Below are 133,785 nucleotides of genomic sequence, written 5' to 3' on the forward strand. Positions count from 1 at the left end.
TCATTTGGATTTATGCACACTAACTTAATCCAGCTGCTTTACATTGGACAGAGGCCTGTCTTCCTTCCAATTACCATGCACAACATCACCACCACCACAGCTTTTCTTGGCCTGAGGGAATGTTTACCTGGTGCTAAAATACTGACACGCTCCATATGCCTACTACGCACACACACACACACCCGCACACACACACGCGCACACACACACACACACTGAGTGAGGCGATAATAGTGACAGTAAAGATGGTAAAGTGGGATGCAAAAAGAGGGCGATGACAACATAGAAGAATATGGTAGAAAGGATAAAGGAGAGCAAACAAGTCCCTTAAGAGATTGATAGTGACGGTGATATTGCTGCTTGTTATCCACCTTATCTCTCCCCATGTTTCCTGCCTGTCGCTCAGCTGTCATAACAAAGGTTTAAAGGATTCAAAACAGAGCGGCGTACAGTTAGTGACTCTGAGGAAGCAGTACTTTGTGGTAACTCATAACATCAGCATGATAATATGGTCACATGATAACATGCTGGTATGGTTTAATGTTTACTGCACTCATAGTTGTAACATTTTTCCTCTTAGGAGAGATGTGCCAAACTTTTGGGCTCACAGCATTTATTTTGGGGTTTTTTTTTTAGACCCACCAAAACAGGAATAGCTTCATTTTGTAATCTATTCCTAGTTTGCAAATCTTTAATATAAAATGACTGTTTTTAACTGCAGTGGAGAAATCTGATGTTTTTGCTCAGTAGGAGCAAATCCTGTGATGGAGTGGTGACCCCTCCAGGGTGTACCATGCTTCTTGAATTATGACAGCTGGGTTTGGCTGCAGATGGATGGGGAATTGAAATGTCACCTTGGTGACTGTTATCAGCCAAAGTCTTCTTCCTAAAATTGACGGGTTGGACAGCACATTTTGTTTTGCTTGAGCTCGCTGAACATTTGAAAATACTGATTCTCTGTGGGTTTGAAAGTAAATCTGTAGCACTTAATATTTAGGTTGATTAACAACACGCTAATGAAACGAGTGATATGCAATAATTACACAGTAGATAACTAAGGGCAGTGAAAAATATGACCTCTTACTTATCCAGTATTGAAAGACACAACAAGAAATCCAATCATGTTCAACCTCACTTATATCATAACAGACTGGTTTCTTGTCAGGGAGCTTATTAAACTTTCTGTTACTAAAGTTACCTAAATGCACTCAGTAGTGTTTGATTTGGCAGTCTTCCTCAGCTCAGTTGGGTTTCATATCATTTTCTAGCTAAATGTTTTGGTTTTCCAGCACAGCTTTAATGTTTTGGTTCACTTAGTATTTTTATAGGGCTGTCAGACAGCTGTTTGAATGGAAAGGTTCTGATAACTAACTGTAGACAAGCTGATCAATGTCAAACAGCACATAGACAAATTAGGTATCTAACTTAGGAATATAGTGGAACATTCAGCAGCCAAAAATAAGTGATTGTTGGACATTTGCAACCCAGAAAAATAAAAAGAGTTAAGAAAAATGACTGTCACTTCAGAAAAGAATATCGCCCATATGGTTTTCACTGCCCTATGCATAGCCAAGAAAACTGTCCTCATGAACTGGAAAAATAAAAACAATCTTAATTCTAACCAATATAGAAATTATCTATTAGATTACATTAGTCTTGATACAGCCTCTGCCACCACATCAGATCAATTGCTCTGGGCTCCTTTGATCAGCTCCATCACCTAGTGGGGGTGGAGGGTCATAGTTTGGTCTCGCCTTCACTGTTGTGATTGGTGTGGGGGTAGGGACAGGCTTAGGGCGTCGGGGGGTTCCCCGGAGGCATCTTCCTTGGGGGGCTCAACCCGGGGTAGCGGTCATGTCCGGTTAGGGGCTCTGTTGGCTCTCAGGTGACTGTTTCCTCGCGGCTGCGTGCAGCGGGGCTAGGGGAGGGTCTGTGGTGACGGACGTGGGTTACTGACCTGGTAGCCTGTCTGCCCCTGGGTGGGTCCGGGATGGGCGTGAGGTTCTGGGGGCGCTCCGTCTCTGGGCTGGGGCCCTGGCCGGGCCTCGGGGCCTTGGGTCCAGGTTTGTGTGTTGCCGGGGTTGTGGGCGGGTGGGTGCATGGGGGCCCATCCCTGGCGCAGGGTGCCGCCGGTGTGGGGGGCTCTTCAACTGGTGGGGGAGATTGTCACATCTTGCAGGAGCTTTCCTCTCCTCAGGAACTCTCTGCAGGAGGGGGAGATACAGGAGAGGTGGAGGAAGATCTCAGCCTGGGCGTCTATTGTCTCATGTAGTCTGGAAGATGAGTGGATGGTGGGGTGGGTGCAGTTTTCTCTGTGGTGGGGTTGGGTGGACTGTCCCGGGCTCTGTGGGGCCGGGGGGCGCTGCTGCGCTGGGCCCCGGTCTGGATGGGCCTGGGCCCCCTTTCCCTGGTGGGTCACGGAGTATGGGGGTGCCTACTGGGGTCAGCGGGGGAGCTGGCCCTAGGGAGGGGTCACCTGCCCCTCCCTTCCTTCCCTCCCCATCTCCAGCTGCCTCCCTCTTCCCGCTCCACCACAACCACCCACACATGCAGGGCCTTGGAGTAGGGGTATGTCACCAGGGTGCAGAGGAGGCTACCCCCCGTCCCCCCGTCCCCTTCTGGCTGCCTCTGCCTCTGTCATGGTTGGCTGTGTGGCAGGCGGGCAAGCAGGAGTGGTGGATCCAAAATGCAGGACTCAGACACAGAAGTTCAACTTAAAGCGCAGCTTTAATGCTGGAAAACCTCTTACTAACTAAACTCACCAAAAGACAAACAAAAACGCTGGTGGACTAAAACACTGAAGCACAAAACACTGAACTGGAACTGGAAACAAAACACTGGCAACACAGAGGCAAAACACACACAGCTTGTTGAGGGTACAACGCAACACTGACTCAGAGAAACACAGGGACTAAATACACTGGGAAGTAACGAGGAGAATGAGACACAGAAGGAGAGCACAGCTGGGGGAAATTAGAACTGACGAGACAAGCAAAGCAGGACACATTCACATAAGACACGGACCTTCAAAGTAAAACAGGAAGGATCACACAGAGACGCGAACTTGACACAGTGGAGACAGCAACTAAGAAACACAGAGACATAAACCATAAGGCAGAGGACTCTAAGAACCGAGAGACACAGAGGGGAAATCAAACATGCAGACACAGACTTACACAGAACAAAGGGGACATAGAGAAACATGAAGGGCAAGGGATCGAAACTAGAAACTCACACCAAGTACAATAATACAAAAATCACAAAGAACTAAAACGCTGGGTCAGGAGACCCAGGACCCTGACAGCCTCAATTTTATCCCACAACTTAGACATTCACATTACTCACACTCTCATTACACATACATATAGGATCTTGGGGGTGGGCACGATACACGGAGTCCAAATTACCATCAGGGTGTACACCTCACCCCTGGCGTTGTTGCCCACCCCTCAATTTTAAATACACGTAGACATTGAGGGCTAGCAGGAGGGACCATGCGCTTACCTGCTGCTCTCTGGCAGGTAGCTCCATGCCCTCCTGGGTTTTAATTGCACCTTAGAACACACATGCATCAACACTACAATGAGCGGGTGGAGGGAGGTTTGGAGTCTTTTCTCACCCCCATTCTCTGCGGCCTGCTGGAGCGGGGGGGCTAGGAGGAGTTGGCCGTCCAACTGCGGTCTGGAGTGTGGGGCCTCCCTGCTGCTGCGGAGTCGGGGCGGTCTGCCTCTCCCCACCGCAGGGAAAAGGGTAACACCACCTGGGTCTGGGTGCAGTTCCCCCCTCCAGGGGCAAGGGTACCTAGACCCGGTTCGTAGAGTACGCTTGGGGAGTGTGATCGTGTGTACAGCGTCTCTTTATGTCTGTCTCCACGTTGGTTGAGTGTGGAGTAAGTGCATATGAGAGCATGAGGGTGGGAATGGATGTTTGTGTCTGTGTGTGCCTGTATGTCTGTGTCTATATGTCAGGTTGGGTATCAGACACCACCTCTCTGGGGACACCTCAGGCCCTCCAAGGTTTGGAGGCCTATCTCCACCCACCACCACTTCCCCTGCCAGTGGCGGACTCCCTCAGGTATCGGTGCGTTGGTGGTTCTTTGTGTCTGAGGGTGGGCGTCCGGGTACACACCGGCTCACTCCTTGGCGGCCGCTTATCGGGGCCTGGAGCCTGGGGCTCGCTCGGGCCACTTCGAAGGTGGGGTGCCCCCGGCCTCTCGGCCTGGGGCTCGGTCACTCAGGCACAGCTGGCTGCTGGCGGAGCTCACGGGCGCGTCACTGCAACTCCCCCTGGCTTCTGCTCCGCGGCTGCTGAGTGAGCCCTCATCTGGAACTCTCCTCAGCTCTTACTGGGACAGTGGCGCGGCTGCCCCTCTGTTGGTCTTCCTTGGTCTCTTGTGTTCTGAGGGCCTCTGGATGTCTGGAGTTTTGATCTCCTCCATACCTGCTTCATACCCTGGTGGACGGGGCTGTGGCTCCCCACACTCCCTAGCAGATCGTTACATGGAGAAACCTTTGGAATGCAAGCATGCTGATCCACACAGGTATGCACACAGGTGTACACACGGGTGTTCACAGACGCGGACTACAGCTTTCTTGGCTGCTGCCTCAAAGCACATTGTGCGCTGTCTATCTTGCGTGCTGCACAATATCGTTTATTATTTAGTATCTACTGTTATCTACTGCTAGCTAGTTTATTGTGATGGTGCTGTTTTTTTTTTTATTATGTTGCTCTTTGTTGTTTGCTTTCTCTTCTGTTTTTTTTCTCCATACAGGTGACCCAGGTGTTTTGTTTGTTTTTTTCTTTCTTCCCCCCCTTCTCACCATCTCTTCTCCCCTTTGGTTTTCTTTCTCTTCCTCTCTTTCTTTCATTCCTTCTCCCTGTCCTATCCCCCAGTCATATTTGTCCCGTTTGTAGCAACTGAAAATAAAATAAATTCATAATTATAATAAAGGTCAATCAAATGGACCAATATGGCAAGGCCATGATGATCCACTTGGTAAAATAAATCCGCTTGGCATCTTTCTTGGCCTTAAGACAACAATTCTGATGGCTAAAGATCCAAACGGGACACAAAAAAGAAAAAAAAAAGAGAAAAAAATAAGTGATTGTTGGACATTTGCAACCCAGAAAAATAAAAAGAGTTAAGAAAAATGACAGAGAGGCCTAATGCATGCTGGAGCTCCAAAACCTGAACCTGAACAATGATAATGTTACATATGACTGATCATACAATAACCGGGATCATAAAGTAGTGATTTATATACATGCTGCTTTTTTTGAAATGCAATAGCTGTTGCTAACTGTAGCTAATAGACTGAAAACTCTGTGTCTTGGTGACTCTGCAAATGTATGTCCCTGTTCACCTGCCTCCAGAGCCAAGCCCAGCTGACCAGACCTTTCCATGACCTTGCTCAGTGGCGACAGCTGCACCCAGTCTCCGTGGAACAGCACACCATCCCAGAACTGGCCAAACAATGGCTCCTTCAAGACAAGGTCCCTCAAGACAGTCAGGCAGTCAGACCGGGACCCGAGGAGGACCTGACTCAGCCGTAAGCCACCCAGGTGTGCCTTGCTCACCATGGCACAACAACTCTTCTATTTACAAGTTGTTTACCTCATTTTACCTCATTTCCCCTCATTTCCCTTGCTTATATTTGTAGCCTTGGTGAGCTGTAGGGGGTTTTCCTGTTGTCAGGTTAATTCCCAAACATTAAAAAAGTCAAGAATAACAGATCAGCAGTTGCACTGACCCTGTGGATCTGAGAACAAAGAGACATTAAAAAGCTGAGATAGACAAACACAAAGCCAGTGGTGTGATAAATCATATAGGTTTATACCCTATATGCCCTTTAACCAAAACTAAGACAAATGGCCAACCTGCTGAGCACTAATGATTGCCATTACCTGAGTATAGTGCTGCTGTGTTGAGGAATGTGGAGCCTCTTTTGCCCAGAGAGGGTCATTTTCAGGGCATGGTTTAATAAGAGATACTGTAAGCAAAAAGAAACCAAACTGAGGTTTTGGGTTGATTCTTATCCAGTTAAAGCTGTTTATTTATTCTCATCTCATCTCCTCCCAAACGTTCACAGTGAACCACCACACCAGTACTAATGATGCTGTATTTATCATCATCATTTTTTATACGAATCAAAGTTGCATAAACAGTCCTGCAGCAGTGCATCTTTGTTCAAAAATGTCTTTCGGTCTGTCAGCGCCTGTGTGCTCACTGTAATCAATGCTGTCTGATCAAGTCTCTGTCTGTTTTAAGAACAATGATGTCCTCTACCCACTTTAAAAACAAACAAACCAACAAACCAACAAAACAAGCTTGACCCCTCTCAAAAAGACCAATCTCAAAATTACCTTTTATTGCAAAGAATTTAGAAGGTTGTGGCTAAGCTTTAATTTGGCTTTCATAAAGCTAATTCCACTGAAACAGCTCTAGAGTGTCAGATTAGATCTTGATTCACAGTAATGTGGGAGAATGTTCTGTGTTGTTGTTGTTTACCGGACCTCTACCATTGACACTGTTGACCATGACATTGTGCTTGATAGGCTGAGACACTGGGTCAGTATATTAGGGTCTGCTTTGGATCTCTGCCTGAGGGATCTTTCTCTGTGGCTGCCTCTGAGTTCAGCTCCTCTTCTATTTTTCTTGCATATAGTGCAAGAAAAGTTCAAATGGCAGACAATTTTCACCAATTTATTGTCAAAAGAAAGAGAAGTCTTTGTTTCTGTACCCAACAGGTATATGGAACAATAGACATTATTGGTCCCCTTATCAGTTTTGCTAAATCTTGTATTTAAAAAGCTTGGAGTGACTTGATTCAGCCTTCACTTTGGATGCTCATTGATGCTCATCTCTGGTTCACTAATTTATGCTTTTATCATTTGCGAAATATTGCCAACATGAGTTCGACTGTGTCAGGCTCTGAGTTTGTTATTGATACATTTATTTTGCCACATTTGGATTAATGTGATTGTTTTGTTCATTTAAAAACAAACCTCTTTGGAACATCTGCAGGTTGTTTAGAACGCCTCTAAGAGGAAGTACACATGCCACACTATGATTAACTCTGTTGCACTGGCTCCCCATTAACGTCAGGGTCCACTTGAAGATTTTTGATTTTGACTTTTGGAGCCCTGCATGGACAAGCACCAAGTCCTCAGTGAACATTTACATCCATACAGCCCCAGCAGGACCCTGAGGTCATGTGATCAGGAGATGTACCTGACAGCTAAAACTCATCTTTTTAAACTTACTTTTGGGTAAGTAGTGCTATGAAGCACTTTTTGATATTTATCTTAAAGGGTGCTATATATAAATAAAATATTTTGTATTTTTAAATTTTTACTTACTTACTTCATACTATCTGTCAAATTAAGTAATAAAAGTCTGAATTATGATTACAAATGTCCTCAGCACTGCTTTACCTGAAATAAGAAATCAGCAGTACTACTACTTGGTTTTCTACAAACCCCCATAGTGAACCAGATTAGATGAGTTAATTCTTTTTTTTTTAACTGGCTTTGTCTTTTGACTATTTTTTATACATAAAAGAATTGGATTGTGTCCTAACAGAACTAGTAATGAAGTTTCTGAGTTCTTGTCCACTGATTTCATATTCTCTTTTAATCCAAGGTTCCCCCCCCCTCAAAAAAACCAACAAAAAAAAAAACAACCCAACAACAACAACAACAAAATTCAGCTGCATGGGATATTTTTTGGTAAATTTTCTTAGGGTGCTGAATCCAAAAAAGTGAGTAAAAATCTATAAGAAACTGTCAAAAAAAATCCTACGTAGCTTTTTTGGTTGCAGATCTGTCTCATTAAAGATCATTAAAGACAGAATATCTAAAAACACACAAAAAAACAGTAGAGCTAAGGATGACTCTGTCAATTTGAAATATTTAAATAACTACAAGATAGAACAAATCTGTGACTTTGCACCATCAACACATCTTTTGTTTTGTTTCAAGAAGTTAATGTTGTTTTTACATCATATAATGTAAACTAAACATTAAATCTCTTAATGTCTTAAAACTGATTTCTGTATCTGGAATCTTTTATGTTCATATGGAACATGTCTGTGAATGAATCAAAACACTGACTAGTACTGCCCTCTGGTGCTCAATAGGAAGAAAACAACAAGAAGAAAATAAGTGTGAGTGTGTGTGCATATGCGTGCAGGTCTGTGATTGATTTACAATCATGTATCATCATGAAAACATCCTCGCATTCACCAGCAAGGAGTCTGCAAATGATTGTCTTAAATGATTGACTGCTGCTAGTCTCCCTGGGAGTGGAAACCCTGTAAAGATCACAGCAAAATAAAACTGACAAATAGCATGCAACCCTGAAACAGGTGAAAAAGAATCCAAGAACACTTTCTGGTATTTTATGACGATGTGTTTAGAAGTGTGTTTTCTGGTTTGTTTTCAGAAAACGAAGGGGAATGATTTTCACAGACACTAAAGTCTGTAGTTCAGAAAGGTGGCATCAACACAACAACAAAAGAGGAAAAAATAAAATTCAACACGGACTTATCGTTGCCATCAGTCAAGCATGATGCTGAGTTATTCAGTAAAACGTTCCCATAAGAATTCTGTGTTGTTATTCTTTATTTAATAATTTGACATTGAAAGATTTTTATAATGGTAATGCAAATTTCAGGGACTGGGTTAAAATAGGTCATCATGTTTCACCACCATGACGAAGCCAAAAACATCTGTCTGATAGGCTGCAATAAACTGGCCCCATCTTCAGGGTCAGAAAGCTATTTTAAAAAGGATCAAAGCCTCTCAGTTAGCCTCCTCATCTGAAGCAGTAGTAATTTTGTTGACCAATACTTTTCATTGTTGTTTTCATTAATGAAGATAACTAAATAAAAACTAATGCATGAGGACAAACACTATAGCGAAATGTACTGAGTCTAATGAAAATACATGAAAATTGTCATTGACATCAGAGAATGACCTGATGCAAAGGCAACAGTTACTCAGATCGCCACTTATAAAACCAAGGTTTGCAGAAGAGCTCTGAACACATAACATATCAAACTTTGAATGTGATTACATCACAGATTTAAAATCAGCTCACACTAAAATATTTTCACAGATTTGGTGATGAAACACTGTCGACAGTTTGAAAGTTACATTGTCTGAATTTCAGAGTATGAGTCTGTTACGTTCCCCTAAAAAACAAATCAGAAAAACATTGTAGACAACGTGGACAGTAGGAAAGATCCAAAATAGATAAGGATTACAAATCAAACCCAGATCCACTTTGGTCCTGGTCATTTCCCAGATCATCCCATCCGTCAAGGCTTAATATTTTTCTGCCTTTTTATTTGGCTCATTGTCCCATGTTCACTATTCTGAAGTATTTAAAAACTATAAAAGCGAGGGCATTTCTTACAACATATTTGCTTTTACATTTATTAAAGCTGCCCTGCATTTTTTTCAGGGAAATGTGAACCTATCATGAAACTCCGATTATTAAAAATAGCAATTCAGTAAACATTTCTGCTATGACTATAAGACAGTCATCATCTAACAGTGATGGAGTGTTTTCTAAAAGGGAACGGGGATACAATTTGAGGGGGGAATTAAATTTAAAACATCCTCGTATCCGTACAACATTAAAAAGTTTTTGCATCTCTGTGTGTGGAGTGAAGCTGTGGAACAGACTAAGTAAAGATATGAAGCAATGTCCAAGCATGGCGCAGTTTAAAAAGCGGTTTAAGGATATGGTTTTTACAGGGTACAGGGAAAAGGTAGAGATTTGATAGGGTGTTCTTGTCTAATATTTTCATGTGTGTGCGCATGCACGGGTTTGTTGGTATGGATATATATATATAATTGTAGGCTGTGTATCCTTGAGGTGTTAATGGGGTTATTGAAAATGTGTATATGTGCGTATGTGTGTATATACGTATGTATGGATAGATAGAAACATATATGTGTATATATTTAAAAAAAAAAAAAAAATTACACATAACATATAATGTAATTGCAAGGAGGTATTTCTGTAGTCTATTGATACTAGATAGTGGAAAAGGGGTGGGATTAAATAAGCTTATGCTTCTTCCTGCTCCTTTTTGAACATGGACGTTATTTGGAGTTGTGGTTGCTCGTTTTCCTTTTGTTTGCTTTGTTCATTTGTCTCTTTTAATTCTATTTTTTTTTATACTTTTTCAACATGTTCAAAATAAAGATTCAATCAATCAATCAATCAAGGCTAACATCAGATCAGATTATAAATTCTTAGAGAACATTAAAGCAGAGTTTTTCTGTAAATCCCATTAAACACTTTTATCTGACAATGGCAGAATACAGCCAGTCCTAACAACATGGTATTTTGAATTTGTTGCACTGGCCGAGCAAGAATAGTCTTTGTGTGCAAGAAAAAAAAAAGTAGAGGTATGCTAAAATAGAATTATACCAACTTTGTGTTATGCAAAAGTTGCATGAAAATACTTTATACTGTCTAGTATAACTACAATATAAGCAGCAAATCAGCCAAGACATTACTGAAAATATTTGCTTACATCGTGTTGAATTCAGCTGTGTAAATCCATAAACAGCAGTAAACCTCAGAGCAGCAGCAGGACAGGTCAGCTGATCACAGCCTGCATTCAAAGAAAATCCAAATGTAAATGAGTGTAAGCTGTGATTGTTCCAATACGGAGCCACTCAACCAGTCCCCCTGCTGCCGAATCCCTTTAACCCCTGTGTGGTTTATGATGCCATCCATCCATCCATTTGCTTCAGCTTATCCATTGCAGTGTCGCGGGGCGCGCTGGAGCCTATCCCAGCTGCCATAAGGCGAGAGGTGGGGTACACGCTGGACAGGTCGCCAGTTTGTCACAGGGCTAACAATAATAATAACAATAATGTCATCTATCCTTATAATAATATAGCTTAAGGTTCAGTTAGCTTTGTAACAAAATGGACAGAAATGTCCTTCAAGGGGCTACTTTTTACTCTTTCTTTGAGTGCATTTCAGGCCTGTACTTTCTCACTTTCACTTGAGTAGAGAAGCTGAGTATTTCAACTTTTACCCGAGTATTTTTAAAGAAAGTATCTGTACGTCTACTTAAATAAAAACTGTCTTTGCCTTTGTCACCTCTGGTTGTGTTCAGGCTTCTTATGTGTTGTGGGAATGTGGGCTGCATACTGTTGAAGAGAACATCCTTAATGGTCAGCCCATGTATCGGAGGGCTCCCACTCTCCCATCCTGGTACTTTATATTTTTATTAGTAATTTTGAGGATCACAAATGTAATGAAATTTGAATAAAAATTCATATTTAAAATAAAGTGTCCATCACACAACACATAACATCATTTTACTCCTTTGTTATCAGTACATGGCCAGCATGTGGCTGCATGTAATAAAGCCTGTATTAATGTTTTTATCTAAGTCCTGAAGGACGTTTGGAAACTAGGACACTGCTGTGCTATTTTATCACTATTTTGTGTTTACGATTATAGTAATAACATGTATGCATAATGCCAGTGGATGCATACAAGTTAATAATTCCCAGTTTGATCCTGGGAAGAGGTACACATCCCTTCGTGTTAGTGTCGGGAAGACCATCCAGTTGAAATCAAATATAGGGAGCTGCCGGCTGTGGCCGCCCCTTATAATTAAATATTGTACTTTTCACGTGTACAAGTCTGCTATACAGCCAGAACAGGGAAGTACTGCTGACGCACCGGGTCTAATGACGTGCATTTCACGTGCCCGCCTGTTTTTTGTGACAGTGGGGACGCATCCGCTAAGAATTTAGATGACAATACACCCACGCCAGGATGCGAACTTCAAGCAGATGTTTAAAAAATCCAGGAATCCTAAACTACTACTCAGCCGTTCGGTCTCCACCGGTCCACAGCTGCGTACAGTCACAGGAGGGGAGACGTTTTTTTTTTGTTTTCACTGTCTAAAATGTTGAGAATATACACATGTAATGCAACGGTCTACCTTTATTCTCTTTTGTGTTTAACCTATAATATCTGGAAACTTTAATCCCTTCCAACAAATCCACTCGTCGTTGTTGTAACATCTCTCAGCCACTCATATCTTCCCTGAACAAACACCGCCTCTTTTGCTTTTCTCAGTCCTGCTTCTCACTATTTTCACTACACCCACCTTTTTCTGGTCTCCATTTATTTATTTATTTATGCTATTTGTATTTTATCTGTTAGTACATATTAACTGGCATCTGTGTGTGGACAGCAAAGAAAGAATCTCATTGTACAGAGAAATGCTTTTCTTTGTACACATGACAATAAACGCTTTGAATCCTAAATCTTGAAAAGTTGTTCTGCAGTCCAATGCAAACATTTTGGAACGTACATCCTCCAGAGCCGTGGGATGCGCCCTGAAGTTGGGGGTGGGGAAGTTTAGGGTGTAGGACATGAAGTGTACATAGCATTCCATTCCTCTTGCCACATTCTATGAAATCTTTGAACAAGCAGACCCAGATGCACACAGCGCACAACTGTAAGCAGTCTAAACTGGACTGAACTGGTTTGTTTGTTGTTGGTTGTTAATTTATTTTGCTCATGTGAACATTATACAAAGTTCATTTAGCAAAGACAAGAAGAGAAAGAAAATTCAAAACGAAATAAAGCGACCACATTTCAATATTCCTTCAACTGTTCTGATTCAGTTACATATTGAAAAGGAGTGGGAAGAAGGTCTCAGAAGTCCCACCAAAAGCCATCACTTCTGTTTTCTGCTCATTAAAATGTAAAAAGTTCAAAGCCATCCAGGCCCTTATTTCATCAAGGCATCTGAGCAGAGGGTCTACTGAGAAGCCATTTATCTTTTTAACGCTGGGCATACACGGTGCGATTTTTGGCTCATTTCGAGCAGATTTTTCAGTCGTGTGACCGTTTTGGTGATTGTCCCAAGTTTCGCCTTCATTGTGTGTCATGCATCGTGTAGTATACGTGGGGTAACGAGGAGCGATTAACACCTCACGACCAGCTCCCGATCATCAATCGCTTGGTCGTAAGAAAATCAAACCTGTTTGAAATCCTGTCGGCCGTCGTGAGGGTGTCACCGCAGCCTCTCACACTGCGCACGCGCTAACACAGAAATGAAAGTGAAAAGACAGTGCAGCACGGCAGTGCAGCGTGTGATGTGGACACAAGCGATCGAGGCACAACTTGTAGAACTTTGGCAAGCTCATCCGAGCCTTTTCGATGTGGCCTCACAAAATTATCACGACCACAACAACCGTGAAAAATTGTTGGATTTACATTGCTGCTTAATCACAGCTGCCTGATCAATGTTTTTCATTAGCAATTTAGCAAAGTTGATGGTGGTGTGTGTGTCTGTGTGAGTGAAAGACAGAGAGGGAGAGCCAGCGACAGACAAATTTCCTGAGAGGACTCGACACCAACAGTCTGTGGAGCATGAAGGACCATGTCATAAAACGGCTGTGTGTAGGCAGGAAAAGGACCCAAAATTCAGACTCAAAACGGCAGCTTTTATTGCTTAACAAAAAACAAAAAAAACTTTACTGGGATCTGCAGGGAGAAATACACAGCATGAGGGCACTCACAACACTGACACAGAGGAAAAACAGGCCTTAAATACACTGGGAAGTAACGAGGGGAATGAGACACAGAAGGGGAGCACAGGTGGGAGAAATCGGACATAACGAGAGTCAAGGGAAGCGAAACACAATACATTCACATAGGACACAGACCTTCAAAGTAAAACAGGACATGTAACACAGAGACACAGACTTGACTAGGAGATACAGCTGACAGGGGAGACAGAGCAACAAAGAAACACAGAGATCAACATAAAGGAGGCACAGAGGGCAGCTACTAAATACTCAGAAAACTAAAGAGAATACAAGCAACCCAAACTCAGACACTAGAGTCTATAGAATAAACTGGGACAACAAAGAGAACATAGAACATACATCATAATAAAAAAAATACTGAGACACTAGAAACTCAACACTGGGTCAGGAGACCCAGGATCCTGACCGGCCATGTCAATAGTCTTAAATAAGGCATGAGGCTTATGGCAATTTGTCTGAATAATAGCAGCAAAATGTTTCCTCTTAGCATCTTTTACAGTTTTCTGATAAGAATTTCAGTAATTCTGTAATGTTTGGTATGACGCCTGAAGTTTATCCTGCTTCCATTTACGTTCAGCTCTCCTACAATTTCTTCTGGCAGCACGGGTGTCTTCATTCAGCCAGGGTTCAGATTTGGCTTTAACTTGCCTAAGCTTAAAGGGGGCCACCGAATCTAAAACGGTTTGGCAGACTGACTAAAACCGTGTGCTCAGCTCTTCTGAATCATTATATACAGAATCAGGAAGTCTGCAGTTCTGATTAAAAACAACAGAGAACTTACCAGCAGAGGATGGGTTAAAAATACGCCAGCACCGAGCAACAACAGGAGGAGGACAATATCACAAACTTCTAAGTTAGAGACAGGTAAATCATGAGTTAAAACAAGATCCAACTTGTGCCCGTATTTTTGTGTAGGCACAGACACAGGTTGCTCAAGATCAACGGAATCGATAAGATTTAAAAAGTCCTTTGCCATTGGCTTGTCAGGGCAGCACATGTGAATACTGAAGTCCCCAACATTAAGGACATGATCGTATTCTGGCATAATTTCAGCCAACAGATCAGAAAAGTCATTCAAGAAGTCCTTATTGTATTTGGGGGGTCTGTAAACCACAGCACAGAGCACTGTGTGAGAGCGACCTAGCTCAAACACACTCAGTTCAAAGTTACTAGGTGATGTTCATAAGGACAGTGGTTTACATTTATACTGCTTAAAAACAATCGCTAGGCCTCCTCCTATGCCTGATATTCGAGGAGAGTTTAAAAAGAAGTCATCTGGTAAGAGATCTGGGAAAACGCTGGACTCACCGGCCCTTGACCATGTCTCAGTTATACAGAGGAAATCCAGTCCTTGGGTCATAAATAAATCCTTTAAGATAAAAGTTTTATTACTCAGCACTCTAGTGTTCACCAATCCAAACCTGGTGGAGGTCAGTGCGTTCATGACAGATGAGTTCACAGGTTATTTTTACTCATTTAATCACACATTAAATCTAACATTTTAGGCAAAAATAACATCTGGAATAGTGTTTCAAACATCTTATCTATCTATTTTTTGCATGCTGCAGCAATCCCATTACCCTACATCCCACGGCCTTAACATTTTCCATTCAGAGTACAAAAACGCTTGAGATATTTTTTCATACTACACAAAATGTGTTAATCTCCTAAGACCCGAACTCTTTCATGGATTGCATTTAAAATTTTTCTTTGCTATTTGACTTTATAGTGTTCTATTGAACACTATAAAGTCACAATTGAGTAATGATGTGCAAAACTCTTTATTTGGTGTCTGAACACAGCAACATTTTTCCTGAGTATAAAAACAAAATGAGAAATAGCAGTTGTGCCCCTTTGAGCAATGTGGCTCATTTGAAAGAGCAAAATTTAGTATTGTGGTCTAGATAACCCAAAATGTGATGTCCCAATATGTGAACGCCAGGTCCTGAGGTCAAGACAGAAAAATGAAAGTTTTCTGTTCCCATAGCTATTTCACTCTTTAAAAATAATTTAAAAAACAATTTCTGAAGTAGTTAAGAGCAATTCTTCATTTCACAACTGAATCTTTAATTACAGCTGAACAAATTGACAAGGAAAGTCTGTATTGTCTTGATGATCGAGAGATTGAAAATTTGATCAATAAAGCTGGACCAAGAGTGAAATTCAAGAAGAAACTCAAGCTGTGAAAAGTAACTAACTGCTGATTTTTGTTAGAATTACCTGTATATTACAAAACTGTAACATTGAAATAATTTGTAGTGTAATTTTGAAAAATTTAATATGGTTTTGCGATTTCATTTTACCACAAAACACAAATCAGGTAACAGTCAACATGTCTTTTCAAGTAAGTTAAAAAAAAGTTTTTCTTTCTGATTCAGTATCTACAAAAGTATCTATACAACAAATTACATTATTTTTTTAATTTATTTATTTTACATTTTGAATACATCTTAAAGTCTGCTCAGTATTGTACACAGCTTTGCACTTTTTATCTGCAGTGTAAACAGGAGTATGAAGAAGCAACTGATTTGTTCAGGTAAGGATTATACTGCAGTATAATAAGCCTGCCTGAGACAAAGTAGAGGTCCAGTCTGTTGCTTATACAGACTGTCAGTGAGCCCCCTGGCAACCTTCCAGAAACCAATAAATGACTGAATCTAAAAACTTAATTCATAGGGGGTTGGGGAATATGCCCTTCGCTAACCATCAATCAAGTCTGTGTGACTGGGACATAATTATGCAAAAGATTTGTCTCATAGGATCACAGGTGTTTACTAAAAACAATGGAGTTATAATCTATTCTTCATCAGTCTGCTGGTTGAAAACATGACTGCATTTAAGTTTGTTGATTATAAAACTTGTATTTTAGTGTCCTTTAAATTTTGTTATAGAACAATGCCAATGCAAACAGTGACAAGTTCCTGTATAACTGAATTTCATCCTCTGCTTTTGCTATTCACATGGATCCAGCTGAGACACGCATCTTATTTTTTTAACCTCATATTAATCTGTGTTTTAAAGGCAGCAATATTTTTGCAACATCTAAATAATTAATTGAGATAAACTTTAAATGCCGAGAGATGTCAAGAACACTGGACGGAGTGGACTCAATGGCAGAATGGTTAAGGTTTAGTGCCTTTATTTACAGTGACAAGAATTACCAGGGTAATATATATAGTTGCGAGGGAAAAAGGTAAGGCACATACATGAGTTAATGGAGCCAGGTTTTGCATAGTTCACCAATCCAGAGAAGAAAGACTCTGGGCCACCATCACGTGTGTTAAACCTATGTCACGGACCTGGGTCTGAGGGACCCAAGGTTATTAAATAAGTTATGGACATGTGTATTTTTGGTGCTGCTGTCGCTCGTTTTCCTGGTTTGTGTGTGCGTGCGTGTGTGTGTGTGTGTGTGTACAGAGCACCGGTCTACAGGCATCATCAGGCCCGGCAGGTGTGTTCAGACTGGATGCTGGCCACACCTGAGGGAGCTCATTACGCACACCTGCAGCTGATCAAGCCTCGTCGGGGGAGCTACTTAGGTGTGTTGTGGAGCTCTCTCCGACGCTTGTTTCGTGAGACTTCCCGTCAGTTTCCCAGCTAGAAGTCAGTGAGTGTGAGTTTGTCGCAGTGTGGTGTATTTGCCTCTGGTATTTTCCCAGGAGGATTGTGGAAGGAGAGGACAGCAAGCACGGGTTACACGAATACCAAGGAGCAGAGGCACGGAGCAGACCGTGACACTGATGACATAATCTGGGACAGGTGGTCGAGTACGGAAGCGTAGAGCTGCCACCCAGGCAAAAGAAAAATACAAGTGTATCACGTTATAACGTGAAAGGTTTATTGTTCTAACAAGATACTTTTCCTGTTTGTACAATATACTATCATGTTTGTACAATATACTTTTCACGTTTGAACAACATAATATCACGTTATTACAATATACATAATTATCACGTTCGTACAATATAATTATCACGTTCGTACAATATAAATATTATATTGTACGAACGTGATAATTATATTGTACGAACGTGATCATATATTGTACAAACGTAAAAAAAAATACCATTACAATAACATTTTTTATTGTAAGAACGTAAAACGTGTTGCATTCGGAAACCCAAATCCATGGTAGTTGTGGAGAGTGCACGCTCGTCAGAACTGGCACTTAACTTTGAATGCCCTGCTTTCAACATGGACACAAACACTGATAGCCCACTTCTGAGATTTCTTCGGAATCGTGGTGTACCTGAGGACTGTCTCTTACGAATGCTACAAGAACACGTAAGTGCACTCTTGAGGGGGAAACTTGTAAAACTCGCTTTTTACGAAGTTACAGCGTCTAAAAATGTGACATATTGCTAAGTTAGCAACCACAGCGGTTTTCGCTTCTCTCGCTTTGACTGCGTAAGGACGTAACGGTAGGCTGCATTGGTGTGGATCTTTAATATGGAATGGAAAATGTAAAACAAATTAACCCGCTGTATAAAACTGGGTCGTTGTATGACCACATGTTACTACTTAACCCGTATGCAGATTCCAGGTTTCTTAAATATATCGCTATATTATGTGATGCACAATGTTTCCTTGTTTATCTAAAAACAAATGAATTAAACTGTGTTTATATTGATATTTGTCTTCAATTAAAAAAAAACAGTGAGTTCAACCCTTTGTGCTCTGTGCAACTGAAAGATACGTGAATACTAATTTACTTTTTCAAAGGTGGGCGTTGTATATACTGTAATATTTCTATTAATAACATGTTAGAGAATCTCATTAATGTTGCTGCCATAGAGAGAGGAAAAGAATAAATGCTAAATATTGATGGCTGCCACTAAAATAATAACAGACAATTATCAAAACACATGTGAAATTTACATACATTTTTTTAGTGAGGTACCTCATGTGGTGTGGCAGCAGGTATACCTTGTACTTCTGTATAGTAATAAATATCCCTGTTATTACAGATTGATGCCACAGTGATTGATTTCATGGATGACAAGACCCTGTCTGATTACATCCCAACATATGGTGACCGGATAGCTGCCAGACGGTTCTGCTTGGAAAACAGTGGTGCAAGTACTAAGGAATCAAGAAAAAACTCATTGCTCGAAAAATTGAAGGAAAAGATGGGAATCAATGAAAATGAGAAGAAACCTGATCATGAGGAGGCATTTGTTTCTAAGAGAAAAAGAACATATGCAAAAAACAACAAATGGGCTGAGAAAAAGACACGAAAAATTGAGTTAGGGTGGATCCATGAAGGTAAGCAAGTGAGAAAGCGCAGAGGAGGAGGAACAAGGACCTTTGATGTGCCCAAAGACTCCAAAAAAGCTGACATATTACAGTATGCTAAAGATCTTTTCTTTCCAAGTGGAAAAAGCAAATTTGGAAGATGGGAAGTGTTCAGTCATGACATATTAGACTATCAGGAAGAGGCCGTATTTGATGAAGATGTCACAGTTGGAGAACTCTATTCAGCACTTAAAATGGGAATGTTGAGATTTTACTTGTGCACAAGAAGATTTTCCAATGATGAAGATGATGAAGAAGTTTATGATAGAGGGAAAACACATGTAAACAATGTTACACAACTGACTGACTCACATCAAGGAGATGAAGAAGCTTCTCACACTGTTGTGATCTCATCATCAGAATCTAGGAATGCTGATGAAGATGTATTATTAGACACATCTGAGGTAATGATTGGACCCTACCTTGGAGAGCCTCTGCCTTGTCAACTTGATGACACTGTAATAGATGAACCATTCCTGCAGTTTGAGGAAGATGATCTGGTCATCACATCCATTACACTTCCTCCAACAAACACAGCAGTCAGTAGTCCAGAAACATCTATAAGCAATGAAGCAATAAGCTCTGCAGGATCATATGATGTTGTCTGTGTTACCATCAAACTTCACAGGGTTACTATTCTGGAGGAGATGATCAGCCAGTTCAAAGATCCAACACTCCTCATACACCCTCTAAAATACACCTACATTGATGAAAAAGGAGCTGACGCAGATGGCGTATCAAGAGATGTGTATGCTGCATTTTGGTCAGAGTTTGTGGACAACACAGCTGAAGGAGAGGAGTTCAGAGTGCCATCACTGTCTCCTAAATGGCAGGAAGAAGAGTGGAAATCCATGGGTAGAATTTTACTGAAGGGATTTCAAGACCATGGATATTTCCCTTGTCGCCTTGCTCCTGTTTTCACAGTGGCACTCATCTTCGGTGAGAATCAAGTATCAGATGATCTGCTGTTTGAAAGTCTTCTCTTTTACCTAAGTCAATCAGATAGGGATCTGATAACAAGGGCACTAAAAGAAGATCTTTCAGATGAAGACAGGGATGAAGTGCTGGATCTCATGGATCGCCTGGATGTATCAGTGCTTCCAACCAAAGAGAACTTAAAAGGCCTTCTTCTGAAAGTCGCACACAAACAATTAATCCAAAAACCAGCATATGCCGCAGAGAAAATGTCCTTAGTTGCAAGCTACTTCCTAAAAGAAGCTTTTCAAAGCCCACAAGATGTCCTACAAATGTATGAGGATAAAAAGCCAACAACGAGAAAGCTTTTGAAGTTGCTTACTGCCTCTCCCACCACTCAAGCAGAGAAGCAGAGCTTCAGATTTCTGCACCAGTACATCAGAGGACTTGACGATACAGGGCTCAGAAGGATGTTCAGGTTTCTTACTGGGTCAGATGTCATCTGTGTTGACAAGGTTGAGGTACTGTTCACGCCTGTGGATGGACTGGCACGACGACCTGTGGCACACACATGCGGCCCTCTTCTGGAACTACCATGGACATACACGTCCTACCCAGAACTACGAAATGAACTGAACAATGTTTTGGCTGCTAAAAGCTCTTATGAGTTCAGCATAGCTTGATTAAAGTCCATCATGTTTAAACCAAAGAATGAAAGGTTTGCACTAACAATGACTGGCTATGAAGCTCTAAAGTTTGTTAAACCCACAAACAGGGAACACATCATTGTATAAAAAAAGAAAGAGCTTAAATTTCAGGGAAGTGTTTTATTTCATATTTGAATTTATTTTCAAAAATTGTGGATAACATCAATTTGTTTCCACCATGAAAAATGTAAATTTCAGTTTAAATTTTCATACTTAAAAGTTTTACTAGTTTAAATGTTAACTAATTATGTTTAATAAGTTCATATGGTTAGCAGCAAGTGGTGAACTATGCTTATTATTAGTTCTTATCATGTGTCAAGGTCCTTTTCCACAGGTCTGTGGTGCAGTTTTGTAGGATACAAGATGTCTGCTAGAGGGGATGTTTTGTTTAGTAATAATTCAAAAGACTTAATATTAATTATTTTCAAGTATATTTTTTTTACCTTTCCACCAGTCATTTGTTTAGAACATATTTTAAGGGAATAACTTTGGAAGGCAATGTGTTTGATGCAATAGTTGACTGGAATAAAAGACAGAAAATTGGCACATAAGTTAAGTTTTGTAGTGTTTATCAAGAGTCCGTGTTTTCTTCTCCTTGAACACAAATAAAAGGGAGGTTAACATCTAACACTATTTGTTAATTATTAAATAATGCAGAATTTGTACATTTACCAGTTTACAAGAAACTGTTCGTGGATGAATAGCAGTTGCACAATGTGTTCAGTAAAATTGAAAACAATATTTCATGAATGATAATGTATAGGATCAGCAGTTTAAAAAATGTTTTTTTGACAGTCTTAAAACAGAAATCAGATATAATAGAAATTCCGTTAAAAAATAATTGGAAATGCCAAAAGGTTGGAGTACGCAGATTTGGTTAAATATATTTAGACATGCTTGCTTGCTACTATCTTGAACCGAAAATCCAAACAAAATAATAATGAATGTCTTTTCTATTGTTTATTGCACAAATAAAACATTGTACCCAAAAATATATGCGTAAAAATTCCCAAAGCCCAATTATATTTAGGTTTATAAGTCCTTCAGTATATAGGCTCTCAGGAAGAGATACAGTTCAATGGATTCATCTGCTGTGCTTGGTGGAAGTAAGAAGTTCTCTGACATTATAAGGCAACACAAGCTGAAAACGGTTTCATCACAGGTATAAGGTCCTCTCTGTTGGCCTTCTTGCTTACAAGCATCCACTGCCTCCCGAGAAACCTCTTTCAGATGATCCTGTCCTCCAAAGAGATGAGGGATGGTGTACATGAGAATCGGACGTCCACTTGGAGCAACTGCATTTCTGCTTCTGCGTATTATGTGGGTGTTCCACATATGTGCAACTTGCTGCAGCTCTTCCTATTAAATATTAAAAATTAAAAAATCTCATATCAGTAAAAGAACACATTTCTCTTGGCTCAACATGTTACCCAAAACGGCGCTGGCACGGCTGGCAACCTTAACCCAATTTCCCTCGGGATGAATAAAGTACGATCAATCAATCAATCAATCAATCAATCAATCAATCAATCAATCAAACAATCAGTCAATCAATCAATCAATCAAAAGCACCACACAATGACAGTCGGAAAAACAGAGTTTATCAAAAATACTCAACAACAAGAATAACAGTGGTAGACACGTGATACTTTGGAAAATTTTAAGTAATTATTAAACGTGAATTGTTTTAGACAGTGCGATTTTATGTTTCTGGCCAGTGAAATATGCATTTTTTTTCATATCCTCAACGGAGTGATAATAGGGATGGTGCATGGTAGGTGTTAAAGCAAACTTTTTATTCTCTCTCCGTGTCTCTCTTTCTCTCTAACACACACACACACACACACACACACACACACACACACACACACACACACACACACACACACACACACACACACACACACAATGACTCATTAAAAGAATATAAACATGGTTACATACCTCGATGACGTTCAGGCACGTAAACAATATGAGCTGCTTGTCCAAAAAACATCCAGAAAAGCAATCATGGTCTTTTAGTTCCTGGAGACGATTTATCCAGTGCTGAGCATGATGTCGTCTCAGAAAGGCCCACCAGCCTTCAATACGCTGATTGTGATTGCTGGATCCAGTAATAAAACAGTTTCTGACATTCGGATCCATAGTCCAGCGCAAGAATCGTTGCATCTCGGCCATTATGACATTTTCTGTTCCCAAATCAGAGCGAATCCTAGCAGGTGTTCCCATCCTCTTTTCAACTTCTGCTATGAAATATCCAGCAATGACTTTGGGATCATTGTTTGTTGAATAGGCATGAAGCCAAATCATAACTCTCGAAAACCCATCAATAGCTCCATTTATACAGATTCCAAAAGGCTTCAGTTTGTCATAGGAGTCAACATGCCACATGAAATTTGGTCCAGGATTTACATACGTGCGTCGCATTAGGCGATTTCTGCGTCGTTGCTCAACACCGTAAGGGTCAAGATATTTCAGTAAATGTCTCACAGTACTCTGCGTGACAACATAACCTGCCTGAATGCAGTTCAGGTGATGTAGTTTGTATCCATGGAGCCTCCCATGTCCCTCCAGTTGATCAATAAGAAATCGTGCCACCTCAATCGGATCGGACTCATTCTTTCTCCTGTACAGTCCCATGCGTTTTAGGTTTCTTCTAAGTGTCCGCATGCTTATCACAATACTGTCCAAACTGCTCAATAACAGCAAAATCTCCCCATGCCTCAATCCAAGCATAAAATAGAACTTAATTAATTCCAATAAACGAGCCATTTTCTCGCACTCTGATCTGCACTGTCACCCACTTCACTATGTTTTACACTTCCGTATCTTTACGGCAATATATCATGCTCGAACAATAAAATATGTTATAACGTGAAAATTTTATTGTTCAAACAATATAATTATCACGTTCGTACAATATAATATTTATATTGTACGAACGTGATAATTATATTGTACGAACGTGATAATTATGTATATTGTAATAACGTGATATTATGTTGTTCAAACGTGAAAAGTATATTGTACAAACATGATAGTATATTGTACAAACAGGAAAAGTATCTTGTTAGAACAATAAACCTTTCACGTTATAACGTGATACACTTGTATTTTTCTTTTGCCTGGGTGGCAGCTCTACGCTTCCGTAGTTTCTTTCATATGGACTTCGTTATCTTCTTATTATTTCCATCTGTCTCTCTCTCTCTTATGAACCGGATCTGTTAGTGCTCTGGCGCTCAGCCTGGCGCACTGGACCGAACCAAATCATGAAATAAGGAGGGGAGGCGATGTCAGACTCTGACTAGATTTCATTATTTGTTGGCAATGACAAAACGACATTAATTCTAGAAGAGAGGAGTGGTAAGGTCAAATACCTTATGAAACAAACATCCCTTTATTGTAATATGTTAATATTTTCAAAAGTAAAAGTAATTGACGGTTTACTATTTTTCTAGCGCTCATGTTATCACTTTTCTCATCCTTATGACGCCTCTGTTTGTTAGTACGGAATGAAGCTTAGAAAACGGGACATAATTGTGCGATTTTATCACTAATTTGTGTTAAATACTTATATAACACAGTGTTCTTTATTTCCTGTCTTTTGTTTTTAATCTGTAAACTTTAATCCATTCGATTTGTTTGTCACCAAACAAAACCGCTTTCTACATGCATCAACACCACTTCTGCGTCTTCCCTTTCCTGTTTTTTGTTTTCTGAGTTCTGCTTTTCCGTGCACACCCACTTTACTCTGTCTAGATTTAGCGTTGTATTATATGTAGCGATCCACTTTCACTTGCCAAACAGTGAACTACACTTTTTGCAAAACCGAGTCCCAGTTTGTTTTTGGACTTTTGCTTTTTGCTAGATTTTTTTTTTCCACCCTGTTCCAGTGTGTGCCTCCCTGCATTTTGTTTTTATTTTTTTTTTTAACTTTTTGTTCATTTATTTATTTTATTGTCAACTGTCTTTTTCTGCATTACTTTAAACCAAAGGTAAGTAGTTTAAACTTTTAATTTGAATTCAATAAAAGTTTATCTGAATATAGAATTAGAGTCAATGAATTTAAGGACCAGTTGATTACAAAGTCTAATTTGTCAAGCAGTACTGTCTGATGAAATATTACAGTTTATCTTTTAGTTTCTTGCTTATGGATGATTTTGTGGAGAAAAAAAACTGGGCCTAAGTAAGTGGCTGGAGAGATTTGAAGATATTGATACGGATGTGATCTACTGACTGTGAAACAGAAAATCTACTAAAAACATGAGTACTACAACATTGTTCTGCAGTCCAATGCAAACATTTTGGAACGTACATTCTCCAGGGCTGTGGGATGCGCCAGGAAGTTGGGGGTGGGGAGGTTTAGTAGTGTAAGAGATAAAGTGTACATTGCATTCCTCTTGTCATGATCCAATGCGCTCTATAAAGTCTGTGAACTAGCAAACCCAGCTGCACACAGAGCACAAGAATAAACAGTATAAACTGAAACTGATTGGTCCGCACAGCCAAGAAAATCATATCAGATGTTCTGTGGCTAAAATAACTCTTTCATCCACAAAATGGGTGGAGGTCTTAGAACTGAAGGGGGAAAAAAAAGGATTGAACCAAAAGTGTCATATTAGCCGAACTGTTTATATTTGGTTTTTAAACTGTGTGTATTTTTCTATCAAACTCAGACTCCGTCTATAAGTATTTTGTCAGAAATATTTTATTATTCTGTTTCCAGTGACATTATGTTCAGTTGAGGTACTGTTGCTGCCCATCTTAAGTTGGGCTTTAGACAACTTGCCCCATTCACGCCCATGCATACAACCACTTTTTCTGTGATCTTTACTTTAGACTTTTTGAATGCAGAATATTTTATTAAAGCTATTTAGCAGGAGCAAAGCAAAGGATGTATTAAATTATAATAATCACTTAATATACTTAACTAATTATTCTACTCCGAGATAATGCAAATTTCTAATACTGATCTTGAGAGTAATGAGAGAGCAGAGGATTGGCACATCCAGGCAGGAAGTTGCACTTCTTTGGGTCGTGTCAATATAATCCAATAGTAAGGTAGTAACGCTATACTGAGTCCTTCAATTACTTGACATTGTAATCCAACACAACACAAATAGAGAATAAATGTAGTTTAGCACTTTTGTGCTATTTTGTCACATAATCATATGATTATGTGATTAAAATAGCACAAAAGTGCCTTCCTTTCCAAACTACATTTATTCTCTATTTGTGCTGTGTTGGATTACAATGTCAAGTAATTGAAGGACTCAGTATAGAGTTACTACGTTACTATTGGATTATATTGGTCTGGGGAGGTTGTTACCCCCCTCTCTCAGTCACTTCCAATCTGGCCTGCACAAACACCACCTCTTCCTGCTCTTCTCTGTTCTCAGTTCTGCTTTACCCTGTGGCAGCCTCGCTTCTGTCAGTCTGCCCCAGGGCAGCTGTGGCTACAACCGTAGCTTGCCTCCACCAGTGTGTGAATGCGAGAGTGAATGAATAGTGGCATTGAAAAGCGCCTTGGGTTCTTTGAAAAGCGCTATATAAATCCAATCCATTATTATCTCCCTCAGCAGCCTTTTCCTGCGTTACTTCTAACAAAAGGTGAACTGTTGAACTTTTAATCTGAATTTGATATCAGTGTCTCTGATTTATATATGCATTAAAGGAGAAGTTGATCACAAATGTCTAACCTGTAAAGCAGTACTGTCTGGTTAAACATCACAGTTTGTCTTACAGTTTCACTTCCTTGTCATGGATGATTTCGTAAGAAACAAACTGGCTGAATGGGGGCTAAGTGAGTGGGTGGAGAAATTTAAAGGTAAAGTATTAACGTGAATCCATGATCGGTACAGATATTGATCCTGATGTGATCTGTTAACTGTGAAACAGCTCATATAACTATGCCCATTGCTTTGTCACTCATTGAACAAGAATTTCTAAAGCAAGTTGAGAATAATCTTTATCTCTGTAACTTTATTTTTAATTACAGATGAACAAATCGATGCAGAAAGTCTGCGTGTCCTTGATGATCGAGAAATTGATAATTTGATCCCAAAAGCTGGACCAAGAGTGAAATTCAAGAAGAACCTCAAGCTGTTAAAGGTAATTACGTTTTTTAACAACATTTTTATTTGAGTGTTCGGAGGTGAACTGTTGTTAGAATTATCAGAATATTAAAAATGTACTGGCGGTAATAATATGTAGTGTCATTTTTGTTAATTCTTTACTAAAACTGAAATGTTTTTGTTGTGCTAGGAAGAAATAAACACAAATCAAGAAATCAAGAAACAGTAGTAAGAGGTTAATATTAAACACTGCTTTGCTGGGCTAAAGGGGCCTTGCTAGCTATGGGATGTTTAAGGGTGCGAAGCAGAGTCTCCAATTCTGTGATCCTGGCCTCCAGAGCTGCAAATAGTCTACAAATAGTATCATTATTGCTAAAGGAGGCTAAGGAGTAATTAAGCACAAAAGTAACAAAAGTAATCTGACACAATGAGCAAGAAAGTGCAGGAGGTACAGGTGAAAGGGCCATGCTGCTAGTGAGTTGGCTACAGGCCAAGCTAAGCTAGCGAATCCCTGATGGCACAGTGAGTGAATACTGTGACTATAATTAGTGAGTGAATACACAGAGTGCATGAAGATAACACTATGAAATACGCTATCTATACGTTTTTAATTAGACTGGCTACACAGATAAGCTACACAAAAATACCACTCTGCGTTGGAACAAGAAGTGATAGTCTACCATGGAGAGGGAACACCAAATGACCCACTGGTGTTCGACAGCGTCTCACTGGCAGTAATTATTTGTAGAGTAATTTTATTAATTCTTAACTAATATAGATTTGAACTGATTTTACTGTTGTAGGAAGAAGAAAACTCAAATCGGGAAACAGTCAATTCTGTTCAAGTAAGTAAATGTGAAGGGAAAAGTTCTTAAATGTCCATATGACAAATACAATTTTAATACACGTTTAAGAGGTTAATATTAAACACTGCTTTGCACTTTTATCTGCAGTGTGAACAGGAGCATGAAGAAGCAGCTGATGTGGTTCAGGTAAGGGTTATACTGAATTTCAGACATTTAGGCCAACTACCTGAGACAAAGTAAAGCTCCATCCTCTGGTCTATAGAAACTGACCACTCTCTACAGAAACCAATAAATGACTGAATCTAAAAACCTAATTCATAGGTTGGGTTGGGAAATATACATTTTGCCCTAGCTAGGGGTTCGCTAACCGTCTCTGTAGGTCTTCATGACTGGGACTTTGTTGTGGAAATTTTGACAATAACCTGCAACACACCCATTGAGCGTTTTGAAAAGGGTGTAATAAACACATTGCAATGTGGATAGAAGCATCCCAGCCAAACCACTAGGATCATCTCTGAATCGTGGCCACCGCCCTTACATCTTATATACCCAGAGACAGACAAAGACACTCCACAAACTCTTACATGTTGGCCCCTCTCACGGGGAGGCTATACCATTAGCCTCATGCTTAAAACCCTCTCCCTCTCAGAGAGAATTATAACCTTGCTTTCTGCTTAACCGTCACCTAAAGATTTACATCCCTGAAAAGGAGAGGGAGTCTCACTATCTGTTTAACGTCTCCCATGAACTAACAATGGCCCCACTGTGTCAGTGTGTGTGTGTAGAGCACAGGGCTCATTTCTAGTGCACATGCATACAACTAAGTGACAGGAGTGCTCTTGCTATACTAAAGTGATATTACTATTACTAATGTGATATGATTAAACATGTGATTAATACACGAGAACAGAAATCTGCCACCAAAACTTAATTATGTAAAAGAATTGTCTCATAGCATAAGAAGAGGGTAATGGGAGGGCGTAATGTACTCTTCATCAGTCTGCTAGTTGAAAACATGGAGAACTTGTACATTAGTGTCCTTTAAATGCTGTTAAAGAGCAATGCCAATGCAAATAGTAATAATTTCCTGTATAACTCATATTCATCCTCAGGTCTTGCCATCCACAAGTGATACAGGTGAGACACATGCATCGTATTTATTGCATCTCATATTAGTCTTTGTTTTAAAGGCACCAATATTTTTTGCAATCTACATAACTTTACTAAGAATAGATTTACTGAGAGAAAGACGTTTTTCTTTTCTTATTATTTTTTGTTGTTTTTATCCAATCAGGAAAGAGAAAATCAGACCTTCAAAGTGATGCCAGCAGGTTGCAGTCACCAGCTAAGCGACAGTGTCAGTCTATGCCAGGATTTGAAGGTATTTATGTTTCTTTCTAAACAGTGTCACAGTTTAAGCCACTATAGGGTTAAACCTCTGTGCAGCACAATTTTCCCAACATGCCAGTTTCATCTTTGATGCTAGAAATTACTTTTTCTTTGGCCTGTTGTCAAAATGTAACAGTCACATGATGCATGGTATACTAAGTATGATTGGTAAGTGGTCATATTATGATCCTGATATACTCTAATTCACACAGGTTTGTTTTTTTAACATGAGATTTTACATTTTCTGGTTATTCTAGTCTATAATTCCTTCTAAATAGTTTTTTACTTTTTTGTCCACAGAATCAATCATACTGTCTGATGTGAAAAGCATCATGACATTTGTACATGCCAGACTAAATGACCAAGACAAACTCAGTGCTTTCTTGAAGTGAGTATTAATTTTTTTCATATTTTGTAATGTATGGGCCTGGTTCCACTCCTGATTGTGTGACAGTTTCACAAACAAATCACAGAGAGTTTGTTTTTAAAGAAAGCAAAAATGCACAAAATATCTGTAAAACATCCTCAGAAGCTGCTAGTTATGTGTAATTTAGTCACATGGAGATGAATTAACCTAAATGCACTAATTGCACGTCTTTGGACTGTTGGAGAAAGCCAGAGTACCTGGAGAGAACCGAGGCAAACACAGAGAGAACACGTAAACTCAAAACAAAAAGGCCCCCAACCAGATGGTGGTGTGAGACAACAGTGCCATCATGCCATCGAGCTGCCTGAACATGAACCCTTTTGGTTCAATAGTCACCAATTAGTTTCTTGTGTCAGTCTGTTTGACGTGTTGGTTCTTTGTTTAGTTATTTTTACATCATACTTTTGACTTACAGCCGCACAATTATAGATGACGGAATGATTCGGTAGTAAACTAAAACTTTCCAAGTTAAGACCAACAAAGACTGACATTTTTAGGAAGTTTTGGTGACTTAGCTACATTTTTTTTCCTGTTCCCGGTATCTACCAACTCTTGAAGGAAACATTTTCACTTTAGCTGACACAAAAAAGAAGGTGTAGATCAAAACAACATACAGTAAACAATTAGTGGAGCGAGTCTATAAAACTGAAATACCTAGTAGTGATTACTACTAAAAATAATATAACTCTCTTTTAAACCTTTTGAAGCATGCTTAAAAATGTTTTCATGACTGAATCAATTAACCCATCTTTAAAATATTGTTCAACAGGAAAAAGATCAGTGATTTGGAGACAGACAAGAGGGAGCTGGTTGGTGTCTTTGGTAAAACTGGGGCTGGAAAGAGCTCTTTGATAAATGCCATCATCAAAGAGAAGAATCTTTTACCCTCAGGAAGCATCAATGCCTGCACCTCAGTCATGATCAAACTGGAAGCCAACACACGTAGCACAAAGTATGAAGCAGAAATTGAGTTCATCACAAAGGAGGTAAAATGAATTCTCAAAGTTTGATTTGTACTTAAAACTAAATCATTTGTTATAGTGCAGTTCTTGGAGCTTAAGGCTGGGTACATGCCTCCAATAAATGGCTTGTCATCTATTTTTGTAGGAGTGGAAAGATGAGTTGTGGTCATTTTGTCAGTTTCTTGACAATAATGAAGATCAGGACAAGAAAGACGATGATTATCGTGATGCTGTTGAAAAGCTGACAGCACTGTATGGAGAAGAATGGAAAGAGAAGTCCTCTGAAAACCTCATGGAGAACAAATATTTCAAAGAAATTCCAGAATTTCTCCAATCCAGGCGAAAGATTTTGAGATGTGAATCAGTAAGACAAACTCATATTGCTACTATAACAGACAGCCATGATAGTCTACACACTGGGGATGCCGGGAAGGGGACATAGGTGAAACTAGGACAACTTGGACACAAAAGGGAACTGACCAAATTGACAAAAGATTACAAATTGGAAACACATCTCACTTCTGAAAACAGAATGCAGCATAGATCCAAAAGTCCAAAAAACACAAAACACCAAAAACAGATCCAGTGATCGATCTTTCTTTCTTTCTTTCTTTCTTTCTTTCTTTCTTTCTTTCTTTCTTTCTTTCTTTCTTTCTTTCTTTCTTTCTTTCTTTCTTTCTTTCGCAGTAAGAACCTTTACCTCTTCACACAACAGTGATCAGTTCCCTGTTCTAACCTAACTACCCTTTTTAAATCACTCTTTAGAAATTAACTGCTGAGCAAAGATTGAATCAAAGTGGCCACAAACTTTAGTAAATTGGTGTCTGACAGTCGGTTGTGTCAGGAATGGCATAAAGTGGTGTAAAACCCTGAAAGTCAAGACATGCCAAGTTATGCGCTGTAGTGGTCCCTTGCAAATAAGGGAGCACCTTAAAGTGGCTTATTAATATCTCAAAGTGGTCGAAAACTATGCAAAATTCCCACATGAAGTAGTTTCTGCTGTTGAGAACAAGAGTGTAGTAAGTGTTATTTAAATAGAGAATAAAAACTTTTAAATAATTCAAAAATCTATTTTCATTTTGGTTTTGAATGATAATTAGAGACTTTCTCAAAACTATCAAATGGTTGATTGTTTTAAAAAGGGTTTCACATGACCTGAATTTCTCCTCAGTCTTGATCCAATATAACGCAAGGGGAAGCTTGTACATGACACAATCTGATCATTTAAATCGAAAATTGACGAAGGTTCCCTTGCACATCTATTTTGGCATTTCCCTGTCTTTAAAGCTTTTTGGAGCCAGATTTTTACGTGGTTTTCAAACCAATTTAGGAAAAAGTACCACTTGTGGTACACTGGCTATAATTGGATCATTTGCATCAATCGAATCTTTTTTCCTTTTCACAAAAACAGATAATTACAATGGGTATGCTGGCTGCAAAGAAACTTATTCTTTTACAGTGGCGGTCTTCTTCGGCCCCGTGTTTTAAAAGGTGGCTTAATGAGATGGTGTCTGTGGCCAGGGTGGAACAGATAATATTTGATAGAAAGGGGAAACTGGCGAGTTTTTGTACGATTTGGTAGCCATTTCTAGAATTCTTAATTAACTGATCATAATTCATGCCTCACGCTCTGCGCGAATTTTCTTATTTTATTTTACTCTTTATTTAGTTAATGTTGTTATAATTTTTTCTTCCTCTTTTTTTCTCCTTCTTTTTCTTTTTTACTTATAAGTTCACAAATGCTAAATGTAGTAATTGTCCTCAGTTGAATCTGTATAAGCATGCTGTGTTTAATATAAAAGCAAAAAATAAAATAATTTAAAAAAAACCTTTTTTTAGTGATCCAATTTCTTTAAGTTGTTTTTTTTTTTATGTCACGGACTTTTTAATGGTTTTTGTAAAGCACTTAAACTGTAGGATTAAAATTAAACTGCACTGCTTTTATTATTTATTGCAGGCTAATGAACTTTCTGCAAAATGTGTCAAGTACACAAGAAGTGATTCAAAACAAGGAGAAGGCAATGAAGGAAAAAAGTGGTTTTGGCCACTAGTGAAGTGTGTGACTGTCAGGGTGCCAAACAAGTCTCTTCTCCAGCATGTCACACTTGTGGACCTTCCTGGAAATGGCGACTGTAACAAGAGCAGAGATCAGATGTGGAAAGGGGTAATTCACATTTACTGCTCTTTGCTTATACTGTGTTGTCTGTAAACAGTCATGTTTCTATTAAGCACTGAGACATGTTATTCTCCTTTCAGATAGTTGGAGATTGTTCTACTGTGTGGATTGTGACTGACATTAATCGAGCAGCATCAGAGAAAGCACCCTGGGAGATCCTGGAAAGTGTCAGTAGTCTGATTGGAAATGGTGGCGAATGTCAGCAAATTCACTTTATCTGCACCAAGTCTGATCTTCTTGATGATTCAGATGATTTGTAAGTACATTTTGCATGCAAACTCCCATATTTGCGAGTTTGTTTTTTAAACGGTCAAAATAAATACATTAAGCAAATAAAGCCATATAATCATAAATGACTGGACCCGCAAAGCAGACTCGCACAACTGAAGCTCAATAGGTTTATTTCCAATGAAACAAATGTATACAATGAACTGGTGAATTAGTGGAGAGCACCACCCTAAGGTGGTGGTTTGGGAGAGAGTACTCAATGACTGGCTGGAAGGAAAAAAGACGGAGACTGTAGTGAACAGGTAAGTATTTTGGTGTGAGGCTCTGACAACCCAAGTTAGCAAGTAGGAGTATGAGAGGATATTAACCAGACCAGACATTTAAAAATAGAAGGCAACAAACTGGAGTACCAGCACCATCAGGCAGAGAAACATTGCCACAGCCAGTCTTTAAATACAATCTATGTGTTAACAAAGAGTTACAGGTGTGCAAAAGTCAGGCAAAGCTCTGCTTGGTTCCCACATTTTCACCTAAAGGCCAAGAATAAATCAAAACCGCCCAGCCTGCCCCAAATTAATGATGGTGATGGTGATGATAATAGTGATGACGGTAACAGTACAGATATGCTCATTTCTTGTAGTTCACGAGCTCATATCCATGATGGAATAGTAATGAGAAACCTGCAAGCCAAGGATGGAGTAAGGAAAGAATTCAACATGCGAAGCAAGATTAATGTGAGTTTTATAGGCTGACAGAAAATAATACAGACTCTCCACAGTTGCAAAGATGCTTTAAAATTAAATCATTTTTCCGCAGAAACACTTCACTGACGACAGTTTCAAAGTGTTCACAGTGAGCTCCAAAGAGTTCCTAAAAGGGAAGCATCTAAGTCCAGAAGAAACTGGTAGGTGAAGTCTTGATGCACATGTTGTTTTAGTTTGCTCTGACTGAAAGAAGAATTATTTAATTTGAATTATAGTACGTAATTTCAAACTGTGGCACTGAAATTTCTTCTTAACAGAAATACCCAAACTTCAGGGATTTTTGCAAGATCTCAATGACTGTCACTCTGAGATAGTAAACTACGTGAGTGGAGCTTATGGGATTCTTGCTTTGATTCAAGGAGCCAACTCCGGAGGAGTGGTAAGTTCAAGTAAAAGATACACAACAACATTCTCTTACGTGTTGGGATTTATCAAATGTCTTTGTGTTTCTTATTATGTTTTTTTATGTATTAATTTATAGGTTATTAAGTGATCAATTGATTCATGTATTTTTGCCGTTCTGTTTTACTTATAGTAGAGTGACTTAAAGCCAAGTGGAGTTTATAGAGAAGAAATAATAATAAGTATTTTGTTTATGGTTTTATTCCTTCAAATATTTTTCAGGATGATAAAAAAGGTGAGGTGTGTTCAGAACTTGAGAGACACATGATCCTTCAACTAGCAAATATCAACAAAGAAATGGAAGAGACCATTACGGCCTTTGAAAAATGTCTTAATGATGGCGTTGAGAAATCCAAACGTTCATACGGAGAAAAACTCAAGAACTTCTTGTATCACGTATGTATTTTAAATCTAGGTGTAACAAAACAACAGGTTTTACAGGAGTATGTATTTAAATAATTCCGTTTTCTTTTTTGTTTTAGGGAAAGAAGGGTGGTGGTTTTTGCAGGGTACTGAAGTGTGTTGTTGAGAATGGTGGCGTCCACAAACCAAAGAACAAGACCCTAATTAACCTTAACATGAAGTTGGCTTCATGCCTGACTGACAGCATTGATGAAGAATTCAGAAAGACCTTCCCGTAAGAAAAGACAAGTTCTAAACAGTCACATAATATTATTCAAGATATGTAATTTATAACATATCACAATTTTCAAATATAAACTTGCCAACTCTGCCATTAATAACCACAATGTTTACATTTTTTAGAAATGACTCAGAATGTGGAGCATTCAACGGAGTCATCAAGACTTTTTCTCTTAACACTGATTCTCTGATTGAAAAGTACAAAAATACTGAACTGCAGCTCAGATTTCTCAAGACAGAGGTAAGAGATGAAACTTTCCTATACATCAATTCAAACAGTAAAGTACAGTAAAAGGAAAAAATGAAAAATTAGTTTTATAGCTTGATGTAATTTAAAACGACGTTCATCTGTATTTCATGTTTTGTCTCTAAGGAAGAAAAAATTAAGGCAAAACTGAACAGAATGATCCGGGAACAGAAGAAAAAAGTCTACAGCAGTCTGACAGAGACAATTGTGAACATTATGGAAGAAGGCTACAAGAGTAAGAGATAATATTATTCACAACTTGGCACTAAAACACATATTTATATTTATCATTATTCAGCAAGAGGAATCTAATTGGAGTTTTCTGTCTTATTGTAGAGGCTGCAGAATTTAGAGGAGAAGGCCAGCTGTACAACATGAGGGAGACTATTAAGAACCATGTGCACTCAAAAAAGGACATGTTTGAGCAGGCAAAAAATACCATGTTGGAGAAGTTACGCAGTTTAAGGGTTTGTCCTGTTTTATGAAGAAATATTATGACCATATTTTGTTATAGCTCACCTGAAGGCTTTTTCTGTGTTTAACTGGAATAGACTTATACAAAAATTTATGTTTCCATTTATGTTTTAAATGAAGTCTGAGAAATTTCTAAATGTGATTTAATATGACTTTAATACAATATTTGATCTGTGATAAGTGAATACAATTTTTTTTTTTTTAAATTAGAGAGACATCCTTGAGATTTTGGAGACTACTATGAAGGAATCCTTTGAACTTTCATTCAAGACTGATGGGAGCTCACTCCCAGGTAAACAGGACAGTTTGCTGTAATTACATTGGTTCCAAGTGCTTGATAATGCTTCCGTCCTTTTCTCTTTATCTTTGCAATCTTGCACCTGATAACTTCGTCTGTGTAACTATTTATCTGTTTTTCAAATTAACGTATAAATTACTGATTCATAAAAATTCAAATTTGTTTTTCAGATGTTTCAACAGAGCTTGATATGGTGAAGAAACGTTATGATGAACTTCCAGGCACTCCAGATGATGAAGTGTCCCTTACTGGGTAACTCCTAATATGTTATCAATGGTATTACATTAAATATTAAAAATTTTACAAAAAATAAAGAATTTTTGCTCTTAACAATGTTAACAATTATTTTAACTCAAAGTATGATGATCAGCTGAGAGGCTGCAATGAGTCCATTTTAGGGGAATCTGCAATTCAACATTTAAACTAATTATAGCCATTGGTATTCTTTAGTGTGAGGAGTTTTACAAGCAATATTACGATTTTTAAAATGTAGAAATTATATTATGTTCATTGGTTATTGTTTATTGTCAAACCTTTGCTCTCTTTTTTTAATGTTTTAGATTTGCTGACCAGGTAGAAACTGCAGAAGCCTGGACACAAACAGGTCTTACCAGAGGAAGTGCTGTTTAAAACAAAGAAAACATCCGATTTGGTCTCAATCCTTTTCAGTTGTTTTTATTTGGTCTTTGGTGACATTTGACTTTGATTTTGTGAATGTCATAAGTGATTCTGGATTTTTATTTCTGTAAGACATCTGTCTCTTTTAATGTTTTAAATCTTGAGGCTAGCAGAGAAGTTGGAGGAAAAACTGAAAGAGATTCACATCACTCTACATACATTGTTTTGATCTACTTTAATGCTTTTATTTCATGAGTTTAGTTATGGTTCATTCAGATGACAATGACAATTATATAGTACATTTCAGTACATGTAAAATCAGTCTACTTATCACAGAAGGTAAAAACATGGCAACACTTTATAATACAGCCCACAACTAACGCGTAATTCCCCTGTAATTAAAAGGAACATCAATGTATTTTATCTAAAATTACAATTAAAACTGTGATTGTATTTACCTACAAATATTTAAAGGTAACAAGTCATCCAGACTATTGATTTAAGATTTTTTATTATGAGATAATAGTTTTTCATCTCAACCTTTCACACACAAATATGTGTTTTTGACAGGTTTTCATACATTAGAGCCACAGCAGAGGGTGTTTTTCTTAAAAACAATATCTGAATTAGGATAAGATGGATTTGTGTATGAAAAACACAACTAGTCATAAATTTATTTGTAAAACTTAAAGTTTCTGGGGGTTTTTTCCAAGGACACATTCACACTTCTTGTCATGCTCTTTTAATTGTTGCTTTCTTGTTCCCTACAACCTTTCTGACCTGTCATCTATGTTTATTCTTAACAAAAAATATTATTATATGAACATTGTTTTGGTAGTAGTATCAGTGGACTCTGTTGTGATATTTTGACAACATAGTGTGCTGTTGACAGAATTTGAGTTTGTCTAAGGTGCACCTCTGTCACACCTAACACCCATTGTTGTTGTTGCAGGTCTTTCCAAGTATCCTGTGCCATTTGAGTCCCCACAAAAGAACTGAGTGTATTTTGTATGAAAATATATTATCACATTATTTCTAAAAGCGTGTCTTACAATCTGAATCCCCAATTTACCTTAGAAATCAATTATACTTTTGTTTGGGTTTTTAATGCAATGCAATATCCTGAAATGCCATGTCCAGTCATTTTTGTTCAAGTTCAGTTTTTAAAATATAAGTAATAAAAATTAAAAACAGTTGTACACCCTTACTCATAATATTATAACCAGATGTTATTTTAATTCTGTGAATACATTTTCAATGCTTAAAGTCTTTGATATAAGTCCCTGAATTGGCTGTAACCCCCATTACTCTTACTCTTAGGGGCATTGTTTTTTTGTTGTTGTTATTTTTGTTTGTTTTATTTTATTTTATTTTTTTAAAGGAAAATCATCTTTTTTTAAAGAACCAGAATAAATATCAGTCTTTCATCAACATTTTCTTCCATTTTTCTGAATGATTCACAGATGTGTTGAAGGCAAGGCAAGTTTATTTGTATAGCACAATTCAACAACAAGGCGATTCAAAGTGCTTTACAGAGACATTAGAAACAAAAACAAATAAAAAGCATGATTTAAAATTGATTAAAACAAGCAAACAAACAAACTAATTAACAAACAAACAAAACAGTATATAAAATCAAAACAGATAAAATCAGAACAGTAGATAAAATCAGTAGTTAAATGCAAGTTTTGAAATTTAAGCTTAAAGTGTGGATTTGGTGCTTTATTCAAATGCAGCTGAGAATAGGTGAGTCTTCAACCTGGATTTAAATAAACTGAGTGTTTCAGCTGATCTGAGGCTTTCTGGGAGTTTGTTCCAGATATAAGGAGCATAAAAGCTGAATGCAGCTTCTCCGTGTCTGGTTCTGACTCTGGGAACTGATAAAAGACCGGATCCAGATGACCTGAGGGATCTGGAAGGTTCATACTGGGTCAGGAGGTCACTGATGTATTTTGGTCCTAAACCATTCAGAGCTTTATAGACCAGCATCAGAACTTTAAAGTCTATCCTCTGACGGACAGGCAGCCAGTGTAAAGACCTCAGAGCTGGACTGATGTGGTCCACTTTTTTGGTCTTAGTGAGGACTCGAGTAGCAGAGTTCTGAATGAGCTGTAGTTGTCTGACTGATTTTTTAGGTAGACCTGTAAAGATGCTGTTACAGTAATCAAGCCTACTAAAGATGAATGCATGGACTAGTTTTTCCAGGTCCTGTTGAGACATCAGATCTTTTATCCTTGAAATATTCTTGAGGTGATAGTAAGCTGACTTTGTTATTGTCTTAATGTGTTTTTCTAAGTTTAGGTCTGCATCCATCACTACACCCAAATTTCTCGCCTGGTTTGTGGTTTTTAGGTGTATAGATTGAAGTTCTCTGGTGACCTGTAATCGTTTTTCTTTGGCGCCAAAGACTATTACCTCAGTTTTGTTTTTGTTTAGCTGGAGAAAATTGTGGCACAACCAGTCATTAATTTCCTCAATGCATTTACCAAGAGCCTGTACAGGGCCTCGGTCTCCTGGTGACATTGTGATATATATTTGTGTGTCATCTGCATAGCTGTGGTAGTTTATTTTGTTGTTTATTTTGTTGTTCTTTATATGAAGCATAGCATGTTCACCCTCTCATGCTTATTTACAGTATAAACTGATACTGCCTCACGTAAGTAATAAAGGCTAATTTAAGTATAAAGTATGAAATATTTCTCAATGCATTTTGTATTATAGTATTTTTTTTTCATATTTTGGTATCTCAACCTCAAAAACGTAAGGCAGCAAGACTGTTGATGTAAAAGGAGACTGTGAAGACTATTAAAAATTGTGTATAAATGATAACAATAGTAAATTTACAGTGAAGTATATGGGCATGATTTTATTATTTTTTTATCATTCTTGATGAGCTCTCAGCCGTAAAAGGCTGATGGGGTATTGTAGTCACTCTGCCTGGTGGGTGGAGCCTATCCCAGCAGTCCAGAGGCGGGGTGAACAGGTCTATCGCAGGGCCAACACAGAGAGACAGACCGTTATACTCACATTCACACAATAGGCAACTTCGGATTTCTAAGTCTAATATCAGCCTGCAATTGAGTCAAATTGATAACTTCATGCAATCTGTGTCTGACAACCCAGTGTTGTGCAGAAAACAGCAGACATAACTCTGACTTGACTGAGCAAAAAACAACATTAGTTTATTGTCTAGTCTTTCACACAAACAGCAACTTCCAAAATGACAACCCATCCATATATTCAATTCAATTCAGTTTTATTTTTATAGCGCCAAATCACAACAACAGTCACCTCATGGCGCTTTATATTGTACAGTAGATCCTACAATAATAGATACAGAGAAAAACCCAACAATCATATGACAAGCATTTTGGCGACAGTGGGAAGGAAAAACTCCCTTTTAACAGGAAGAACCCTCCAGCAGAACCAGGCTCAGGGAGGGGCTGGGCCATCTGCTGCGACCGGTTGGGGTGAGAGAAAGAAGACAGGATAACGACATACTGTGGAAGAGAGACAGAGATTAATAAAAGGTATGATTCAATGCAGAGGTCTATTAACACATAGTGAGTGAGAAAGGTGACTGGAAAGGAAAAACTCAATGCGTCATGGGAATCCCCGGCAGCCTACATCTATTGCAGCTAAGGGAGGATTCAGGGTCACCTGGTCCAGCCCTAACTATATGCTTTAGCAAAAAGGAAAGTTTTAAGCCTAATCTTAAAAGTAGAGATAGTGTCCCCCCAAACAAAACTGGAAGCTGGTTCAACAGAAGAGGGGCCTGAAAACTGAAGGCTCTCCCTCCCATTCTACTTTTAAATACTCTAGGAACAACAAGTAGGCCTGCAGAGCGAGAGCGAAGTGCTCTAATAGGGTGACATGGTACTACAAGGTCATTAAGATAAGATGGGGCCTCTTTGGCTCTCAGCGAAGGCGGTCGCACTTTTCTCCTCTCCTCCTTACCCTTATCTTCCCTGCTTAGCCTCTATGTCCTTGTCTTGTCTCGTGTGCATTACTTTCCAAACGCCTTCGATGCTTGTGCCCTACCAGGGAAGATGGCAGTCAACTGGACCAGCGCAGACATGCTGCAGGACCGGATGCGCTGTCTACACCGGCTCTCTCTTACCCTTTACCCGCCCCTGTTGCTTGTCTTGTGTTTCTATGGTGTCGTGTGCTTTTTGTGCTGAGGTGTTTTTTCTGTTATCAAACTGTTCTCCCACTAGGAGCTCAGTCTGAGTGGAGTTTTTTTTCTCCTCCTCTTACCTCATGTTTTGTATTTTCGTTGTTTTTTTTCCTATCAGCCTACCTTTCTGACATGTCTCCCCAATGTGATGTTTGTGTAAAGTTGGTCAGAAGGTTCCTTTGTAAGTGCGCATGCGCCATTAGCGTGCTGCCTGCTGTAACCCTAATTTCCTTCGGGATTAATAAAGTATTCTGATTCTGATTATTTAAGACCTTGTATGTGAGGAGCAGGATTTTGAATCCAACTCTGGATTTAACAGGAAGCCAATGAAGGGAAGTCAAAGCAGGAGAAATATGCTCTCTCTTTCTAGTCCCTGTCAGTACTCTTGCTGCAGCATTTTGAATTAACTGAAGGCTTTTCAGGAAGTTTTTTGGACTTCCTGGTAATAATGAATTGCAGTAGTCGAGCGTGGAAGTAATAAATACATGAACTAGTTTTTCAGCATCAGTAACACCATTAACACCATTTTAACCACTCGTTATGCTAGTCTAACCGTTTTCTATTAAACTATACAATACATATTATGCATTTCAGATTGCTCAAATTAAATCATGTACATTACAAACCTTGTTCCCCTGTCGACTGTAGCTAGATGGTTTGAAAGAAGAGTAAAATATGCCATTTATGTCCACTGTGAGCGACCATCTTTGAACAGAGGCGGTGGTTTACGACACCAACTGTCTGCCATCTATAATCCAGTGTTGAGATCCCTTCACAGACGCCTTAACGCCCACTCACATCCTGGGCCATCTGACCTCAGGAAATCACATGACAGGGTGGGGCTAGGTTTCACAATGAGCTCACCCGAAACCTCGTGACCTACACCCATTTTCACACCTGGGCTCGTGCGATTAGATAGAGGATCATTAGGGGGTCCATCGAGAGAGTGGTCTAAGTGGAGTGCTGCTTTTGAAAGCCAGATTGAAAAGGGACAAAAATCTGTAATCTGCATAGTGAGGACCTGAACTGAACTTTTTCCAGTAATTTACTTATAAATGGCAGTTTTGAAATAGCCCAATAATTACTAGTAGAGCAAGGATCTAGATTCTGTTTGTTTTTTTTATTTATTTATTTTAAAAAAGAGGAGTTTCCTCAGCATGTTTAAAGGATGGAACAAAACCTTGCCTCAGTGTACTGTTGATGATGGATAACAATGTGGGACCAATGATGGTGAGAGTCCCAGACAAGACAGAGAGAGGCAATATATCTAAAGAGCACGATGAGAATTTCATTTTGCCTATTACTGTAATGAAGTCAGCATATTTACTATGGAAGGCCTCGATCCAGACCTTGCGACCCTACCGGAAATACTCCGGAAGTGTCTAGTCATTTTCAGACCTGATGCGTCATGTTCCTTAAGCATGAGGGGAGGGGTATGGTTGCTGGGGGGAGATCAGAGAGGGTTCCTGAAGCATAGGGGTGATGCAGCAGCAGTTGACTCTGTGCTGTATAGAGAGACAGAGCGGCAGTTAGTTTTCCACAAACTCATAGTTTGAATTCTGTTTCAATATTATGACAATTTTCTCTGTATTATTTTTTTTTTTTTACAATAGCGGATGTAACTTTACTTTCTTAAGCTGCACCGGCGCTTGTAATGGGAAAAAAAGAGTGACTTCCTATTGCCTGTAGAGAACCGTTTCTTTCTAATAGTATTTTATTTTCCTATAATACAGACGCAGTAAAAAAAACCTTTAAGATGATCTGCCTAGCAACAAATTGCATTTTTAGGCTACACCATAGCTTGTGATGAAAAGAAGAACTTTCTATCCGCTTGTAACCTACAGGCTGCCTACCCCGTATGTGTAAAAATGAATAAATATCCCTTAGTGAATACTTTTCTTTGAATACTACTTTTCCTTTTGAGAATCCCTTTTACAAGGGACTGAAAAAACAAACCATAATTGCCGTGACAGGCGATCTTGTTTCACACACACACACACACACACACACACACACACACACACACACACACACACACCGCGGGTCAAGGAGGAATGAGACAGCGGTAGAGTTTTTTTCTTCATTACTTTTACAATGGGTTTTCTCAATAGACAGAAAATGAAAATGATGACGCTGAGGAGTCAACAGCCGATATTATCATTGCTTGTAACCCGGTAAATAATTTCGTACATCTCCCCATAAAATAAGCCTTAGTGGGAAAAAAAAGCTCATATTCGAATAAGTTTATTAAAGCACCCCCCTCTGTGGGAAAGAGTTTTTTTTCTCAGAGTCGAGTTTAAACCATGAGGTGAGTTTTGTCAACAGGAGGCGAGCAAGAACAACTGTTGCCCATAAAGTAAAACAAATATCCGCCTCTAAGTCGTATTTTACCGTTGCAGAATGTGGAAAACAGACAGCCCTCCCAAAAAAAAAAAGGAAATTGGACACCCCAACTCTCCTGACTGCACACACACACACACACACACACACACACACACACACACACACACACACACACACAAAACCCTCTCTAACTGACAATATTGTCAGGAGAAAGATGCGAAAAACAGATGCCTCTCTAGACGAGGATAAAATGAGACAGGGGAGTTAAAAGAGCCGTTATCTGCTCAAACCCTACTGTGAGAGTTCTACCAATCGCGAGGAAGAATCCGAGAATATTATGTCAGCATTCCGTTCAAACAACACCGCCGATCAGAGCGCCAGGGCCATCTCGCCAGAAGTATTCGTACCTCACCCCGGTAAGTCTTTTTTTCTTTACGACTTTAAATTATATATCAACAGAGATGTCAATAATTTGATTACTTTCTTTTAGATTTCTACATCAATGATTTCACACAAGTGGACTACGGTGCGATTAAATAAGTATATATAATTTTTTAAATAAGTTTAGATAGACTTTTTTTTTTTAACGAAACTCTGTTACTTACAGAAGCTATCGATAGCGCGGTGAGTAGCAGCATAAATCCGGCCGTTTTCCGAGGCGATTTAGACGCCATCCTCCCCGCAGAACCTCCGCCGCAGCGAAAAGAAGAACAAGAAGACGACGTTATTTTCGTCTCCGCATACCAGGAGAACTGCGGAGAAAAAAGTTTTAAAACCGAAGGTAAACAATATGTTGCATTATCGAGCATTAGCCGCGAGACCCCCAAGATGGCGCTCTGAGCAGTCACGTTTCGCTGAGCTCTGCGAACCTGGCCTTTTTTAAATATATATTACACACAGTGAACAGAGACTTTATTTACGCCTACGCAATAGTCATCCTTTACTTCTCATTTTGGTATCTATTTGTGAACCAAAATGAGCAAACCCGAGAAGAGAAAGACCGATTCTAAGAAGTTACATGCTAACAGCGGCTCCGTTAGCAAGCTTGCTAATGTTAGCCAAGCTGCTCAGTCTTCTCTCGCCACTGAGATGCCCGCCGACACTAAAAATACTCTCATCGACTCCATGCACGACTATTTGGAGGCAGTTTCCGAACCGCTTCAGTATTCACGGATGGAAGAAGAGTTTCCCCCTCTCCCTATCACTCCATGCGCCTCTCCCGCTGGTAAGCTAAGAAAAATTGCGGATACGGAGACATCTACGGTTCTCTCCCAGCTCTCATCACTTATCATGTTGATTAACTCGAGGTCGGACACTCTTGAAAAAATGGTGAGTGACAACTCCATAGCCATCTCCGAGATGAAAAAAGCTGTCCAAGAGAACACTGAACATATCACAGCTGTTAAGGAGTCATTTGATGCTGTCTGTGCTGAGTTAAATGATATGAAGAGCAGAGTTGTCAGTGTTGAGGCACAGCTCGAAAAATATAAAGCTATCGCTGAAGCACAGGAAAAGCGCATCTCTCACCTGGAGAGCTATTCACGCCGTTGGAATCTGAAGCTCTACGGTCTGACCGAGAGGGACAAGCAGGACGTGCGGCAGGAGGTACTCAAAGTCTGTAGATCAGTCCTACCGGAGATGCAAGATAAATTCCCCGACGTCGTTGACACCGTCCACCGCATCGGTCCCAAGAAGTCCAATAACGACCAACCCAGGGGAATCATCATTCAGTTTACATCCAGGATCTACCGCGATGCTGTCTGGCACGCTGCTAAGAAATCCACCTACCTGAAAGGTAACAACCTAAAGCTGGCTGAGGATCTGTCTCCTGACGACCGCGCCCGAAGAAACAGACTCTGGCCGTCTGTGGAAGCTGCGCGCAAAGAAAACAAGCTGGCGTTCTTCGTAGGAGGTCGTGCATTCGTGGAGGGAAAAGAGATTTTTCCACCCCTATAACTTGATCCAAGGTATTTTGAGGTGAAAACTGAAGTATCTTAAGATTAACTTGGTTTCACTGCCGTTCTTTTTTTGTTTGTTTGTCTTTGTTGTTGGACTCATAAAACGATCAGAGTTAAACTGATGCAGTTTATTTGTTATAAGTTTATTGGTCTTCAGTTTGGCTGCAATATTTTTGCTGAAAATGTTATGAGCAAGCTGGATAAGCTTCTTTTTATTTTATTTTTTTTGTTTGTTTGTTTTTTTAATTCTTTTTTTGAATAATTAGTGATTTAAATGGAGCAAGAAAATTTCTATTAAGCTCCCTTTCAATGCTCATATGTGAAGCATTTATTTATTTTATTTATTTTTTACCACATTGGTTTTGTTTTAGGCTATTGTATTCCTATTATTATTCAAGTTCACAATTTCCTTACTCAGGGGTTGCAGTTCTCATCTTATATAGGACTCTCTTAAGTGACCAGGTTCCCAATTCAACTGTTCTTCATTTACTTGGTCTAAGCTTTTTCTTATTTGTCACTTTTAATTTTTGTTACTATCTTTATGTCTTTGTCTGTTATTTCTTTAAATGCAAGAGGTTTAAGAAACAATGTTAAACGTAAGGCTATTTTTTTGTTTTGCAAGCAGTTCAATTCAGATTTCTGTTTTATACAAGAGTCTCACTCAACAGAACAAGAAAAAACATTTTGGAGATCGCAATGGGGAGATGATCTGTGGATGTCCCATGGTACAGAGCATGCTGCTGGTGTCTGCATACTTAAAGGAAGATTTAATGGTAAAATCTTGAATTCTGACATAGATAAAGATGGTCATTACATTTTTCTAATAGTTGAGGCTGCACACTCTATCTATGTTTTAGTCAATGTGTATGGTTTTAACTGTCAGAGGGAGAATAAACTATATTTTGATAGGTTGGAGGAGCGCCTACTGCGCTGGTTATCTAAATATCCCAATTCTTTTATTATTTTTGGTGGAGACTTTACTCATTCACTGCCATTGACGTCTATAGACGTCAATGGCAGTCAACGTAAGTTTTTCAATTGACGTCTATAGACGTCAATTACGTTTTTCAATGGGAGGGGCTAGAATACAACCTCGGGCAGCTTGTCAGTGAATTTTATTGTTTCATATATTTGTAAATAAATTGTTTTGATAAAACATAACCTTTCTCAGTGTTATTTCTGTTTTATAGAAGGAAAAACTATTTTATATGTTAGAGGTGTCACAAAGCAAGAAATATTAGTGTCAAAGGCACTTTTCTGCTTGAAATGTATTTTTCACAAAGAGTTTGTTTTCTCCCTTTTTTTGGTCAAAACAGGCATTTTTGGTGGAACCCACCTCTCTTCTACAGCTGATTACTAAAGAATGGAAAATGGTAGAAACAAGCTTTTTTTTTTGGATGAAAGAAGAGAGTCTGTTCTTCATTTTGGTAGGTTCAGCGTTTATATGATCATAACACACAGTTTTCTGTGGCTCTTCAAAAATGAGTAAAAATGCTCAAAAACCCTGGCAGTGGGGAGTTACCTGATTTGAAAATGGCTGGCAGTGAATGAGTTAATACAGTGTTTAACAGCTATTTAGACAGATGGCCTTCTAGAAGTTCAGACTCTAACTCATTCATAAGACTGTTTGCACAAAGATTCAACTTAGTCGATTCTTGGAGGGATTCTCATTCGTCTCAGATAGCTTATACATGGTGCAATAAGTCTCAAACCAGACACTCACATATCGATTTTTGGCTTATCTCAAAAGATTTAGAAAAAGTTAAAACGGATATTTATCCTACACCACTCTCAGACCACAAAATGGTTAGCTTATCAATCCCGTTGTCATCCTCCCTAATCACTAAAACCTCTTACTGGAAGTTAAATAGTACCATTCTTGAGCATAAAGAAGTGATTTGTGAAGTTCAGAGATTCATTAAACTTTATTGGAGTAAAGCTCTCACAGATAATACATTTTGTAGTAACTGGGAACTTTTGAAATATGAAATTGGAAAATTCTTTAGAAAATATAGCAGTGATTTAGCAAAAAAAAGAAGATCTGATGAGACGCAAGTGATACAAGAGATCACATGCCTTACTTCCAAATCAATAGGCACCCTCAGTGAATCTGATAAGATAAAACTGGTTGACCTGCAGCATAAGTTAGATGAGATTTACAAACGCAAAGCTGACGGAGCATTTATTCGGTCTCGCAGGAAATGGCTCGAAGAAGGAGAGCAGAATTCAGCCTATTTTTTCAGACTTGAAAAGCATCAATCTAACACCAACTCCATCCTACAACTAAATATTAATGGGACAATTTCTAATGATAAGGATACCATAGCAAAATATTGTTCAAACTTTTATTGCAAACTTTATTCTTCTAGTTATTGCCCTGAAGCTTGTCTGACTTTTTAAAATTCTTTAGACAAAATCACTCAGCTGAATGAGGAGGATAGTCAGCTTTGCGACAGATCGATTTCTTTGATTGAGGTTGCAGATGCTATAAAACATCTGAAGTTTAACAAATCACCTGGAACTGACGGCCTTACTGCCGAGTTTTACAAACAGTTCGCTGACAGTTTAGCCCCGTTTCTTTTAGAAGTTTTTAAGGAAAGTATGGATAGAGGTACACTCCCTCCCACTTTATGTCAAGGTTTGATCACCCTCATTCCAAAACCAGGAAAGGATCCTTTGCTCTTAGACAATTGGCGACCAATCTCTTTACTGAATAATGATTATAAGATATTGGCACAAATTCTGGCTAATAGAATGAAACCTGTATTAGATAAAGTTATGGATGAGAGTCAGTCTGGTTTCATGCGGAATCGTCATATCTCAAACAACATAAGATTAATTCTAGACATAATAGATTACCCAGAACTTGTACAGGATGATAGTCTTATTCTTTTTTTAGATTTCTACAAGGCGTTCGACTCCTTAGAGCATGAGTTTATTTTTACTGCTTTAAATAAATTTGGGTTTGGTCAGTCCTTCTGTAATGCCGTTCAGACACTGTATTCCAATAGTAACAGCTCCATAAAGCTTGCCACTGGTACTTCCCCAAGATTTTCTCTAAAGCGTGGAGTGAGGCAGGGTTGCCCCCTATCCGTATATTTATTCCTTCTTTCTGTGCAACTAATTAATTCGCATATCAAACTCAGTTCTTTAAAAGGCCTGGTCATTGCTAACAGAGAAATACTCATAAGTCAGCTGGCAGACGATACAGCTCTCTTCCTCAGAGACGCCTTGCAAGTTTCAGTGGCCATCAACAATATACAGCCATTCTCTAAAGCCTCCGGACTTTCACTCAACCTGCATAAATGTGAACTTTTACCAGTTAAAAGTTGTTCAGCAACTTCAATTCATGGAATACCTGTAAGAAACTCTGTAAGATACCTTGGAATTCAAATAATAAAAAATGAGCAATCCAGATGCTCCACAAACTTCATTCCTATTATAGATAAATCCCAAAAAATCTTTAATCATTGGCTACAGCGAGACCTGTCATTGAAGGGTAGAGTTCTGCTATCGAAGGCTGAAGGTATCTCCCGTCTAACCTATGCTGCCCAGTCACTACATGTTGATAATACAACCTGTAAGTCAATTAACAAATTATTATATAATTTTTTTATGGAAAAATAAAACTCACTACTTGCGTAAATCAGTAGCTTTAAATTCATATGATAAAGGAGGCATAAATTTTATTGATTTCGGTGCTCTTAACAACACCTTTAAAATAAACTGGATTAAAAAGTAGTTAAAAAATCCTACTTCTATCTGGAACTTTATCTCACATCATGTGTTCTCTAATTTAGGCGGCCTTAACTTCCTACTGCTCTGCAATTACATTATTCCAAAAATACCACTGAAACTTTCTCACTTTCATCAACAAATTCTTTTGGCATGGGCCCTGATTTACAAACACAATTTCTCTCCACAAAACTGTTTTATTTGGAATAACTGCAATATTATTTATAAAAATAAAACTCTTTTTTTAAATAACTGGTTTAGTAATGGAATAATCTTGGTTAGTCAGTTATTTAGAGAAAATGGACTCTTTTATAATTACTCTGAGTTCCTCAGGAGATACAATGTACCGATAACGCCTAAAGAATTCTCAATAGTGTTCGATGCCATCCCATCTGGTCTGTCCATGTTACACAGATGCTCCCACAGTGCTCCACTACAGGTCACTCCCCCGGATGTGTTACATTCTTCTCTTGGCAATGTTTGCTTTTCCTCTCATAAGTCTATAAATACCAAAATAAGATCTCTCTTTCAGGATGCAATGGTCTCTGTTCCATCAGCCATATTTTATTGGGCCAATTTTGTAACAGATATTGAATGGAAAAAAGTTTGGACTTTACCACAAAGGTTTTTCTTGACAAACAAAATTAAAGAGATTTCCTTTAAGTTGATTCATAAGTTTTACCCTACCAAACAATATTTGTCCAAATTTATGGCTGAAATAAATGTAAATTGTACTTTCTGTCAAGAGCAACCTGAAACAGTTTCTCATCTGTTTTGGTCGTGTAAATTTACGTGTAAATTCTGGAAGGATTTCCACAAGTTTATTACTGACTTTGTTCTCCCTAATCTTCAACTGTACTATAAGGATGTTATCTTTGGCTATTATAATTTTAAAGACAAGGACAATGATGCTTTCTTTTTTATAAATTTGGTTTTATTTTTGGCAAAATTTCATATACACAAAAGCAAAGTCCTCGGCAGAAAGCCTGAACTTCTTGTATTAAAAATGGAACTTGCACAATATATAAGGACAATCTCCTCATCAAAAAACACTAAGGCTCTCAAGACTGTTAACATCTGTAACCGACTGAAACTGCTAACTTGATTTTGGCTCTTGCAAACTTTTGTTTATTTATGTTCCCCTTGATTTATTTTATTTTTTGTACTCACTTTTGTCTTACTGTCTTTGTCACTCTTTCTGTTCCTCATTGTACTACCACAATGTTATCTTTTATGTGATCCCTGTTTTACCTGACTGTATGTCTATAATGTGATAAATAAAGTTAAAAAAAAAATAAAAAAATAAAAAAAACACTCGCTGCTGCTGCCTCCCATGCTAGCGGCCTCGGGAGAGCAGATCTCTTCGCCGTCCAAGTACACAGGAACGCTGCTGGGCTGCGTTCCTGTGGTGGTGGCGCGCTTAGGGGATCAAATTACACACTTCCGGGGGTTTCCCCCTCCCTTCGCCGGATGCAATTCGTCACGCTTAGGGGCAGGTGGCGCGCTTCCGGGGTTTCCCCCTCCCTTCTCCGGATGCAATTCGTCACGCTTAGGGGATCAAATTACACACTTCCGGGGGGGGGAGGGGGGAGGTCAAAAGGTCGTGATTAGGGTCATCAATCAAATCGAATCAAATTTTGTCATAACTTGTAGGGAGTATCTCTCTCCCAGGGTGATATTGTGGAGAGCAGGGAAACTATTTTACTGCTATTGTTAATAATCATCAACATTACTATTGCATTAATAATATAATCTGCAGCATTGATATTGCATTCAGATGTTTAAACAGTGTGTGTGTCTTTCAGAAAGACTAAGCCACAGGCTGACAGAGGCTGTGTAGAGGGTGAAGAGGAAGGGGGAGAGGACAGGGGCACCACAGGGGACTGTCCTCTCCCCCTTCCTCTTCACCCTCTACACCACAGACTTCAGCCACTGCACAGAGACCTGCCATCTTCAGAAGTTTTCTGATGACTCTGTGGTGGTTGGATGCATCAGCAGGGATGATGAGACAGAGTACCGGGCTGTGGTCGACTCCTTTGTCACGTGGTGTGAGCAGAATCCTCTGCAGCTCAACGTGGCAAAGACCAAGGAACTGATCGTGGACTTCAGGAAGACCAGGAAACACTTGACCCCTGTTTCAATCCAGGGGGTCAGTGTTGACATTGTGGAGGACTATATTGACAATAAACTGGACTGGGCTAAAAACACCACAGCACTTTACAGGAAGGGCCAGAGTCGTCTCTATTTTTTGAGGCGACTGAGGTCCTTCAACATCTGCCAGAAAATGCTGAGGATTTTCTATGAGTCTGTTGTGGCCAGTGCGATCCTCTATGCTGTTGCATGCTGGGGGAGCAGGCTGAGGGTCGCAGATGCCAACAGACTCAATAAACTGATCCGTAAGGCCAGCAATGTTGTGGGGATGGAGCTGGACTCCCTCAAGGTGGTGTCGGAGAGGCGGATGCTGTCCAAGATAAAGACAATGTTGGATAACACCTCCCACCCACTCCATGACATGCCGGTCAGTCACAGGAGCACGTTCAGTGAGAGACTGAGATTACCGAAAAGCACCACTGAACCACACAGGAAATCTTTCCTGCCTGTGGCCATCTCCCTGTACAACGCATCCACTTAACACACTGTTTGCTGCTATAACTACACATGTTTCTTTTTCAGCTATTTATTTATGAGTGACTTATGTATGTATGTATGTATATGTATATATTGTACTATTCTTAGTTAGTGTATTGTCTGTCTTGTCTTAATGTTGGTTTATAATGGAGCACTGTAACAAAAAATAATTTCCCCCAGGGATCAATAAAGTATTCTGATTCTCATTCTGACAGGATATGCAGGCTTTGCAGAACTGAAACAGAAAGCAGAATCTAAGCGCAGGTTATTCTGAGGAGCTGGTTAGATGAGGCTATTTGAATAACTAGGTTATTCAAATTGCCTGGTATACTTTTATATCCTTTTATTAAGCTTTTAGTAGAGGTTCTTGATTAAAACATTTATTCAATATAGTACATATAGTTTCAATTAGGTTGTTACACATAAGGATGAGCCTCTGTTCTGGTGAAAGGTCAGAAGTGCAACGGGTGAGATGAGAGAGCATTTGAGGACGACATATACACACACACACACACACACACACACACACACACACACACACACACACACACACACACACACACACACACACTCAATTAGAGGGAATCATTTATAGGTGAGAGGTTAGTTATGTTTACTCGCAACTGTGAAAGAGGAACAGTTTCTTGTTGTCTCTGCAAGAAAGAGGAACAGCGTCTGGCAGGATGCGGGGCTCGTGTTCCAGACGAGATAGAAGACAATGTTCTTTTAAAAACCGTGTTAAAAGTCATTGTGGTTTTGATTTGACGTATGTATATATTCTGTCTGTGACGTATGAAGGGGCGTCATTAATTCAAACCCTGATGCTATAAAAATCTGTGTATGCTTTGATTAAGTCGAAGATCAGCCCTGTCTGCGAACGGAACTGGTCTTCCCACGCGTGTATTCATTAAAATCAATTGTTTGACCAAGATCTTCTGGACCATGGTTGTTTGTACTCTCCTTCCTCAATATTTGAACTTTAACAATATCTAAAACCTGCAGGACACCGGCACTCGAGGCCTGGAGTTGCCTACTCAGCTTCTACTTTAGCTATTATATTGTTTCTGTTGTTTATATTCTGTATTGATTCTATGCTGTAAGATGGAAACATGTTTTTTTTTTTCAAACCCTGTTCTTGTTTTTTTCTGACACTAAAAATAAGCTGCCTGCCAAAAAAGTATTTTGCAGCACCACAGCAGTTTTTAACATACAACAAAATTATCCATGAACTTTAAAGACTGAAACAATCTATTTTTCAACCGGAAGTCGAATGATTGGTGATCCTGCTTCCTGTAAAAGCGTTCTTATCTCAGTGGCCTTGCAGGTCATCTACAATCCTCCAGTCACATCTGTCATCAGCAGCTCTCTTCTATAATCTGTTAACTTTTATGGCCAAACTAACCTTTTATAACCCTTTGTGTGATATTAAAACAATACAGGTTTTTACATTTCCTGTTTCACAAAGGTTTAAAAAAAAAAGCATGTCGAGAATTTAGACTTTTTGAATCCCTGTGACAGACTGGCGACCTGTCCAGGGTGTACCCTGCCTCTCGCCCTGTGACAGCTGGGATAGGCTCCAGCACCCCCCGCGACCCTGAAAAGGATAAGCGGAAGCGAATGGATGGATGGATGAATCCAGAATATTACATTAAAGGAATTTAGTAGAAGCAAAGCAAAAGATCAATCAAGTAATAATAATAATAATCACTTAATAAAATCACTTGAATTTTACTTACTTAATTAAGCTAATGTAGATTCCTAATACTGATCTTGGGTGGACTGAGAGAGAGGATGGGCTCATCCAGGCCTGAAGATGCATTTATTTCTGTTCCCTGTCAATATAATCCAATAGCAAAGTAACTCTATAGTGTTCTCCAATTACTTTGAAATGGTAATCCAACATTGTACGAGAAGAGAAAAAAGCCAAAAAATTATCATTCGTAAGTTCATAGTGTTCGGCAGCACCTAATCCTTTGGCTTTTTTTTTTGCTGTAATTTCCAACTGTGAACTTCCAAGTCTGGATTTACTGATCATGCAGGAAACTAGAGGAAGAATCCTGAATGCTCCTAAGTGACCCCTTAGAAGCATTGATAGCCATTTGGCCATGTTGTATGCATGACTTCTACTCCCCCACCCTTCTTCCTCTAACCAAATGTGGTAAGAAGAAGAAGGCCAGAAGATGGGTATCCCATCCTTTGTTTCTTTTGCGTGTGAATATACATTCCTTTATATACTTCATGTATAATCATATATATTCTATTTATTACAAATTAATCTTGTGCATTTCAGGTTAAAGCTAAGAAAACTATATCAACAACCACCAAACAACTAAATCAGCAAATGAGAGCAGGTAAACGGATTCCACGCAAAGATGTAAACACAAAGCGTGGACGAAATGCATGAGAATCAGTGCGATGTCTTCAGCTTTCTCACTTGATGGCACGTACACGCCATCAGTGCTGAACGACGACATCTCACAGCTTATGATGCTGCAGGATTTGCCACTCTTCACCTCTTCCTTACAGATGCATCTGGAGATCAGCACACCTAAGGCTGATCTGTGAATGTGTGTGTGTGTGTGTGTGTTGGGGGGGGGGGGGGGGGGGGGGAATGCTCTTCAGTAGTTTTCCACCACTCTCCTCTTTGCCCTGGAGGGTTGCCCTCCCACAGGCTTGTAACTGTGGCCTCCAGTCCAGGGGGTGGGGGTTAGCTGTTCTCCTGCCCTGCACCCCAGCCCCCTCCCACTATGCAATCTACAGTCTCTCTAATTATACCAAGCAAGCTATTATCCTCAAAGAGCATCAGGTAATGTTCATATGTTGATTAACGGTTTTCTTCAGTTTTTGATCCACTGCAGAATATTTTTAAGGAAAAGCCAGGCCAGGAAAATCTCCTTCATGTTTTTCTGTGTTTTATCCTTAGTTACTTTGACACAAAGGCATCTGCTGTGTATATTGCATATGCTTAAACATCTGATGAAGTATCAGTACTGATAAATGATCAAAATTATAATATTTCTGACTGTCTGAGGAAAAATTGAATCGAATTGGAATCCAACCGATTCTAGAAATCAGTGATGATAACCAGCCCTAGTGCCAAGGTAGGTATCCCCCTGCGTCAGAAGCCCGCACTGGGCTGTCCAAATCATGGACAAACAGTATCCCACAGCTGTTTATGTTTTTAAACCCATTTTGAAGAGAGGCATTTTTTTAAATGTATTGATAGCATAATGTTAAATATTCTTACACAGTTAAAAAAAACTACACGTACAATAAATTAAACCATAAAGATTTCTGTTATTAAAAGAGTTTGTACTTTATTTTATTGCAACCTGTAATTTGTTTCAGTTTACTTGTATTTGTTTTATTGTTTACAAAAGGTTTGAGGTGCGAAATACACTGCAATGGTGTTTGAAAACAAAACATGCGTGTGTGTGTGTGTGTGTGTGTGTGTGTGGTTGGAGGATGTGTTTGTGTTTTGGGGGTTATAAAACAAGATGATAGATACAAGATAATAGATAATATGCAACTTAACAGTTGTATTTTATCTATTGGGGGATGGGTGTGGCTGGGCTGATGACGGTAACAGAAAAGAGTGGCAATTTATATTTTTATTAGTATTTTTAAGGATTAAAGATGGTATTTATTATTAGGCTTTTTTTTAAAAAGTGTTTATCACCCAACATCGTTTCATTGTTGAAAAAAAAGGGCTCCGAGGGAGGGTGTTACCGCTCTTCCAGCCACGCCCATCTGCGCTGCACAAACACCTCCTCTTCCTGCCTTTCTCAGTTCTCCGTTCTGCTTTTCCTGCTCCCGCGTTACTCATGTTGGATTTACCTTTGTATTTTATGTATAGATGCAGTTGCAATTGTGCAGTCTGAGCCACAGAGTTCCAGTTTGTTTTTAACCGCATCGGTTTGTGGACTTTGCTTTTTGCTTGATTTTTATTTTTCCCGCCTGTTTCCTGTTTGTGTCTCACTGCTTGCCTCAGATCTCCCTCAGCAGCCTTTTCCAGCATTACTTCTAACAAAAGGTGAGCAGTTTGAACTTTTAATCTGAATTTAATATCACTGTCTCTGATTATATGTGCATTAAAGGAGAAGTCGATCACGAATGTCTAACCAGTAAAGCAGTATTGTCTGGTTAAATATTGCATTTTATCTTACAGTTTATCTTACATTTCTTGGTCATGGATGATTTCGTAAGAACCAAACTGGTTGAATGGGGGCTTAGTGAGTGGGTGGAAAAATTTAAAGGTAAAGTATTAACGTGAATCCCTGATGGGTACAGATATTGATTCTGATGTGATCTGTGAAGTAAGTTGAGAATAATCTTTATCTCTTCAACTTTATTTTTAATTACAGATCAAGAAATTGATGAAGAAAATATTTTTGAGCTTGATGATCGAGAAATTGAGAATTTGATCACAAAAGCTGGACCAAGAATGAGATTCAAGAAGAACCTCAAGCTGTTAAAGGTAATTAAGTTCTTTGACAATCATTGCTATTTTAGTGAACAGAGGTGACTTTATCTGTATATTTAAAAATGCACTGGCAGTAATAATCAGTGATGGGAAAAACCGCGTTAAAAGCAACTCTTTTACTTTTTTTCTGTAACTGGTAATCTGAGTAATTACTATTTCTATCGTTTTGTCTTGATGCATCAATCATGCAGATAAGTAAATCTCCAAAACTTGATTCTGTTCATCTGGACGTAGCGTTTTGTGTGAGAACCGTTTCGTCACTCATCCAAGTGACCTCTTTAGTTTCAGCTGACTGCAGTGCATTTGCATAATGACTGAAACCAGTCCAGTGAAGGAACAATGGGCTGGGAGGTCAGTTCCTTAATGTTAATTATGCAAATTCTCATGACCATTGATCAACAACCACTGACCAAAACCCACTGATCAATGGCCATGAATACCATTCAGAGAGTTGGGGAATGGCTGCAATTACAGCATTCTAAGATGGCGAAAGATGTACCCTTAGGCCCCCTCCTCGAAGTCAGAACAGAATCACCAATTACCAGAGTTTGATTCCTGGCGAGTGTTTTGCCAAGTGGGCAAAAACAGTTAGATGCATGAACAGGTTGGTGGTGTACCGGGGACTTCTGTTTAAGACTATGCTTCCTCCTCACCATCACCCAGTCATCTTGTTTACCCGACTGTTCGGGACAATTTGCCAGAGGGAGCTAGCCTTTGACTGGACAGGCTAAAGGGGCCTGGCTAGCTATAGGATTTTTAAGGGTGCGAAGCAAAGTCTCCAATTCTGTGATAAGGTAATTTATAATGTATTCTTCATCAGTCTGCTAGTTATAAATATAACTGCATTTAAGTTTGTTGATTGTAAAACTTGTATGCTAGTGTCCTTCAAATGTTGTTAAAGAGCAATGCCAATGCAAATAGTAATAATTTCCTGTATAACTCATATTCATCCTCAGGTCTTGCCATCCACAAGTGATACAGGTGAGACACATGTATCGTATTTATTGCATCTCATATTATTCTGTGTTTGCATAAAATATTGGTGCCTTTCAATCTACATAACTTTACTAAGAATAACTTTCAATGCTGAGAGAAACACATTTTTTGTTCTTATTTTTTGTTCTTATTTTTTGTTGTTTTTATACAATCAGGAAAGAGAAAATCTGATCTTCAAAGTGATGCCAGCAGGTTGCAGTCACCAGCTAAGCGACAGCGTCTGTCTATGCCAGGATTTGCAGGTATTTACGTCTCTTTCTAAACAGTGTCACAGTTTAAGCCACTATAGGGTTAAATTTCTGTGCAGCACAATTTGTCCAACATGCCAGTTTCATCTTTGATGCTAGAAATTACTTTTTCTTTGGCCTGTTGTCAAAATTTAACAGTCAGCTTGATGTATGGTATAGTAAGTTTGATTGGTAAGTGGTCACATTATGGTCCTGATATACTCTAATTCACACAGGTTTGTTTTGTTTGTTTGTTTTTTTACATGAGATTTTACATTTTCTGTTTATTCTAGTCTATTTGTTTTAAATAGTTTTTGCCTTTCTTTGTCCACAGAATCAATCATACTGTCTGATGTGAAAAGCATCATGACATTTGTACATGCCAGACTAAATGACCAAGACAAACTCAGTGATTTCTTAAAGTGAGTATTAAGTTTTTTCATATTTTGTAATGTATGGGCCTGGTTCCACTCCTGATCATGTGACAGTTTCACAAACAGATCAAAGAGAGATTGTGTTTGAAGAAACCAAAAATGCAGAAAATATCTGTAAAACATCCTCAAAAACTGCTAGTTATGTGTAATTGAGTCACACAGAGAAGATGGTCCCTTTTCAAGAGTCTTGACACACGCAAAAATAAGCAGTATATTCACATGATCAGAACAATTAAAATGATTCAGTCCAAACAAACTTTATGGATGTCACACTGGTTACACCAAGATACAGTCACAGGAATGAGTAACTACATTGATGAGGATTTATTAACCTAAATGCACTAATTGCACGTCTTTGGACTGTTGGAGAAAGCCAAAGTACCTGGAGAGAGCCGAGGCAAACATGAAAAGACAACACGTTCTCACTCCCAAAGCGTAACATGTTATGCTATGTGACAAATCGTCGGTATATTACGCTTCTGGCCACCCAACACGTCCCTATAATACGAAATCAGAAAAATGAAATGCTAACTCCGGGTCCGATAACAGGCAACCCACCCGCAGTAGATGCGCTCGGTGTGAGGTCTCGCAGCAAGCTATCAAATACGGTGCATTTCTGGGCTTTTAAAAAAAACGCTATGCGTCGCCAGGTGTTTCATCGGATTTGAGGTGTTACCTCCTTTGACAGTATCACAGTATCAGCTTAAAGCACTTGTTGCAGGCTGCTGAGTTTGCATCTTTTGCTGTGAAGTACAGCCAGGCTTTTGACCGCTTCGCCTTGGGCATTTTTAATCTGTAGCTCTGCTCTAAAAGAACGTACGTACCTGGACCCGCCTACTATCCTCGGAAACGTAAAATGATTGGCTAGAAGTGTATCACAGCTCAGGGAATAAAAGCACCGAAATAAAGCACCGAAATGTGCGCTGCTTTTCGGTCTGGTTACTACCGTTTATGTCAGATGGTACCCATCCCTAATTATGGGTATGTTACAATGTACACGGTATGAAGGTATTTTATGAATATGCTATAACTATAAGTATGTACAGGCTGTAGTGAGTGTACAAACTATGTACAGGCTATGAACAGGATTTAAATATGGTTAAAAATATGAAAACTATACAGAAATATGAAATATGAACTATACTGATTGTAGATATACAATTGTGAGTATTAATAAACAGTTGTAAACAGTTGTAGAACTATAATTATTGTATTGTACAGAATGATTGTCTATACAGCATTTACAGTAGTGCAGTTCAGATCAGTGAGATATGTGGGTAATTTCTACAGTGGTTATATAAAGTGCTAGTGGTTGTAAGGTTGGTGAACCACCACCTGAACCGGTCCATGTTATTATTTTGTGTATGAGGGTACAGTTGGCCATTTGTTTGTTTTGTCCATTGTGTGTGTGTTCAGTTATAGGTGGTTGTAGGTGTGTGTATGTTCAGTCCATGAGTTTAATGTGGGTCAGAGTTCAGGAGTCTGACAGTTGTGGGGAAGAAGCTGTTCCGGTACCTGATGGTCTTAGTCCTGTGGCTCATGTAGCGCCTCCCAGAGGGCAGGAGTCGAAGAGTCCTTGTGCTGGGTGACTGGGGCCTCTGATGATTTTCCCAGCCCTTTTCAGACACTTTCCTGTAGATGTCTTGTATGGCAGGAAGTGGTCTTTCACCGATGCGCTGGGCGGTTTTCATGACCCTCTGCAACGCCTTCCGGTCCGAGGCAGAGAAGCTCCCATACCAGACTGTTATACAGTTAGTCAGGATGCTCTCGATGGTGCAGCAGTAGAATTTCACCAGGATGTCTGAGGACAGGTGGTTCTTCCTCAGAGTCCTCAGTAAGAAGAGGCGCTGGTGAGCCTTCTTGACCAACTTGGAGCAGTTGGTCGTCCAGATGAGATCCTCGGAGATGTGGACTCCAAGGAGCTTGAAGCTGCTCACATAATCCACAGCCGTCCCTTTAATGTAGATGGGTGGATGTGGGTCAGCTTTCCTCCTGTAGTCCACGATGAGCTCCTTGATCTTCTCGGTGTTAAGCAGCAGGTTGTTGGTGTCGCACCACTCAGCCAGATGATAGTTTGGTTCCATATTCACCAATTAGTTTCTTGTGTCAGTCTGTTTGGTGTGTTGGTTCTTTGTTTAGCTATTTTACGTTATACTTTTGACTTAACAGCAGTACAACTATAGATCACAGAATGATTTATTAGTAAAATAAAACTATCAAAGTTAAGACCAACAAAGACTGATATTTTTAGGAGGTTTTGGTGACTTAACTACATTTTTTGCTGTTCCTGTTATCTACCAACTCTTGGGGGAAACATTTTAGCTTTAACTGACACAAAAAGGAAGATGCTGATCAAAACAACATACAGTAAACAATTAGTGGTGTATGTGTATAAAACTAAAATATTTAGTGATATTTCATTTGATGATCACTACCATGATTATAACTCTCTTTGAAACTCTCTTTTTTAAAGCGTGCATAAAAAGTTTTCATGACTGAATCAATTAACCCATATTTAAAATCTCGTTCATCAGGAAAAAGATCAGTGATTTGGAGACAGACAAGAGGGAGCTGGTTGGTGTCTTTGGTAAAACCGGGGCTGGAAAGAGCTCTTTGATAAATGCCATCATTGAAGAGAAGAATCTTTTACCTTCAGGAAGCATCAATGCCTGCACCTCAGTCATGATCAAAGTGGAAGCCAACGCACACAACAAGTATGAAGCAGAAATTGAGTTCATCACAAAGGAGGTAAAATGAATTCTCAAATTTGATTTGTACTTAAAACTAAATCATTTGTTATAGTGCAGTTCTTGGAGCTTAAGGCTGGGTACATGCCTCAATAAATTGCTTGTCATCTATTTTTGTAGGAGTGGAAAGATGAGTTGTGGTCATTTCATCAGCTTCTTGACAATAATGAAAATCAGGAAAAGGAAGGCGATGATGATTATCGTGATGCTGTTGAAAAGCTGTCAGCACTTTATGGAGAAGAATGGAAAGAGAAGTCCTCTGAAAACCTCATGGAGAACAAATATTTCAAAGAAATTCCAGAATTTCTCCAATCCAGGCGGAAGATATTGAGATGTGAATCAGTAAGACAAACTCATATTGCTACTATAACAGACAGGGGACACACAGGGGATGCTGGGAAGGGGACACAGGTGAAACTAGGACATCTTGGACACAAAAAGGGAACTGACCAAATAAACAAAAGACTAAGGCTACGTTCACACTGCAGGCGAAAGCGCATCAAATCCAATTTTTTTGACACTATGCGACCCATATCCGATCATGGTGTGACAGTGTGAACGGTGCAAATCCGATATTTTCAAATCCGATCTGGGTCACTTTCGTATGTGGTACTGAATCCGATACATATCCGATGTTTTAGAAAGCGACTGCTGTTTGAACGGTCAGGTCGCATTAAATCCGTCTTTTACGTCACCGACACAAGACAGACGCCAATTATCAGTACTAGAGAAGCGCCCGAGAAGACATCGCGGTCGCTTCCTGGCCATCCAGCGTAGATGTCAGTGAAACTGTTGGGAAGACAACGTTGGAGAGACGTGAACATTTTATTTGTACTGTATAATCTGCAGATTCTGACAGAAATCTGCAACTATCCTTTGAAGCACCGCTCCTCTAAAACAGCAATAAGGATATTTATTAGGTTATTTACATTATTATGTAAATAACAAAATAACTTAAAGCAAAAATTGGGAAACGTAAAGTCCGAAGTCTTTATATTAACGGCCATCTGTCAAACAATACTGTTTGCTCTGGGTCTAAAGAGCGCGCTGTGTGTGAAGTCTTCTTTTGCGCATGCGGGCCGCTTTAAGCCTTCACACTAGAGCGCGTTTGCTGTCGCATTTTATTTGTAGTGTGAACAAGCAGACAAAAAAATTGGATTTGATCAAAAAATCGGAATTGAGCATTAACACCTGCAGTGTGAACGTAGCCTAAGAACTAAAAACATATCTCACTTCTGAAAATAGCATGCAGCATAGATTCAAAAGTCCAAAAAACAAAACACTGAAAACAGATCCAGTGATCAAAACAAAACAGATCTTACTGAGATCCCACAATGATCTTTAGATGATCACATTGCCAGAAAAAATAAATCTGTTCTTGTAATAACTGGTTAACAAGACCCAAGTTTGGTCCAGGTCCGTGATGTAGAGCATGATTGTTTTTATTTTAAATAATCGCAGTAAGAACCTTTTCCCTTATCACACAACAGTGATCAGTTCCCTATTTTAACCTACTCTTACACTTTAAATCGCACCGTAGAAATTCACTGCTGAGCAAATTCAGCAAAGACTGAATCAAAGTGGCCACAAAGTAAATCAGTGTCTGACAGTCAGTTAAAGTGGACAACTGTGCAAAATGCCGACATGAAGTAGTTTCTGCTAATAGTAATACTGGCTGTTGAGAACAAGAGTGTTCATAGCATGATTTAAATAGAGAATAAAAATTAAATAAATCATAAAAATCTATTTTCATTTTGGATTTGATTGATGTTTTTCTTGGTCCAATATAACACAAAGGGAAGCTTGTACATGACACAATCTGATCATTTAAATCTAAAACTGAACACTAATTACTTAACCTTTTTTATGTCACTGACTTTTTAATGAATTCTATAAAGCACATTCTGTGAGGACTGAAATTAAACTGCACTGCTTTTACTATTTATTGCAGGCTAATGAACTTTCTGCACAATTTGTCAAGTACACAAGAAGTGAGTCAAAACAAGGAGAAGGCAATGAAGGAAAAAAGTGGTTTTGGCCACTAGTGAAGTGTGTGACTGTCAGGGTGCCAAACAATCCTTTTCTCCAGCATGTCACACTTGTGGACCTTCCTGGAAATGGCGACTGTAACAAGAGCAGAGATCAGATGTGGAAAGGGGTAATTCACATTTACTGCTCTTTGCTTATACTGTGTTGTCTGTAAACAGTCATCTTTCAATGAAGCACTGAGACATGTTATTCTCCTTTCAGATAGTTGGAGAGTGTTCTACTGTGTGGATTGTGACTGAAATTAACCGAGCAGTATCAGAGAAAGAGGCCTGGGAGATCCTGGAAAGTGTCAGTAGTCTGATTGGAAATGGTGGCGAATGTCAGCAAATTCACTTTATCTGCACCAAGTCTGATCTTCTTGATGATTCAGATGATCTGTAAGTAATTTTGAATGCTGATCAACTACAGGGTGTTTCCATGTAAGATAAACCCAGGCTAGAATGAAACACAGAGTTTAGCCTTTTTTTTTAATAATACAGAACATTTGGGTCAAAGGGAGTCTGAGATGCAGATACAATTTTATAAAGTTTATTGAATATGGTGGACTGAGTAATAAAGAGAAGAGAGAGGGAGTGGAATAGTGGAGAGTGGCAAAGGTAGTAGATTTTTTTTTAGTTGTAGAGGGACAGCAAGAGAGAAGAGGGTGAGCAATAACAGGAGAGCAGGAGGAGAAAGAGTTGCAACTGGCATCATTGCAGCTTTTATGTATGCACAACTGATGTGAAGTTTAATAGGTTTATTTACAATGAAAGAAAAATATAAACTGAATAAACTAATATGAACTGGTGAATTAGTGGAGAACACCACCGTAGGTGGCAGAGATGCAGTGCCACAGTCAGTCTTTAAATACAATCTAGGCGATGACAATGAGTTATATGTGTGCGACAGTCAGGGAAAGCTCAGCTTGGTCAGAAAGGGAGCCTCCCACATTTCCGCCTAAAGGCCAAGGCTACGTCCACAGCTACACTGGTATTTTTGAAAACATAGCTTTTTCTATCGGTTTGGGCTTTTCATCCACACGTAAATGGCGTTTTGGATCACTGAAAACTGAGATTTTTATAAACTCCTGCCAGCGTGGAGATTTTCGAAAACAGTTTTTGCATTTACCCGTGGACGAGGAATACGAGGAGTTAGTCACGCAACATCAAACATGACGCCACGCTGTGCGCCACGTGATTGTTTACATTTGATGAATTTTCAAAATGGGAGACAGAAACAAAATACTATCTGCATTTTTTTACACGCTTACATATACACATGCAGTTACTGCCCTTCTACTTAGAAAGACAGAGGTGTCAGAGTAAAATACACAGACGCTGTCACAACCCAAGTCCTAACACCAATGCCTTTTTCATTTTTTAATAAATTTAATTTTTTTAAATTAAATATATGTATGCATGCATTTTGTCCATTCTTAGTTGTGAGTCTACACCAGCCGTATTTCAGAGAGCTGTGACTCGTGATTATAAATCACTAAGACAAATGTAAAATTGTCAGTTTCTTTCTTTATTGAATAAACTCTGGCCAAAAGAGCTAGCAAGATAAAATCCAAAATACAGTTTAGTTATTAACATTTGAAATAATGAAGGCACTTGAAAAGAAAAGAGGACATAATTCTAGTAAGTTAGGATTTGGCATGTTCTTGACAGCGTTTGACTTTGTTTTTGCGTTTACATGTGAACAGAGATATTTTTTAAAAAGTGCACACGTCGATGCGATTTTTAAAAAATGAAAAAACACCTTTGTACGTGGGGACGTAGCCCAAGAGTAAATCAAAACCACCCAGCCTGCCCCAGATTAATGATGGTGATAATAATAGTGATGATGGTAACAGTACATATATGCACATTTGTTGTAGTTCATCAGCTGATATCCATGATCGAATAGTTAAAAGAAACATTCATGCCAAGGATGGAGTAAGGGAAGCATTCAACGAGCGAACCAAGATTAAGGTGAGTTTTATAGGCTTACAGAAAATCTAATGTAAAGACTCTCCATAGTTGTAAGGATGCTTTAAAATTAAATCACATTTTTCCGCAGAAACACTTCACTGATGACAGTTTCAAAGTGTTCACAGTGAGCTCCAAAGAGTTCCTAAAAGGGAAGCATCTAAGTCCAGATGAAACTGGTGAGTGAAGTCTCCGTTTTGCTAACAGAATATAAACAGCTGAAATGCACATGTTGTTTTAGTTTGCTCTGACTGAAAGAAGAATTATTTAATTTGAATTTAAGTAATGTCAAACTGGCACTGAAATTTCTTCTCAACAGAAATACCTCAACTTCAGGGATTTTTGCAAGATCTCAATGACTGTCACTCAGAGACAGTAAACTATGTGAATGGAGCTCACGGGATTCTGTCTCTGATTCACGGAGCCAACTCCAGAGGAGTGGTAAGGTCAACTAATGCTGGGAATACACTGCGATTTTTTTCAGTCGCGTTATTCAGCTTCTGCGCAAACTGTACGATTGAATCGCAGGGGTGAGAAGTTCGTAGGTCACGGTGCAGGGTCTCACACTATATGGCCTGATGTGCTCACACTGTGCGTCCATAACACATAACACAAAATCTATCTCTCCCTCTCTGTCTTTTACTCACACAGACACACACACCACCACCATCAACATTACTAAATTGCTAATGAAAAACGCAGCTGCAAATGAGCAGCAATATCCATCCAACTATTTTCACGGTTGTTGTGGTCGTGATAATTTTGTGAGGCCACATCGAAAAGACTCAGATGAGCTTGCCAAAGTTCTACAAGTTGTGCCTCCATCGCTTATGTCCAGATCACAGGCTGCGTTGACACCCTCGCAACGAGCGACAGGATTTCAAACAGGTTTGATTTTCTTACGAGATCGGGAACTGATCGTGAGGTATTAATCGCTTCTTGTTACCCCACGTATACTACACGATGCATGACACACGATTAGGGGAAAACTTGGACCAATCCCGAAAACGGTCGCACGACTGAAAAATCGTCTCAAAATGGACCATAAATCGCAGAGTGTATGCCCAGCATTAAAAGATACACATTCTCTTACATGTTGAGATTTCCAAATTTTTTCGAGTATCTTGTTTTTATAATCTATTAATTTATGATTTATTAATTGATTCATTTATTTTTGCTGTTCTATTTTACTTCTCAGGTTCTTATTACAGGACAGTGACTTTTAAAATCAATTGATTTCATAAATATATACGAAACAACAAGTTGTTTTTCTGACTTTATTCCTTCAAAAATTTTCAGGATGATAAAAAAGCCGAGGTGTGTGCAGAACTTGAGAAAAACACGAACATCCAACTTCGTAATGTCAACAAAGAAATGGAAGACACCTATACGGCTTTTGAAAAATATCTTGATGATGGCGTTGAGAAATCCAAAGGATCATATGGAGAAAAACTCAAGAACGTCTTGTATCGTGTATGTATTTTAAATATAGTTACAACAAAACAACATATTTTACATGAATATGTGTTTAAATACTTCTTCTTTTCTTTTCTGTTTTAGGGAAAGAAGGGTGGTGCTTTTCACAAGATACTGAAGTGTGTTGTTAAGAATGGTGGCGTCCACAAACCAAAGAAAGGGACCCTAATTAACCTTAATATGAAGTTGGCTTCCTGTCTGATTGACAGCATTGATGATGAATTCAGAAAGACCTTCCCGTAAGAAAAGACAAGTTCTAAACAGTCACATAATATTATCCAAGATATGTAATCATAACATATAAACTTGCCAATTCTGCCATTAATAACCACAATGTTTATATGTTTTAGAAATGACTCAGAACGTGGAGCATTCAATGGAGTCATCGATACATTTTCACTTAACACTGATTCTCTGTTTGAAAAGTACAAAAATGCTGAACTGCAGCTCAGATTTCTCAAGACAGAGGTAAGAGATGAAACTTTACTGACATAATGGACAGTAAATGGAAAACATGAAAAATTAACCTTAGTTTTATGGCTTGATGTGATTTCAAGTGATGTTCATCCATATTTCATGTTTGTTCTCTAAGGAAGAAAAAATTAAGGCAAAACTGAACAGAACGATGCGGAAACAGAAGAAAAGAGTCTACAGCAGTCTGACAGAGACAATTGAAGACATTATGGATGAAGGCTACAAGAGTAAGAAATAAGATCAGAGATTCACAAAAACACATATTTATATTTATCATTATTCAGAAAGAGAAATCTGATTGGAGCTTTCTGTCTTATTGTAGAGGCTGCAGAATTTAGTGGAAAAGACACGCTGTACAACATGAGGGAGACTATTACGGACCACGTGCACTCAAAGGAGGACATGTTTGAGAGGGCAAAAAATACCATGTTGGAGAAATTGCACACTTTGATGGTTTGTCATGTTTTATGAAAAAATGGGATGAACATATGAAGGCTTTTTCCATATTTAACTGGAATAGACTTACACAAAAATATGTTTCCATTTATGTTTTTATGCAGTATCTGAGAACCTTCTAAATGTAATTGTATTTGACTTAACACAATATTTTGATCTGTGATAAGTAATAACCATTTTTAAAATAGGAAAAAATCCTGAAGACTCTGGAGGAAACTATGAAGGAATCCATTGAACGTTCATTCAAGACTGATGGGGGCTTACTCCCAGGTAAACAGGACAATTTGCTGTATTTACATTTGATAAAGCTTCCTTCCTTTTCTCTTTATCTTTGAAATCTTTCACCTGATAGCACAGTGTATTTACCTATTTGTCTCTCTATTTTTAAAATTAACTTATAATTTACAGTCACACACACTATTACGTGAGTCACTCTTGGGGAGGAAACAATTCAAAAAATGTTTTGTTTTTCAGATGTTTCAACAGAGCTTGAGATGGTGAAGAAACATTATGATAAACTTGTAGGCACTCCAGATGATGAAACATCACTAACTGGGTAAATTCTTATACGTCATCATCAGTATTACATAGAATATTTTACATTTAAAAAAATATATATATATTTTGGTCCTTATTGCTCATTGTTAAACCTTTTTTTGGATGTTTCAGATTTGCTGACCAGGTAGAAACTGCAGAAACCTGGACACAAACAGGTCTTACCAGAGGAAGTGCTGTTTAAAACAAAAAACCATCCGATTTGGTCTCAATCATTTTCAGTTGTTTTTATTTGGTCCCTTTAAAAGTTGTTTGGTGACATTTGACTTTGATTTTGTGAATGTCATTATAAGTGATTGTGGACTTTTATTTCTGTAAGACATATTTATCTTTTAATGTTTTAAATATTGAGGCTGACAAAGAAGTTTGCGGAAAACTGAAAGAGATTCACATCACATCACTCTACATATATTTCAAATCTATTTTAATCGTTTTATTTTATGAGTTTAGTTATGGTTCATTCAGATGACAATGCAATGATATAGCACATTTCAGTACATATAAAATCAGTGTACTTAACACACTAGATAAAAAATGGTAACACTTTATAATACAGCCCACAACTAAGGTGTAATTAAATGGAACATCAATGTATTTTATCTAAAATTACAATTAAAATTGTGATTATATTTACCTACAAATATTTAAAGGTAACAAGTCATCCAGACCATTGTTCCAAGATTTTTAGTATTAATGACTCCTAAAATTTATCTTGTAAACGTTGATTGGTCAGTTAGGGTAAGTAGCTCTATCTCCATGCAGCTACAGGACTAGTTTTATCCCTCTACATTGTGTCCATCTTTTCCTCCAATAAATGTTTAATTTTAGTAGTTCTTTTCATTATGGAATTAACTGTCTGATTATGAGATTCAAAGTAGTTTTTCATCTCAACTTTTCACACTCAAATATGTGTTTTTGACAGGTTTTCATACATTAGAGCCACAGCAGAGGGTGTTTTTCTTAAAAACAATATCTGAATTGGGATTAGATGGATTTGTGTATGAAAAACACAACTATTAATAAATTTATTTGTAAAACTTAAAGTTTCTGGGGGTTTTTTCCAAGCACCCATTCATAATTCCTGTTATTCTCTTTAATTGTAAGTTTCTTGGTCCCAACAACCTTTCTCACCTGTCACCTTTCTTTATTCTTCACAAAAAAATTAATTATGAAGATTGTTTTGGCAGTAGTATCAGCTGACTCTTTTTTGATATTTTGCGCTGTTGACAGAAGTTAAGTTTGTCTAACGTGCACCTCTGTCTCATCTAACAGCCATTGTTGTTGCAGGTCTAGTACTCTGTGTCATTTGAGTCCCCACAAAAGAACTGAGTGTATTATGTATAAAAATACACTATCACATTATTTCTAAAAGCTTGTCTTACATTGTTAATCCCAATTTACCTTAGAAATAAATTATATGTTTCGGGAAATTTTTTTCTCTCCTTTTTTTTTTTAGCACAATTATCCTAAAATGCCATCATTTTTGTGCATTTTTGTTCCTCTTCATTATAGCCTTACTCATAATATTATAGCGAGATGTCCTTTTAATTCTAATTTTCTAATGCTTAAAGTCTTTGAAGTAAGTCCCTGAATTGTCTTTACCCCCATTACTCCCACAGAAATCCTTATGAATATTCTGAATGTGAATTCTTTTTTTTGTTGTTGTTTGTTTTTGTTAAGTCTAATTGTTGAATGTTGCCATTGTGTTTCTTAAATTTGTACAGTCTTAGTTTAAGCAGTAGGATCAAAGCCATTCCTTTGATCCTGACCACCTCTCCAGCCACTCTGTGCTGGGGGAGGTTTTATTGTAGATACATCCTAACTTGAAGATCTGTTTGATGTTTGGTAGAGCTTCCTACCCTTTGTATGGTTTCACTGTGTTATCTTTGGTAAACCATACATTGGGTGTGGGGGAAGACTACCCTCTTTATGACCAAGGATGTTGTTCCTGCTTTTAGGTTTTATGACCCTTTGATCAAACACACACACACACACACACACACACACACACACACACACACACACACACACACATTCTCACATAACACCCACACACACACACTTACATACAGTGCCTTGTCTTTGTAACCAAAGGGGGTTGCAAGGGGAGGTGTTTTGTAAACTATTGTTTGAAGTTTGTCAATAAAAGGCGGCGAGAGGAGGCCACCAGCGTGGTCATTTCAACGTGCTGGTCACAGACGAGAGGCCTCCCTTGCGCAAGAAATCGATCGAACACTGTTGCCTTGCTTTTCTTTCATGGGAATAAGTCCTGGATACAGCGGGGTCTGAGTTTAGACCCAACATTTTTTGGTCCTTCGGAGCCGGAGCCTAACACATTGCATCCACCGAGGAGAGGGAGAGGACGCCACCGCAACGTCTGGGATGATTGACGTAAAGCCCTGGTGTTTTTGGCTTGCCACCAGGCCGGGAAGTTTGCGCCTGACCTCCCCTCGGGATGGATGACGATTGACGGGATCCAGAGACTCTTCCCATGAACGTAAACAAACAGTGAGTACAGAAGGCCTTAGAGAGCGTCTCTATAACCGTGTGAATGAATGTGGGATCCTAGATACGCGTCACCGTGATTCTGCGTGAAACGTTTGAGTCCCGGGGAGCGCTGGTCACGAGAGCGCACGTGGACCCAAAACAATAGAGAGCGGCTACGGGCTGTGCGTTAAACGTGAGTCCGGGAGCGCGCTAGCCGCGTGAGAGAGACGCAGGCTTCTCCGCCGTTTGGGGCGTAGAGAGTTCTCCGCCATTTGGGGCGTGGAGAGAACCTAGGTTCAGAGTCCGGAATCTCCGCCATTTGGGGCGTTGGAGAGTGTCCGAAGGTTGAATTCTCCGCCATATGGGGCGTTTGAGAGTTTTCAACAGAGAGCGCTAGCTGTGCGTGCAGACGCAAGCGATAGGCCTATGTTGTGTGTGTGCGGGCCAGACGTGGTCTGCGTGAGTGTGGCTGATTGTTGTCTTGTAATGGAGAATAAAATGTGTAAGTCTGCCTTAGAAGGAGATGTAAAATTTATGCAGAAAGTTTTACCAGGCAGCACGCAGTATGTAGGTTGTTGGTATAAGAAATGTGGATTTGAAGGGACATTAGTGGAAGTTCAGTGTAAAATGCTGGTAGAAAGAATAGCTGTAAGTGTAGCAGGTAAAACAGGTAAAGCGAAGCAGAGGAAGGAATTGCAGTTAGCAGTTGCTAAGTTGTGGCTGGAGCAGGCTCAGAAGAGGAGAGAAGCACAGAATGTTAAAAGAGCAATATTGCAAGAAGTAGTTGTGAAACCTGAGGATGAAACTACAGCTCAATCCACTGCAACTACTCTAGAACAACACCATAGAAAAGCATTAGGAAGAGCAAGAATGTTAGCAGAAAGTAGAGTCAGAGAAGAGCGTGAGAGAGCAGAGGTAGAAGTGGAGGAGAGATTAGAGGCATATTAGGAGCAGCATTGAGTCCAAGACAGACTTGGCAGGGTAGGAAACAGAAAGTAAAGTTAGTGAACACAAACGTTACAACTACATATCCATCCCTGACACAACACAAAAAAAAAACAAAAAAACAAAAACAAAACATATGGTGTTTCTGTAACAGAGTGTGAAGATGAAGAAAGTTTTTCTCCTGATCAATTCCATGAGTGTGAGAGTGTCTGACGTCATGGTGTGTGTGAAAGGTATCCAGCTGGGGCAGACGTGATTCTGCATGTCACCTGCCCAGTGGACAAAAAGAAATAAAATAGTTGTGTGGATGAATGATAGCACGAAGAGTGTTTGGTGTTTCTCAGTCTGAAACAGCTGTAATGCTATTTTCTGTTTTGGAGAAAAGTACAGTTAAAGAAAAAAAACAGAGAGATGTGTGTTGTTTTAAGCAGTGATGAGAATAATGGAAGTGTGGTGAGAGATGAACACAAAAACATACTGAAAATGCATTAACCATACTAACCCTACATGCATATACACATACAATGATACTCATGAGACCAGACAGCATCTTAAGCATGAGATTCTGTTTGTCATCTTGTCCAAGTCACTAGTAAGATGAAAGTGATACATAGACTAGTGGACTGAATATTATAGGAGGACAGATGGTTGCATCATAGAGGAGGAAACAGAATGCTGATGAGAGGTCTTAAATGAGTGAGTTGAGTGAGCTGATTGTGAGTTTCTGGTGTGTGAAGAAGTTTTACCATGGCACACATTTAGTTACATGAGAACTAAAACTTATTATGTGCTAAGACAACAGGGTTATGCTGTATGTTGTGTGTATGGCTGATTGGATGAATGTTTGAGATTAAACTGGCTGTTTGATTTGTCTTTTGTTACGATTTATCCCCCTGGCATGAAGAACACGTGTCATGATTTAAACAAGGCCTATCTTTCCTTTATTTTCTTTGATTTCTTTTATTTTCTTTCTTTTATTTTGTTACTTTCATGGTGCACTGAAAGTTTTGTTTGATGATCTCTGTTGAGCAGATCTGCACGATTAGAATCGAAGCGTCGTCGAGAAAACTGTTGCAAAGTGAGCTTCCCCAAAATTAAAATGGGCTCTTATTTGGGACAATCAGGAAACAAATTCCTGTCCAAAAGGATTCAACGAGGAAATCCAGTCTAAATTATTTTTCTTTTTGAAATGACGTTGTTTTGCTGAGCGTGGAAACGAATGCGACGATAATTTCCACAATTAGCAAAAGAAGGAATCACTGAGTGAATGAGTAAGAATTTTAAAATAAATCGGGAACTGACTGACTGACTTAACACCATTGTGTGAAGTCAACCCCCACTTGACAAAGGTGTGGATGTATCTCTGTGTGTGTCTCTGTTACAGGAGCAGAAAGATGATAGCAACATCTGAGGTTGCGTGATGGTTTAACCTTTTAAATGCCATTTTTATGTTTGTGAATCTATCAGAGGTGTGTTATTCATGGGCTTGTGGTACTCACAGAAGTTACTGTGAGAAAGTGTGTACACACCTGCGCAGCGCTAACATTTGCATTTTTTCTTACAGCATTGCAGTTTTTCATGTGATTTGATGATGTGGTTTTTAGCAGAACAACTGGTGGATGTTTGTTTCTTTATTACAGGTTTTGTTTTCTTTAAGAGTGCATGTAGCATTCAGCAGAAGCGGACAAGTGACATGAGTAAAACAAATAAGAGATTACGATATTTATGGAATAGTTTATTATGGGCTCATTTGCTGGCCACTTTTGGACCCATAATAAATATATGAGTGGAGTGACTTTGCTTAAGGGAAGTCACCGATTACATTAATGTTAACTGAGCACATGGGATGATCCATGTTTGAGGCGAATTATGGTAACAATAGTGATTTAATGATTTGAGAAAACCTGCACATGACACTTGTCTTGCTGATGCTGAATGCTTGTTACCCTTGTGATATACTTGTTTATAAGTGTGAAGTTTGATTTTACTTCCAGATCTTGTTTTCCAGGCCATGATGGTGAGTATGCAGGCTCCTGGGCCCTGTTTCAGGAAGCCGGTTTAGTGGAAAAACTGAGTAAGTATACCGTGAGTTAACGAAAACTCTGGGTTTTCGGTTTCACAAAGCGAGTTCAGCTGCAGCCTGAGTGAGTCACTATGACGACACACGCCGTGAAGCTAACCTGCCCCCTAGCAGGTTTACTACAACTAACCCTGACTGTCTCCGCCCCTTTGTCGGAAACCTGACAGTAGGAAGTGTCGGACATGGCGTGCCACTTCCTTGAAGAGCCAGTAGATCGTGAAGCCCAAATTCTCCGCAGAGCTCTCCGCCGGGAGAGAGTGATCAGAGCGCGTTTGGACATTTTATCATTTCCTGATGATTTTCTGTGCGAACGTTACCGTTTCTCAGCACAATCTATAATTTATTTGGATAACATCCTCAGGCCATATATTACGCATGTGACACATCGCGGACATGCTCTCAGTTCATTGCATATTATTTGTATTGCACTTCGGTTTCTTGCAAACGGGAGCTTTCTGTATAATATTGGTGACGCTGAGCACGTTTCCAAGGCTACCGTCTGTCGGGCAGTCAGGAATGTTACAGTTGCACTGAAACGTCTCCTGCACTCGTTTGTGGTGTTCCCCGGTCACAGACCCACAAGATTTATCAAAGAGGGATGCCACAAAATTGCAGGTATCAGGATGACCAAAACTTAATTTATGATGTGGTGATACTTGAACTACTACTTAAATTTTACATTTATTTTCAGGGTTCCCAGGCGTGATTGGCTGTATAGATGGCACTCACATTCCAATTATTGCTCCTTCAGTAAATGAAGGAGACTATGTGAACAGGAAGTCTTTCCACAGCATTAATGTACAGGTACATAGTTCCCTGTAGCATGTCAAACTAACAAATTATTTCATTATAGTAATGGATGCTAATTTGTGTTCTCTGCACTGTGAAGATCATATGTGATGCTGCCAACATTATCACAAATGTGGAAGCCAAGTGGCCAGGCTCTGTCCATGACTCACAAATATTCCGTGAATGTACACTGAGCACAAAATTTGGACATGGTGAGTTGAAAATACTTTAAAATATATAAAGACCAATTGCTTCAGGGACATTTGAACTGAAGTGTATCCTTCTGTCTTAGGAGAGTTCACTGGCTACTTGCTTGGTGATAGGGGGTATCCATGTTTACCCTATTTGCTTACCCCTTACTCTGACCCTGAACCGGGCCCACAGCAGCGATATAATCTGGCTCATTGCAGGACAAGAGCCAGAGTTGAAATGACTATCGGAATGCTTAAGGCCCGGTTCCAGTGCCTGCAAAGGCTCAGGGTCACCCCAGAAAGGGCATGTGACATTATTGTGGCATGTGTGATTCTTCACAACATTGCCACAATTAGAGGAGAACACTGTCCTTCTGAACCAAACATCAGCAGTGATCCAAACCATGAACATCCTGACCCTCCCACGGACATACAAGATGGAAGTGCAGTCAGAGACACCATATGTCACAATCATTTCTTTTGACCCATCACCTCAACATGTTGAAAGAAGAATAAACAGATTTTTTGTTCAACTGGCTTTATTGGTCACCTGTGTTTCCTGTACACAAAGTATTAAAAGATGTAAACCTCATAAAGTGTCTCTGTTGCTTCCTCCTCTGTAACAGCTGTCAATGTTTCTTCATTATTTTCCTGTAGTAAAGAAATAAACAACATTGCTGTTCTACTGTAAACTCATATAATCTGTGGAGTATTACTCACAACTGCATGTTGGTCTGGCTCAACAGGAGGCTGCACCAGATGCAGTACACCACCACCATCAACTGATAGAATATGAGGTTTATACAGGTCACTTATAACTTACAAGGGACCAAATGGCAATTAACAAACATACCAAGCACCTTACACTTCATTGTCATTATGCTCTCAAAGACAACCAAGACTGAGGGAAGGCAAAATCAGTAGGAAAATAACTTCACTACAAAATAATCCATTATGGTAAAGAGTTTATCAAATGAATGAGTAGCACTGCAAAGGTGACTGTGAAGAAAGGATGTATGCACATCATGTATTATTTTGAATTTACCCCCTATGTAGGCACTTGTGTCTTGCGGGGTTATTGACTCAGAGGATGTCCCCGCAGAGATGCCTTCGGCCACAGGGCGCCCACTGTTTTGGCTGAGGGCCAACTGCTCAGCCTCTGTGAGTGGTGGTGGTGGTGGAGGACCCCCACCTGTTTTTCGGGCCTCCGCTTTTTTTCTGTTGGCTATAACGGGCCACATTTGAGCATACAGAGTAAGCAAATATGTACTTGTAATGTGCTCAGATAATTTCAATAAGTGCTTACAGACAGAAAATTAATGTAGCCTCTAACTGCAATTGATTTACATGGGACAAACAGACCAAGCACTATGGCTCATAATACAATTACACCTCACCTGTTTGGACTATATTTTTATATTTCATTTTTACTTGCTGCCAGGCACGTTTGGGGCCTGTTGGGTTGCACCTGCGCTCACATCACAAAATAAAATGTATAAAATAAAAAATAAAATAAAATAACGTGTTAAATGGGTGGAAATCCCTAGATCAATGTTTAAATTAACACTCACGCATTGACTCTGTCGGCTATGTTTTGCCATGCATGCTCACTTTCTTTTGCAGCTGTCGCTGTGTTACTTTTTTCCGCGGAATTTGCATGTTATCGGCATATGCTGCCATCAGAATTTCGGCCTCAAGCGCTGTGAAATACATTGACCGCGCCTTCTTTCCCTCCGTCTCCATGGTGACTCACTTAATCTGTGCTCCACTGATCAGGGCTTTATGTATCCTCGTCCGCGCGCTTCACTTGGGGTTAAAGCAACTCCGCGTTGACTGAACTAATTGTTATCAGCCTTTCTGAAACCGAATATTCCGAGTTGGACAGTTCGGGGTTACTCAACCCTGCGTATCGTTTTTCACTCTGAGTTTTCTAAACCGGCTTCCTGAAACAGGGCCCTGGTGGAGCCAGTTTTTAAGACAGGGATCCAGGTTTGGTGAGTTGACGCATGAGAAGTGTCCATGCGTCAAGAGGTGGGGTCCAGAATTAATATTAAACAATGTTTTCTATTATTGTTGCAGTGATTTGTGTGATTAGCTGTTTATTTACAAGTATTAAACCTATGCAAGTGGTGCATCCATGTTCAGATGAGGCTTTGATGGCCTATAAGTGAAGTTCACTGATTACAATGTGGAATAACATTGAGATGTTAAATAATTTGGAATAAATTATGGGAAAACGTAGGAGATTAATGAGTTTAGAATAAACCTGCAATGATACTTGTCTCTGTGATGCTGAATACTTTATTACTCTTATGATCTACAGTTGGTTGCAAATGTGAAGTTGTTTAAATTTAAGACTTTGTCTTCTGTGATACAGGAGCTGGGAGTTAAACAAGCTGAACATTTAAGTGCTGATTAATGTTCTTACACAGGGTTACAGCTTGGAGTGAAGCTGCTCCAAGGGACAAACCCTGGAGATTGTTTTAGGGAGACTGTGCAACACTCTTGTACATGTCTCATTGGGGAGTTGACACATGGCGAAAGCCGTGTGGCGAGAGGAGTGTCATTTTTTTCAATTTGTAGATGTCGTGAGGTGCCATGATGAGAAGGAGAGACTGAGAGGATCGTCCACAAGATGGAAGCTGAGGCCTGGAGGGAGTCTTCAGGAGGATCGGAGATCACCTTCAGCACAGAGAGCTGTGCTACTGGGCTTCCAAAGGATTGTCACAAGGAGACTTTCAGCGTTGGAAAATGGAACCTGAGGGAGCGTGCCAAGCTCCAAAAAGTGACAGCGCAGAGGAGGTCCAGCGATGGACTTGTGGTTCTGTGAACAGCACAAATGCCAGGTGACTGTAAAATAACTAACAGCACTTTTTCCACAAGTGAAGCCAGTAACTTACTATCCTAAAAGATTAGCTCTAGTTGCTCGTGCTTTACCTCCATGCGTGAGATCAGTATGTGCAGCAGCTTAAGCTGTACAATGTTTCAATAGTTTATTTCACCTTTTGCAATTGTTAGTTCCACACGAGGTAGATGTTTACTATTGCAGACTAAACTTACATTTCTGTCACCTACAAGACACTTGTCTTTAATGTTACTGTTACTCTCACAACCACACATATTACCATAAAGTGGTGCAGAATTCTGAATCTGTCAAACCCTTTTTGCCAACGGAGGAGGACACTTCTCATGAGTGTAGAGAGCGCGAGGAGAAGACGTGTAAGCTGAGGGATGACTTAATAGATGTGCCACTCGTTGAGGGAAAGGTTTGGTTTGTTGATGATTTGAGTTTTACAACAGCAGAGGGACAGACTAGAACACGTTTTACTGTAGCTGACAGTGAGAGAGAGTTATCTATGTAGGACAACTAGCATGTTTCATGTTTGCTTGAGCAGCAGAGATGCTAGCTTTAACGGAAGCGTGTAAAGCTGTAGAGAGACAATATACACTGATAGGTAGTATACATTTGCTACTGTACATTTCTTTGTAGTGCAGTGAGTGAGACGAGGTGTGACAACCTCTACAGGGAAACCTGCAGAACACACCAAACTCTTGCAAATTCTGCTGGATGCAGCGTTATTAACCAGTGGAATTGCCGTTTGTAAATGTGCAGCACACATGTGAGGGAAAGATCCGGTTGCATTAGGGGAAGTTTTTGCAGATAAGATCGCAAAAGAGGCAGCTTTAGTTAAACATGGTGTTAACCTTTTATCAGTACAGCATTAGCAGACATGCAGGCCCACTCACCTACTGCAGGACAATAGTTGTGACTTACAGAGGGAGCAAGCTTGCAGGATGATTTTTTATCTGTGTGATAAACCAGTACTGCCTAATAATTTGTATAAGACTGCTGCTATTTTGAGCCATTGGCTATGCCATGTCTCAAACAGGAGGGAGATGAGCAGTCGTTATACTCACTCTAGGATTATTAAATACTTTAAAAAAAAAACTTTTGCAGACAGTAAAGTTAAGATTTAGGAAGACAGGCAGGACATGGTTAGACTGTATAGAATAAGTACATGAGGATTACTCCAACAGAGAATGGTCTGACTCTTTGAGATTACACATGTTAGAGCATTTAGAGTTCCAGTCTTCTGTAGTGATGATAGAAAAGCAGAAGAGAGAGCATATTAGCAGATTAGATGCTTGAAAATGTTTAAAAGTAAAGTAGTCATGAGAACAAATGATCTGCCAGATGATTCTGTTTCTTCGCAGGAGCAGAGCCTGAAGTCTGGAGATTGGATGATGATAAGGCCATGGAGAGGAAGTGCTGGTCCAGTCCATGGTGGGAAGGTCCATATCGGATGCTGCTGACGACGACCACAGTAGTGAAGATTGCTGGAAGGAACACTTGGATACATCAAGCGCACTGCAAGAAGGTGACACACATCCAGGCCAGCTCGGAGTAAGTGGCAGGAAGACCGGGAACAAAGGGGGGGAAAGCCTCCAGGGCCCCTCGTCTCAATCCGGTGAAGAAACCAACTGAGCCACAGGTACTCATCAGAATGGCTGGGAATGTGCTGTGCATCTTCTTGTGCCTGTGGACCCTGAGTGGGATGACAGGAGCGCATTGGGACAGAGCAAATCACACCCAGTACCCGCATGGGTTTTCAACCAACTACTGGTGGCAGTTTAAGAACACAACCGGATAGCATCACTTGGAGCGAGACAGTTTGTTTGGTTGCTTTAGCAACACATCCAGGAACACTGCCAACTTTTCAACTTTCCAATTCCTCATAACCTGAATGGAAGGTTGATTCACCAGTAGCTGGGAAGGTGAACTGCTCTGGTGAGACAGACCTGCTCGTCTGACTCAAAGAATATGACTTGTTGCAGGACATTATACAGTTAAACGAACTGGAAACAGGCCAATTGCCTATGTGTACGAAGGACAATGGATTAGCCCAAGTTGGAGATTAACCATGGAACATGGTAACATCACTTATTCTTTTGTCTTCTGCAAGAAGGATGTAAACAGAGAAGCCTTTTGTCTACATTTACATCATGAACACTTGAGGTTTTGAGCCAAGAAGATCAAAACAGCTGGATCCAATTTCCTTTACAAAGCTTTTTCTGTGGTGACAACAGGACAGGAGAAGAGTTGTAAATGCAGATAATTCACAAGTTGACTCTAACCCCCACAGGATGCCTACAGTGAGAAGATTTGGGGGGTTGATAGGAGTCATAAAGAAGGGTGTTGACCAGGCTGCAGCTTTGAAGTTAGCTGAGAGCCACATGGACAAACAATAAAGTCAACTGATGCGTTTAAATACCTATGTCTGTATACAGGTGGATTGTAGTGACATATGATTTTTGAGAATGATGATTCTTCTTGTTTGACCTTTGACATTCAGTTGTTTACTTGAAGAAATACATAATGAATTGCACGACAGGAGTAGATCCGCCACAAGGCTGGATAGCTTGGTTACTGTCTGGTCCTTGGTGGCATCTTCTTTTGAAGATATTAATTCCTGTTTTTGAACTGTTGATACTGATTTGCTTATGTATAGGATGTAGTTTACTGTGCATGAATGAAATCTACACTGACACTGTCTAAACAAAGGGTGCATAAGTTGAAATTTAAGAACAATGACAAAAAGGAGGGAAATGTTAAGTCTAATTGTTGAATGTTGCCATTGTGTTTCTTAAATTTGTACAGTCTTAGTTTAAGCAGTAGGATCAAAGCCATTCCTTTGATCCTGACCACCTCTCCAGCCACTCTGTGCTGGGGGAGGTTTTATTGTAGATACATCCTAACTTGAAGATCTGTTTGATGTTTGGTAGAGCTTCCTACCCTTTGTATGGTTTCACTGTGTTATCTTTGGTAAACCATACATTGGGTGTGGGGGAAGACTACCCTCTTTATGACCAAGGATGTTGTTCCTGCTTTTAGGTTTTATGACCCTTTGATCAAACACACACACACACACACACACACACACACATTCTCACATAACACCCACACACACACACTTACATACAGTGCCTTGTCTTTGTAACCAAAGGGGGTTGCAAGGGGAGGTGTTTTGTAAACTATTGTTTGAAGTTTGTCAATAAAAGGCGGCGAGAGGAGGCCACCAGCGTGGTCATTTCAACGTGCTGGTCACAGACGAGAGGCCTCCCTTGCGCAAGAAATCGATCGAACACTGTTGCCTTGCTTTTCTTTCATGGGAATAAGTCCTGGATACAGCGGGGTCTGAGTTTAGACCCAACAGTTTTCTTTTGTTTTTTTTAAGGAAATCTAAAAAATTAAAACCAGAATAAATATCAGTCTGTCATCAACCTTTTCTTCCATTTTTCTGAATGATTCACAGATGTGTTAAAGCATAGCATGCCCACCCTCTTATGGTTACTTACAGTATAAACAGCATCACATAAGTCAGTGATTCTTAACCATGGGGCTGCGAGCCACACCTTAAGAGCCGCAAAATACTTTTGGTTATTGTTCCCTGTCCATGACAATCTCAGTCTCAATACAGCTTCACACCATTTGGTGGGAGTTGTTTAAACAGCCTCAAAAAGCAAGAAGAAGAAGACAGTCTGCCTGCTGTTTGCAGTTAGCAAAATATATGGAGAAGTTCTTAAAATGCAAAAAGGAAGATAAAGGTGACAACCCCCTCCCAAAAGTCTTTTGACTTTTGGGAGGGGGTTGTACTTTTGTGCAAGTACAGCTTTGACTTCCTGAAGCATGCGGTTTGTGAACAGAGGAAATGAGGCGGACCCGAGAGCCCAATGTGTGGAGTAATGCTATACATTGAAGCACTGAATTGATTTGGCCTGCCACTGTATATATGTGCCATGAGATCATCGGAGGGGCTGCTGCAAAGAACACTCAAACGACACTGCGAGCCACCGTATCATGGACATGACCTTAGACATACAGCATCAGCTTCTAGAAAGAATAAAAATACTATCTTTGTCTCTTTACAACTAGATCAGTCCCTTTTTTCTCTTTCGTTGTAGTAAAATTGAATTATTAATTATTTTTGTGTTATTAACCTTGACTTGAGCCTTTCAATTTCTACTTGCAGTTTGATTTGTTTCATGAATTGTTGACCTGTTTGGCATTTTGTTTTATTTCCAGGTTCACATACATGTAATAAATAAATGTCTTATTACATTGTATAATGTCGTCATCATCATGTTTATTTGGCAAGGTTTTAGCTTTTAAGATCAGGTGGAATTGATTTATTTATTAAATATAAATCAAACCAAAAGCAAAATTAATTTATTCAATACAGTGTTAATATGTGAATGGGCCCTGGTCCACTTTGTAGTGAAAACGTCAGGCCCTGAGATAAAAACAAAACAAAAAAAACAAAATGTAAGAACCCCTGACATAAGTGATAATGGCTAATTTAAGCAAAAAGCGTCTTCCTCGTTTTCCACAGTAACAAGGTGGACATAGTAATGAGCAGGTCGATCATTGATGTGATAGGCCCATTTTGTGTGTATTTTTAATTTATTCAAAGTATGAGAGGTGGTGGATTTGATCTAGAAAACCTGTTTAGTTTGAAATATTAGTGAGGACTCACTTGACCGTAGTCTTACAACCGACTGCCCACGGCTGTTGCATTTGACAGAGTAATGCGGCTGCTTCACTTAGGCTACTAGCAGGTTATTGAGTAGACATCTGTGTAGCGGTTTGAAATGTACCACTTTTTCCTTGTCAGGAAATAACTTCCTGTTCATCTGAAATGGCTTGGTTTTCAGTGGAGAGTGTTTCAGTAATAATATTCTTTATGGCACCTCATAGCATTTTTGACCCATGACAGAGATGTATTAAAATAAAATGAAAAAAAAAATGTAATTTCAAATCAAACTTAACTTGAACAATAAACTTATTGCCATACATTTTACATTTGGTAAGTGGTCAGTAAGAATGCGATACATTGCTCATTTTGTATATCAGTTTGTTCATTTTGCTCATTTTGTTATAATGGTTCCTAATTCCTGCTAAACACTTTCACTCTGACAGAAGCTAGAATACTCTCTGACATGAAAGTCATAATGAACAAAGTCAAGCACCATATAAACGACAAAGAACAGCTTGGTGCTTTTATAAAGTGAGTATATAAACATTTAAGTAAGACCTTTTACTTTAGGGATAATTAAGCGTTATTTATACAGAGGACCAAATCTCTTTTTGTAAGACCATTCTGGTCAAAGGAAATCATACACATAAGACAATAACATATATATGTTATTATATGTATACTATTACTATTATTATTATTTATAATAATACATTATATATATATATATATATATATATATATATATATATATATATATATATATATATATATATATATTTTTTATTCATTCATTTATGTCTGTATTAATGAGGCATGGTGTATTAATTGCTCTGCGAACTGAAGTAGAGTAGAAAGGTTTTATATAAGTACCAGTACATACAACATACTAAATGACATCATTCTCCAGAAGACACAGGAAAGATTATCCTTTAACTTCCCAAACTCTCCCTGCACCACCTTCATCTCTGAGGAGTCCCCCTCCAGTCATAAGGCTCACAGTCAGAGCATTCTGCGGCACAGGGTCCTCCCTCAAAGGTGCAGACATGTCTTTAATTCAACTTCCAGCTTCAACAGGAGGGATCAGAGTGGTCTCTGGGTATGACATACAATGAAAAAGAAAAAAATGTTTTGACACAAATACAGAAAAATTAAGGAAACTTAAAAAGAACTAAGCGATTGAAATAAATCTTTGAAAATACTGTTGCACAGTGTAGTTGGGTTTACAGAAAAAGAAGCAGGCCAAGGATTAGCTGAAGTGATTTAAAGATTAATGACAGGAACAAATACATTTGTTTTAAGACTGTGTTCAGCTGACTCAGTGAAAGCTAACTCTAGCACTATCAGAGCTGTGATGAAGATGTATTTTTTTCTGTCTGTGAATAAAAATCATTCATGACTGATTCTGTATTTGTAACAACAGCCTAGTGTCAAAGCTCAGCATAAAGCCAGCAGCTGTATTATCACAGCACATCATCATCATCCATAACCCATACAGGACAGACTGTCAGAAGCTCATTGACAAGAGTACTTACAACATGAAAACCACACACATAAATTTTAAAAAAAGAAATAAAAACAGCAGGTCTATTTCTGTCAGTGAGTGTTTTTAATGTTCGTAAGACATGAACACAACACTGTCAGAATATTTACCATTACAACATGACAGCGGCACACACAAATAAATGAAACCTCCTGTTCATTCATTATTTAGCTCATCACTTCAGCACAGCTGACACAACTGTTTAACCAAACGGTGGACGTTAACTGTCATGAATCCGATAAACCTTTAAAGCACAGCTGCATATTCATTCTGTAGGTTTACTCTTATTTCAAATAACCCTTTTCTTACCTGTGATTAATGAACACAGAGCTCTGAGATCTGATTTCATCTCTGGAAGTGGAAAGTGACTCAAAACAACACCGGAAAACCATAGTGGACAAAAATATATTACATCTGTAGCGATTTAGCACTACCATAAAGAATGAATGGGAAACTGTTTTGATCCATTTATCTAAGGTTGTGTGACATGTTTCTCATTTTCCACTTTCAGCATGTTTGACAAAAGCAGTGCACAAAGTGCCACTTTCAGTATCCCTGCACTTCCTAGAAAATCACAAAGCGTTGTCCTTTTATACTTTAGAGAAAGGAGCAAATTTACCAGATTATCATCAAGTCTTTTATTATGTCACAGAGGTGGAATGTGTTAAAAAAAACATTTTGAGTACTCCAAATACTGTTTATGCAAATCATTTCTTAGATGACATAATATAATATTCATGGCTCTTACATACAGGCAACATGCTTCAGGAGATACAAACTTTTTACAGGTTTAAGGGGACTCAGTTTACTATTTTAGACCAATGAAGTTATAATTTATTAAAAGTTGTAATTAATACCTGTATCACCATGTTCTAAGTTAGTGTTTATAAATTAAGAACATGTCCCTCTGGTGTTCCTTGGTGTCCACCTTGCAGAGAACCTCTCCTGGACACTCAACACCAACTCCATAACCAAGAAGGCCAAGCCATGTCTCTGCTTCCTGCGGAAGCTGAGGAAATCCAACCTGCAAGTATGAACTCTATAAATTCAAATTTTTTATTTGTCACACACACACAACCATACACAGTATGAAATGGGGGTGAAATGCTTGTAGCTGTACAATGCCCAACCATTAAATGACAGAAAAAAAGTTTTACAATATTTACAATTTACAGGTTACTACAAAATTTACAAATTAACTTAGGAATTTACAGTAAAGAATGTGCAAATAGCAGAAGAGATTATAGGAAATGTGTGGTGGTGCGTGTGGTGATGTGATATGTGTGAGAGTCCAGTCTTATAGTGACGTGTGTGGGAGAGTCCAGTCCTACACCTGGTTCAGGGCCCGAATAGCCTGGGGGAAGAAGCTCCTCCTCATTCTCTCTGTTTTGGCCTTAGGGGAGTGGAAGCGCTTCCCAGACCTCAACAGTGAGAAGAGTCCATTGTTGGGATGGGAGAGGTCTATCATAATCTTCCTAGCTTTGGACTTGCACCGCTTGGTGTAGATGGACAGCAGGTCAGGGAGCTCTGATTGAATAATGCGTTCGGCTGAGCGCACCACTCTTTGCAGATCTCACCTGTCCTGCTTGGTGCTGTTCCCAAACCAGGTGCAGATGTTTGCCGTCAGGACGCTCTCGATGGTGCAGGAGTAGAAGTTCTTGAGCACCTTCAGTGGCAGATGGAAATCTCTAAGTCTTCTGAGGAAGAAGAGACGCTGACGGGCTTTCTTAACCAGGGTGTTGATGTGGCAGGACCATGACAGGTCCTGAGTGATGTGGACACCCAGGTATCGGAAACTGTCCACTCTCTCCACTGGCGTGCCACTGATGATGAGGGGTTTGTAATTCCTCGCCTGCTTTGTAGTGAAGTCCACGATCAGCTCCTTAGTCTTGCTGATGTTTAGGAGGAGTTAGTGTTCTCCAAATACTTTGAAATTATAATCCAACATTGCACGAGAGAAAGAAACAAAAATTATAATTTGTAAATTCATTGTGTTCGGTAGCACCTAATCCCTTTCATTTCCAACTTTGAACTCCCAAGGCTGGCTGATCATGATGGAAACTAGAGGAAGAATCCTGAATGCTCCTACTTTTAAAGCCCATTTGCACATATGCATGACACCCTCCTTCTCCCTTCCTCTTACCAAATGTGGTTTGCTCTGTGAACCCCATCCTGTTGTTTCTCTCCCTCTCTGTGATGTTTCACACTGATAAATTTGGGAAAAGGGTCAGTTATTCATTATAGTGGTTATGTTTTCTCATCCATATAAAGTACTTTATTGTGCATTTATATGATATAGCTGTTTCACACATGATTATGTTCTTCTTTTTAGCTCTATCACGTGTACAATATACAGTGGAACCCCGACTTACGAAATTAATTTGTTCCAGAGGGTCTTTCATGAGTCAAAATTTTCGTAAGTCGAAGCACCTTTTTCCATTGCCTTTTGAGTGAGGCGATGCTGGCTGAAGACGAAGTTCTTGGTGGAGGAGGAGGTGGCGGAGGTTGAAGAAAGCATACATATGCATGCATACATACATACGTGTACATGTAGGGGAGACCGGGGATAGTTGTAACATTTTTGACATTTCTGTCTGTAAATTGGAGCTCGTTTAAGGTAGTGGATTCAAAATGTAATGCAAAGTATTTACATGTCTCTGCTATTAAATAGTGCAGCTATTTTCTCTGCAGCACAATTACCCATTGCATGGTATGGTCTCATACACAAAGAGTGAAATGTTACAATTAACCCCATAGTCTGGGTTAGTTGTAACATATCCTGGGGTGAAATGTAACACAATGAAATAAGGGTACTAACAAAACATTAACATGTAATCTTTGTTTATTCAACACATGAATGCACTTAGAGCCATTCATGTAGCTGTGTGTGTGTGTGACAGAATGCAGAAATCTAGCTTTTGAACATATTCCAACCCCCCAAAAAAGTCAAGTTATGGAATTTTCTGCAACTGAATATTTCATTAATTTTGGTTGGTCGTCCTTGAGTTTGGCCTCATTGGCTCAGTTGGCATTATAACCTACAACTCTTGCACCAATTTTGAACATAACAATGAAGCTGAAAAAATGTAGTTGTTCACCAGCATCGCAATTCCATTACTTTTATCATGGCTTACCTTGGTGTGGTTTGCAAAGTGCTTCAGAAAGATGAGGAAATATTGCCGTTAAGTGCCTTCGTAACTTGAATTTTTCGTTAAATGGGGTCTTCGTAAGCCGGGGTTCCACTGTACTTTCCTTCATACACTTCATGCATAATCATGTATTAATTACACATGAATGTTGTGCGTTTACCAATCACAGCATACTTAATATAATTTCTTTCTTAATCATAGATGGCAAACTCAGAGAATCTCACATCTCTTAGACTTCCACAATATAAACATGATTAACTATTTACAAAATAATATTTAAATAAACTCAATTTTATCACTCTGCATCCCGATTCCCATAAAAAGGCTGGATGTTCAGACGAACCAGGGGACCTCATTGTCTTTAGTACTTTGAATCTGGAATGAAAATCATTTGTTTTCATTTTATTAGCACATCACAAACTGCAGATATTTTATGTGGCCCTACAAATGTTTTCATGCTGTCCCTTTTTGTGTTTTGCATAATTTAAAATGAATACAGCAGGGAGGAAAAGAATGCATGTTTGTGTGAACCACAATCATTTTATGTAGCAATAAAACATTTGAGTATGTTCAATACGCCATTCTAAAAACACAAACACTGATTCAGCAACAAATTAGAGCCACGATTTATCAATTCTTTTTGCTTTAATTGTCAGTGAATTTATCAGGTATACACCATAATTCAGCAAGTCAAACTTTACAGTTGCATATTATTTGTTGTTCGAGGGTAGGCTGTTAACTATGACAGAGAACATTTACAATTTATATTTTTATTAGTATTTGTAAGGATTAAAAATGGTAGTAAAGATTTCAGACTGAGGTTGTTGTTTTCGGCCCTGAATATCTTAGAAATATGGCACCTAACCAGATTTTTACTCTGGATGGCATTATCTTCACTTCCACTAACACTGTGAGGAACCTTGGAGTGATTTTTGACCAGGATATGTTCTTCAATGCACATATTAAACAAATATGTAGGGCTGCTTTCTTCCATTTGCGCAATATCTCTAAAACAGGGGTGTCGAACTCCAGGCCTTGAGGGCCGGTGTCCTGCAGGTTTCAGATCTCACCCTGGGTCAACACACCTGAATCACATGATGAGTTCATTAACAGGCTTCTTGAGAACTTCAAGACATGTTGAGGCCATTTAGCCATTCAATCAGCTGTGTTGGATCAAGGAAACATCTAAAACCTGCAGGCAGTAGCGGTTGTTGATACGGGCGACACAGGCGGTTGCCCGGGGCGGCATCACGGGCATCGGCAAAATAAAAAATAAAATAAAAATTGTCCGTACTCATTCTGCCCCGACGTCATGCCAGCGCATACTGGGGTTTACTATCGCCCATTTGCGGGAGTAAGGGCGCCCTCCGTTTGCGAGGTGCGCCTGCTGCTTGTGGCACAGAGAGGAGAGGGCGGGGCGGCGGGGGATTCTCTGACCGGCTGGAGCAGCATCTAATAACCAGCTCGCAAAATAAAACAAAATTAAAAAAAAACCCAACAAACACGAAAACACCAGAGATTATGACACAGATTTATAATTTGCACCGATGTCTTTTCGAAATTGAAAGTGAGCGCGAGAACCCTCGGCGCGCCTGCTTGCTGCTGAAGTCAAAGTAAACTTTATTGTCATCTCCGCTACAGTCCAGTATATAGAGAGACGAGACGACGAGGCTCCAGTTACAGCCGTGCAAGTAAACAAACAATAAATATAAGAAGAGTAAGAAAATAAATATACACTTTAGGACTGGGGGTAAAGGGATCAATAACAATTTAAAATTTATATTTTATAGTTTGATGATTTAAAGTCTGACACACAACCCGTCGAAAGGGCAGGGGCGGCTACTTCCAGAGCACATTTAATTCATAATGATGTAAATCCAAGCCCATTATTCATGATTTGAATCCTGGGTTGTGTGAAATCCCAGAAATACACCTTAGACAAAGTGAATCTGTGAACTAAGGTGTAGGTCTATTAGATTATGTTGTGGTGATCCTCGGGTTGGGGAATGGGTGTTCATACTGGAGTGCAAAATTAAAACCAAGATGGACAAGAAAAGTTCAAAGCCATCAGGTGCTCAGTTTAGAAAAAGAGAAAAGAAGAGGAGAAACGAGCAAAAGATACAGGTAAGCAGATGTGTCATTGGATAATGGCAGGTCATCCTGAAACAATCAGAATCAGAATACTTTATTAATTCCTAAGGAAATTATGTGGGTTACAGTTGCTCCAAGAAGAAATGGTAAAAATAGTAACAGTAACAGGACTAAACTCCAAACAATACATTAAAGTTTTATGTGTCAGAGGGAATGTTCGCCCAGGGTGCCAAACAGGCTAGGACCGCCACTGCGTGCAGGACACTGACCCTCAAGGCCTGGAGTTCGACACCTGTGCTCTAAAACTAGAAATATCCTGTCTCAGAGTGATGCTGAAAAACTAGTTCATGCATTTATTACTTCTAGGCTGGACTACTGTAATTCATTATTATCAGGATGTCCTAAATTATACCCATTATATTGGTATAATAGCTCCCTGTTAAATACAGAATTGAATTCAAAATCCTGCTCCTCACATACAAGGTCTTAAATAATCAGGCCCCATCTTATCTTAATGACCTTGTAGTATAGCACTTCGCTCTCACACTGCAGGCTTACTTGTTGTTCCTAGAGTATTTAAAATATTAAAAGTATTATTTAAAAGTAGAATGGGAGGCAGAGCCTTCAGTTTTCAGGCCCCACAATATAGAACCAGCTTCCAGTTTGGATTTGGGAGACAGACACTAACTCTTCTTTTAACATTAGGCTTAAAACTTTCCTTTTTGCTAAAGCATATAGTTAGGGCTGGACCAGGTGACCCTGAATCTTAGTTATGCTACTGGGGGATTCCCATGGTGCATTGAGTATTTCTTCTTCAGTCACCTTTCTCACCCACTATGTGTTAATAGACCTCTCTGCATTGAATTGTACCTGTTATTAATCTCTGTCTCTCTTCCACAGCATGTCTTTATCCTGTCTTCGTTCTCTCACCCCAACTAGTCGCAGCAGATGGTCGCTCCTCCTGGAGCCTGGTTCTGCCAGATATTTCTTCCTGTTAAAAGGGAGTTTTTCCTTCCCACTGTTGCCTAAGTGCTTGCTCATAGGGGGTCATATGATTGTTGGGTTTTTCTCTGTGTGTATTATTGTAGGGCCACCTTGCAATATAAGGAGCCTTGAGGCTGTTGTTGTTGCAATTTGGTGATCTATAAATAACGCTGAAATGAAACGAATAGTAATAATAAAGAACTTTTTAAAAAAAGTCTTCATCACCCAACATTGTTTCACGCCTTTATTATCAGTACAATGTGGCAGCAGATAATAAAACCTATGTTGATATTTTTAATCTAAGAACCTTAATGTAGTTTGGCAACTTAATGTTAGTGGCTCCATAATATAGTTATTTTTCTGTTTGCCTAAGAAGTGAAAGATCCCTGATTTGATTCTGGTTAGCAGCACAAATTCTTGTGTCTGTTGTGATGAGCTCTTGTGAAAAAGGGAACAGCTGAAAGTATTTTTCTCCCTTTTTTAATGTTTTTTTTTTCAGTGTATTTTAAGTATAGATGAAAATGCGTCTGTAAACTTTAATCCCATTGATTGATTTTAAACAAACAAACAAACAAAAAAAAAAAAACCCCACTTCCTCTGAGGCAGGTTACCCATCTGCCACCCACTCCCATCTGCGCTGCACAAACACCTCCTCTTCCTGCCTTTCTCGGTTCTCCGTTCTGCTTTTCCTGCTCCCGCCTTATTCATGTTGGGTTTACCTTTCTATTATATGTATATGTAAACTTCTATTATATTGCAGTTGCAATAGTGCAGTCTGAGCCACACAGTTCCAGTTTGATTTTAACCTTATCCATTTGTGGACTTTGCTTTTTGCTCGATTTTTATTTTTTCCGCCTGTTTCCTGTTTGTGTCTCACTGCTTTCTTCACCAGCCTTTTCCAGCATTACTTCTAACAAAAGGTGAGCAGTTTAAACTTTTAATCTGAATTTAATATCAGTGTCTCTGATGATGTATGAGAGTGCGACGATGGCGCACTTGGACAGTTCTTTTAAAGTTGACAAACAAACAAAGTCTCCACTGTAGTTAAATCTAGCTTTTACCAATTACGCCAAATTGCCAAGGCCAAGCCTTATATACCCAGTAAGGACCTTGAGAAATTTATCCATGCCTTTATTGCATCTAGATTAGACTACTGTAACTCCCTCTATTTTGGCCTCCAATCCCCTTCTCCGCAGACTTCGGCTTGTTAAAAATGCGGCTGCACGCCTCTTAACTGGAACTGGCAGGTTTGATTCTATCACCCCTATCCTCGCTGACCTTCATTGGCTTCCCATCAAATACCGTATTGATTTTAAATGACTATTGGTTACCTTTAAAATTATAAATAACATTGCTCCCAGCTATCTTGTTAAACTTCGCAGCTTGTACACTCCTAGTAGATGGGCCTGTTGCTCTTAGTGCAACCTAGGGCGCGGTTGAAGACCAGAGGGGATCGCGCTTTTGCCATAGCTGCACCCAAACTCTGAAATAATCTTCCTATTTTGCTATTCCTGAGTCTGAATCAGTTCAATCTTTTAAATCGCGGTTGAAAACCTTTTTATTCAATTTAGCCTTCCCTAGTTAGTATTTGTATCCTGCAAATGTTCTTTTATGTAGTTTTAATGATTTTATTTTATTTTATTGCTGAATAATCTCCTAGTCGAGTTGTGTTTGTATTTTCTTTTGCATATTTTCACTGCGCTGCAGCTAATTAGTAGTGATGGGCAGATGAAGCCCCATGAAGCACTGAAGCTTTTCATCCAATTGGTTCACCCCAACGCGAAGCTTCATGAAGCTTCATTTGCTCTAGCAGGACACCTACTGGACGTAAAAATAATAGCTGGCATGAATTTGAAGAGTGTGGCATTTTGCACACAGCCTGTAAATGTCAACAACAAAAGGAGTGTGTAAAACATGTATATTGTAGTGATGGCAGTATACTGTGTATATTTATAGTGGCAGTATGGGAAATGATTATTTGGAAATGCTTGAAATGGAAATGATCATTTACTGTGAGGTGAGGTGTGGTTGGGGTGTGGACAGTGGTTGTGCTTTTGTAACGTTGAGGTATGGACAGCTACACACTGAGGCTTTGAGCCTCAGTCCTGCCTGTTCACATTTTATTCTGTAAAAACTAAATTTTCACTGCTTTTACGACCTTTTTAGTGGGGAGAACATAGCTAGGATTTAATGATTTAACAAATCTTTTGAATCCTTTGTCCTCCACAATGCTAAATGGCTGTGAGTCCTCAATCACCATGCTGACCAGGTCTTCATCTATTTGAGATTGTTCTCCTGAGGAAAGACAATAAAGACAAAGCACAAATATAAATATCACACACGTAACTTATTACAGTTGTATAATATTGTTATATCATTTAGTAACATTACTGCATCCTATATTATCATTGCATTTGATGGCTCACCTGGTCTTGCTCCACAATCGGTGTTCCCCTTATTCTCATGCAAAGCTCTGTAGTGCCTAAGCATGGATGAGGTGTTGTTGTTATATCCCAGCTCCCTGGCACATAGCAAACACTTCACCTTGTACAAAAGTAAAGACAGCTTAACATAAATTGTATTGCACCATCAGTATCATGAAAATACATCTTCTGTAGAAATTTACATACCTTGTTGGGAGGAATAAAATCAAAATGTTCCCTCACAGGGGAGGACATCCTCCTCTTCTTAGCTGGCTCCATTCTCTCCTGACTTTCCTCACTCTCATAAACCTCCAAACGGTCTCCAAACTCTCACTAACCGCAACTCTCCATCAAACACCCACATTTTTGAATGAAGTCTGAGGGGTTTATATCGCTGTCATAGCTCGCGGCAAAGTTCGAACCACTTCATGAACCAGTCACGTGGTACAGCCGGGCAGCGAGGCTTCGGACGTCATCATTTTCAGCTCCTCCCATAAATGAAGCAAGCCTCGATACGCGCTTCGCGGAAACGCCCCCTCCATTACTCGACACACGCTCCGAAGCCTCGATACAGAACGTCCCATCACTACTAATTAGTGCTCTCCGCCTGTTGGTGTATTTATTCCGTTAGTTTCCTTTCTTTAAATTATTGTATTACTGTAAAACACTTTGGTGTACCGCTGGTTTTGAATGTGCTATACAAATAAAGTTCTATTGTATTCTGTATGCATTAAAGGATTAAAGTTGATCATGATGTCTAATCTTTAAAGCAGTGCTGTCTGGTTAAATATTGCATTTTATATTTCAGTTTCATTTCTTGGTCATGGATGATTTCGTAAGAAACACACTGCTTGAATGGGGCCTAAGTGATTGGGTGGAGAAATTTAAAGGTAAAGTATTGATCTGATTGACAGATATTGATTATTATTTGATCTGTTAACTGTAAAACAGCTTATAGAACTGTGCGGATTGCTTTTTCACTCATTAGCGAGAATTTCTGAAGCAAGTTGAGAATAATCTTTATCTCTTCAATTTTACTTTTAATTACAGATGAACAAATCAATGCGGAAAGTCTGTATTATCTAGATGATCGAGAAATTGATATTTTGATCCCAAAAGCTGGACCAAGAGTGATATTCAAGAATAACCTCAAGCTGTTAAAGGTAATTGATTTCTTTGACAATCATTGTTATTTTAGTGTACAGAGGTTTAATTTTTGTTAGAACTATCTTGATATTAAAAAAAATGTACTGGCAGTAACAATATGTAGCATAATTTTTTTTTAATTCTTCACTAATATGGATTTACAATGTTTTGGTGGTGCTAGAAAGAAATAAACACAAATCAAGAAATAGTCACTTCTTTTCAATTAAGTTACAAACTATTTTGTTTCCTTGAGATTTAGTATCTATACGAGAAATACAATTTTTAATACATGTTTAAGTGCTCAGTATTTTATTTGGCTTTGCACTTTTTATCTGCATGGTAAACAGGAGCATGAAGAAGCAGCTGGTTTGGTTCAGGTAAGGATTATAATGAATTTCAGACATTGGGCCAACTACCTGAGACAAAATAGAGTTTCATTCTGTTGCCTATAGCTGCGGGCCCATCCCCCGGGCCTCGGACCGGTACCGGTCCATGAGTCGTTTGGTACCGGGCCGCGAGAGTTGAGGCTCAGGTGTGAAATGTATAGTTTTCAGGGTTTTTATCGGTTTTCAGCATTATTTTGTTATCGTTTTTATCGTTTACTCGGTTTTCCTTGGTCTTTTCACGCGTGTTATGAATAAATTTTCTTTTTTTTCCGGTACCGGTACTAGTTTTATTTTGTTGGATTTATCCGCAACACCTTAAAGGGCGGTCCGTGAAAATATTGTCGGGCATAAACCGGTCCGTGGCGCAAAAAAGGTTGGGGACCGCTGGCCTATAGGGTTACATACCGATTGAATATTAATTTTAGTGACCTTTGATTGACATAACCGGATGTCAGTATTGCCAACGTAAATTACAATTTTACTGAATTTATGTTTACCCTTAGCCAGCAGTTTTAAATTTCCCTCACTGTCGCCTGTTCAGGCCATCTTGACTGATGTCTCTAGCTTTACATGTCTCAGAACAGAATCACCAATTACCAGAGTTTGATCCCCTGCGGGTGTGTCGCCAAGTAGGGAAAAACAATTAGACACATGAATGGGTTGGTGGTGTACCAGGGGCTTCCTCCTCATTGTCACCTAGGGCTGCCACAAACGATTATTTTGATAGTCGACTAGTCACCGATTATTTTTGCGATTAGTCAACTAATCAGATCATGCATCCATTGGACATAAAACGTACAAGCTTATTGCACCAGCAGCATCTGCTCTTATATAACTATCATTAGCTTACAGCTTTAAGTGTTTAAGGTATGTGGTAACTAAAAATAAAGACAAGATGATAGTTTGTTAAATTTTAATGAAATTTGCAGATTGTTTCGGTGAAGTTTAATAAACTCCTTGCTATCTAAAATATAACGGGACACCGGAGTATATTCTCGAGCATCTCACACTTCTGATAATCAGCTGTCTGCTTGACTTTTATTCAGCTGTGTAAAAACTATAACTTTAATCTCAGCCAAACTGATTTACTCAGGAACAAATAAAATACTAAAAAAAGGCCAAACAATAATATTTTTAAGTTATCTAAATGACTTATATATCATGTTTAACCTGAGTAGCGAAAGACGGTGGTGGGTTTGAAAACGATTTGCCGGGAGTCCAGTGTTCTCACGGGCTCTAGTGAGCCTTGAACCCCAGCTAGCTATCGAGCTAGTGGGTAACAGACGCCTCCGAAAACGTTGGAGCGCTTTTGAAAATATGTGTTGTCTTGATAAACTGAGCAGATATTTGAGGTTTACACAGCTACATTCTTGCCTGAAAATATGTTAAACGTTTATTTTGTGACCCAGAAAGAATAATAAGAGTAATGTTAACACTAACTAGCTGCTGCCATTGTTGGAAACTGAGCTGGGTCGCGCTATGAATTCTGGGACACAGCTACTTCTTCTTCTTCGGGGTTTAACGGCAGCTGGCATCCTTGTACATGCAGTGCTGCCATCTTCTGTTTCAGTCCGTTATTACACTCTTAAATCCTACTACTCATTCCTGCGTCTTTTGGGATCTTACAAAGCTTCAAACGACGTGTCGACTATTAAATCAGTCGTCAACAATTTTAATAGTCGACGTAATCGTGACTAGTCGACGTAATCGTGACTAGTCGACTAATCGTGGCAGCCCTATTGTCACCCAGTCATCTTGTTTCCCCGACTGCTCGGGACAATCTGCCAGAGGAAGCCAATGGAGCCTACACTACCTTCGGCTGTGCCCCGGCTAAAGGGGCCTGGCTAGCTACGGGATGTTTAAGGGTGTGAAGTCGAGTCTCCAATTCTGTGTTCCTGAGTGAATGGTTGAAGATTACACCTTGAAATACGTTATAAGTTTTTAATTAAATTGGCTACCCAGATAAGCTACACAAAAACACCACTGTGTGTTGGAACAAGAAGTCATACTCTAATGCAGAAAGCAAACACCAAGTGACCCACTGGTGACAATGTTTCACTGGCAGTAATTATATTTAATTGTATTAATTCTTAACTAATGTAGATTTTAATTGTTTTGATTGTGATAGGAAGAACAAAACTCAAATCAGGAACCAATTGTTTTTTTCCAAGTAAGTTAAAAACAGTTTTTTTCCCCCTTCAGATTTAATGTCCACATGACAAATACATGTTTAAGAGCTTAATATTAAACACTGCTTTGCACTTTTTATCTGCAGCTTGAACAGGAGCATGAAGAAGCAGCTGATGTGGGTCAGGTAAGGATTATACTGAACTTCAGACATTTGGGCCAACTGCCTGATACAAAGTAAAGCTCCATTCTCTGGTTTATAGAGACTGACCACTCTCTACAGAAGCCAATAAATGACTGAATCTAAAAACTTAATTCATAGGGAGTTGCGGAATATACATTTTGCCCTAACTAGGAGGTTTGCCAACCGTCTCTATAGCTCTTTGTGACTGGGACTTAATTATGCGAAAGAATTGCCTCATAGTATCACCAATGTTTACTAAGACGAAGGTTATTATAATTTATTTTTCATCAGTCTGCTGGCTAATAAAAAAAATCACTGCATTTACGTTTGTTGATTGTAAAACTTGTATGTTAGTGTCCTTTAAATGTTGTTAACGAACAATGCCAATGCAAATAGTGATCTGTATAGCTGATATTCATCCTCAGGTTTTGCCATCCACAAGTTCCAAAGGTAAGATATATATACTATCTATTACATCTGATATTCATCTTTCAAAGCAGAAATATTTTTATTTTGACTAAATGATTCCATTGAGCTTAAGTTTGGATATCGAGAGAGACCCAGCCAACAAACGGATATTTTTTTGTGGCTTAGGAAAGCGAAAGTCGGATCTTCAGGCTGAGTCCCTCAAATGTTTCCCAGCAGCTAAAAGACGTTGTGACTCAGGTATTTTTCTTTGTTTCTAAACAACATATCCAATGAAATTTTTCTTGTATAGCAGGAAAAAACTTTATCATCAGTTTGCTGGTATCTGAGGTACTATATTAAATTTTTCTTATTTCAAATCAAACATTGAACAATCAACTTGTGCCATAAGTACTTGGTAAGTGGTCCATAAGAACCTGATACATTACCCTTTTTGGATATCAGTGTATCACATTGTGTGTTTATAATGGTTCATAATTCCTGCTAAACACTTCTTTACTCTCACAGTGACAGAAACAAGAATATTATCTGAAGTGAAAGGCATCATGAAACAAATCAAGGACCAAATAAACGACAAAGAAGAACTTGGTGCTTTTATAAAGTGGGTATATAAACATTTAAGTAAGACCTTTTACTTAAGGTATAATGAAGCTTTATTTATATGAGATCCAGATGTCTTTTGTAAGACTATTCTGGTGAACGGAAATCATATACACAAGGTGTTCACAAAGAGATGGCTTTCTAATTTTGCGATACATTTCATTGTTGAATAAATTAACTCACATTTAAACTCTTGTTCCATAGGAATAAAATCAGTGATTTAGAGATTAACAAGAGAGAGCTTGTTGGTGTCTTTGGAAGAACTGGGGCTGGAAAGAGCTCTTTAATCAATGCCATCATTAATGAGAAGAATCTTTTGCCCACTGGAAGTATCAGCGCATGCACCTCAGTCGTGATTAAAGTGGAGGCTAACACACGTAGCTTAAAGTATGAAGCGGAAATTGAGTTCATTAAAGAAGAGGTACAATAAAATGAATGTTTATTTTTCACAGTATATGTATATATAAGTATGTATATAATAATTATATAATACATAATTATAATAATTATAATTTCTAGTTAGTCTGCATGACATTTAAGAAAACCCAAAGATTGTTTTTGTTTTTATCTTGTTTTAGGAGTGGCATGATGAATTATGGTCACTGAAAACTTACAAGAAAGGTGATGATGACTATCGGGACATGGTTAAAAAGCTGTCAGCCCTGTATGGAGATGAATGGAAAGACAAATCCCCTGAAAACCTTATAGAACCAAAGTATTTCAAAAATATTCCAGAATTTCTAGCGTCCAAGAGGAAATCTTTGAATTGTGACACAGTAAGGTCAAATGCTATTCTATTACTTACTATTACTTAGAATGTTTCTTGTTTTACTGAGTGAAATTTGTTTGCAAAGTCTGAAATTGATATAATTTATAGACGGCCTACTCTATGCAAATTGGGCTTTAACTGTTATTAAAAAAATGAAGAAAGAAAAAAAAATAGAAGCAGAGTAGAATATAATGCATCTTTGATAAGTGCTACAGACCAAAATCACAAAACAAATCTTTTCTTGCCTTATCAAACCTCAGTGCTGCTTTTGACCAGTTTGAAAACTAGATGTGATCAAAGGACCAAAGACAGAAACAAAAATGTGAATGTTTATTTACAATGTTTTCCAGCTGCCTCCTGCAGCTCAGCACACTGAGCTCCCTTGTCAGGTCCTGCCATCCTACTTAAATAGGGAAGACTGATTCTTATATAGACCTTTTCTACTTTATCTGAGCACTCAGAGAGTGGAAAAACAAAAACCTCATTGAAGAAAAGCATTTCAGACATATTCCAGAAATTTTAAACTCCATGAAGAAATCTTTGGAATGTGACACAGTAAGCTCAGAAACTCTAAATAATGCATTCTTTGAGAAAGTATTTATGTTTTCAGTTTGCGAGGACTGACATAATTTACTCTCGGCCGACTCTATAGAAATTGGACTAATTTAACTGCAAGTTTAGTGGATTTGTAACTGAGAACATTTTTATTTATCACACCTCCAAATCCATAAAATGACAACCAAATGTACCAGGGCAGGTTCTAATTCTTTTTGTTTTTTAGTTTTTTAACAGAATGAGTGATAGTCGCTGTGCAACTCAGCAAGTTCATCAAGGAATAGCTTTAAAAAAGGAGAAAAAAACAAACAAATTTGAGTTCCACTGAAATGGATTTAGAGGATTTGAAACAAACAAAAAGTCATGTTATGGATAGATGGTATGAGAAAAGCTTTCAAAAAGTTTTTCATCCTAAAGATGTCAGTATTAGCTCCTGAGGTCAAGAGTGTACATATGGTTGTACATACTTACATTAGCCTGTGCTGTATTTTGGGTTTTCTGCTCCTAATTTACTGTAATTGTAAGTTTTAGAAATTCAGTTAGGTATAGGTACGTATTCAGGTATAGTATCACTAAAAGCTACAATACTCACTACACGTTATCGTTGCTCTTCAGTCATATTTTACGTTGCACTACTTCTTTAATCCAATTTGAAGACACGTTCAGTGATTGTACAGGTTACGTGTCTTGCATTATCGTATTTATTTCATTTATTGCAGGCTCAAGAGCTATCTCAAAAACTTCGTATATACACAAAGGGTGGACCAAAGCAGGAAGATGGATCTAAAGCACAGCAGTGGTTTTGGCCACTAGTGAAAAGTGTGACTGTCAGGGTGCCACACAATGAGCTCCTCCAGCATGTCACACTTGTGGACCTTCCTGGAAATGGTGATCGTAACAAGAGCAGGAACGAAATGTGGAAACAGGTATTTTATTCACATCCACTGCATCTTGTTTTGTCCTGTGTTGTCTGAACATTGTTTTGTGTAATTATTTAAAATTGACATTCTATGATTCTCTTTCAGATTGTTGTAGATTGTTCTACTGTGTGGATAGTGGCTGAAATTACTCGAGCAGCATCAGAAGTTGAAGCCTGGGAGATCCTAAAAAGTGCACATGGCCTCATTGGAAATGGTGGTCAATGTCAGCAAATCCACTTTATCTGCACCAAGTCTGATCCTGCAGATGATCGGTAAGTGAATTACCAAACCACACAGTGCTGAATGTGTTGGCAAAAGTACTCAATAACTGATATCAAAAATCATATTAAAGACACATACTATTATCAAGACTAAGATAGTACCAGTTTACTAGAGAATGCATTTCTTGAAGAAAATTCAGTGTGAATGCTGACAGCTGAATCGTTTGAGTTGAATTTTTATAATTACTTAGTCTTGTACACCAGTGTGTACACTGAATACACCAACTCATTCACATGAGAGCAGAAGTTCACACTGAAGAAGTAGTTTCAGAGTTTGAAAGTAGCTGAACAGAATAAGCTGATTAAATGACAAAAGAAAATTTAGACTTTGTGAACTTCAGCTTTCAGCAATTCTGCACTTTGACTTTCAGATGAATGGTTCGGTGTATTTCAGCTCAATGGATATTTTTCCAACCAAAGGTTCAGAAGTTATGACATTTCATCTCAAACAATTCAGCTATCCACATTCACACTTGAGTTTTCTTTAGGAAATGTGTTCTCTAGTTATTCCTTTGTTGTTATTTCAAGGGCAGGGATTTTTTTTTTTTTTTTTTTGAAAAGACTTAAGGTGTTCCAATTGCATGTTAAAGAATAAATTGTGCCATGGACGTTAATGTCAGTGGCCATTTTGCTTATTTGTATTTTCATTGGATCATTGTAAAGCAGCAGCCATTTTTGTTTATTATTAATCTATGTCTTTAGCCGCTAACTAGTCTCACACCATTTGTCGCTTGTCTGTGAGCTGCGTGCTTCCATTCAGATTTTTACAATTTATACACTTTCTGAAATATTCCTCTTTTCTGCTGATAGGGTCACATTGACTTTGAATCACTTTCCTTCTTTTAGGCCATATTTCTCCCACACCGTTTGACTTAGACCCTACTGTTACACCAAATTGACCAGAGGAACTGTCTGCAAAACTAAGATATTTATTTCACTTCATTTCTACAGTTTTTCTGTCTCTCAAATCCCTCCCCATTCATGTGTATTGGAGAGTTAGCATGAGGCTAGTGTGAGGCACACAAATCCTCAGGTGAATTTTTTTTCTTTAACATCTAGATACATGTTCAATCATCCAAGTAAGTTAATCCCCAAAAGTTGATTCTGTTCAACTGGACATAGTGTTTTCAGTGGGAGAAATGTTTCGTCGTGACGAAAGCTTACTGCAGGTTTCCCCAGCCTTATAAACAGTACCCGGAAATTCACTCCCTGTTTAATTTCACCAACCACTTTTGGAGCAAAGTTTTTACAGAACATTTTTTAACTTGCACTTGTGACCTTAAATTTAAGCTCTACACAAACAAAAATCCACACATGTGTAGAACAACTTCTTGGGATCCCCACAGTTTTTAAAACACATCGATATCACGTTCACTTCCCAGTTTATAAGCCATAAGGCAACAATTCACTCTATTACAGCATCCCTCATTTGAATATAATTTGTGTACTGGTTTGTCTGTGTCTCACCATAGTCTGGGCCCCACCTATGAGGTAATACTCACCACAAGGCTCATCTACAGTTTGTTAGCTTGTCATGTGTCTCACTGAGAGGTTTAGTGGGTAAACTGCTACTCTTTCTGTGGGGGGCCATTGCGTATTGGCTGTAATGCATTCAGTGTGAATGCAGCAACGGCCAATGAAATAAAAAAAGATTGCTTACACAGAACCGTCAGAGAACAGGTTCAAGGCCTGGTAGGGACAAAGCTTGTGTTACATTATCAAAGGATAAACACCAGTTTGTACTTAGATAATGTAGGTAACATTAATTTTTCACATTACTTTATGATTTTATTTGATTGTCTTGTTTATTTGTAAATTATATTATATAGTGTTACCACCCTTGGGGCTGTGTTTCTGCATTAATTACCTATACTTTCATGAAGTACATTTGAGATGATATCCTGCTCGCTAAACACTGTTCATAGTGTTGAACTCTGCTTGTTAACCCCTAACTATGGTTGAACTTAGCTTGAGTAGATTTTTGAGGTGTTACTGCTCGTGAGGTTAGCCTTAGTTAGCTTTAGGTTTTAGGTTTAGTTAATTTTGTGCTGGTTATATGCCCAGTGGTCTGCAGTACGGGGCCCTGTCGGTTTTCTGTTTGAATTTTGCAATAAAACCTTTATTTCACTCCCTGTCCCCTAGCAGAGGGGGTTGTAACAATACCATGATAATCCTGTGTTGTTTATTAGGTGTATGCAAGGACACTGTTTTGCACCAGGAAGCATCTCTGTATAGACGGTATAATTTAGAAGGGCAGTAAAGAAAGTCTGCATGCAAGTATCCTTGGGCAAGATGCTGACCCCTGATTTGCTCTTGATTGATTGATAATATGTCAAGAGATTTATTCTAAATGACACTTCTTCAGCTGAGAGTCAGAGAGTGGATACACACACACGCTGCAGGTTTTACTTGCAAGGGCGGTCACAGAGCGCTCACACGAGAGTGGGGGCCCTGTGATCAGCGCTCTGTTCTTGCACTTGTCTTTATTTATACATGAGAAAAGTAATACAATAATGAATACATTTGTTCAGTGGAATGTTGGTAGGTGTGTGTGTGTGTGTGTGTGTGTGTGTGTGTGTGTGTGTGTGTGTGTGTGTGTGTGTGTGTGTGTGTGTGTGTGGTGGAATGTGGGAAGCAGCTCTTTTTCCTGGTAAGAGGTCAGAACTGCTTGTTGAGCTTCTTACTATCGCTGTGGGAAGATTCAGATAAAAATATCAGAACAAGTTTTTATAAAGAACAATCAGTTCTAAGTAATAAAAAGGTCATCATGCAGTATTCTATCACATGTAAACTTATATCATTAAAAGCTTATACTGACTACTAAGTACAATTTTTCATTGACATAATACTTTATTCATCCCGAGGGAAATTGGGTTGCTGCCAGCCTTGCCAGAGCCATCTTACCCTTCCGACCATACATACATTACGTCACATGGGGAAGACAGGTCAGAGAGGTATAACAATGGAAGGGGTTAGGGAGGAGAAAAAAGAACTCCCCAGACTGAGCTCCAACAGGGAGATCAGTTTGACACAGAAAAAAAAAACACCTCAGCACATAGCACATGAATCATCACATCTCACAACATAGAAGACACTTCCAAGGCGTTTGGAGGGGGTGGGGGGGTGAATGTAGGTCTGTGTCAGTGTACATGCGTGTGTGTGTGTGTGTGTTCCGTGTTCAGCTGATCATCTTCTTCTCCAAGATCTTATCCATATTGCGTTCAATAAACACAGTCTGTGTACTCACAGCCCTGCCCATCGTCTATCATGTCAGCCAGCCTTGTGGGACTTTGAACAGCTGTAGCCACTTCTTGTTCTTCAATAAGCCAGGTCCGAGCCAGCTCCAGTCAGCCAGAATTCTGTTATCGTGGTTCCGAATTAATAGATGTCATTCAATGTCCTCCATCAAGAGTGTCGCCAGACACACGGCGCAACCGACCATCTGATGTATTTATCTTAGTGTGAATGTTAGATATAAAACACTTGAATATAGAAAAAAGTGTTTGAATGAAATTTTTATTTAAAGAAATGAAAATAGCAGGTCTGTGCTCTATTTCTGTCAGTGAGCATTTCTAATGTTCTAAGATATGAACACAACACTGTCAGAAACCCACCCAGCTTATTTACCATTACAACATGACAGCAACACGAATAACTGAAACCTCCCGTTCATTCATCATTTAGCTCGTCACTTCAGCACAACTGACACAACTGTTTAACCAAATGATGGACGCTAGCTGTCATAAATCAGATAACCCTTCAAAACACAGCTGCATATTCGTTCTGTAGGTTTACTCTTATTTCAGATAACCTTTTTCTTACCTGTGGTTAATGATGACAGAGCTCTGAGATCTGATTTCTTCTCCAGAAGTGGCAACTCAGACTTGAAATAGCGCCGGAAAACCATAGTGGACAAAAGTATATTACATCTGTAGTGATTTAGCACTACGATACAAAACGAATGCGAAACAGTTTAGATCTGTTTGTCTAAGGTTGTGGGTTCAAGTACAGCATGGGACATGTTTCTCATTTTCCACTTTCAGCATGTTTGTCAAAAAGGTGCCGTGGTATACACATAGCTAAACATAACTTTATAGAAAATCACAAAGCGTTGTCCTTTTATACTTCAGAACAGGGTCTCAAACTCATGGCCCGGGGGCCACTTGCGGCCCACGTCACCCCCCCTTGCAGCCTGTATATTGACGTGAAGAAATATATTGCAATTTGGCCCTTTAAGTTTGTTGTTGAATGCAATGTTAAAATAAGTTATTTAAAAAATATTTAATATGAAGGAATATAAGCAGAGAGTACATTTATCTGACCTGCTGAAACCTCATTCATCTTCTCGGGCTTTAAGGTCATTAGATCAGAGACTGCTGGTGGTACCGCGCACTCGTTTTAAAACTCGTGGTGATCGGGCCTTTCAGACTGTGGCACCACGGTTGTGGAATTCTCTCCCACTGTCTCTTCGCTGCACGGACTCCATTGATTCTTTTAAGAAACAGCTGAAGACATTTTTATTTAGAAAAGCATTTGATTAATTTCTTCTTATGCTGTTTTTATAGTTTTATTGTTTTACATTGTTTTATTTACTGTTATATTGTTTTTATATTTCCATTTCCTGTGTTGTAAAGCACTTTGTGATTTTTATCTGTGAAAAGCGCTATATAAATAAATTTTACTTACTTACTTACAAACATTTTGAGGAATTGTGTTAGTTCAGTGAGGGAGTTATTTGTAAATAAAACTATTTTCACTAGCAGTCAGAACTATTACTTTAACTACTTTGGTTTGCAGAATCTGTTTAAGCATGTGGCCATTTACCATTGAATGAAACCATAAACAATAAAAAAAAAAAAAGGTCAGGAATAATAGAAAGCACGATCCTTCAGAAAATAAAAAGAAGCACATTGTGCGCTGTCTATCTTGCGTGCTGCACAATATCATTTATTACTTAGTATCTACTGATATCTACTGCTAGCTAGTTTATTGTGATGGTGCCGTTTTTTTTTATTATGTTGCTCTTTGTTGTTTGCTTTCTCTTCTGTTTTTTTTCTCCATACAGGTGACCCAGGTGTTTTGTTTTTTTTCTTCCCCCCCTTCTCACCGTCTCTTCTCCCCTTTGGTTTTCTTTCTCTCCCTCTCTTTCTTTCATTCTTTCTCCCTGTCCTGTCGCCCAGTCATCTCTGTCCCGTTTGTAGGAACTGAAAATAAAATAAATTCATAATTATAATAAAGGTCAATCAAATGGACCAATATGGCAAGGCCATGATGATCCACTTGGTAAAATAAATCCGCTTGGCATCTTTCTTGGCCTTAAGACAACAATTCTGATGGCTAAAGATCCAAACGGGACACAAAAAAAAAAGAAAAAAGAAAAAAAAAAGAAGGCAGAAAAGCGGGGCCTGAAGTGGTCAGTCCTTTAATTATGCTGATCTTATTGACACATCTTTTTGAAGTGGTAAAGGAATCTTGCACTCAACATGCAAATCCTTTGAAAGACAAACTCAGCTATTTTCTTGATGTGTTGCTGTATGATTAAGCTATATGTTGAGTCCAGTTTTCTTTTCTATCCATTTAAGAGTTGCACACAACAAGGAAACCAAGAAAGAAGTGATGAACGAATTCCAGGAACTGAGTGTGAGTTTTAAAGATGTTCAAACAGTTTTCTGTAATGGCGAGGCAAAGCTTCATTAAAATTAAAACACATTATTTCAGGAGCAGTTCAGTGATAAAGGTTTCAAAGTGTTCACAGTGAGTGCTGTTGAGTTCCTGAAAAGAAAACGTGTAAAAGAAGATGACAATGGTAGGTTGTAAGCATGTCAGAATATTTTGTGATTAAAAGAAAACAATCTTATTCAATGCATATCTTGTTTTATTTTCCCTCTATGTAAACCAGGAAGAAGTTATTAGATTAAATTACTTTTATTTACAGAAATACCCAAACTTCAAGACTTCCTGCAAAATCTCAACGACTGCCACTCTGAGACAATAAACTATGTGAATGGAGCTTATGGGATTCTGTCTTTGATTGAAGGTGCCAGGTGCAGCAAAGCGGTGAGATCAAGTTATCTGTGTGGAACAATATATTAATGACAAATTGATAACTTCAAATGTTTCCATAACTCTGACACCTAACAAGATTTTAGTTATCAAGATTTTTTGACAGGAACTGACTGAAAAAAATTTCAAAATGATGAATGAAAATAGAGAGTTGTATTTATGTTATTACTGCTTTAATAAAAAATAAATATACTGTTTTAATTTCAGGGTGTTGGAAAAGCAGATGATGTATGTAAAGTTCTCGAGAAAAACTTGAGAGAAGAACTTGATCAAGTCAAAAGAGCAGTTGATGAAGCGATCAAGGATTTTGAACATTGTCTTACAGAAGGCGTTAAAAATTCCAAAACCTCTGAAGAAAGACTGAAATTTTTTTTGGACCGTGATGTATGTATCTGAATTATAATTAACATCATAGCAACAGATTTTGACCTTTATATGAGCATGTGTTTTTAAAATGGTTTTCCAATTTGTTTCAGCAAGAGCCTAGTTTTTTCAAGACACTACAGGCTGTGGTTAGAAAAGACGGCATCCACCAAACAAAAAAAGGGGAACACATAAATCTCAACACAGTGTTAGCTTCATGCTTGACTGACAGCATTGATGAAAAATTCAGAAAGACCTTCCCGTAAGAATAAACACATTTTAAACTGTACACTATACTTAAAATAATTAAAACAAACTTGTCAATACTGCCATCATGAAACATTTTTTTTCAGAAATGATGTTAAAGGCGGATCTTTCAGTGGAGTCATCAGTAGATTTTCACTTGACACAAAATCACTGATTCAAAAATACCAAGATGTCAAACTGCAGCTGATATTTCTCCAGACAGAGGTACGACATGAAACAATCCAGTTTGTCAGTCCATTATAGCAGAATTTACCTATTCACTCTACAAATACTAATTCTGTTTATTAACCCATCCATGTTTCATGTTTTTAAGGAGGATAAAATTAAGGCAAAACTCAACAAAATAATCCTAAAGGGGAAGAAAATCATCTACAACAGTCTAACAGAGACAATTGAGAAAAACATGAAAAAGTGCTATGAAGGTAAGAAGATTGTCAGCTTGTCACTGTAATAAATCACAATTGTACATAAAAAAATGTTTTGACAAAGTTTATTCTTTTCTTGTAGATGCACGAAAAATTTCTGGAGATGATGCACTGAAAAAAATGAGGAAGACTATTGAGACACATGTATCCTTAAATAGGAACATGTATGAGGACGCAAAAAAGACCATGATGAAGAAGATGAATATATTGATGGTTTGTCAAATTATAACATACAATGAGACCAAGTATTGTTTTTTCTGTATTTGAGTGCTTTGGCTCAGTCTGAGCATTCTCTAAACCAGGGCTAGGCAACTCCAGGCCTCAAGGGCCGGTGTCCAGCAGGTTTTAGATATCACTCTGGGTCAACACAGCTGAATCAAATGATTAGTTTGTTACCAGGCCTCTGGAGAACTTCAGGACATGTTGAGGAGGTAATGTAGTGATTTAAATCAGCTGTGTTGGATCAAGGACACATCTAAAACCTACATCACACCAGCCTTTGAAGCCTGGAAGTTGCCCACCCCTGCTCTCTAAACATTAGTGAGGCTGCTGTTAATATTTTTATTTTTCAGCATTACAAAGATTTAGTCTGATACGATGGGTTGGACTGAAGAGTTTGAAGTATAAACTGGCCACAAGCACTCTAAACAAACATTAATTTAGATGTTTCAGGTGTTTCTAAACCTCAATATTTGACTTTGGAAAAAGTAATAAAAGCTCTGATGTTTAATTAGACGATCATCTGTAAGGAACTGGAGGAAACCATGGACCACTCCATTAAACACTCACTCAAGGCATCAACTTTGAGTGAGAGTCTCCCAGGTAAAGAAAATATAGGCTATAAAGGTGAATCATGTATGTTGAACAATGCCAAAGCATGTTTTATTTATTTTTTGTTTTTCAGATGTTTCAGGGGATCTTGAAACTGTGCAGCAACATTACAATGAAGTTAAGCGCAGTCAAGAGGGAGAAATGACATCACAGTAACCAGGTAAATATTTAAATGTTATTTCATGTCACAGAATTATTATTATTAACCATTTTGTGTTAAATTACTTTAATAGTTCCTGTGAATTCTCAAAGAGAGGGGGTGAAATCTGATGACAATCCTAAGCACCTAAATATACATTAACTTTTGTCATAATTTAAAGATCCGAAATAGCCATTTTAAATTACATATGGCCATTTAAGCTGTCCGCTTGTATTTTCATCATCTCAGCTAAAAAAAAAAAAAACCCAGCTGGTTCTTATCTAACATTGGTGCCAGGTAATGTTATGCACCGGTGCCCTAAACAACCCCATTTCTCTCTGATAAAATGTTTGATTATATTCTTATGTTGGATGAGAGTTTTTTTCACTAAGTGTTAAAGTGTGACACCATAATGTTAGATTTACTTTAAAAGAAGTTTACTAGCAGCTGCTAAACAACTGCTAACAGTTGTGAAAACAGCAGCACTATCAACATAAAAGTTCAGGTTTTGCTCAAAAACTTCCCTGAAAATTGTCCACAGTCTTTGGACAGAAGTGACTTATTGACTCATATCAGACTGACAGCTGAGGTAAACATGCTGAATTAATTATTGCTGAGCACAGACAAAGTATTTGAATAATATCACCACTTATAATTTGTGTTATTTTACCCTTTTTACATCAGAGTCACCACAAAACATGTTAAAGTGTTTCTAAAAATGATTTTCTACACAAACAGTAACAGAAACAACAGATATTAAGATTTTCTATTCTAGGCTGAGGAGCTTTCAAGACATCTTAAAGCTAGCTGTAAGCACTGGCAATTTTACTGTTTGCCTGAGCAGCTGAGTGTTAAAAATCTTTGTGCTTATTATTACTGGATGTTTCAGATTTGCTCCACACAGTAACAGCAGAAACCTGATGACCCACTCAACATCTCTGAGGGAACACTGACCAAAAGCACGAGGTCTCTGGATATCACCACAGACATTTCTGTTGTGTTGCCTGCTGTCTTTGAATGCTGTGTTTGACTTTTAATGAATTTGGTGAAATGAGATTTTTCAGTCTTCACTGAGAGAAGCTCCTGGGTTTGAATCCAGTTTGTGGCCTTTCTGTGTGGACTTTGCTTTTTCTTCCTGTGTCTGTGTGGGTGCTCTCTGTATACTTCAACTTCTTCCCACAGGCCAAAAACATGCGTGGGGGTTAGGTTAATTGGTGTTATTAGTTTTGTATTTTGTCATTCATTTTTATTTTTCATTTCTGTTTAGTTTCAAGACTTAAAATTTCAATTTATTTTTCATTGTTTGAAAATGTTTAGTTTTAGTGGGTTTTTATTACTGTTACGTTCTGATTTTATCTACTGTTTTTTTCTTTTAATCAATTTTAAATCATGCTTTTTTTTTATTGTTTTTTAATGTCTCTGTAAAGCACTTAGATTCACCTTGTTGTTGAATTGTGCTATATAAATAAACTTGCCTTGCCTTACTGTTAATTTTTTTTTTTAATTATTGTTGTATTTAGTGGAAATATCAGAGACAAAATTTAGGAAAACCAGTGGAAACAATAGAAATGTTTCACTTTTTGAAAACAGTTGACCCACTTGTCTTGTTACATGTCCAGTGTCTCAAACATGTCCATCAATACCATGTCAGGCACATTGTAATAACATTTTTACCAAACTAACAAATACTGAAACTAAAACTATTTCCTCTGATTTGTATTTCAAATGAGGTCATTTAATCATTTCTGTTGCTTGTTGTTTTTATTTTGTTTAACTAAAATATTCATATCTAGTCTTAGTTTTTACTTTAGTTTTATTTGAGTGGAATAACCTTAGGAACCTGTTCAGGGTGTACTCTGCCTCTCGCCTGACAACTGGGAAAGGCTCCAGCAACCCCGAATTGGATAAGCAGAAGAAAATGGATAGATGAAGATTTTTAAGCATGAATTCCTCCCAGAGTTTTTAAGGTTTTAATTGTGAGGGTCTAAACCAAAAGGGCAGCACTTTGTGCAAAGATGTTTTGATATATCTATTTTCTCCATTTTGTTGTATTTGTTCATTATTTGTAGACCCTAGTTATACAGAAAATTATACAGCAGTAGAACTACAATGTTACAGATTGTTAATTTTAGTGCTTTAAACCACAGGGATACTGTGATATTCAGATTCTTCCCAGTTTTCTATATAGCACATGTCTTATGTATACCATTTTACTTACATTTCTAACCTAAATATTAATTTACTGTAATACAATGGTTTCTTTGGTTGTCATAAGTAATAAAGCAGCAGCAAAAATATGTCTCACTTTCTACTTTAGTTATTATATCATATTGTTTTCTGTTGTTTCTATTCTGTATTGATTCTATATAGTTGTAAGATGTTAACATGGTTTTTCAAACCTTGTTCTTGTGTTTTTTTTCTGACCCTACAACTAAGCTACCTGCCAAAAAGTACTTTGCAGTCCCACGGTAGCTTGTAACAAAGAGCAAAATTATCTATGAACTGTAAAGACTGAACCACAAACCATTTATCAACCAGAAGTCAAATGATTGTGGATCCTGCTTCATCAGAAAGGTTTCTTGTCTAAGTGGCCTTACAGGTCAAATACAATCCTCCAGTCACATTTCTTATCAGCATCTCTCTTCTATGATTCTATAATAATGAACTTTTATGGCCAAAGTTACCTTTTATAACCTTTACATTTACTGTTTCACAAAGGGTTAAAAGACCAATGTCTACAATTAAGACTTTTTGAATGCAGAATATTAAATTAAAGAAATTTAGCAGGAGCAAAGGAAAAATCAACTAATAATAATCATCACTTAATAAAAGCCCTTGAATTCGACTTATGTAATTAACCTACTCTAATGTAGATTCCTAAGACTGATTTTGGGAGGAATGAGAGAAAGGAGGATGGGCTCATCCAGGCCTGAAGATGATTTAACAATTTGGACATGTGTTACACCCCCTTCCTTCGTCTTACCAAATGTGGTTTGCTCTGTGAATCCCATTCTGTTGTTTCTCTCCCTCTCTGTAAAATTTCACATTGAGAAGTTTGGGAAAAGCTTCAGTCATTCATTACAGTGGTCATAAGCTCAGTTTTATCACTCTGCATAATTCAGCAAGTCAAACTTAACAGTTGCATGTTATTTGTTGTGTGTCGCTGGGCTGTCAACTTTGACAGATAACATTGACAATTTATATTTTTCTTAGTATTTGTGAGGATTAAAGATGGTAGTAAAGATTTGTGATAAAACTGAGGTTGTTAGATTCAGCCCTGAATATCTAAGAAATATGGTATCTAACCAGATTTTTACTCTGGATGGCATTGCCTTGGCCTCCAGTAACACTGTGAGGAACCTTGGAGTCATTTTTGACCAGGATATGTCTTTCAATGCACATATTAAACAAATATGTAGGACTGCTTTCTTCCATTTGTGCAGTATCTCTAAAACTAGAAATATCCTGTCTCAGAGTGACGCTGAAAAACTAGTTCATGCATTTATTACTTCCAGGCTCGACTACTGTAATTCATTATTATCAGGATGTCCTAAAAACTCCCCAAAAAGCCTTCAGTTAATCCAAAACGCTCCAGCCAGAGTCCTGACAGGGACTAGAAAGAGAGAGCATATTTCTCCTGTTTTGGCTTCCCTTCATTGGCTTCCTGTTAAATCCAGAATTGAATTCAAAATCCTGCTCCTCACATACAAGGTCTTAAATAATCAGGCCCCATCTTATCTTAATGACCTTGTAGTACCATATTAGAGCACTATTAGAGCACTTTGCTCTCCCACTGCAAGCTTACTTGTTGTTCCTAGAGTATTTAAAGTAGAATGGGAGGGAGAGCCTTCAGTTTTCAGGCCCCTCTTGTGTGGAACCAGCTTCCAGTTTGGATTCGGGAGACAGACACTATCTCTATTTACTCATAGAGGGTCATAAGATTGTTGGGTTTTTCTCTGTATGTATTGTTGTAGGGTCTACCTGTCACGGTTCTGGGTCAGTTTTGACCCAGTATTTTGAGATTTCATGTTTTGGTTTGATTTTGTATTTTTGGTTATTTTCTTGATCTATTGTATGATGATGATTATAATGATGATGATGATTATTTAGTATGTTCCAGCTTATTCTGGTTTAGGTTTAGTTCTGCCCGTGTAAAGTCCGTGTTTCTCAATCTGCGTCCTTTTGTTGTTTCCTGTTTTATTTTGAAGGTTTGTGTCTTAAGTCAGTGTGTCCAGCTTCGCTCCCCCTATCTCGTTAGCCCCTATCTCTCCCAGCTGTGTCTCCCTCCTGTTTTCCCTTCCCTGATTACTTCCCTGTGTATATTAGCCTTGTGTTTGCCCTTGCTCAGTGTCACGTCATACCCTCAGATTATGCCTGTGTGTTTTTGTTCTCAGTGTTCACGTCATGTTTTGTTTTCGTGCCAGCAATAAAGCTGAGGTTTTGAGTTGCATTCTGTTTTCCGAGTCCTGCATTTGGATCCTCATCTCTGCCTGCCCGCACACAGAGCCCTGACACTACCTTACAATACCAAGAGCCCTGAGGCAACTGTTGTCGTGATTTGGGGCTCTACAAATGAAATTGAATTGAACTGAATTGGACTGACTGGAATAGTAAGAATTAAGAATTTTTTACAAAGTGTTCACCCAACATTGTCTCACACCTTTGTTATTCGTACATAGCCAACATGTGGCAGCATATAATAAAACCTATGGTGATATTTTTAATCTAAGTACCTTAATTTAGTAAGGCAACTTTGCCTAACGTTAGTGGCTCCATAATATAGATATTTTTCTGTTTGCCCGAGAAGTGAAAGATCCCTGCTTTGATCCTGATTAGCTGCACAAATTACTAACATATGAAGCTGTCTGTTGTTATGAGCTCTTCTGAAAAAGGGAACCGCTGAAAGTGTTTTTTCTTCTTTTTTTAATGTTTTGACTTCCTGTGTACTTTAAGTATACATAAAACTGTGTTTTTGTCTTGTTTTAACCTATAATATTTGAAAACTTTAATCCCTTTGATTTATTTTAAACAACAACAAAAACCCACTTTCTCCGAGGCAGGTTGTTACCTGTCTGCCAGCCACTCCCATCTACGCTGAGCAAACATATCTCTACTTCCTGCTTTTCTCAGTTCTGCTTTTCCCTGCGCTCACTTTACTCATGTTGGATTTACATTTCTATTTTATGTATAGATGCAGTTGCAATTGTGCAGTCTGAGCCACACAGTTCCAGTTTGTGGACTTTGCTTTTTGCTCGATTTCTTTCTTCCCACCTGTTTGCTGTTTGTGTCTCACTGCTTACTTCACATCTCTCTCAGCAGCCTTTTCCAGCATTACTTTCAACAAAAGGTGAGTTTGAACTTTTAATCTGAATTTAATATCAGTGTCTCTGATTATATATGTATTAATGGAGACGTTTGTCACAATATCTAATCTTTAAAGCAGTATTGTCTGGTTAAATATTGCATTTTATCTTACAGTTTCATTTCTTGGTCATGGATGATTTCGTAAGAACCAAACTGGCTGAATGGGGGCTAAGTGAGTGGGTGGAGAAATTTAAAGGTAAAGTATTAACGTGAATCTGTGATGGGTACAGATATTGATCTTGATGGGATCTGTAAACTGTAAAACAGCTCAGATCTGTGCCCATAGCTTTTTCATTTATTTAGTATTCCTGAAACAAGTTAAGAATAATCTTGATCTCTGCAACTTTATTTTTAATTACAGATCAAGAAATTGATGCAGGAATTATTTGTGAGCTTGATGATCGAGAAATTGAGAATTTGATCACAAAAGCTGGACCAAGAATGAGATTCAAGAAGAACCTCAAGCTGTTAAAGGTAATTACATTTTTTTTAAACAATCATTGTTATTTTAGTGTACAGCGGTGAATTTTTGTTAGAATTATCTGGATATTGAAAAATGTGCTGGCAGTAATATTATGCAGTGTAATTTTTGTTAAATGTTTACTAATATGGATTTACAATGTTTTGATTGTACAGGAAAAACAAAACACAAATCAAGAAACAGTCAATTCTTTTCAAGTAAGTTACAAACTATTTTGTTGCCTTGAGATTTTCTATCTTTATCTATATCTATCTGTATCTATACGAGAAAGAAAACAATTTAGTACATGTTTAAGTGCTCATTGTATTTGGCTTTGCACTTTTTATCTGCAGCATGAAAAGGAGCATGAAGAAGCAGCTGATGTGATTCAGGTAAGGATTATACTGAACTTCAGACATATGAGCCAACTGCCTGAGACAAAGTAAAACTCCATTCTTTTGCCTTTAGGCATACAGTATTAATTTTAGTGACCTCCCATTAAGGTAACCAGTGTGTCACCAATTGGGGAAAACAGTTAGAGACATGAACGGGTTAGCAGTGTGCCCGGCCTTCTGTTTAATACTATGCTTCCTCCTCATCATCACCCAGTCATCTTGTTTCCCCGACTGCTCGGGACAATCTGCCAGAGGGAGCTAATGGGGCCTACGCTACCTTTAGCACGGGCTAAAGAGGCCTGGATAGCTATGGGATTTTTAAGGGTGCGAAGCAGAGTCTACAATTCTGTGATCCCGGCCTCCAGAGCTGCAGATAGGCTACATTTATTGCAAGTATCATTATTGCTGAAGGAGGCTGAGGAGTAACTAAACATCTGACACAATGAGCAGGAAAGTGCAGGAGGGACAGGTGAAAAGGCCATGCTGCTAATGAGTTGGCTATGGCCAAGCTAAGCTAGTGAACCACTGAAGACACAGTGAGTGAATACACAGAGTGTGTGAAGATTACACCTTGAAATAAGTTCTAAGTTTTTAATTAAATTGGCTACGCAGATAAGCTACATAAAAACATCAAGTGATGTTTTTATGTAGCTTATCTGCGTAGCCAATCACTTCTTGTTCCACACATAGTGCTATGTGTTGGAACAAGAAGTGATAGTTTACCGCAGAGAGCGAACACCAGCGACCCACTGGTGTTCGACAGCATCTCACTGGCAGTAATTATTTGTAGAGTAATTTTATTAATTCTTAACTAATATAATTTGAGTTGTTTTGATTGTGGCAGGAAGAACAAAACTCAAATCAGGAAACAGTCATTTCTTTTCAAGTCAGTTTAAAACATTTTTTTCCTTCAGATTGAATGTCCATACGACAAATACAATTTTAATACATGTTTAAGAGGTTAATATTAAACACTGCTTTGCACTTTTTATCTTCAGTGTGAACAGGAGCATGACGAAGCAGCTGATGTGGTTCAGGTAAGGATTATACTGAATTTCAGACATATGAGCCAACTGCCTGAGACAAAGTAAAGCTCCATTGGGACTGGGACTTAATTATGTAAAACAACTGTCTCGTCGGATCACTGATATTTAGTAAGAAAAAGGTTATTGTAATTTATTTTTCATCAGTCTGCTGGTTAATAAAAAATAACTGCATTTAAGTTTGTTGATTGTAAAACTTATATGTTAGTGTCCTTTAAATGCTGTTAAAGAGCAATGCCAGTGCAAATAGTAATAATTTCCTGTATAACTCATATTCATCCTCAGGTCTTGCCATCCACAAGTGATACAGGTGAGACACATGCATCTTATTTATTGCATCTCATATTAGTCTGTGTTTTAAAGGCACCAATATTTTTTGCAATCTACATAACTTTACTAAGAATAACTTTAAGTGCTGAGAGAAAACCGTTTTTTTGTTCTTATTTTTTGTTGTTGTTTTTATCCAATCAGGAAAGAGAAAATCAGACCTTCAAAGTGACACCATCAGGTTGCAGTCACCAGCTAAGCGACAACGTCTGTCTGTGCCAGGATTTGAAGGTATTTAGGTTTCTTACTAAACAGTGTCACAGTTTAAGGGTTAAACCTCTGTGCAGCACAATTTGTCCAACATCTTTGATGATAGAAATTACTTTTTCTTTGGGCTTTTGTCAAAATTTAACAGTCACATGATGCATGGGATATTAGGGTTGATTGGTAAGTGGTCACATTATGGTCCTGATATTCTCTAATTCACACACGTTTGTTTTTTTAACATGAGATTTTACATTTTCTGGTTATTCTAGTCTATAATTCCTTCTAAATAGTTCTTTACATTTATGCCAACAGAACCAGTCATACTGTCTGATGTGAAAAGCATCATGACATTTGTACATGCCAGACTAAATAAGCAAGACAAACTCAGTGATTTCTTAAAGTGAGTATTAAGGTTTTTTTTTCCTATTTTGTAATGTATGTAGCAACTGTAAAAGTCAAATGCAGTCTGTTTGTCCTAAAACAACACAACCAACATCTTTCATGCGGCTACCCCCCCCACACACACACACACACGACGGTGCCAGCTTTCCCTGAGAAACGATAACTCACTGACTCTCTTGCCCGATTCCGCAAGGCCACCTGCATTGGCTGCAGACTGTTGATTTTTGCCTAACTGGGAGAAAGGACACTTTCTCAGGCTGAACACAGGACACATATTCTCACACGCATGCACACACGTACACTGCCACTGATATGCACTCACCCCCCACCCTTCCCTGAACCCAATGCCTCCCATCCAATGTGGACAGCGGCTCAGCTTCGGATGCACGATACTTGTCTTGTTTGCCATGGTGTTAAGGTGGGAAAATATCAGAGCCTCTTTTGTGCTATGGAATTTTTGTTTTCTTCTCATACTGATTCCCTTTTGGGGACCAGTATGAGCAGAGTTTCTTTTTTTTTTCTCCTCGACTGCCCTTTTATGTTATACATTTCACTGTTTTTCCTTTATGCCACCTAGTCTGACCTGTCTCCTCAATGTGATGTTTGTGTATTGTATTTACGGTCAGCAAGGTCCAATTTTCAATACAGGCAACTGTAAGTGACAAAGATTCATTCATTCATGATTCAGTAGTAAACTAAAACTATCCAAGTTAAGACCAACAAAGACGGATATTTTTAGGAAGTTTTGGTGACTTAGCTACATTTTTGTCCTGTTCCTGGTATTTACCCATTCTTGGGGGAAACATTTTCACTTTAACTGACACAAAAAGGAAGGTGTGGATCAATTCAGTTTAATTCAGTTCAATTTTATTTATATAGCGCAAAATCACAACAGCAGTCGCCTCAAGGCACTTTATATCATTATTTATTAGATCAAAACAACATACAATAAACAATTAGTGTAACAAGTGTATAAAACTGAAATATATAGTGATAATTGATTGGAAAATCACTACCATGATTATAACTCTCTTTTAAACTCTCTTTTTTAAATCAATTAACTATATTTAAAATCTTGTTCAACAGAAAAAAGATCAGTGATTTGGAGACAGACAAGAGGGAGCTGGTTGGTGTCTTTGGTAAAACCGGGGCTGGAAAGAGCTCTTTGATAAATGCCATCATCAAAGAGAAGAATCTTTTACCCTCAGGAAGCATCAATGCCTGCACCTCAGTCATGATCAAAGTGGAAGCTAACAGAGGTAGCTTAAAGTATGAGGCAGAAATTGAGTTCATCGCAAAGGAGGTAAAATGAGTTCTCAAAGTTTGAAAATGTTTTTGAAGCTAAATCATGTGTTACACTGTAGTTCTTGGGGTTTAAGGCTGGGTACATACCTCAATAAATGGCATGTCATTTATTTTTGTAGGAGTGGAAAGAAGAGTTGTGGTCATTTCGTCAGTTTCTTGACAATAATAAAGATCAGAAAAAGGAAGATGATGATTATCATGATGCTGTTGAAAAGCTGTCAGCACTGTATGGAGAAGAATGGGAAAAGTCCTTTGAAAACCTCATGGATCGCAAATATTTCAAAGAAATTCCAGAATTTCTCCAATCCAGGCGGAAGATTTTGAGATGTGAATCAGTAAGACAAACTCATATTACTACTATAACAGACAGCCATGATAGACTACACACTGGGGATGCTGGGGAATGCACACAGGTGAAACCAGGACAACCTGGACACAAAAGGGAACTGACCAAATTAACAAAAGAGTTATGGAAACATAACTCACTTCTGAAAACAGAATGCAGCATAGATTCAAAAGTCTAAAAAACATAAAACACTGAAAACAGATCCAGTGATCCCAACGAAACAGATCTTACTGAGATCCCATAATGACATGTAGATGATCACATATCCAGAAAAAAAATCTGTTCTTGTAATAACTGTGGTTAACAGATCCCAAGACTGGTCCAGGTCCATTATGTAGAGCAGTGTTTCCCAACCACTCTGAGAAATGATCAGGTGTGCCGTGGAAGACAACTACCTGCTCTAATTAAACGGGTTACCAACTGCTAGTAAAAATGAAGAAGAAGAAATTACACAATAGTCATGCTGTGATTGAGACGACGTAGCACGTAATAACAACAGATAAATATTTGAAAAGAAAAAGTAGTAAATCTGACCTGGGTCCTGGAGAAAATTGTGACCCAGATGAAGGCCCTAGCATGAGTAGTGGTCAGAAGAAAGCTAAAAAGGTATATTGGAGACAAACTGCTATACCTGGTACGCGGAAAAATTATCAATATGTTATTTTGTCTTTTTTTCTTTGGTGGTGTGCCGTGTGATTTATCTGATGTGAAATATGTACCGTGGCTCCAAAAGGTTGGGAAACACTGATGTAGAGCATGATTTATTTATCTTTTTAAATCGCAGTAAGAACCTTTACCTCTTCACACGACAGTGATCAGTTCCTTGTTTTAACCTACTTACCCTTTTTAAATCGCTCTGTAGAAATTCACTGCTGAGCAAAGTCAACAAAGTGGCCACAAACTTTAGTAAATCAGTGCCTGACAGTCGGTTGTGTCAGGAATGGCATAAAGTGGTGTAAAACCCTGACAGTCAAAACATGCCAAGTTATCCGCTGTAGTGGTCCCTTGTAAATAAGGGAGCACCCTAAAGTAGCTTATTAATGTCCCAAAGTGGTGGACAACTGCAAAATACACAGATCAAGTAGTTTCTGCCCATAGTAATACTAACTGTTTGAGACCAAGAGTGTACTTAGTGTGATTTTAAATACAGAATAAAAACTTTTAAATAAATCATAAAAATTTATTTTAATTTTGGTTTTGAATAATAATTAGGCACTTTCTTGAAACTATAAAATGGTTGATTGTTCTAAAAAGGATTTCACATGACCTGAATTTTTATGTCACTGACTTTTTAATGGTTTTTGTAAAGCACTTTTTGTGAGGATTGAAATTAAACTGCACTGCTTTTTTTATTTATTGCAGGCTAATGAACTTTCTGCAAAATGTGTCAAGTACACAAGAAGTGAGTCAAAACAAGGAGAAGGCAATGAAGGAAAAAAGTGGTTTTGGCCACTGGTGAAGTGTGTGACTGTCAGGGTGCCAAACAATCCTTTTCTCCAGCATGTCACACTTGTGGACCTTCCTGGAAATGGTGACTGTAACAAGAGCAGAGATCAGATGTGGAAAGGGGTAATTCACATTTACTGCTCTTTGCTTATACTGTGTTGTCTGTAAACAGTCATCTTTCTATTAAGCACTGAGACATGTTATTCTCCTTTCAGATAGTTGGAGATTGTTCTACTGTGTGGATTGTGACTGAAATTAGTCGAGCAGCATCAGAGAAAGCAGCCTGGGGGATCCTGGAAAGTGTCAGTAGTCTGATTGGAAATGGTGGCGAATGTCAGCAAATTCACTTTATCTGCAACAAGTCTGATCTTCTTGATGATTCTGATGATCTGTAAGTAAATTTTGCATGCTGATCAACTACACAGTGTTTTCATGTAAGATAAACCCCGGCTAGAATGAAACACAGAGTTGAGTCTTTGTTGTAATGAATGCAGAACATTTGGGTCAAAATGAGTCTCAGAGGCAGATACAATCATATAAAGTTTACTGAAGATGGTGGACAGAGTAACAAAGAGGGGGGGGGGGGGGGTAGTGGAGAGGGGGGGGGAATTTACACTGTCCTTTAGCAACAAAGTTAAAGTAGTTGCTGTGACAAAAAAAAACATTTATATGTAAACATGTCAGTGTGTGGTGACATCACGATCCAAATAAACATGCTGGCCTTTCTCTGAGTGCTTTAGAATAAATGGTACCAATCTCTGATATTTGCGAGTTTGTTTGTTTTTTAAACAATCAAAATAAATATGTTTAACAAATAAAGTCATATCATCATAAATGACTGGACCTGTGAGGCAGACTCGCACAATTGAAGCTCAATAGGTTTATTTTCAATGAAACAAATATAAGCAATGAACTGGTGAATTAGTGGAGAGCACCACCCTAAGGTGGTGGTCTGGGGGAGAGTATGCAATGACTGGCAGTAAATATTTTGGTGAGAGGCTCTGACAACCCAGGTTAGAAAGTAGGAGTATGAGAGGATATTACCCAGACCAGACATTTAAAACTAGAATGCAACAAACTGGAGAACCACCACCATCAGGCAGAGAAACATTGCCACAGCCAGTTTTTTTTTTCTCAAAGATATTTTTATTCATTTGAAGCAGCAAAGAAAATCAGATTTGTTAATTGTTAAAGAATTGTTAAACAGCAAACAAGTAAGTTTCACAGTGACTGTTTGAACTGAAATACTAGAATACAGATTAATGACACACTCACATGTCTTATAATTGGTTTTATCAGTTTACCCCCTGCCCATACCTATAATGCTGGAAGTCGGGTTCGCAACCTGGAGGCTGGAAAAGTATTTCAGGAATTGCCCCCACACCTTGTAAAACTTACCGCTGTTATTGCTAATCGCATACCGGATCTTTTCAAGGCTCAGATAGTACATGAGGTCCCTCAGCCATTGAGCCTGGGTGGGCAAAGGGGCACTCCTCCATCTAAGTGGGATTGCACGTCTAGCTACAAGGGAGGCGAAGGAGAGCATGCAATGCTGTGATGAGGTCAACCGTGCATCAGCCTTCCCAGTGGTGCCAAAAAGCGCAACTAATGGATTAGGATCCATATGGTGTCCAAGAATTAGGGACAAAGTTTGAAATATATCTCTCCAGAATCCTTCAAGGCTAGGGCACGTCCAGAACATATGGATAAGGGAAGCCTCCGCACTCCCACACTTATCACAAGTGGGGTCAACATTTGGATACATACGAGATAGTTTGACTTTGGAGAGATGGAACCTATGCACAACCTTAAATTGTAAAAGACAGTGGCGAGCACATAGGGATGTGGAGTTCACTAACTTGAGTATTAAGTCACATGTAGGGATGAGTATTGATAAGATTTTCACGATTCCGATTCCATTTTCGATTCTGTTTAACGATTTGATTCTTTATCAATTCTCTTATCGATTCTTTTTAAAAAAGGAGAACAGGTCGATTATATATCTTCTCTTTGAACAAGATAGAAATTTAGGAGTAACATGGCCTTACAAACCCAACAGTGAGATCTTAAGAGATCCACAGCCTATGGCTCTTCAATGGAGTGCCACAGGGTCCCCAGGAAAAAAAATTGTAAATGTAAAATAATAAAATAAATATTCTTCTGTAGCAATAACAAAGTATAACATAAATTATTCTTTAGCAATTACACAAGAATATCCACTAATGTCCCTGCCTACAATTAAACACATTCACTTACTGAAAATCGGGGCATCTGCTGTGGCAAATGGGTGCAAGCCTTTGATCACAAACTTAGTCACTGCTCAGTGACATTCGTCTATACTGGCCTGAAAGGAGACGCTACCAGTAGACTGCAGCGAGAACTGCCAGCATCTGAGCCAGCCAGACTCTGTCTGTCTCTTTCATCATGGTCACCTAAATGCAGCGCACAGTAATGGCAGGTTTTGTAATAAGGCAGATTGTACTAACATAATATGCACTGTTAGTTGATTATTTACCTGCCGCATTAACGGGAGAGGACATGCAAACATTACCGCTGCTGCTGCGTTGAGATTCACGAGTCCGGAGCGGAATTTAAAACACGGCATTCATTTAAGGTCATCGTGTGTTTTGTGAGCAAATGCTTTTGCATATTCGTAGTGTTTCCTCCCTTAAATGAAATATCTACTTTGCAAGTATTGCAAGTTGCCCTTTTGTCATCCATTCTCGTAAAGTATAACCAAACTTTTGAGCGTTAGGCGCCATGTTTCCTGCCAGGTAAATGACGCTCCATAACGTGGTGACGTCATTCGGGGCGACTGGAATCGATAAGGGAATCGTTTGCAAAAACGGCAAACAATTCCAAGGAATTGAAACAGTGGGAACCGGTTCTCAACAACGTGTGGATTTTCTAAGCCGATAAGAAGGGGTACTCTATTACAAGGTGTAATAACACTGTAGGAGCACTTCTTCATCCCCCCAGTAACTCAGTCTATGCTCCAGAGTGCACTAGGGTTACTGCGCGCTTGTAATATAGTGCCCCTTTTTATCGGCTTAAAAAATCTATACGTTAAATTTAGTAAAACTAAACTTAGATAGTGTAACTTTTCATGTAATTTTACATAAATAGGGAAAACGTGGAGGAGCTCGGTAGCTTCTAAAAGGAGCAAAAAGTGGAGGTAGTTGGAATATATGGGAGAGCCTTTCTCTCGCACAAAGACAAGACAGGTATGCATCAACTCTTCAAAGCTAAGGTAAGAACATATCTCAGTATGTAAAATCAGTGAACTACTCCTTTAAGCCCTGGTTTTGCCATCCACTAAAAACAAAAAAAGACAATTACAAACACAATAATGACTTCCTGAACTTGAGAAAAAGCTGCTCAATGAAGAGTGAACATTCAATGTATCTATGCACACATTGAAAGCTCATTTTTTAGCCTTTGGAGTTTTGGAGGAGGATCGTTTCGTCCCAGATTCAGCATAATCTGCTGGATAAACAGGAATGTATTCTTCATGCACTTTGGGTACTCCAAGTGGAGTGCATAAGTCAGTCCAAACAGGAGACACATTGCCAAAGGAAGACTGCAGATGGAATCCATTACCACATTGCCCTCTAGAAGGATCCCCAGCTGGGAGGGGTTCAGTTCTTGCTCTGGACTAACGTTTTCACCATTGAAGATGATTCCTATTGGGATTTCAAGGTCACCATCAGCAGCATTCTACAGAGGGGGGGGGGGGGGACTGTGAGTTAACCTGTTGGTGGAGAGTAACACAAGTATAAAAGGTCAAAGTATTGTATTTCTATAAATGCTGTTTATTATTTAAGTACAAGTTAATTGTTCAAATAAAAAAAAAATTAAAAAACAGGAAAATTTGGGGAATCTGTAAGGCTTATTGTCATTATACAACTGTATAATGAAGTTTGTCCTCTGCATTTGACCCATTCTTCAATGTTGATAAGGCAGCAACCCGTCAAGAGAATGGGTTTTTGTAGGCACATTCTGTAGGCACAGAATGCTTTCAGTTTGTCAAATGAAGTGCTATTTGTCACATCCAAACCTCAGTAAAGTGTTAAGTCCAGAGAGAGGAAAAAACACAAGTTTTTCTGAAACACGAGTCCCGTTTGCAGAGTTCAGTACGATGTACTGCACGGAGCAGCGAGGGCCGAAGACGAGACGCTGCTCAGCTCTGTATGGCGCTGCAGCGGCGCACATGTTAATAAAGTAAACTTTACGAGAGGCCGTACAGGTGCAGAGGAGCGGTGTTCAGCCCCTCGAGCCTCAGCGAGGGGCTGAGCGTCAGAGTGCGGCTGTGCAGAGAATAATGACAGGTTTATTTGTCCGTGTGAACGGCTGGAGGTGCCCGGCCGTGCTCTGGTCCTCCTCCTCTGACCGGGGCCGGAGTCCGGACCCGGGCTAACCCTGAACACGGTTTGGATGTGCTCACATCACACAATGGAACCGCGCGGTTTGGATGGACGAGGAAGATGCTAGAACCATTACGCATGAGCAGGGGTTAAGGCTGTGAGGGTTACAGCCTTAAAACATTTATAATAAATACTTTTCACTACTTTGCGGATTTCACTTATTGCGGGTTGTTTTTGGGACGTAACCCCCGCGGTAAACGAGGGTTCACTGTAGATTGAATTAGCGTGCACATTTGCATAATGTAACATGCAACTATTTTTGCTTAAAGTTGAAATACAAAGATTTAACTCACCAGTTTGCGTGGAGGTTTGAGGAAAAGTACTCCCTATCGACTGTAGACTGAAACAAACATGTCCAATCCCAGGCAAAACCACCAAAAACGACTTGTCTTAATTTTTCCTGACAAACAAGTCCAGACGTCTCTTCGGTTCCAGTGCCGGGAAAAATATGGGAGGGGCAACAAAAACTTAAAAATAGTGAAAGTGCTTTCAACTAAACATGATCAGTAAACATCAAATTTACTTTTATTATTTGAGTGTTGAGTTTAAAACTTATTCTCTTATAAAAAATTGAACTTAAACTATTTATTAGAATAAACTTAAAATAGAAAGGACCATGTTAAATGTATTCATTTTAGTGCATCACATGCAAAACAATATAGGTTAAGTGCAAAAAGCTTCCACCAATGAGTTCTGTCTGACACAGTTATATGATTTTAGTTTTACAAAGAAAATTAATTACCATCAGTGATTATAGCTAAACCATTTGAATGCAAATAACTTTTGGGATTACAGTGTAGACCCGAATTATACAGAAAATTAGATACAGCGGTAGAACTACAATATTACAGATTTTAATTTTAGTGCCTTAAACCACAGGAATACTGTGATATTCAGACTCTTTTCAGGTTTAAGGATTCAATTTATGTTTTTCTTTCAATAGCAGATTTTCTTTCCCTTGTAGTAAATTTGAATATTACAATTTAATGTCTTTAGTCATGATTCATTTATATTCATGATGCATTTGTCAGTTTTATTCTTGAGACCTTTATAGCACATGACTTATGTATACCATGTTCTTACATTTCTAACATAAATATTATTTAGTGTAATACAATGGTTTAATTTGGTTGTCATGAGTAATAAAGCAGCAGCAAAAAAATACGTCTCTGCTTCTGCTTTAGCTATCATATCATATTGTTTTCTGTTGTTTCTATTCTGTATTGTTTCTATAGCTGTAAGATGGAAACATGATTTTTCAAATCCTGATCTTGTTTTTTCTGACACTAAAAATAAGCTACCTGCCAAAAAGTATTTTGTAGCACCACAGTAGTTTGTAACATACAAAAAAATTATCTATGAATTGTAAAGACTGAACCACAAACCAAGTCAAATGATTGTGGATCCTGCTTCCTCTGAAGGTGTTCTTGTCTGGGTGGCCTTATAGGTCATCTACAAACCTCCAGTCACATGTCTTATCAGCAGCTCTCTTCTATAATCTGTGTACCTAGTAACTAACTGGGTTAAAGTTTAGTGGCCTGTAAAATAGGGCCCAAGGATCTGTTAACTTTTATAGCCAAAGTAACCTTTTTTAACCTTTTTTGTTATATTACAATATTACAGGTGTCATCGACCTGGGTCTGAGCGACCCAGGGTCCACAAGCAGTTGGGGTCTCATTTTATATATTTTTCTGCACTGTGCTGCCTTTCCCAAGCATGTTCATGCTTGTGTGTGTATAGGGAGGTGAGACTCCATGTCAGTTTCCTAGAGTTACAAGTTCAGAGTGTATATGCCTGCTGATAAAGTGTCCTGACGGCTGCCGCTATTATTTCCCCCCCAGGACTAGCGTGGAACGGTAGAGAACAGCAAGCTCGGAGACTGCAGAGACACGGGAGCGGAGAGCACTAACACGGACATTTTGGGAGAAGACACTGCACGGGAGTCGACGGAACGCACTGGAATGTATTGTTATGTAACATCTCTTCACTGTAAATAAACGCACTGCTTTCATCGCATCTTACCAAGTGTGGTAAGAGGAAGAAGGGGGGAAGATGGGCATCCCATCCTGTTGTTTCTCTCGCATGTGAATATACTTTCCTTCATACACTTCATGTATAATCACATATATTCTATTAATTACACATGAATCTTCTGCATTTACTAATCACAACACACTTAATATAACTTCTTTCTTAATCATACATGGGAAACTCAGAGATTCTCACATCTCTCAGACTTCCACAATCTCACGCAGAAACACAAGGATGAGCAGCGTAGTCAAAAACACTCGTGGAATCTGGGTGAAAAAGTCAGGTATGAAAATAATTTCATTATCCAAACTACACTTTCTATTTCATCATGTTGATTAAATTTAAACACGATTAACCGTTAGCAAAATAACATCTAAGTAAACTCAGTTTTATCACTCTGCATCACGATTCCCATAAAAAGGCTGGATGCTAAGTCCTTTTACTCCACTTTTAGAGATGAACCGAGGGATCTCATTCTCTTTGGCACTTTGAATATGGAAGGAAAATCATTTGTTTTAGTTCTATAATCACATCACAAACTGCAGATATTTTTATGTGGCCCCACAAATGTATGTTTTCATATGCTGTCCCTTTTTGTGTTTTACAATCTAAATAAACTAACAGTAAAATGAATAGCACAGGGAGGAAAAGAAGGCATGTTTGTGTGAACCACAATTATTTTATGTAGCGATACAACATTTGAGCATGTTAAATACGCCATTCTAAAAACACAAACACTGATTAAGCAACAATTTTCAGCCAAGATTTATAAATTCTTTTTCCTTCTAACTGTCAGTGAATCTACTACCTATACACCATAATTCAGCAAGTCAAACATAACAGTTGCATTTATCTATTGTGGGATGGTTGTGGCTGGGCTGATGACTGTGACAGAACAGAGTGGCAATTTCTATTTTTATTAATACTTTTGAGGATTAAAGATGGTATTAATAATTTTTTTTTTTAAAAGTGTTCATCACCCAACATCGTTTCACTCCTCTGTTAAAAAGTAAAGCAAAAAAAGTAAAAGAAAACACAAAAAGCAAAAAGGAAGAACCTGGATATAAGAAAGTATTTTTCAAAGAAACCTGTAAGTCACTTAAAGTCAAGTTTACTCATAAAATGTGTGCGTCATAATAACGTTACAGGCTATGCTAGGCTTTGGCCCACATCAGTCTAAAATTGTATGTAACTATGAATAACGTGTTTTGGAAACTAACTGCACAACAGGCAGCACTATTAGTTATCTCAGTCTCCAAGAATAACATATCTAATTTTGATTGAAACTGTCAGAGAAAACGGCAGCCTCGAGCAAACCAGGATATTAGTTTACAGAGGCTGTTAAAGTTATGTCTAACGTTAAAATATTGGTGACACAATAATTTCATCCTAATGGTACTGACATATTCATAGGGTTCATTTTTGAGACAAAATGTCATGAGGTAGTCATGATTTTGCAAATATTCCACCTTGTAGTGCAGTTTGCACAAATTGTTTTAAAAATGCACTCACCCTACAAACATTACTGATGAGTCAAGATCTGCACAAATTGACAGAAACACTGAAGCTACACATTTTATTATTATTGTGATGTATGTCCTATTTGTCAGGTGACAGAAGAACCAACACAAAGCTCAGAGAGTAATGTTGATACAAGATCACAGGTGAAGTTGGATGATGACTTGTTGGTTCATTACTGTATTTGAAGCACATGTGTGACTGCATGTATTTGGAATGTCTCACTGTTATTCATCAGGTGACAGAGGCAGTTCTGCCATGTTGTAGCTCGGACAGAGGTGAAGAGGCGAGGTCACAGGTGACTGGCTGATGGTTTGGTGCTATAGATTAACTAGTATTTATTATCATGACAATTGTTAGGCTGCTGATGTAAATTGATTCATTAGTGTATATTTGACAAAGAATCTGAATTGACATGTCTCACTTTTTATATGGCACGAATCAATGTGTTATTTTATCAGGTGGCAATTTGTCCTAGTGCAGTCAGAGGGGAGGAGCCAGGGCCAAAGGTGAGGCACATCAAGCACATAATAATAATTTTGTGGTAATCTTAGATGAGTAGTCTTATGGACAAAAACCACCAGGTCATTCAGTGTTTCCTTAGTGCTAATGTATAAGACATGTTGGTGTACTATAACTGAAGTAATGTTTTTAAGTCCTTTTATAACACAACCATTTCCTGAAGTCATTTTCTCATGCTCTCTTCATGCTCTTTACATTAATTCTTTCACATTAATGTGCTTCACACGACCACAGATGCACAGGCATTCAGTATGGACTTTGTTTCAGAAATGACTCAAAAAATAAATTAATAAGACCAAGAAATAAAATAGAATGAAAAATAATATAAGACATTTTATAGATACAGATACAGAGAGAGAGAGACAAAAGCAAAAACAATATTTGGCCTGAAACTAGGTCAACCAAAGAGACACAGAGACTGACATGATTTAAATTTTATGGAATTTAATTCATGATACTGTTAAACTAAGTCAACTTAAGCCATAAGTCTATATATGAGCGTCTTTTCTGTTGTTTGCTTTACCGATGTTTCATGAACCAGTAAACAAGTTCAACATGGTTTCAAACAAGGATCCTACTTAGATATTTAATTCTGGCGTTTGGTAAGGTAATAAAGCCACATATTAACAGTGGTGTTTATTTTTCAAAAATAGATAAAAATCATTTACTGTATTTACACATCTTTTTTGGAAATTATTTGAATTTACTCTGAATACCACCACAAATCCAGAGTGAATAAGCATGCCAACCAATTTTTTTCAGTCATATTTAAAGTAATAAGAATTTAATTTTAATCATTTTTTACTTGGCAGGATACAAACATTCTTGAGCAAACCAATCTGTATTATATTCAACGGGCTTGTCAAATTCCAACATTAAGTAGAATAAGTCTCATTTATTAGTCTCATCAGCCATTAGACAATATTATAGAATAGAATAGAATTCAATAGAATTCAACTTTATTGTCATTGCACATGTCACAGGTACAGGGCAACGAAATGCAGTTTGCATCCATCCAGAAGTGCTTTAGCCATGATATAGATATATTACAATATATATTAGCAATAATATAGATATGTAAGTATATTACAGAAATGGGTCTATTATGTTATAATGTACACGGTATGAAGTATGTTGTGATTCATAACTTATGAATATTCTATAACTATAAGTATGCACAGGCTATGAACAGGATATAAATATGAAAAAAAACTATACAGAATATGAAATAAAAAAACTATACAAGAATCTGAGATATACAGTTATACAGAAATGTGAACTATGCAGGTTATAAACAGTTGTAGGATTAAAAATTATCGTATGTACAGAATGATTATTTACACAGAGCTATACAGTAGTGCAGTTAAGATAAGTGACATATGTGGATAATTTCTACAGAGACTATATAAAGTGCTAGTGGTTGTGAGTGGTGGTTCAGTCCATGTTATTATTGTGTGTTTGAGGGTACAGTTGTCCATTGTGTGTGTAGGTGGTTGTGGGTGTGTGTATGTTCAGTCCATGAGTTTAACGTGGGTCAGATGTCAGGAGGCAGAGTTCAGGAGTCTGATAGCTGTGGGGAAGAAGCTGTTCTGGTACCTGGTGGTCTTAGTCCGGAGGCTCCTGTAGCGCCTCCCAGAGGGCAGGAGGGTGAAGAGTCCATGTGATGGGTGACTGGGGTCTTTGATGATTTCCCCAGCCCTTTTCAGACACCGCTTCCTGTAGATGTCTTTTATGGCAGGAAGTGGTGCTCTGGCGATGCGCTGGACAGTTTTCACGACCCTCTGCAACGCCTTCCGGTCCGAGGCAGAGCAGTTCCCGTACCAGACTGTTATACAGTTGGTCAGGATGCTCTCGATGGTGCAGCGATAGAAGTTCACCAGGATGTCTGAGGACAGGTGGTTCTTCCTCAGAGTCCTCAAGAAGAAGAGGCGCTGGTGAGCCTTCTTGACCAGCTTGGAGCAGTTGGTCGTCCAGATGAGATCCTTGGAGATGTGGACTCCCAGGAACTTGAAGCTGCTCACACGCTCCACAGCCGTCCCCTTAATGTGGATGGGTGGATGTGGGTCAGCATTCCCCCTGTAGTCCACGATGAGCTCCTTAGTCTTCTCGGTGTTAAGCAGCAGGTTGTTTGTGTCGCACCACTCAGCCAGACGATCCACCTCCTCCCTGTAGTCGGCCTCATCGTTGTCACTGATGAGGCCAATCACCATGGTGTCATCTGCAAACTTAATGATGGTGTTAGAACCATCAGCAGGTCTAACACTAATTATGAGGTGATATGAAGTTTTTATCTCAGTAATAGTAATCTGTATCAGGATACAATAAACCACATTTATCCACTCGCCCTGGATTTTTAGCATGAATGCACAAAATGTTTATATGTCACAATAATTTGCATTTCATTTTGAATAGAGGTAAACTGACATGTATGAAAATTACTTAGTGAATGCAAAGTTGGGAAAGGCAAGCTTGTGCCTGTTTACTAATAATCTAGGTCTGTTTCCTACAGGCACATATGGTAATTAGTGATATAATCCTACATTGCACTGATTACATTATGTCCACACTGTCACACCAAAATGGTAAATGGTAAATGACCTGTATTTGTATAGCGCTTTTACTAGTCCCTAAGGACCCCAAAGCGCTTTACACATCCAGTCATCCACCCATTCACACACACATTCACACACTGAATAAAATGACTCCAAACTGTTTAAAAAGCCAACCATTCACATCCATGCATTTACACCTAACATCCCTCAAGAAGAAGGCTTTGAGCTGAGTTGTCCTTTCCACTTCCACAAAGATATTCCTTGATGCACTGTCAGGAATCATCCTGCTGTCCTCTGCATCACGTTTGATATAAAACAGCTGGACCACAATGACTGAAATAGCCGAGCACACACAGTTGGATGTGCAAACACAGTTCTCTTTAAACCTGACGATGAACTGTATTTCTCCATAGCAGCCATTCTTGAGTTTTATGACACAGTCTGTTCTGTCTGCCTCTTCATGGTTTACAGAGAAAACAGTATTTCTGTTGATGAAGCTGTCAAAGGCTTCCACTGATCTGAATGAAACCAATCGATTTAAAAGCTTTTCTATTGCTAGTTTTATGGATCCTGTGATATGCAGATGGAGTGAATTTCCAAGCAGATTGTAACAATCAGTGGTTTCATTTACTGGTGAAATTCCCCAACCCAAAACCTGGATTGGGGTCATAAACAAAGCAACGAAGGTGGCTTGGCAGGCACTGCCAACTGAGAAACTTGTCTTAAATTTTTTTAAGGTTGTAGTTTATGTTGCTAAGTAGGGCCCTTAAATTTGCGCTGTTCCTCTGATGGAGGCTTTAACATTCGGAAATAAGAGTCCATTTGTGAAATCTGTTGACCTACATACCAGTCTTTCTTGGAGTTCTCTGAGTTCAGCCACAATCCAATAAGTTGCTTAGTCACACCAACTAAAACTGAGTGCATATATTCTGGTACAAATCCAAACACAATGTCAAACAAAGGAAGTCTGGAAAGTAAGGACATTCCCTTTACTCCACACTCTGAGGTGTTTTCATGGGAGCTTTCAGCCTCTCTTGCATTTTCAACAAACATAATTTTTGATCTTGATGCTTGTTTAGTTTCATCATATCGGTTTGTTCTCACAGATCCTGAGCCTTTTGTTACCACTGTGCCAGGGTGTAAACACCAGTCACAACCATATTCTCCATTGAATTGTTTGCAATTCCGGAGAAGTGGCCTCGCCACAGCGTCAGAGGAGCAAACCAAGCAGAAGACTTTTGATGAATGAAGAGTGCCTCTGCTGTCTCTCCACTGAAATTGATTATCTGGGATTAATTTTCTAAGGAGATTCTGGTACATCATCCCATCCATCACATCTTTAATGTTATCATGCTCATCTTTAACTGTTTTAGGTAACAACTCAGTGCTGTGGTTCTCAAGGATACCTTTCAGGAGATCTTTCAGGGATGAGTACAGAAAGAAGTTTCCATTTTGAATGATACTTGCTTTGCTGAACACTGAGGCACAGTGAGAACAACAAGAATCAGGATTGTTTCCCATGAAGATTTTACACACCTGACAGTAAATGTGGTTGGACTTTGTCCTCGAGCTACTGTTGCCCTGGAGCAAATTGGCTCATTACTCTGAAAAGATAAACAGACATGTTTTCTATACACAAATAATATTAGTATAACAAAACAATTTGAGAAGAAACATCAATATTCCTTCATCTTGTGTTGTCAATTGTTGAAACAAACTCCAAATAAAATGGAAAAATGTTGTGGTCCTGCATGTAAAACAAGGCCAAAACATCAGCCAGGCCTACCTATACTCTTAATATTTCATATTCAATTGATGAAGGTGCATTTCAGATATGCATATTCAAACAAATTTGAAGCTGTTTGCATTTTTTAGCTTCATTATTTATTGCTCCTCTTAATGCAGCTTTATGAAGACAAAATGTTTGTTTGCAGATAAAATCATTGTAAATCACTGAATTTTCAACCAGTTTAAAAGTATCTTTTCTGACTTCATTTCTTACCGTGTCTTTGCCATCTGTTTTGTCAGACGCTGAAGCAGATTCCAAATGTTGAGGAAAAATGTTTGGCTCCTGCGTGAAAACAAATACCAAATAATCATTCAGACAAGGCACAGGCCTTCATGATGTTTACTCACAGTTTGTGAAATACTGATAGTTTCCATACAAATATTGTGCCACAGTTCCAAAATGCTTTATTTAAATAAAAATTATTTATGATATCTTGTTTAATCTCTCCACTTACCTTTACTGTCATCAACATGTTGACAAAAGCATAACTTTTTTCATTGGCACTAAAACTATAGAGACTAAAGATCTTATGCTTCACCATCTGCATACTTTATTCTTCATACGAAGAAACAAAAACAACTGAACTTCTCTAACCTCCATTTGATCACAGACATCCCTAGTTTCTCAAGCACGCCCTACCATCCTAACACATCCTGTTTCCCCTAGGATACCTTCATCTACCTGCTACATTACATAATTTACAGAATCAACTGACCAATCAATCCATCATTACAAAATTGTATTTATATCATTCACACAAAACTTCGATACAATCAGCACATGAAAATTGAGACTATATGTGTTGTCTCCTATTTCACCACTAGATGTCACTGAAACAAAGCTTTGAATGAATGAACCAATTTTCAACAGGACTGATGAAGTGGTTCAGTAGAGGGTTCATTGTTTCATTTGCACATCACTAGGCAGGAGTTGGACCCAAATGCAGTGTTCGGAAGTCGGAGAGGTAAACTAAAAAGTGACCTTATTAACTTCAACTAAGTGCAAAATAATTCAGTTAAAAACAAAAACAAAAGTCTTTTAGTCTTCCTCACAGGTACTCTAAAACGGCGGCCGGAAGGCAACAACTCAAACTCACTGTGAAGTGGATGGTTCAAACAATTAATAATAGAATGAGCCTTCATCGTCAGGTTACCAAACCAGGCAGCAATACAAAAAGACATCACAGATTCAATAAAACTTCTATAAAACAAAGACAACATCTCAAATGAGACATTAAAAGATCTAATTTTCCTTAAAAAGAACAGTCTTTGTTGAACTTTTTTAGTAGTGGCATCAGCATGAGATTCAAAACACAGTTTATGGTCAAGTACCACACCTAGATATTTATAACTCTCAACTATCCCAATATCGGCAGTTTTAATGACAGTAGGTGATGAGCTATAAGAGGACTTCCTAAAATCAATAATCATGTCTTTAGTTTTTGACACATTAAGTGAAAGGAAGTACTCATCACACCAAATCATAAAATCATCTACAACCTGTCCATGGCCTGACTCGTCCCCCACTAGAAGACTGACGATCACTGTGTCGTCAGCAAACTTCAGGATATGTCTGTTCGAGAAATTGCTGCGACACTCATTTGTGTACAGAATGAACAGAAGGGGAGAGAGGCAGCAACCCTGGGGTGATCCAGTAGAGGAGGAGAGCACATCAGAAAATACCTGATTCACCCTCACGCATTGTGACCTATTAGTCAGAAAGTCTGTCACCCAGCCGACCAGAGTAGTGTCAAGCTTGAAATGATTGTAAAGCTTGTCAGCAAGTAAGAAGGGTTGAATTGTATTGAATGTCGATGAAAAGTCAGCAAATAATAATTTTGCATGGGTGTGGGGGGCCTCAAGATGCTTATACAAGAGATGCAGGAGTGTGACAACAGCATCCTCCACACCTCTCCCTGCTCTATAGGCGAACTAGAAGGGGTCAAGATGGTGTTCAACATGCATTAAGATCTCCTTAATTATCTTCTCAAATGACTTCATCACTAAAGAAGTCAGAGCCACAGGCCTAAAATCATTCAGTACCTTAGGAGAACTGCCCTTAGCAACAGGAACAGTGATAGTATGTTTCCAAATCTTAGATACTGTCTGTAGCTCTAAAGAAAGTGAGAAGATATGGTGAAAAATCCCACTCAGCTGATCAGCACAAGTTCTCAGTAATTGTCCACAGATGTTGTCAGGTCCAGGACTCTTGCTTTTAGTGTGTCTAAAAAGATTAGCTACCCCCCTCTCATCAATACAAAATGATGGGGGAGTGATAGTCTTTTCCCTCAGTGTGCTGGTCTGCCTAGAACAGTCAAAATTCTCAAAAGGAAGGTAAAAACTGTTAAGACTGTCTGCCAGATTTTTGTCAGAGGTAAACCCCTCTAAGGTAATATTACTTTTACCTTTCGTCTGTAGCCCTGCCATTGTTTTCATACAAAGCCAAGCTCTTTTGAGGTTGTTACTGCTGAGTTCTGCCTCAATCTTATTTCTATACCTCATCCTGGCAATCTTTATTGCAGCCCTCACCTCCTTCCTCAATATTCTCACAGTGGGAATGTCTCCCTTGTTAAAAGCAATTTTCCATTTTAAGAATCAGATCCTTAATATCTTTAGGGAGCCACGGTTTGTTATTAGGGAAAGTCTTAAATTCTCTGACTGGAATCACAGAGTCTTTGCAAAAAGAGATGTAGCTACACACCACATCACTGAGTTCATCCAAATCAGAAGTGCTCTCTTAAAACAAGGACCAGTCAGTGCAATTAAAACACCCCTAAAGGGCAACACAACTGTCTTTTGTCCAGACATTAGTCCGCTTCACACAGGCCTTCTCCCTCCTAATCACAGATCTGTAAGCAGGGAGGAGATGAATAACATTGTGATCCAAAGAACCTAGCGCAGGTCCGGCCACAGACTTATATGCCCCCTTAATTGGTCCATAACACAAATCCAGCCTTATAGGACAAGTGACATATTGAAAGAAATTGTTCAGTGATTTCTTAAGATTACAATTGTTAAAATCACCAAGAATAAAATTAGGAGCATCCAGAGAGCGAGTCTGCAGATTGTGTACCACTTTAAAAATGGCAATGAATGTAAACAACAGTGACAAAAATTTGAGGGAACTCCCTCGGTAAGTAAAAAGGCCTGACAGATACTGAAAGGAGCTTGATGTCAGGAAGGCACAACCGCTCCCGCACAGTAAAGTTATTACACCAGCCCTGGTTGATATACAAACAT

At 38.7% G+C, this 133,785-nt stretch overlaps 6 protein-coding genes and 1 long non-coding RNA gene across 9 annotated transcripts; 6 read left to right on the top strand and 1 right to left on the bottom strand.

The window, feature by feature from the left end:
• The first annotated feature begins 17,647 nt into the window (after positions 1-17,647).
• LOC113020757 (uncharacterized) lies at positions 17,648-21,150 on the top strand. The gene is made up of 2 exons (XM_026164974.1): positions 17,648-17,889; positions 18,573-21,150. The coding sequence occupies exons 1-2, from the start codon at positions 17,734-17,736 to the stop codon at positions 20,496-20,498; spliced, it is 2,082 nt and encodes a 693-aa protein (XP_026020759.1). The 5' UTR covers positions 17,648-17,733; the 3' UTR covers positions 20,499-21,150.
• A 318-nt stretch (positions 21,151-21,468) lies between these two features.
• Positions 21,469-23,426, bottom strand: LOC113020759 (uncharacterized). The gene is made up of 2 exons (XM_026164975.1): positions 22,467-23,426; positions 21,469-21,881 (listed from the first exon to the last, which is right to left on the bottom strand). The coding sequence occupies exons 1-2, from the start codon at positions 23,292-23,294 to the stop codon at positions 21,555-21,557; spliced, it is 1,155 nt and encodes a 384-aa protein (XP_026020760.1). The 5' UTR covers positions 23,295-23,426; the 3' UTR covers positions 21,469-21,554.
• A 366-nt stretch (positions 23,427-23,792) lies between these two features.
• LOC113020764 (nuclear GTPase SLIP-GC-like) lies at positions 23,793-37,460 on the top strand. 3 transcript variants are annotated; one of them, XM_026164987.1, is made up of 23 exons: positions 23,793-23,885; positions 26,268-26,349; positions 26,521-26,633; positions 27,400-27,441; positions 27,550-27,588; positions 28,515-28,539; positions 28,697-28,783; positions 29,092-29,179; positions 29,988-30,204; positions 30,326-30,544; positions 32,138-32,344; positions 32,437-32,612; positions 33,225-33,318; positions 33,401-33,488; positions 33,606-33,727; positions 33,973-34,146; positions 34,233-34,387; positions 34,516-34,633; positions 34,766-34,874; positions 34,976-35,106; positions 35,324-35,405; positions 35,582-35,663; positions 35,972-37,460. In XM_026164987.1, the coding sequence occupies exons 2-23, from the start codon at positions 26,283-26,285 to the stop codon at positions 36,039-36,041; spliced, it is 2,505 nt and encodes an 834-aa protein (XP_026020772.1). In that variant the 5' UTR covers positions 23,793-23,885; positions 26,268-26,282; the 3' UTR covers positions 36,042-37,460. The 3 variants fall into 3 exon arrangements, with proteins under 3 accessions (XP_026020772.1, XP_026020771.1, XP_026020774.1); XM_026164986.1 differs by lacking the exon at positions 23,793-23,885 and adding an exon at positions 24,467-24,517; XM_026164989.1 differs by lacking the exon at positions 23,793-23,885 and having other exon boundaries at positions 26,049-26,349; positions 35,582-35,687; positions 35,972-36,038.
• Positions 37,461-54,652: 17,192 nt separating this feature from the next.
• LOC113020767 (nuclear GTPase SLIP-GC-like) lies at positions 54,653-67,759 on the top strand. Its single transcript, XM_026164992.1, has 21 exons — positions 54,653-54,903; positions 55,039-55,126; positions 55,235-55,347; positions 56,310-56,334; positions 56,505-56,591; positions 56,911-56,998; positions 59,545-59,758; positions 59,878-60,099; positions 61,709-61,915; positions 62,008-62,183; positions 63,665-63,758; positions 63,847-63,934; positions 64,075-64,196; positions 65,055-65,228; positions 65,316-65,470; positions 65,582-65,699; positions 65,824-65,932; positions 66,028-66,158; positions 66,350-66,431; positions 66,636-66,717; positions 66,831-67,759. The coding sequence occupies exons 2-21, from the start codon at positions 55,060-55,062 to the stop codon at positions 66,898-66,900; spliced, it is 2,424 nt and encodes an 807-aa protein (XP_026020777.1). The 5' UTR covers positions 54,653-54,903; positions 55,039-55,059; the 3' UTR covers positions 66,901-67,759.
• Positions 67,760-68,814: 1,055 nt separating this feature from the next.
• LOC113020776 (uncharacterized) lies at positions 68,815-77,157 on the top strand. Its single transcript, XR_003272225.1, has 2 exons — positions 68,815-69,224; positions 75,792-77,157. It is a non-coding gene; the product is annotated as an uncharacterized LOC113020776 (long non-coding RNA).
• A 12,010-nt stretch (positions 77,158-89,167) lies between these two features.
• On the top strand, positions 89,168-107,661 carry LOC113020775 (nuclear GTPase SLIP-GC-like). The gene is made up of 24 exons (XM_026164999.1): positions 89,168-89,430; positions 91,742-91,823; positions 91,984-92,096; positions 92,427-92,456; positions 94,594-94,635; positions 94,741-94,779; positions 95,202-95,226; positions 95,371-95,442; positions 95,710-95,803; positions 96,007-96,223; positions 96,381-96,578; positions 97,846-98,052; positions 98,152-98,318; positions 103,910-103,967; positions 104,046-104,133; positions 104,263-104,384; positions 104,598-104,774; positions 104,867-105,015; positions 105,107-105,224; positions 105,334-105,442; positions 105,528-105,658; positions 106,180-106,267; positions 106,350-106,436; positions 107,305-107,661. Exons 2-23 carry the CDS (start codon positions 91,757-91,759, stop codon positions 106,430-106,432), a joined length of 2,394 nt encoding a protein of 797 aa, XP_026020784.1. The 5' UTR covers positions 89,168-89,430; positions 91,742-91,756; the 3' UTR covers positions 106,433-106,436; positions 107,305-107,661.
• A 3,807-nt stretch (positions 107,662-111,468) lies between these two features.
• On the top strand, positions 111,469-124,191 carry LOC113020769 (uncharacterized). The gene is made up of 14 exons (XM_026164994.1): positions 111,469-111,762; positions 111,894-111,975; positions 112,141-112,253; positions 112,416-112,457; positions 112,593-112,631; positions 113,633-113,671; positions 113,963-113,987; positions 114,149-114,235; positions 114,524-114,611; positions 115,700-115,916; positions 116,038-116,253; positions 117,627-117,833; positions 117,926-118,101; positions 123,976-124,191. Exons 1-14 carry the CDS (start codon positions 111,607-111,609, stop codon positions 123,992-123,994), a joined length of 1,506 nt encoding a protein of 501 aa, XP_026020779.1. The 5' UTR covers positions 111,469-111,606; the 3' UTR covers positions 123,995-124,191.
• Positions 124,192-133,785: the final 9,594 nt, after the last annotated feature.

Source organism: Astatotilapia calliptera, chromosome 4 (assembly GCF_900246225.1).
Source record: "Astatotilapia calliptera chromosome 4, fAstCal1.2, whole genome shotgun sequence".
Taxonomy (NCBI): domain Eukaryota; kingdom Metazoa; phylum Chordata; class Actinopteri; order Cichliformes; family Cichlidae; genus Astatotilapia; species Astatotilapia calliptera.

What these genes read in the sequence shown, in the direction of transcription:
- LOC113020757 (XM_026164974.1), top strand. Translation starts at nt 17,734, where the DNA reads ATGGTAGTTGTGGAGAGTGCACGCTCGTCAGAACTGGCACTTAACTTT. An exon ending in TACGAATGCTACAAGAACAC is followed by an intron (nt 17,890 to 18,572) that starts GTAAGTGCACTC and finishes CTGTTATTACAG; the next exon opens with ATTGATGCCACAGTGATTGA.
- LOC113020759 (XM_026164975.1), bottom strand. Translation starts at nt 23,294, where the DNA reads ATGGCTCGTTTATTGGAATTAATTAAGTTCTATTTTATGCTTGGATTG. An exon ending in CGTGCCTGAACGTCATCGAG is followed by an intron (nt 21,882 to 22,466) that starts GTATGTAACCAT and finishes AATATTTAATAG; the next exon opens with GAAGAGCTGCAGCAAGTTGC.
- LOC113020764 (XM_026164987.1), top strand. Translation starts at nt 26,283, where the DNA reads ATGGATGATTTCGTAAGAAACAAACTGGCTGAATGGGGGCTAAGTGAG. An exon ending in AAACAGTCAATTCTGTTCAA is followed by an intron (nt 27,442 to 27,549) that starts GTAAGTAAATGT and finishes TTTTATCTGCAG; the next exon opens with TGTGAACAGGAGCATGAAGA. An exon ending in TCTAAGTCCAGAAGAAACTG is followed by an intron (nt 33,489 to 33,605) that starts GTAGGTGAAGTC and finishes TCTTCTTAACAG; the next exon opens with AAATACCCAAACTTCAGGGA.
- LOC113020767 (XM_026164992.1), top strand. Translation starts at nt 55,060, where the DNA reads ATGGATGATTTCGTAAGAACCAAACTGGTTGAATGGGGGCTTAGTGAG. An exon ending in GTCTATGCCAGGATTTGCAG is followed by an intron (nt 56,592 to 56,910) that starts GTATTTACGTCT and finishes CTTTGTCCACAG; the next exon opens with AATCAATCATACTGTCTGAT. An exon ending in TATGGATGAAGGCTACAAGA is followed by an intron (nt 65,933 to 66,027) that starts GTAAGAAATAAG and finishes GTCTTATTGTAG; the next exon opens with AGGCTGCAGAATTTAGTGGA.
- LOC113020775 (XM_026164999.1), top strand. Translation starts at nt 91,757, where the DNA reads ATGGATGATTTCGTAAGAAACACACTGCTTGAATGGGGCCTAAGTGAT. An exon ending in ATAACCTCAAGCTGTTAAAG is followed by an intron (nt 92,097 to 92,426) that starts GTAATTGATTTC and finishes CATGGTAAACAG; the next exon opens with GAGCATGAAGAAGCAGCTGG. An exon ending in AAGCAGCTGATGTGGGTCAG is followed by an intron (nt 94,780 to 95,201) that starts GTAAGGATTATA and finishes ATTCATCCTCAG; the next exon opens with GTTTTGCCATCCACAAGTTC.
- LOC113020769 (XM_026164994.1), top strand. Translation starts at nt 111,607, where the DNA reads ATGCAGTTGCAATTGTGCAGTCTGAGCCACACAGTTCCAGTTTGTGGA. An exon ending in AAGCAGCTGATGTGATTCAG is followed by an intron (nt 112,632 to 113,632) that starts GTAAGGATTATA and finishes TTTTATCTTCAG; the next exon opens with TGTGAACAGGAGCATGACGA. An exon ending in GAGATCAGATGTGGAAAGGG is followed by an intron (nt 117,834 to 117,925) that starts GTAATTCACATT and finishes TTCTCCTTTCAG; the next exon opens with ATAGTTGGAGATTGTTCTAC.